General features: G+C 45.1%; 1 protein-coding gene across 1 annotated transcript; it reads right to left on the bottom strand.

Annotated features, from left to right (window-relative positions):
* Positions 1-24,343: 24,343 nt before the first annotated feature.
* LOC144821712 (uncharacterized) lies at positions 24,344-107,775 on the bottom strand. Its single transcript, XM_078678928.1, has 5 exons — positions 107,722-107,775; positions 45,010-45,068; positions 44,159-44,210; positions 41,956-42,014; positions 24,344-24,614 (listed from the first exon to the last, which is right to left on the bottom strand). The coding sequence occupies exons 1-5, from the start codon at positions 107,741-107,743 to the stop codon at positions 24,459-24,461; spliced, it is 348 nt and encodes a 115-aa protein (XP_078535054.1). The 5' UTR covers positions 107,744-107,775; the 3' UTR covers positions 24,344-24,458.
* Between the last annotated feature and the right edge of the window lie 36,404 nt (positions 107,776-144,179).

Raw genomic sequence — 144,179 nt, 5'->3', positions numbered from 1 at the left:
AAAAACTAAAAACTGACCCTGAACCTTAAAAATACCCCTTTACCCAAAAACTAAAAACTGACCCTGAACCCTAAAAATACCCCTTTACCCAAAAACTGAAAACTGACCCTGAACCCTAAAAATACCCCTTTACCCAAAAACTGAAAACTGACCCTGAACCCTAAAAATACCCCTTTACCCAAAAACTGAAAACTGACCCTGAACCCTAAAAATACCCCTTTACCCAAAAACTGAAAACTGACCCTGAACCCTAAAAATACCCCTTTACCCAAAAACTAAAAATTGACCCTGAACCCTAAAAATACCCCTTTACCCAAAAACTGAAAACTGACCCTGAACCCTAAAAATACCCCTTTACCCAAAAACTGAAAACTGACCCTGAACCCTAAAAATACCCCTTTACCCAAAAACTGAAAACTGACCCTGAACCCTAAAAATACCCCTTTACCCAAAAACTAAAAACTGACCCTGAACCCTAAAAATACCCCTTTCATTTAACATAATTACCAATTAATCAATTAAATAAAATTAATTACCAATTACATTTTAATTAATTAACAAATATTTTTTAATTAACAATTAATTAAATATTACTACCAATTATTAAATTAACATATTTAATTAATTATAATTAAATTACTTCCCACCCTATTCCCCTATAAACCCACAACCCGCTAGAGAAAATACATTATTTTAATTGACATAATTAGCAATTAATCAATGAAATAAAATTAATTACCAATTAAATTTTAAATAATTAACATATATTATTTAATTACCAATTAATTAATTATTACTACCAATTAATAAATTTACATATTTAATTAATTATAATTAAATTACTTCCCACCCTATTCCCCTATAAACCCACAACCCGCTACAGAATTAAATTACACAATAATTAAAAAAATAATTAAAAATAATTATAAAATAAATTGACACTTTTCACACATATTATAACATAAACACACTATAAATAATTAAATATTATTTAAAAAACTATATTTTTTACTATCTAGATTATATACTTGGATATTTTCACTGTCTATATTATTTACAGTCGATATTACTTCACTTACCTTAAAAACGATATTTTGGCTGTCGATATTCTGTCTAGTCGATATTTTCTCCAAACGATATTTAAAACTCGATATTCTGTCCAGACGATATTTTGGAGTCGATATTATGTCTGTGCACCGTGTGTAGCATGTCCTAATAGTGAACTACAGCCATTTTCGTTTTTCACTATTGCAAGGCTACCTGTTCTCCATAGGCTAGAAAAGGCAGTTCGATTATTACATTCTTATAATCCTAACGGACTCAGGGAATATGGTAGAAATTCGAAATTAGTATGCCTGAACTCAGAATGATAAAATACATCTTTTAGTAAAGTTGGTTTTAATATTCTGTGTTTGAAAATACCACTTTTAGAAAGTAGGTATTTTCTTGCCTAGTTGTCCAGCCCTGCCTCTGCTAGGTTGTGTATTCCTTGTCTGGGTTTGTGAGTGACAGGGCTGGGGGATTCCGGGAGACAGGCTGAGGCAGCCCAATGGTGAATAGAGAGATCTGCATCTAGATGGGAGGCAGGAGTTGCACCCGTGACCTGAATAGGGCTGGGCCTTCCCTCTACAATGCTGGCTCCATCTCCTGTGATGTGTCTGATGATTATGCCCTGCACTGTGAAAGGAGAGAAGGAATCATGTCAACAAAGTGTTCCATGGCTGTACCTTAGCTCCCTTCTGCTGGTTCCACCTCCTGTGAGGAGTCTGATGTCTCTGCCCTGCACAGGGAAAGGAAGGAGAGAGTCATGTAAACAAAGTGCTCAGGAACTGGTTTGGAATAGGCAGAGGCCTCTCTGCCTTCTGAGAACAAAGGATTTAGGGGTATACATTTTGGGACCCTAATCCCAAGAAATTAGATCACTTCTGGAACGAGAAACCTTTTGCGAAGGAGAAGAACCAAGGAAGCTGCAGGAGTTTGACTGCCCCTCTGCCAGTGTGCAATTTGCTGGGTTGGCCTGCAGTGGTTGCTTCAATGCCAAGGAAAGGAGAAGGAACTTTTTAAGGACTTTCATCATCTACAGACTATTCTCCAAGGGCTTGAACTGTGCTTGCCTCCTACTGAAGTCTCAGGGACAAAAGACTTCATCTCCAGCTCCCCTCTGAATTTCCTTGCTGGGAATTCTCAACTCCAGACATTTGCGTGTCACTGGGAGCTGGAAGCGCGACGCATCGAGAAGAAGCGTGTTGCCGCCGCAGCTGAAATTGTTGCATCGCCAGACAAGCGAGCCTTCGCCGCATATTCCTGGAACCGTGTGTTCATCGAAGCTGCCTGCAGTCGCATCACCAGAAAAACGCGATGCCATTGAGAGAGTCACCATCGCATCACCGGAGAAGCATGTCGCAGGGCCTGTCGTGGCTCCAAAGTACAGAGTCGTCGCAAGGCTGCCAGGGCGCCTACGCATCATCATTGTTGCGTCATCGCATCGTCGCATCAAGGGCGCCATCTTCTCGCATGGCAACTGGATCATCGCATCGCATCAAGGCGCCATCTTGCGCACCGCAGCGGTCCCGCAGGCCGAGAATCTACACATCAACCCCGCACTGGTAAGGAGCACGACGCATCCCCTACTCTGCGCAAGCATTGAGGCATGACGGATCATTTCCCCCGGATCACGGAACCGACGCATCTCCCCTTTTGCGAGTCTTTTGTTTACTTTGCGTTACGCATTCAGGTACTTTGTTGAGAACTATGTCGCATTCATCATCCACTTGAACTAAGTAACTTTTATCATCTTTAAAGCAATCTTAAGTGTAGTATTGTGGATTTTTGGAATTTGTGATCTTGTGTCAAGTCTATAAAAAAAAGACTTATTTTTATAAAACCTATGTTGTGTCCATCTGTAGTGTTTCCACTGTATTACTATGTATATCGAAATGCTTGACACACTGCCACTGAGATAAGCATGTCTGCTCGTACCAAAGGGGTGAGCAGGGGTTATTAAGGAGTGTAATCACATTATCCTGACTTAGAAGTAAGGGTCCCTATTTGGACAAAGGTGTATACCATTGCCAACTAGAGACCCCCAGATCTAACAGCCGTGCAGTACTATGCTAAACAGCCAACAGGTAAAAACATTTCATTACCCTGGTGGACACGCACATTTCCAGGCCAGAGGTATAACTCCGGTCTGTTCCAATGAGTGAGGGCAACAAATGCAAATAGAACAATTGATGGACGGAATGCTGAACAATGTCAAACACTCACCCCCAGTACAGAGATCTGGGCCTATATCCATCGTTGTTTTCTGCACACCATGGCCAGACTTGGGTCCCATGCTCTCCGCTCCACTGGACTTAAGCTTGCCTGGCTGATGATGGGTGATACCGCGAAACCGGCCCTATGATGCTTGTCTCCAGTCCAGGGAGGATCTGGCCTGGCAGTTCAGGCTGGACCTTTCCCATGGGGAGCAGGGTCAAGAGTGAGTTGCATATGGCTGGGTTTAAACTTGAACGGCATGGGGAGCCAATAAACAATTGATTTAGGCCCAGATCTCTGTACTGGGGTGAATGTTTGACATTGTTCAACATTCTGTCCATCAATTGCTCTTTTTGCATTTGTCACCCCGAGTGGGATGGGTATGCCCAAAAGTGGGTACCATGCTCTCCATGCCACTGGAGTCAAGCTAGGCTTGCTGATGAGGGATGATACCCCAAAGCGATCCTAAGATGCATCTTTGCAGTCCATGGAGAACCTGGCCTGGCAGTTCGGGCTGGACTGTTCCCATGGGGAGCAGGGCAAGACTGATTTACATATGGTTGATTTTAAACTGAAACGCAACGGGGAGAAAAAAAAGATGGATTTAGGCCCTGATCTCTGTACTGGGGTGAATGTTTGACATGTTCAACATTCTGTCCACCAATTGTTCTTTTTTGCCCATGAGGGAGGGACAGATAGGGAGTCCAACAACCACACATGACATTACCTTCATGCCTATCTCCTTCACTCATGGGTCTGGCATTACTATAAATGATGGATGAATTTGGTTAGCATTTTGTAGAAGAGCATTCAGTATTTCTTAAAGAGCAGTCAGCTGCCATGTTTAGCAGTGAATTGTAACTGACACCAGCAAAGAGTGAGAGCCTGGAACATTCTCACATTTGGAGGAGGCCTGGGAGATTACCTAGTGACCTATTGTTGATCCCTGTTCACATTAGGTTTCTTCAGGCAATGCTTTATTTTTCTATTTTTAAAAGGGAAGGTGCACTTAATAACTGATACATTAATTGACTGACAACTTTATCACCACCACTCTAGTGATTCGAGCTGTTGTAGGGTCTGACTAAGAGTATAATTCATATATTTTCTACTTCTTGCTCAGAATGTAGAAAGGGTGTCGGCTTGATTCAGAATGAAGGGTTATTGAGCGATCTTCAGCTAAAATAACAGCTTTTTCTTTCATCATAAGATATATAGGACTTTTTCTTTGAAATGTATGGATTACATTTTCAGATACGGATTGTGAGATAAGTGCACAGGTGGTACATCATAGGCCAGGGGAGGATGAAGAAGATTTAGCTGTGTCCTGTTAGTTGTTTTTTATTTTCTTTCTTTCTTTTTTTATTTTAGTAGTTTTCTATAGCGCTGACCAGACCCGGGGGTATCGGAGCGCTTTACAACAGGAGGGGAAGAAAACATAAACATATACAGTTTGGGAGGAGGATAAATGTGTTCATAAGTGTTCACAGAAAAAAAAACCAATTGTGATGAGCATCCGAGGTGCACCATTGAGGTAGAGAAATCTAGGGGTCCAAGGTGCGCCGTTGAGGTAGAGATGGTTAGGGGTAGTCTCGATACATAGATTGTTTTGAGTGGAGGATAAGCATGTTTATAAGTGTTAAAAAAGATTACAATTGGATTTCTCTACAATGCTAAAGTTAAGTGACGTCATCATTTGTGGTCAGATGTCATGCATATGCCTGAAAGGGTTTTGTAGATTTAGAGGAAAATTAATGATTTTTAAAGTGGAAGTTAGGGTCAGACCAGATTGAGCTCATATGACACACATATAAAGCCTATTTTAGGCAGGTACTGTGGAGTTTAGTTGTGTCTAATAATAGAAGAGAGAAACAGGAGTAACAGTGGATGTAATGTGCCATTTAAATGAGGACTGTTCTCGAAGAAGATAGCCCTCTATGCAGACGATTTGATGTTTTACACCTCAGATATCGATAGAGCCTTCCTGTACATAGAGCAATAATTGGCTTTAATTGGAAGCTTTTCAGGATACAAGGTTCATGTATCAAAGTCAAATACTATGACCTGAAATATGAAATGGGAAGGTGGTGAACATAGAGAAGAAATAAGATACCTGGGGGTAAAGATAGTCCAGGATTAGGAGAGACTTACTAAAGTTAATCTTGAGAGGGTGAGCACGGAAGTGGATAACATGATGAAAAGTGGCAGATCTTACCTTTATTTACCTATAGCAGGGTAAACCTGGTAAAGATAGATGCCAGTACTGAGACATGTGTTGGTATTATGTACAGAACAATGTTAGAGGTTTCAATAAGAGAGGGCTTCCTTTATAAATTTGGTGTCCCCAAGTTCTTTAAGAAGGTGAGGTTCAAGTGCTTAAGGTACGCAATTAAGCTATGGTATGAATTATGGATGCTATTAGGTATTACAACAAGATGTCTCCGATATGGAACCCCAGAATGTTTGACAGATCACTGAGAGATATTAAGATAAGCAGATAGGTGTGGTTAACGAGAGGGATAAGCTTCTGCCATGGGAGATGGAAATAGCTCACAAACTATGTTATGCCAAGGTTTAAGCCTTGACTGCATGGTTTAAGACTCAAGACTGGACCAGGTGTAAACCAAGCATTATAGAGGTGGAACGTCAGGATGGCCATATAAGAAAGAAGGAAGTGGCCAATTGGTATCAACACCCTTTAAGGGCAGCAGAGGAGAGTATGAGTCCACTGTATCAGGTCTGGGAAGGATACTTGTCACAGAAGGAGTTGGAGGAATTGCGGCAACGATCTGTTGACATGCTATACTCTTCAGTTGTATCTTCCTCGCTTATAAGGAATCACTTGTTTACTGTCCACATAATCTACTGGACCCCACAGAAGAGTGTATAGTTCAACAAAAAACACGGAAACCAAGTGCAAGGATGTGATAATCCGGATGCAGAAAATGTCCTCATGTTTTATAGCTGTCTGATGTTAACATAGTTATGGAAAGAGGATAAGAGGATATCAGATATCTTGGGACTGACTACAGAGGTAAGCCCAAACTTGATATTCTTTGGGTTGCTAGAGAAAAGGAGCCAAAGAGATAAGATCTGCTTGGACCCTGATAAACTGCTTCTTTTACCTAATACTGCTGGAAAGAAGGGAAATTTGCAGGAAGTGGTCCCAGACAGAGCCTTCTACACGGGCTGAGTGGTGGAGATTGATAAAATATGTCCACAAACTAGATTAGAAATCAATGGGAGACAAAAGTAAAACTCTTATTTGAGACCCAATTGAGATATGGGTAAAAGTGAAAGGAATGTCCGATAATTATACCTCAGGTGTTAGTAACAGTATGAAAGCTCTCCTTTCCTGTAATGAATTTACTGGTTCCTGATTAACTGAATAAGTGAGCATGACGGGCAGTACCAGTTTGGGTATGTGCCCACGTGAGGTGGTATGAGGACAAAAAAAGATATAAAATAAAGGGGTTTGATTTTGTTACTGAAATACTTTTAGGACCACCAATGTAACCAAAAATTCCTATGACTCTCAGTGGTATAGCTTCAGGGGGATGTTTGGCAGTTGGGTCTACTGTGTCTGTGTCGGTTTTTCTTGGTGGATGAAGAATAAAAGACAAAACAGTTACCTTTGCTGTAAAACAGGACACAGAGATATACAATAGTTGGCTGAATTTCAAAATGTAAAACAGATAACTTGGAATCAGTACTGGCTTACCTGCTTGTCCAAATTGTGTGATCCTAGGCAAACATTTGATTTCAGAGCCTCATTTTACTTTATCAATGCATATGAGACAACTTTAAAATATTTGAGTTTAAATTGACTATAATGTTCCTCCATCTATATATAAGAATCTAAGCCATGTTTACATGACTAGTTTAGGGTTTACCAAAGGGCATGAGGGCTATTCACCACAGTTTTTTTACAGTAGTACTTTAGAAGTGCAGTTTGTGAATAGCATTTTGTAGTACATTTGTTGTACTACAAAATGCACTACAAATTGCAGTATGTGAAAAGTCTCTAGGTCAATAGCCAAAAAGTAGTAAAATTACTCAAAAGTGTAGATTACTCAAAAGTGAGTATATACCTTTGTGAATAAAGCCCATATACTGACTGGTTTACCAGAAAATAAGTAAATCCGCACCCATAGAATTTCATCTTGAATGGGTGCAAATGTACTACGTTTTGAAGTTCACAAACATTGGCAGTAGTACACATGGAATGCTGTGCTGTCTGAAGTCATCAGGCATACCATTACCAATCAAACACCCAAACGATGATGGGATGAATACTTGCGAATGGTGTAACCAGTGGCAATTGTTCCGTACAGCATTCCAACTCATTGTTTTTTACTCATTGTGCCACACCAGACAAAGGCCCACCTAATGCAAATCAGTACTCAGCCGGTTCCTCATAGAAACTGTCTGTCCCGAAACCTGTAGTAAGTTACAATGGGGTCACCCAGTATCCCTCAGAACCTGGGCAATGTTAAACTATATAAACAATGGTTCTGTCGGGTTTAGACCGATTGCCTCCAAGGTTTTGTAAACAATTTACTCAGTACTTCATTATTTATCCTTAGTCGATCAAAACAGTAAACAAAACAAAACCAAATTACAAATCCAGACCTTATCGCGTATATCAAAGTGTTTTTATGAATTATTCGCATTCATAGATACCCTGCTTTTAATGCAAAACAATTTAGGTACACTGCAATAAAACGGCGTATCAGTTTGTGAGAGGAGTGCAATTCAAGTGCTCAGTGATAAATTGTGCAATGGGGAATTCGTGACTTTTTGTACAGTGAAGGGGAAGGGGAAGGGGGGGAAATGCTTGGTCAGACTTTAGTATGGTTGAAACTGTGGGCCATGCTCGTTGGTTATGTCACAGAAAGCTTATGGCTGGTCCAAAATTGTTTCGTGGGCGTTTCGACCCTAGGGTTGCCCTATTTCTGGGTCACTGCGGGTCTTCATCGGGACTGGGGGGCAGGGAGGGGTGGGGCAGTGTGAGCAGCCTGTTGGTTGATATATGCATCGCAGTCAGGTAAGGATTTGTGTGGTCATGAATAAAGCATGATGGTATATAAATTATGAGGACTCACCTCTGGGTGCACACCGCGTGTGCTCCCAGCCTGGGAAATGACTTAATAACTTGTGTGGAGGATAGCCAGGGGTCTGGTTCCCATGTATAGTGAGTCTGGGGAGAAATGGGTATTAAGCATTAATGACCCGTTTATGCACCTCATCTGGCTATGTGGTAATAACCTGGGGGGCCAACAACTCACCTGCTGAACACCATTCAGCCAGCAGGCTCAGAGTACCCCTGTGGTTGGGACTTAATAAATCATACTTGATCTAAGGGAAAAGAAAGACAGGAGGACCACGGTTAATGCGGTCTATCCAACGTGGTTGAGTCTTGCGTTGTCACTATTACACTGAGACGGTCTAACGTGTTGAGACGGTCTGCTCTGGTAGTGTGCTCACCTTGGATCACGTTCTCGATTCCAACAAATAAAGACAGTAGCGCCGTGTTTCCTCCGTGCTGCTTGTCCCTGAAGTGAATCTTAAACTAAAGGTCTTTATAGTATTTATACTCTTTAACGAGTGGAGCGTTGTGAATCCTACTCGATCTAAGGAAGAGAAGGAAGACCCCAGTTAATTTGGTCTATCCAGTACAAATGAATTGTACCTAGTCACTATTTCGAATTATACACGAGATCCGTACTGGGACGGTCTATTGTGCTACTAATTAACACGCGACCCGCCCTGAGGTGGTCTGCTGTGTTAATGTTACCACTTTGCGGCACCTAGTGCTCACCTTGGATCACGCTCTCGATTCCAAGAAAGGGAGACAGTAGCGCCGTGTTTCCTCTGCGCTGCTCGTCCTCGTAGTAAATCTGAGTGTTTAGGAGCCGGTGTTGTGCTTCACTTGATTTATCCGGATTCCTCAAGCACGAGGACGTTCAATAGATGGCATGCATTCAGGTTGCCTAGCAACCTCATGCACACCTCGAAGGGGGCTGACGTGTCAGAATATACAACTCAGAGCGCGGTAGAAGCGCAGTGGTTTATTGCGCATTAATGCACTACCAGGTCTGAGTCCAGGTGATCTTTGTGAGTAATACGGTCGATGTCATGGAAACTTCCGCATATACTTCGCCTATGATTCAGGTCCCATTAGCATCGTGCCGTGTGACACTGGACGTGAACCCGGTGGTTTAGATTGAACATTTATGCCCATTGCTAATGTACACTCCACCTATATATAATTTTTTTTGTATGTTTCTGTTATTCTTGCTGATGCCAATAAAAGCCTTTTCAAATAAAAAAAAAATCAGTGTAAAAGGTCGATCCCAGTAGTGTAATACCAGTCTGAGTAGATGCTTACATTGTAACGGTATAAGGGTGACAGAAAATGTTAAATTCTTATGGTTAATGTCACACATGTAGATAACTCATATCTTAAATCAAAGGTTCATATTTCCAATATACACAGTGCGTAATTCTTAATAACTGGTGTATTTACACATGAAGGAGAATCTAAAAACATACTGTTATATTTACACTATTCACATTTGTTCTGACACACGAAGGTGAATGTGGAAGTCACCTTGATACACATATTTACATATATATTTACATCAAATATTTGAACAGTTTCGTGCCTCAGTTGCTGAGGGGTGGAGACTGAGGGGTAACTAAAGCTGTCCCATCTGCCTTGAAGTTTCCTCTTTCTCATTAAGCCCATCCTGCACAGAATTCAGAGAGTGTATCCATCTGGACTCTTTGTAGTTGAGGGACTTAATAATGGATCCTCCCCTAACGTTTGGAATGATCTTTTCCACCACGAACCACTTAATGTCCTCAGGTATGTGGTTGTGTGTGCTGTAATGCTCTACCAGGGGGATCCCCACTGTTCTACACCTGATTCTGCTCATGTGTTGTCAAATCCTGGTTTTTACTCTCTGGGTTGTTTGTCCAATGTAAACCTGTGGACAGGGGCAAAAGATGTCGTATATTACATACGAACTGTTACATTTAGTGAAATGTGTCAACTAAAATGTTCTGTTGTTGTGAGTAAAGTCTGTACCCTCCATGCAAAAGTCACAGGCCTTACAACTCCCACATTTCCGATGTCCAATCACTGGTGGGAGGCCCAGAAAGTCTCTCAGGTCTGGTTGTTTTGGAGGTTCCAGGAAGGCTTTCACAACTGTATCCTTAATATTCTTACCCCTTTTGAAGGCAAATAGTGGTTGTTGTTCTGTCTGCAATTCACCTGCCACCAGATTCCAATATTTTTTTATGATCTTTTTTATATCATTACTCTTGGTGTTATACGTAGTGACACATACAATATTATCGTTCTCTTTAGATTTCTCTTTGGTCTTCAGTAACTGGTCTCGGTGGAAGTACCATGCTCGCTGCCTTGCCCTCTTGAGTAGGCCCTTGGGGTAACCTCTTGCTTTCAGGCGTGTTGTAAGAACATCTGATTCCCTAAAGAAATCTTTTCTCTGGGAGCAGTTTCTTCTCAGCCTCAAACACTGCCCGTAGGGCAGGATATCCCTCAGATTCCTGGAGTGATGTGAATTGTACATCAACAGAGTGTTCCTCTCCATGGGTTTGCGATACAGATAGCAGTACAGCTGACCCTCTTTTGACTTGAATGTGAGATCTAGGAAATCAATTGATTCCCTACTATGTGCCAGTGTGAATTGTATATCTCTGCTCTTGTTGTTTAACCATGCATGGAATTCCATCAGTTCACTTTCTCCCCCCAAGCATATCATTATAACATCATCGATGTATCTTTTCCAGATTTCAATTTTTCTCAGGTATGGGTTCAATTGGTTGTAAAGGTGTTTCTCTTCATAGCTATCCATAAACAGATTAGCTAGACTCGGGGCATATGTAGCGCCCATGGCCACTCCATTGCACTGGTAATAAAACTGTCTCTTAAATATGAAATAGTTCTCCTTCATTGCTGTTTCCAGAAGTGAAATCAAGAAAGTAGTCGGAATCCAATGAGGTCTAGGTCTTGAATCCAAGGTGTTCCTAATCACATCCACTGCATCGTCTTGTGGGATGGATGTGTATAATGAACACACATCAAGGGTGACCATTATTTGTTTTTTGACATCAAAAGGTTGGCCTTCTAGCAGCTGGTTTATATGCATGCTGTGTCTCACATACGATTTTGTTTTGGGGACCCATGGTTGTAAGAAATAATCAATAAACTGATTGAGTGGTTCCAAAACCGATCCGCATCCAGATACTATTTGTCTCCCCGGCGGTTTTTCCAGTCGTTTGTGTACCTTCAGTAGGGTATAAAGGTTTGGAATCCTTGGCTCACGTTGGTTAAGGAAGTCTCGCTCCTGTTGGCTGAGGTAACCTTCATCTAATTCTCTTTGTGTAGTGTCCTGTATTAGCTTCCTGATCTCCTGTGTGGGGTCTTTTCCAATTTTCCGGTAACTCTCCAGGACTTGTAGCTGCTGCTCAATCTCACTAATGTAGTCATCTACATTCTGCACTACAATCGCTCCCCCTTTATCGGCCGCCTTGATCACTATGGATTCATTCTTCCTGAGTGTAGACAAAGCTAATATTTCTGCCTTACTAGTGTTGTATCTGATGTATTTCTTCTCATCCTGCAAGTGCCTGGTATCCTCTAGAACAAGCTTCTCAAATGCAATTATCCTATCGGACATCATAAATGTAGCTGGTGTAAAAGTTGAGGGTGGTCTAAATGTTGTTGCAGCTGGGGTAGGCGTAAAGGTATTTTTGGAAAAGTAATATTTCAGTCTTATCTTGCGAAAGAAACGTTGTAATTCAAGTTTCACTTGAAATGAGTCAGGTATGGAAGTGGGTACGAAAGTTAACCCCTTAGCCAGGATATCCTTCTCTGCAAGTGTCAAAGTGTGATTAGATAAATTAATTACCGGGCCCAAGGCATCTACCCTTGCTGTAGTTTGGTGGGTTAGATTAGTTGCGGACGCATTCCCATTCATGTCACCCAGTGATGGCTCTATATGGTTCAAGCCCTCTAACCTGAGTGTGGTATCTGTGTCTCTGAAAGGTTGTATTCTGTCTATAATCTGGGTGATGTTATCCACATGTGGTGAGGTCAGGTATTGAAAGGGTGTACTCTGTATTGGTCATGGGTCTACCATCTGTAAGTTTGCCTCCTTGTGGAGATCTCTCCATGCGTCTCCGGTTGATAGAACCGGACCCTCGATGTTCCCTGTGTGTCCCGAAACCTGGCCATCTCACCCCTCCACCCTTCAACCCACCGCTTTTTTGGTTTGGAGATTTGAGATTCACACCTCCTGAATCTTGCCCCTAACGACTATTACACAGATTATGGGACTTTTATCTTCATGCCCATTGCGCACAGTCTGCAGAGAGTCAGCTTGATGTGTGAATCTCTCTCTCTTTCTCTCAATCTTTCCATGTCTGGAAAATGACCCTCCCTCTAACTTTCACACTCCGTTAATCAAACACACACACACACCAACACACACACACACACACACAGTACCTTGCATAGCTTTTTATTCACCTTAAAAATGTATCTGGTTCCAACTAGATTCTTCAAAACTCAAATGTTCTTAAAATAGCTGTCAAGCTTATTTCAACCCAAAGTGGAGACCAAATCATATGCCATTACCATCCAAGGATAAGATGCTTTAAAAAGCAAAAGTGAGAAATTGGGTTATTGGTTGGGGAAGGGTGTTAGATCTGACAGTCTTTTCGTGGTCTGCCCCAAACGTTTTGCGCACTTACCTCCATTTTTTCTGTATTCTTTTTGTTGGCCTTAGGATTCTGAGCACTTTACCACTGCCAACAAGTGCTTAAGTGCATGTGCTACTCCCCTAAAATATGGTTTGATTGATGTATCAATTGGCACATTTATTTTCATGTAAGTCCCTAGTACGATGCCTAGGGCCTGTAAATTAAATGCTACTAATAGGCCTGCAGCACTGATTGTGTTACCCACACAAGTAGCACTTTAAACATGTTTCAGGCCTGCCACTGCAGGGCCTGTGTGTGCAGTTTACACTGCCATGTCGACTTGGGATTTAAAACCTTTTGCCCAGTCTTAAGATCTCCGTTATATTTCAAATGTGACCCCTACAGTAGACCATAGGTAGCCCCAAGGGCAGGGTGCTGTGTAACTAAAATGAACGATATGTACTTTTACGTTTTGGTTTTGACTACTGTGAGGCCTACCCCTCACATAGGTTAACATTGGGAACTCCTTATTACACTTTTAAGCTGTTATTTCTGATTGGGGAGGAGTAGTTATTTCATGTTCAATATCAGTGGAATGATAATGATAAATCCTCTTTGCTGGCAGAGTTGGATTTCACATTACAATTTTAGAAATGCCTCTTTTAGAAAGGTGGAATTTCTCTGCTCTTAAAAATCTGTGTGCCTGCAGCTTGTCTCCAATACACGTCTGTGGTGGGTGACAGCTGGCCTTTGCGCATTCCCTCTAGATGGCCATGCACAAAGGAAGGGTAAGTGTGACTGTGTGCCCATTTGCATCCTGATGGCTCATCTTGGGTAGGGTGGGGGAGGTGTCCTATCCCCACATAAAGGTTTGATTACCCCCAGTAGTGAATCTGGAGCCAGGGCTCAGCAGGGAGGACCTCTGTGCACTTTAAAGCCCCTCTTTAACGTCTCCTCAACTTCAAAGGCATCACTGGGTATAACTACTGGGTCTCCGACCCCATCAAATCAGACACTATGAGACCTGTAAAGAAACTGCCACGAAGAAGGACTGCTGTATTGCTACAAGGACTGCCACTCTGCTGGACTGCTGCTCTGGAAGAACTGCTTTTCTGCTGTACTACCCTGTTGCCTGCTGCCCTCTGCACCTGCTGAGGAAGAACTGGACTCTTACTTGAACCCAGAGTGATTTCCAAGGTCATGCGGGCTTGTCTCCTGTTTTTTGACTCAGGAATATCAAAGTCTCACCTCTTGTGCCTGGTCCATTGAAAGCGGATCCACATACTTGCTCCAGTGGAACCGATGCATCCTCAACTGTAGGAAGCAGAATAAACACATCACCGCTGTTTCAGGAACAGTCCCGGCACATCGCACTTGGAACCAGTGCATTGCCTCAACAACTCACATATTGGAACAGCCGCATTACCGGTGCTGTAGTGTGAGAAAATCCACACATCCCCTCTAATGCTCGGAGAAACCTGGCAACTTAGTTTCAGAACCAACACATCTCGCCTTTGTTTCTTTGTCTTCATAACTGGTGTATCATCGTCTTTGTATGGAGAAAATTGATGCATCACCTCAACTGCAGGGGTCAACATCAACGCATCACTCAACTGTGCTCCGTATCTCGCTGTTGTGACCAGGATGCTGGTGCTTTCTTCAGCAGACCTTGTCTGGCTCCTGTGTCCAGGCTGCACTCCATAACGGTCGGCCTGAACTCTTGACTGAGTCCCAGTCCAGCACGACAAATACCCCCATAGGCACTTATTGCTTCTAAGCCTAATTTTTGCATTTCATCTTAAACATTCATATCTCAACTTCTACCTATTATTTGCTGTTCTGCTCTTGTTTCATCATAAAATCATAATATATTTTTCTAAACTCATATGGAGTCTTTTTGTGGTGTTTTCAATGTGTTACTGTTTGAAATGTTGCAAAATACTTCACACATTGCCTCTTGAGTTAAGCCTGCCTGCCTGAAAAATAAAATACCTCCAAAAGAAACAGATTGGGTGAAAATAGACAGAACCATACAAGAGGCGAAAGAAACTGTACATTCATTCTATGAAAGATTGTTGTTAGTTTTCAAACAGTATAGCGGTTATGAGGAACTGAATGAAAAGGACATGAGCCACTTTTATATATAGATTCGTATATGGTTTGAGACCGGAAATTTCAGACATGATTAGACATAGCATGATAGGATGGCAGTCGAGCTCAGTAGACAAAGTACTGAGGCAAGCAAAATATTGCAGTGAAGAAATTGATGCAAAACAGAAAAAAAGGTAGTGGAACAACAAGTGGCGCAAATGGAGAGTAATAATACAGGGAATCAAGGTAGTTTTAAAGGTAAACCTAAATTAGTAGGAAATATTGATGAATTGAAAAAGAAATTTCCATGTTTTAATTGCGGCAAGTTAGGGCATTGGAAGAAAGAGTGTAAATGTCCGCCAAGACCTAATGGGGAAAACACATCATTGAATCCACAGGTGCAGTTTGAGGTAAATCAACAGCAACCGCAACAACAGCAGATAGCAAATCAGCAAAGTCAGGTACCACAACCGCCACTGCCATACAGTGTAAACCAGCAGAGATACAGTGGAGAGACAGGATTCAGCCGAAGTGAGCAGGTAAAAAGACCGCAAAGAGTGAATGCGTGTCCTCAGTATTGGTTACAAGAGGAGGATGGCAGTGAGCCGGATGAAAGTTTCTGATGGTGCCTGAGAGAGGAAGAAGAGTGTGTACTTGGGGCCACTCTTGAGGTAGATCAGTCAGGTCCATATGTGAGCGAAAAGGTGAATGATGTAGAAATAACTTTCCTAGTGGACACTGGTGCTACCCGTTCTACTGTTAGATCAGTGGAAGTTCAAAATCTTCCTCTCTCGGGAGAGACCATTCAAGTTGTAGGTGTAGCTAATAGACAGATAAAAACTCCCTTGACAAAACCAGTTGAAATAGAAATTGGAACTTTCAAAGATATGCATCGATTTGTGGTGTGCGATAGTAGTCCTATTAATGTGTTAGGAAAGGATATATTGTGTAAGATGAACTGTGCCATATACTGTTCATCCGATGGCATAGAATTACAAACTCCAGTTGAAGATAGTTTGTATAAAATGACAATGCTCATGATTGAGGCAGAGCAGGATATGCTATTTCCTGTTTTTGACAAAGAAAAGATTCCTGTTGAATTGAAAGAGGCAGTGAAAGAAGGAGTATGGGATTTCACTGGAAAAGATATAGGTTTGATGAAAGGCGTTGATCCTGTGAAAGGTACAGTAAAAGAGGGTGCGAGTTACCCAAATATACCTCAGTATAAGATGACTACAGAAGTGATTGAAGGAAGAACTCCAGTGATTGACAAAATGATTGAGCAGGGAATACTGATAGAAATAGAAAGCAGTCCTTGTAATTCACAAAATGTGGGATTGAAAAAGCCTAACGGAACCTTTAGAATTGTGCAGGACCTTAGAAAGGTTAATAAAATTGTTGTCCCATGTTGTCAGATTGTTCCGAATCCAGCAGTGATTCTGTACCAAATTCCTCATGATGCAGAATGGTACACTGTGATTGACCTGTGCAATGCGTTCTTTACTGTTCCATTGCATCCAGAAAGCCAACCAATTTTCGCATTCAGATTCCAAAATCGTATCCTAGCATGGTGTAGAATTCCGCAAGGGTACACTGAGAGTCCATCGATTTTTAATCAGCTGCTAAAGAAATCATTCGAAAACGTGAGCATGCTTGGAGAGTCTGTGTTAGTACAATAGATTGATGATCTTTTGGTTGTATCAAAAACAAAGGATGCATGTGTAACTGACACCGTAGCATTGTTGAATCATTTGGCAGAGGAGGGACATAAAGTGTCTCCATCAAAATTGCAGTTTTGTCAAAATGAAGTGCAATATCTAGGTCACAAGATTGCTAAAGGAATCAGACAAGTCACCGTAGAAAGAATAAAAATGATACAAGGAATGCAGCCACCTAAAACTTAAAGACAGGTGAGAATGTTCTTGGGAAAGGTAGGTTATTGTAGACAGTGGATTAGTGGATTTTCATTGATTGCAAAACCATTACAGAGACTGACAAAAGCAGATATCAGAGACCCCATTGTTCTGACCAAAACAGAGATGGAAGCATTTGAAAAGCTGAAATCAAAACTGTGTGAAGCACCAGCTTTAGGAATGCCTGATTATGAGAAAGAATTTGAACTGTACTGCAGTAAGCGAGAGGGATGTGCATTGTCAGTGTTAGTTCAGAGACATGGAAAATTGAGAAAACCAATTGCATATTTCTCAGCTGTTTTGGATCTTGTTGCAGAAGCTTTGCCAGGTTGTCTGAAAGCAGTAGCAACAGCTAGTGTAAGTCTGGAACAAAGTTAAGGAATAGTGATGGGATTTCCTGTGAGGGTGTATGTACCTCATTCTGTGGAGATTATCCTCACTAGAGCCAAAACACAGTATATGACCAACAGTAGAATGATCCGATATGAGAAAATAATTTTGGGAGCTGAGAATGTGACCATTACCAGATGTGTGAACGTTAATCCCTCCACATTGTTACCTGACACCATTGAGGCAGAAGTAAAAGGTGAGCTTGATCACAAATGTTTGGATGTTCTTGAATACTGCACAAAACCCAGACCAGATATCAGAGATGAACCTTTACCTGAATCAGATTTTGTGATGTTTGTGGATGGATCATGCCTGAGAACGGAGAGTGGTATTCTAAGTGCTGCTTATACCGTTTGTACTGTGGCAGAAGTGTTGGAAGCATCTTGTCTGAAAGGAATTCATTCTGCTCAAGTAGCGGAATTGATTTCTTTGATACGAGCATGTGAATTGGGAAAAGAGGTGAAAGTAACTATAGTGACTGACAGTCAATATGGTTACGGAGTTGTTCATGATTATGGACAGCTCTGGTCCCAAAGAGGTTATTTGACCTCTGCAGGAACACCTATTCGGAATGCTGAATTTGTGAAAACACTAATAGATGTGATTCATTTACCTGAGAAAATAGCTGTTGTAAAATGTTCAGCCCATAAAAACAGTGAGGATTACATTACCCGTGGAAACAACTATGTGGATGCAATTGCGAAGCATTGTGCGAAAAATCAAATTTCAATCAATCGAGAAAAGCTCAAAGAACATGTTCCGAGTCCTTTAATGCTAACTACTGTAGTTGAGACTTGGCAGGAAGTGAAACAGATACAGGATGAGGCAGAAGCAGAAGAAAAAGATATTTGGCTAAAAGCAGGATGCAGACAAAGCGAGGAAGATGAAATTTGGGTTTACAAAGATGAAAGACCAGTAATGCCCGATAGCATGGTCTCAGACATGGCCCGAATGTACCATGGTCAGGCCCACATTAGTAGAGATGCTATGATTCGTCTATTTAGACAGACTTGGTATAATCCCAAGCTCAGGATGATTTCCGAAAGCATGTGCCAAAGATGTTTGGTCTGTCAGCAATTCAATCCAAACAGGAGAACTGTTGTAAGTTTGGGAACCATAGGACGGGAGGGTGGTCCATTTACAAGAGTTCAGATGGATTTTGTGGGGTTGCCCCCATGCAATAGGCTTAGGTATGTTCTTGTGATAATCTGTGTGTTCTCCCGATGGGTGGAAGCTTTCCCCACGAGAAGAAACGATGGAATAACTGTTGCTAAACTGTTTTTACGTGAGATAATACCATGTTTCGGTTTCCCGGTGACGATTGAGTCAGACCGTGGACCGCATTTCCAAAATGACCTTATGCAAATGATCTGTGAAGCTCTGGACATTCACCAGAAGCTGCATTGTGCTTACAGACCTGAGGCTTCAGGAATAGTGGAACAGGTGAATGGAACAATTAAAAACAGAATTGCAAAAATGTGTCTAGCAACAGGACTTAAGTGGCCCGATGCCTTGCCGCTAGTTTTAATGACACTAAGAAGCATACCTGACAGGAAAACTGGACTAAGTCCACATGAGATTTTGATGGGCAGGGTGATGAGGCAGGCCTATGTACCTGTTGATAAGTTGTTGACAATTAATGATGACATCATACTGGATTACTGCAAAAATCTGTCTGATGTGGTAACTTCTGTGCTCCACCAGGTGGGAACTGAGTCAAATTCCAAAGAGAAAAATCCAGCTCATGATCTAGTCCCTGGAGACTGGGTTCGAGTGAAAGTGCATCGCAGGATAAATTGCTTGGTACCTCGGTGGCAGAAACCTCGTCAGGTTATCTTGGTCAGTACTACTGCAGTCAAGTGTGCTGGATTAAAGAGGTGGGTTCATGCGAGCCACACCATTAATGCGCCTGCACCTGAATACCCATATGACGGTGAAAGTACAACTGACTGATTCTGAAGCTGAATCAGAAAAAACTCCAGATACTGAAGATCGACAGGAACGTCGACATCTGGAAGTATCAGAAGCCAGTTCTGCGTCTGAAGGTGAAGGTGAAAGGGAGGTTGTGGAGATACCAGATTCAGAAGTCCAATCTGAAGATCAAGAAGTGGTAAAGACAGACACCAGTAAAGACGCAATAGAAAGTGAAGACAAAGTTGTTGAAGAGGAGAAAACTGAAGAGAAATCTGGAAACTCTGAAAGCAGGAACGGAAATCCTGAGACTGGGGAAGAGGAAGTAACTCACGATAAGGATGAGATTCCGAGTACCAGTTATGAAGGTGTTCCTAACAGAGTAGCAGAAAAGAAAGCTGAATCAGATGAAGACAAAAACATTGTGAAAATTATAATCAATGACACAGCTGAAGATACTGAAAGTGAAACTGATGACAGTGCAGAAGAAACTCCATTAAGAAAAAGCCCAAGGAAAAGAGTTTGGAGAGTGGAGCATAACACAGTAGAACCAAAGACTAAGAAAGTCGGTAAAGGAGACAATTGGCCTAAAGAAACTGGTGGATTGAGATTTAAACTAGTGAAGAAAACAAAAGAGCTAGAAGAGCAAGTGAATGAGATCACTAGCCAGCAAGAAACACTGGGAAAGAAAATAGAGATTATTCAAAGGACAAAAAGAGTAAGACGTCCGAACCAGAGGTATAAATCACCTGAGTGGACGTACATCGTCCTACAACCAATTGTGGAGGTTAATAGCAGCCAAGAAAACCTGTACAACCCAAAGGCAATTAGGAAAAGTGAGTAAATAAGTCAATTTAAGAGAAAAGAGATAGGTGCTCAAAGTATATGATAATAAGTAAAAATTCTGAAGTCCTGTGAGACGGATATTGTAAATATAGAAGAGGTTGGAGTTGATATAAGGTCGAAGAAAACTTGTTAGAGAACTTAACTATAGTACAATCTAGAATAGAACTGACACAAGGTCGAAGAAAACTTGTTAGTGAATTGAGTGGTGTTTAACTTGTAGGTGAAATAAGGTCTTAGAAATTGTGTTAGAGAAATATGGCAATCAGTAACCACAAAAACATAATGTTCTATTTTTAGAAAATGGTGTAGATGTTGCTCAATATGCATGGCATTGTTGATAATATTATGGGTAATTTTAGCTACTGTTATTCCTTTCCAAGACGGTTTAACGAAATTGAAACCAAATGGGAGTTTAAATAAGCCAAGTGAGAAAGAAAAAGTTCATTAGACTCATGTGTATAAACTAGAGGTGCATCAAGATAGGTCAATTAGTGACTACACAAAAAATACATTTTCAAAGTTATTACTTGAGTATATTAAAACTATGAATGTTGATGATTGTTATGTTTGTGTAAAGTTGCCAGCGTCAGTGTCAGAAGGGGTGACCTATCACCACCTTCCTCTCACATATGGAGTGACTTGTAGTGTAATTGCAACCTTGTTTTATCAGACTGGGAAATTGGAATATCATTACTCCAATGTAGACAAAATATTTGCAAAATAAAAAATTGATAGTGCATTGAACAAAAGAAATCCTACAAAAGAGATGGGAGAGTATTTCTTAGAATTAGATGAGATGCTTTTAATAATAATTTGACATGTAAAATGAGAATTGAAGAGAAAGCATGTTTGAATATGGTTGAGGAAAGAAGAATTGCTTACAAACGAAATGAGAAAGTAAAACATGCGAAATCCAAATATTGGACATTTGATGATGAGAATCTTGATGACAAAAATGTGAATGTGGCTATAAACATAAATACTCCAATGTTAGGGAAATGATGTATTAGAAGAGAAAATTCCATGTATGATAATTATTGTGTGGGTGCAAGTCAATGTAAAGACACCTATAGAATTATAGGGGGTTGGGGATTTAAAGTAGATTATCCTGTTTTTCCTGGAATGTATTTCATTTGTGGGAATAGAGATAAGTTACAAGACCATTGGTATGGGACCTGTTATGTGGGCTTGGTCTTTCCTAAAAAAAATTCATGTAGATAGAGGTACTAATGGAAAGCATGAGATAGGTAAAGTTTTAAGTAGAAAAAGAAGAGAGAGGGTATTGGAAATAATAGGTGATGTCTTTGGAGCACTGATACCAGCAGTGGGAATTTTGTTTAATGCAAATAGAATCAGAAAATTATCCACAATAGTTGATCGATTGTCAACAGACATCGCAGGAAGATTCCTGATGGTTAATACCGAAATGGTTGCTATGAGAGCTATGGTAATGCAAAATCGACTTGCCCTTGATATAATTTTAGCAAAAGAGGGAGGAGTCTGTGGAATTTTAAAAGTGCAACATTGTTGTACTTATATTCCAGATAAAAGTCAGAATCGTGAAAATTACAATATAAATATTACAGATTTACATAAAGAAATTGAACCACTGGAGGTTGAAGGTGTCCTTGAAAAGTTAGGTAAAAGTTTCTCGGCAATTAAGCATTGGTTCCAAGAAATAGGTAGTTCAATTATACGTAAAATACTAATTCCAATAATGATTTTAGTGATAGTGATTTTCCTGATAAGATTATGCTGCATATGTAAAGGTAGGAGAGATTTTAGAAAGGGGATAAAGAGAACCAATCAAGAACGAAAAGCAAGGGAAAGAGAAAAGAATGAAATAGAAATGGAAGAAATCAGAGAGAAGATTTTCAAAGATTCAAAGGAGAAAGATACTAGAGTATAGATGGTACTAATATGAAGAATTCGAAACATGTTCTGCTAAAAATTATCCACATTTTGAGAGATGTTTGGTGATAAAATCACCAGATGAGGGAATTGATGGAGCAAGGTGGCAAAACAAAATTTTGTGGACCCCTTGTAAAGTTAATGTTCCATAACGTTAACATTTATTAATGGTGTGTTGTGGTGAATTAATCAACAATAGTATGAGATGCACATATATGAAAACGTGGGAATACTAATTTTGCCTGCATGAAGCAATATAATTAACTAATTTGTATTGTTTTTGTGTTGTGAACTAATGCAAAGCTTAAACATAAATAAACGCAATATGAATGTGCTTATTGTACACGTTATTGTGCTGGAAAGTAGTCGAATATGTAAGTATGAAACACATTTATGTGGCTTACTTGCTGGGTAACAACTAATAGGGAAACCTTAGTACAGTGGGAGGTAAACAGAAGGGCTTTAGTTCCATATTTAACATGAATTTGTGTTTGTTTCTATGATAGCTTCAAAAGTGGCCTCTGAAGCCTAACAAAACATGGCTGCTCTGGTAAACTGTGAGCAAGTGCTGGACTGCGCATGTGTGCCCAAAGCCTGCCAGCGAGAGTGAGCTGCCTGTGCTCGGATGGGAAGTTCAAGGCTGCCTTGCCCTGGAAGTCAGGATGGTTGCCAAAACGTGGGCAGTTGAGTGTTCTAAACATGGGAAAGTAATGCGACGTTGCAAGTTAAGGAAATGACCAGGCCAAAGACTGTCCTAAACAATACCCCTTTATTAATTTGCTGATTCGCCGTGAATATGATGTTGTAATGGTGAGGAGATGCTCACCCATCCCAAAGTTGTCCAATCAGAACCTGAATTGAAGATGTTAGATACATTTTAGATAGATTAAGTTAGGAAATTAGTGTATTAAATCCCCTGATTTTGCTTAGAGAGGGTCGCTTTTTTGATTTCCTCTCGAAGTGCTGTCGGATTGCAGATCGATTCCTGGATGTAAGATACTTTGATTTATTTCTTGTTTGGTTTGCAGGACTGAAGGATAAGATGAGGGCATTAGTTAGGGATGTTAGGAGAAAATGAGTTTGGAATTATCTATTCTTTGCTAAACTTTAACTAATTTTTAAATAAATGACTATTTTCTGAGCTCTAAATAAAATGATCATCCTGAAATAAAGTTTGAGATTTTTCCTGAATAAAGAATAAATCAATGCCTAAATGTCAGACATATTAAAGTTTTGCTTTAAATAAAATTAGGAAAATGGAATATCAAAGCTGGTCTTGTAATTTTTCCTACGCCTGATTTTCTTTCTAGCAGATTCATTGCCACTATGGTGGTGTGTCTGAATAAAATTAATGTTTGATTAAACCCATGGTAAACCGTATAAAACTATAGGTGTAAATAATAATTGCTTGAATAGGTTTAGGCACTCCGCCAAATGTTACAGCATTACTCCTTTGTGTTTCACCAAAATCCTTGAAGCCGAATTAAGTGAACAGAGTAAATGTGCAGTGTTATGGGCCCCACTGACGAATGAGTGTGTGTTCAGAGGTTTCAGGGAAATGGTAAGTGCTGATTAGAAATGATTTTTGGAGTTCCGCTGTAGCAACAGCCTAGTACAAAGAAGTTACAAACTGTAGTTGTGTCGAGTGAGTCACTTAACACAATCGTAATTCATAACCTTTACTGCTGTGCGGTAGGATGATGATGATGAAATCAATGCCGGCAATTAATGATGATGTATTAGGGTCCTTTGGAAAAAATATTGGCTTGCACATAGACTGAGCAAGCAGAGGAAGATCCTCGCCCTGCCTTCAAATTGAATTACTGTTGCTTTCACCACATCTGCCCCGTCAAGCATGTGATCAATTGTTGGTGTACATTTAATGTCGTCACATCACACCTCAATATAAATCACACAGCCCGGGGTAAGAGGGTTAGGGTTTGATGAATGGATGGGAAGGGGGGTTTGGGGAAAGGTTTGACAAAGAAAAACAGTATGCATGGACACAACAAAAGCAAAACACAATCTTGCCAGACGAGCATGATCTTATCCAATAAATCTATAAAGGGAGAAAAAGAAAATTCATGCATGATGATGATGAAGAAAACTTGATGGTTTATGATAATAAGTAGTGCTTACCAACTACTGCTACTAGACAGTACAGGGCAGCAGTATATTAATATTCATTTTGCCTTGCCTGGGTGTATGCCCTCAGAGAGACCCAAATTACATGTTGTATCGGGCTTACTTTTAAAGATAACAAAGAAAATTAAAAAACAGTTGTAGGGATCAGTTAGCAAACAAACAACAACAAAACACACAGTTGTGATGATTAAAGAGAAAAAAGGAATCAAATGAATTAAAAGACGAATGATGAATTATACTAAAGTTACTGTATTATCCTGGTCAAATTGTGGAGTTGAATCTTGTCATTCCTCTTGGTCCTCCCTTCCATGAACGCACCGCAGAACAATCTTGGTTGGGTGCCACTGCATGACTGATGCGGTTTGGTAAGGTAAGTGTGAGTTGTTTCTCCCAGTATAGCACAGGGTAAAGGCCGGCCTGTAAGTGTAGATGGAAAAGCAAAAGGGTTATTGAAAAATCAATGAATAAAAAAAATGCATCAATTACTGTGGAGTACAAGAAGAGAAGAGAGAACAATTTCAGACTGAGGCGGCTTGGATACATCGTGTCTACTCTTCTGTTTATGGCGGTGATGGATTAAACCCAGATCTGTTGACTGGGTGTGAATGTTTGATTGGTTCAGAGGCTCCGTCCATCACCACCCCCTTTTACACCGCTTTATTCGCCATAAGTTGGCAGGGTATGCGCAGACGTGCGTCCCTTGCTCACTTTGCCACTGGATTCAAGCAAACCTGGCTGAAGACGGCTGAAATGCCAGAAACCGGTTCTAGGAAGCTTGTTTCTGGACAAGGGAAGGCGTGGCTTGGCAGTTCGGGCTGGACTGTTCCCATGAGGCACAGGGTCAGACTGATTTGCATATGGCCATGTCTGAACTGTGGTGGCAGAGTGGGCTAAAGAACGGCGATGGATTAAACCCAGATCTGTTGACTGGGTGTGAGTGTTTGCTTGGTTCAGATGCTCCGTCCATCACCACCCCCTTTTGTACCGCTTTGTTCGCCATAAGTTGGCAGGGTATGCTCAGACGTGAGTGCCTTGCTCACTTTGCCAATGGATTCAAGCAAGCCTGGCTGAAGACGGCTGAAATGCCAGAAACCGGTCCTAGGAAGCTTGTTTCCGGTCCAGGGAAGGCATGGCTTGGCAGTTCGGGCTGGACTGTTCCCATGAGGCACAGGGTCAGACTGATTTGCATATGGCCATGTCTGAACTGGGGTGGCAGAGTGGGCTAAAGAACGGTGATGGATTAAACCCAGATCGGTTGACTGGGTGTGAGAAAGTGGCTCTATATATAATGGACTAGAAGGAAGTACAGTGTGTATAGAGTCTAAAAACCCCAGAGGTATAACAGAGGTTAAAGTCAGAACCGACCTTACTCTCCAAAGTGGTAGCTTGGTCAAGCAGTAAGGCAGTACCAGAGGACAGTGTAAAGCATTTGATGTACACACTCAGTCAGCAAAAGGTTTCACACACTCAAGGACTGAACTCCATGCCAATTGTTTGTATATCCAGAGATATGGTTGTTTTACTTTTAGAACCAACAGTTATAAAAATATACTTTTCACATTACGAGTACTCTCATGTAAATACTTTGTATAGGAGCAATAAGTTTGTACACACAATAATCACAGGTTAGCTAATAAGCAGTACAGTTCTGAAACACACTCTAGCATTGAGCTCAATGGGTTTTCATAGGGAAGTACAATTGATTACTTTATGGATTACTTTGGTAGTTCCAGGACTAGATCATGGATTCAGTCCTGGGGTCTAAGCTGAAACCAGATTAGCAAACACGTTTTAGTTACAGTAATGATTTCTCCTGAATATAAAGCTGTTTTAAAAGTTCACACTTAGAAACTTTTCAAGGTGATACTCACAATGTGATTCAATGGGCTGAAAGGTACAGTACTGGCTTCTCTCCTGATCACAGGTGAGTATTTTCTAATTCGGACTTTGGCTGATTTTATAGGAATATTTTCAGTTTTCAAAACTTCACACTTTGAAAATTTTCGAGTCTAAAATGGGTCAATGTAATCCAATGGCAGGTAAGTGAATTTCCGGTTTCCAGGTGAATACTTGGTTGGTGAAGTACGGGTTCTGGGCATAGACTCAGGGGTCCCCCAGGGTCGGGTGAGTACAGTTGGTTTAGTCCCAGCGGCGCAGGGGCGGCCGGGTGTAGAGGTAGGTAGGCCCAATGTTATCCAATGAGGGAAAGGGGGGCTTCGGTTGGTGGCTGCTGGCTAGCAGGCCCTGCGGCTCTGGTAGCTGGGCTCCTGGTCACTTTCTCTGGGCAAGGGGGGAAGTAGGATAGGGCAAAGAGGTCACAGCCAGCGGTACTCGGGCGGCTGGATGCTGAGTGCTTTTGAGCCGTTGGGCGCTCAATGTTATCCAATGAGGATCTTGAAAAAGGAACAAAGACTGCAGGCTCGGGTACGGTTACTTTCCAGGGGCAACCAGCACTTCGAGAGGTAAGTTGGGATGTTGGAGCACAGGTAGGTACCCCAAAGGGAGGCACAGGGGGCTGTAGGGCGCCGGATGGAGGGGTGTCTTTGGGTGTCGGAAAAGCTTACCCTCGGCTGGCCGCGGTTGGGGTGGCCCCTGGTTCTGAGTCAGCAGGCGTCGGCTGGTTCGTCGAGGAAGGTCTTTGGGCACTGGACTTCAGGTCCCAGTCGCCTGGGGGACGTCCTCGTGGTCTTGGTTCGGGTTGGCCCGGCCCGGGCTCGGCTGGTGCAGAGTGGGCTGGTCCGGAGCTTCCTGGTGGGCACCAGGTGGGTTGTTGCAGCAGAGCCTCTGCTGATGGGAGTCCCAATCGTCAAGAGGGTCAAGGCAGGCAGTGTCCCAAGGTTGCTGTCCGCGGAGGTCGCCGGGTTTAGGCAGGAGCAGGTTCCAGGATCAACAGGCCGGTAGGGCTGGGGACAAATCAGTTGTTGTTGTCCTGTTGTTAGCAGCTGCACGGCGGGTCTTCTTCTTCTTGATCTTCTTTCTTCTTTTTGATATCGGGATCTGAGGAAGGAAGGTTCAGGGAGCCCCTAAATACTAAATTTAGGGGCGTTACATGTAGGGCAAGGGCAGGGACCAATGGGTCCCTGTCCTGGGGTGAGTACACCCCCTAGCCTGCTCCTCTCCTGTGGGAGGGGGGCAGGAGCCTAGCTGGGATTGGGCAGGACTCCCCATCTACAAGATGGCCGGAGCCTGGGGTCGTGCTTCACCTCGCCTCCTCCACCTGAGGGGTGGAGTTGGCACAGGTTGGCACACCCCCCTTCTTGACGTAGTTTTTCCTGCCAGTCTTCCAGCTAGAGTTGAGGAAGGACTGGTGGGGGGGGGGCTGGCTGCTGGGTACAGCAAATGGTCTGGAGAAGCTCTCAGAGGTGGTATGCCTTTGAAGCTTCCCCCTGTCCATCCTGGGGGAGGAGACATAGCACCTCAGCCAGGATGTGCTTTGTTACAGACCCAGGAGAGCGGGGGCTCTCCACCCGGGGGTCCAGCAACATGTCTGCTGTGTGGCAGCCTCTGCAGCCACTCAGCCCAGACGTGGATTGTAGGTTCGGGTTTTTGGAGGGCATCTCTAAGATGCCCTCTCGTGTATTTTACATTAATTCCCACACTGGCATCAGTGCGGGTTTAATGTGCTGAGAAGTTTGGTACCAAACTTGTCAGTCTTCAGTGAAGCCATTATGGTGCTGTGGAGTTCGTGAATGACAACCTCCCAGCACCATAAACTCTTAAATGGCAACACTGCACTTACAGTGCCCAGGAATGGCCCTGGGTACTGTAGGGGCACAGGGCTCATGCACCTGGACCCTCACCTCTGGCATAGGGCACCCAGCTAGAGGGGTGACTGAAGTATGCCAGGGCAGTGGGTTCTGTGGGCATGGCACACAGGAATGTGTGCCATGTTGACTCTTGCTTTAGTTTTGTACTTAGGCACTCAGCCTACAAAGGCAGTGTGTGGGAGCCTAGGATACAGGGCCCCTGAGGGTGGCACAATAAGTGCTGCAGCCCTCAGGGGTCTTCTCTGGTCACCATGCCCTGGATACCTAGGGTACCATTTACTAGGGGCTGACAGGGGCCAGAGATGCCAATTGGGTATTTTGTTTCAGCATAGCTTTTCTTTGTAGGGAAGGAACACAGGCCCTGGGTACCTGATTGGCAGGGATCCAGGGCACACTCAGTCAAAGTACATCAGCAGTTCAGAAAAAAGTGGGGGCATACCAAGGCAAGAAAGATTACACTTTCTCACACTGGGTGTGAGTGTTTGATTGGTTCAGATGCTCCGTCAATCACCACCCCCTTTTGCACCGCTTTACTCTTCTGTTTACAGCATTAAGATACAACAACAACAGGACAGAGTAGGCCCACATGGCACCGGGCCGTGACCCAACCTCCATTTAGCTTACATTTTGATAGAGCCAGACAAAGGCATATACAGCAATCTTGCATTTTCAAAATAAAGTGACTAAATCAATGCGCCGCTGTCAGTCATACCACTGCACTCGACTCCACCACTACACGGACATGTAGGTCTGCTGTGGTTCTGGTTGAATTGTTGTGTTTACCTTTTATGCCACTTCATGAAATGCAGTTATTCCATCAATCATCTCCGTTCCGACTGACTGACTGCGAAGATGGTATGGTCATCATCATGGTGTTGTTGTCCAAGGCCAACTCAGTCTGTAGTGTACCGAGTACAACTCTGACTAAGTCCACATTCCATATTAAAAAATGCAATGGATATTGGCCTGGAGGAGTAGGAGTAAAATTTGGTTATTAAACAAGAAGAGAAACCTAACATTGACTGTCACTTGAGTCACTTTGAGTTGGTAGATTAACTACTAGTACAGTTCGACTTCATTCATGCACAACGCGCTATCAAAACAAAAAACAGCAATCACTCAGAGTCTGCATACAACGCATGCCATCATTACCTGTCTTGCTCTTTGCTTTGGCTGTCAGATGCCTGCATAGTTCTTCTGACACGTGAGTGTTTTTTTTACAGAGGCGGTGGCCTCATTATTACTCCACATGCATTTTGAGTGTTAGTCGTTTCGGTTTTCGTATTCATCTGTGGCACTTTGTCGCTGTTGAAGTTGGTTCAGATGGTCAGTGCTGTGAGATGGGCCGTGGCCTTGGTAGCAGTCATTGGTCAATTGAGTTTGCAGAAATGTGACATGTCAGGCATCAGCAAGTTCTTTGAAGAGTCTTGTCTTTCTCTGCCAAGTACATTCTGTTCTGACATTGATGAGCTTTTTGAATACCTGCTGACTCCGAGGTGGTAGCCTAGTTCTGACAGTGATGAGTTTCGGCTCGGAATCAAAAGGCGGACAGCTATAGTCACGTTCCACTTGTTCTGGAGTGACTATTAGAGGCAACATTTCTTGTTTTGTTCTCCATCCAATGTCTAGCTTGAGGGAAAAAATTTATCTAGGGTGAGTCAGGAAGATAGAGCAGGACTCGGAGTAGTGGACAGTGAAATGCACAGAGGTGCAGCTCCAATGCAGCTCCAATATGGAAATCAAATAACAAGAGAAGACAGTGGTGATGGGTTTGTTGTGGTTCAAACCAGAAAGACAGAGACACACACAAATAAAGTAAGGAAGAAAGTAACAATTTGAAAGCCTGGTTGTCAGGGAAGAGGTGCTCGTCCTCAAACTCTGGTGGTTCGACCAGAAGTAGCAGGTCATCTAACAGTAACACACTACTTCCGTCACCTAAATCGCTCACCTCTTCATGCTGTGATTCAGGTATTTTGTAATCTGGTGGTATAAAGTACTGATTCATTTTGATCATAGTTAACCTCTTCACGCTTTCAGGAGAGAGACAGGTCCTTTTCACAGTTACAATGGCACCAGCAGCACTGAAAAACGCTCAGAAGAGACACTTGTGACAGGGCAAGCCAGATACTTTATCGCCAGCCTGCTGAGCACTGGCCATTGGCTTCTTTTCCCATAACAATACACCAATGGGCTTTGATCCATGAAGACCTCTGTTCTGTCATCCAGATAGGCCTGGACCATCCGCTTAATGTTTAGGGGTGCTCCGATTTGCTTGGCCTGTTTTGCCTTTGCATCAGCAATGGACTTACCATACCCTTTTCGTAGAAACCAATCCGTTGACGTTTTTTGTGTGGCTGATGATCCTGTTGTTGTAGATGTTATTGGTAGTGTTGGTGACTGCTGGAAGCCAAACGCACTGCTCTTAGGCTCTGAAGTAGAACTTGACTCTGGATGCCCTGTAGTACTTGTTCTGGCCTCGGGTGGCGGGCCTCTAATTAAGAGACGTTTGTTTTCAAAGTCAGTGGCTTCCTCAGCTATCAAAGTTTTGTACTTGGCAACATCCACTTCTGAAAAAGGAATTACTGCATTTCTGTTAAGAAATACTTTGTACCGTGGATCCAAAATTGTGGCAGTAATGTAATGTGGATGTGACACAATGTTATTTTGTATTTTCAGATAAGCGAACGGCTAAGGTGTCCGCCAAATAATATGCGTCTACTTTGTCATCCACACCTGCATATGTTTCAGACACCTCCTTCAGCTCTTGCTCTAGCATGTGCAACAATGGAATAGCTTGGCCCATAGTACAGTCCTTCCTGCTGGCTTCATGTGTGAAGACCTCAAAAGGAAGTAGCATCTCTGTCAGGCATTTAACAAGGTCCCATTGGCCCATCTCAACAGTCATGCCTTTCACAGTAGGATCCCCTAATCTTTTCATGACAAAAGCATTGAGTGGTATGTACTTCTCAAACAGACAATCAAGCATGTAATAAGTTGAGTTCCAACGTGTTGGCACCTTCTGGATGAGTGCTTTGACTGGCATTTTATGCTCATGTTTAATGACCCCCAGCTGCTTCCGGGCTTTAAAAGAATGCTTGAAATATGTGCATAGTCTTCTGCAGGTGGTCAGTAAGTTGCTGACTTTGCTTTCATTTTTCAGCAAGTCTTAAACAACAATGTTAGTGCATTGTGCCCAACACGGGACCCTGAAATAGTCACCATCTTTCATTGCCCTAACTACATTACTTCCATTGTCAGTGGCAACAAAATTAATGTTAAGCACTCTTGGGCACAGCCACTCAAAGACCTTGCTGTTAAACTCATCCAAAATGTTTGCAGCAGTAAGAGATTTCTCCATAGCAAACATGGCTACAGTTGCATGTTTGCGAGTGTCATTAAAAATCTCAGCAGTGTCAACACCTGCAGATATCTTTTCTCTAACACCCGAACAAGAGATCCAGTGTGCAGTGATGCACATGTAATCAGTGGCTTGGCAACTGGTCCACATGTCTATTGTCAGGTGGAGTATCTGAACAGCACTCTGTTTTAAGGTTTTTCCAAGCAAACTTCTAATGCCGGGTGAACTGGAGGGTGTGTGTTAAATTTGACTCTGTGCAGTACCACTACCTACTTCTACTGAGGTGGTGCTTGTGCTGGATGTAGGACGCTGCAGGGCCTCTGCTAATGTAAATATGGAAGCTGGAGGTCGTGTTGGTGTTACCTGTTTTGGAGGTATGCGTGCTACATCCTTCGCAGCCATTTTGGATAGGGTAATAATGCTGGTCTCCATCTCCTCGGGCCAGGAGCGATGTTCGTGATGACTGGCTCATCATCATCATTATCCTGCTGTTCTACATAAGTGTAAGGCTTTCTGGAACCTTCCTTTTCCCTAGCCTGGTCTTGGGATGTGTCTCCCTCTCATGCTCAGGTTGTTGTGGCTCCCAAGTGACATCTAGATCATCGGAAGGGAGCTTGGTGAAGTACTCGATGGACTAACAGTTCTTTTCCTTGCTGGGCATTTGGAAGGGAATGGATCTCCTGAATGAGTGGCTTCTTCTTCTTCTTCCTCTGCATGAGGCTCAATTTCCTGAACTGAGTCTACTTAGAGAGGAACAACAACTACTATTGTGGGTGGTGGTTGCGGCTGTTGTTGTTGACCACTTATCTGCTGTGTTTCCTCCTGCGCTGATTGTGTACTACTTTGAGATAGCGATAAGTTTAGGTCATGCTCAGCTTCACTGCTTTCCGCCATTAGGCTGGCTACCTCTTCCACACTCATCTGCTTGGGCCTAGATTGGTGGGTTGGGCCCGACTGATGCGGAGGTGCTGCCCCCAGCTTAGCACCTGGACACCGCTGCTGGAGGCGTCATTTTTGGTGTCCCAAAAAAGGTTTTGGGCGGCACACCAGACTTAAGTGACACTTCCTTCTTCTTCTGTTCCTTCTTCTCAATAGCAACTGTCTTGGTACTGGAGGACCTGGTATCTGCTTTCTTTGGGGGCAACTTCTTCAGATGTCAGCAGCACTCAGTTGCACAAGTTGCAGAGATGGCTGGTCAGGTCACTCACACGTCACGTCCTGTACAGCGGCAGGACATCTGTCTGACATCACAATGGGCGATGATCACACACCTCCTCCTCAGTCTTTTGTGCACCTAAAAGCAAAAAAGCCAGAAGAACATCAGTCAAACTAAATATAATATATAACTTCTTAGTGTGTGGTGGTCACAATTATTACATTTTTGTATCTCAGTGAACAACAACAGTGTAGCCATTTATGAGACTTTGACAACAAGGCCCGGGCTTTCCTGGTGTACTGTACTGTGTACACTGAGGAAGAATAAGAATAGCATAGAACAAAAACATAAATGTAGTGGAGCCTGTTTGCCCTAAATTTGTGCATCACGTGTGATGGATGCAGCATTAGGGAGCAATAACAACACATACACAAAAGAAGGCATTTATTTAACACACCCAAAAAGTGAAATATACCCTAGAAATAAAACCCACATTTTGCAATTCAATCCAATGCCATCCATGCCATACATGATGTTAAAATTCAACAGACAACACAAAGACAGTTGTTTAACTTTCATGCACCCATGATGATTAATGAGTAGCACCTCTGGGCCTACTGGCAGACTAGGCCACAAGCTTGGAGGCATATGGCAAAAGCACAGTGGCTGGTCCCACAAAATGGCCACCACCACATGGCCAGGCCACTCACAAAAACAACAAAAGGAATACAAGACAGACAATGCAGGCCTATGGAAAAAGCACAATGCCTGGCTTCACAAAATGGCCGCTACCCACATGGTCAGATGTCACATTCCAGCCCTGATAATGGGTAAAATCCGATGAATGAGCGTGGTATGTGTGCAAAACTACATGTCCCAGAATTCCAGGGACGACGAGTCTCCTCCTCTCTTTTTCCTACTTCACTCTCCTGCCTACTTATACACTTCCTGTCTCTGACTCAGGTGCCTGTCACCTGATATCATCGTGAAGCCTGTGTTGGATTACCTTGCTTGTTTGGCATCGAAGCGGTAGCGCATAGCCGCGCTGGATCCCCTGCAAACCGCAAGACTTATTGATGGTTCAGCGCTCTGTCGCGCTGACCCCCAGAACCCCGTGACGCGCTGGAAGCTGAGCAGGAGGAATTGTTTGTTTAGATCAGCGCGTGAAGCACTGATCCTCTGAACACCGAGACGCGCTGAACGTGGAGCGCGAGGATTTGTTTATTTAGTTTAGCGCTCTGTCGCGCTCATTCCTGAATCCATTTCATTTATTAGTTTTAGCGCGTGCCGCGCTGGATTAGGGACGCCTCTTACAATTGGCTCTAGGAGCAGACGAGCAGAAGTATTCTCTGCTGTTAACCCTGGAGGAGTGTGGAGGTGTTATCACCGTTCGAGACTGTTGCTGGGTTGATTCCTTTTTATTGGATATAATGCTCGGAAGAGTTGTCTGAGCCTTCAGACACAAGCATCTGGGCCCAGAAGCTCCTCTGGTTGCAGATAAGTACAATTGTTGGGTGTGAAGCAACATCCAATCAAGTACAGTTGATTGCTATCGACATTCTGATTTAGTAATTATCGCCTGTGAACCTTTCAGTTATTTTTCTTTCTTTATTTTTCTCTTTTGTGCCGTTTTCTTGAGAAATACTTGCGGCAGTTATAACTGTAAGTTTATGTTCACACATAGTCATATTGATAACCCCGCAGTGGTGTGTATGGTATGTATGACGTGTCCTCTCTTCCCTACAGGATTTATAGCTAGTGAGGAGTGATTCCCAGCAGCTTCCAACCAGTCCAGAATTGCTGATTCAAACTTCTGCAACTTTATTGTTTATTTATCCATTTTTCCCCTCCCCCTGGTGTGGTGCCCCCTGTATGAGTTTCACGTTAACTCACAGGAGGTTCCACATGGGGAGGAAGGAGAACAAGCATCGGTCATCGCTCCTGCTGTATCCGGCTTTGGAGGTTAGTTAACCCATGTTCACTTCTTGACATCAGGCCACCCACCACAATAACAAGAAAGTGAATACAAAGGACAGGAACAGGAAGTTGGGGCCTCTGTGGAACTTCCTTCCTCTTTTAAAAAAGTGTCCAAAAAAAAGAGTCAATGCTCCAAAAACTACAGCCAAATGACAACCTTAGGAGTTTTTTTAGCAAAATGAACAAAATCATCATTTTCGAGAAGGTCTTATGCTGCTCAAGAGATATTGTTCGCCAGATTGCAAATTCTGCGTTCTCTGCATTGCGAACTGTACAAAAAGTAGTTACCGCGTGTGCGAATATGCATCTTGAGCGCCCGAAGAAGACAAAAACTGTAAGTCCGCGTTGTCGCGCTGTGCAGAGTTGCCAAAACTACGAGAGCTGAAGGCCTAGGGTTACCTACTGGCTGAAAAGCCCTATTTATTTTACACACACCCAAAAACTGAAATTCCATCACAAAAAACACATTTTGCAATTCAATCCAATGCCATCCATGATGTTAAAATTCAACAGACAACACAGAAACAGTTTTTATGCACCCATGATGATGACTACCTCTGGGCCTACTGGCAAACCAGGCCACAAGCTTGGAACTGAAGCCTATGACAAAAGCAAGCACAATGCCTGGATGGCTCCACAAAATGGCTGCTAGCCATCCACAACTAAAAGAAATGGAAGACAGATAATGCAAGCCTATGCCAAAAGAACACTGCCTGTCTTCACAAAATGGCCGCCACCAACATGGCCAGGCCACAACAACAACAAGCATTAGCCAAGGGGAACAAAGAAAAGACATGCAGGCCTATATGGAAAAAGAAGCACACTGCTAAACTACCACCACAAAATGGCCCAAGCCACATGGTCACTCAGAATCACAACTGGCCACGGAAAACAATGAACTAAAGCAGGCCAATATATGACCAGACAAAGGAGACCTGCTAAAGAACACAGCTTTAATACAAAAATGCAAAAACGAAAAGGATTGGAAAGTTACACATCATCCAACAAAGGTATTTAAAACACACACACACCCAAACAGTGAAATGCACCACAACCACATTTAGCAATTCAATCAAACATTTCAAAGTAAAACAACATAAAATGGCATAATGTAGTTTAAAAGCAAGTCAATAGTTGCTCTCTAGCATTTAACGCCCAAGTAACGAGAAGATGACAATATAGGGAAGGTCACGCCCCCTCTAGAGGTTATTCCCTAGGGACAAATAGGCATAATCAGACATCTCAAATAAGGTCAGTTTTTAGCAGCAAATTTGAAAATAACATCATAAAATACAATGAATTAAAAAATATACATAAGCTAAAAAGCAAGGTTAAAATAGGTAATCATTAACAAATCGTGAAATTGATCATGAATAAAACAACATCGTCTCAGTTCTTTGTCCCAGCTCCTCACTAAACATCTGCGTTTGCACCACATTGCAAAAAGATATTTTGATATAGCAACAACAACAACCAGGTGCGTATCATACTTTAGAAATCTAAAAACCTCTCTATAGTTTCTTATTCTTAAATTCTTGCATAATTGAAGAATCCATTTGGATCAAGCCATGTGATATGCAGGGCAAAAAAAGATCACATGGATTTCCGTCTCTTCTGACTCATTGCACCCGGGACATAATAATTTATTGGCACCCACCCAATTGTTAGGTAATGCATAGAGGAGGAGCATCCCGTGCCGTAATTGAAGGAATAATTTCTTGGCTACAAGAGGTTGAATCAAATCTAATACCGGCTCCAGGCTATAGTGCGATTTTACGTCTAAGAACCTGGAGGTTAGACTAGATAGATTAGTCGATTGGATGATACTAGTCAGTCTATTGTCTTTCAAGGCAGAGGTTAGTGACTGTTTGGAAATAGCAGGACATGACTCCTCAGGTACAGACCACAAGTCATTTCTCCCTATTTTACGAAAAGTATCCTGAATAAAGGACAGCCAAGGGATCTTCCCCGCCCCCAAATTTGACATAACCGATTTAAGTTCTTCCCTATAATCTTCCAGCTGTGACGTGCTGCATAGCCGTCGCCAGTAGATGAGCGGGCAAGATGTGATCAAGTCAGCAATGGGAGCAATACCCAGGTCCATCCTTAAGGGGTTTAGGGGGTGCTTTGTGGAAGACCCAAGAGTTGCCTTAAAAAAGTATTTTCTGTCACAGTTAAAGTATTAATTGAACAATGGCCCAAGAGTTCGGCACCGTATAAAGTGGCTCCCCTAGTTTGTACCTTATATATTTCAGCAGGGGGGCCCATAACCTTTACGGCACAGCTTCTATGAACTTTTAAAATCCCCCACTTGCTTCAATCAATTTTAAATTTGCCTTAGTAATCTGCGGCCCCTATTCCATTCTCTCACTTAGGGTAAGGCCCAAATACTCAGAAACAGGCACCCTTTCTAGAGGCCTTGAATCCATTTTAGGGTGTGGGCAGTTGGTGGTGTCAGCATGAAAGACCATATACTTTGTCTTCTGTATATAAACCTCCAGATTCCGTTTCTTACAAAACAAGCTAAATTCCTCTAAGACACGCTGCATCCCCATAGGTAATTTAGATAGGAGCAGCATGTCATCCGCAAACATTAAAGCAGGTATTCTGCGGTTAGCGAGTTTTGGTGAATCTATGTCTTTAACAGCTAGAAGATCCTTTATTAGCCAGTATAGGAAGAGGGAGAAAAGAGTTGGTGCAAGCACACAACCTTGTCTCACACCCTTCTCTATGGGGGATGGAGCTGAAAGTTTCCCACTATTCCTGAATCTTATGTTGGCAAAGGTACATTCATGTAAGCGTTTAAGCTTTAAGTTCAATCCTATGTCATCCATGCCCTACATAATGTTTAAATTCAACAGACACCACAGAAACATGGACAAATGGGTACCTCTGAGCCTACTGACTGAAAGAAAAACAACTAGGCCCTTACTGAAAGTACAGGCCACTTACAACAATAATTTTTAAAAGCTATGAAAATCCCAGAAAACTGTAGGTAGAAACAAGCCCCAATCAACCAAACATGTACACCAATTTTCCAACTTACTTGTAAAATGAAATCTCAAATCCAAAAGTCCTCAAATCCAATCCAATGAAATGATGCATTAGACAGACACAAAAAGTGATCCTTCCAGCTCCAAATCCAAATGAAAGTGAACAGCACATGGACAAAGCACTGGGAGAAGCCTGCTGGACAGGAACAGAAAGTTGGAGACTCAGAGTCACTTCCTTCCTCTTGAAAAAAAGAGTTTAAAAAAAGGTCTCCCTGCACAAAAGACTACAGCCAAAATCGCAATATGAGGAGTTTTTCTGAGCAAAATGATCATTTTCGAGAAGGTTTTATTATGCTCGAGAGATATTCTTTGCCAGATTGTAGTTGCTGCGTGTTCGGGAACGTGCTCTTACCAACACTGCCGACGGAAGGAAGATAGCGCGTCCGAATGACGTGTTTGCACAGTCTCGCGGGATCCTGCTGCCAGATTCCAAACCTCGTGGCGCACGTGAACGGATAGAAAATCAAGTTGGCGAACGCAGAATCACGGCAAGTCGTTACTGTGCCCACGAGAACACATATTGAGCGCGCGAGGAAGAAAAACAGCTACACTAAGTTGTAGATTGCATAGTATTTGGTAACTACGCACTCTGTGTGAATGGCTAAGTCACAAACTCTGTGAACGGAGCGTAGTTCACCGCCCAGGCTTAGTGCAAACCCTCTTCCAGCCAGACATTGAATTTCTAACACGGCGTGTAAGTCCTTTTCAAGCAACAGCCACAATCCTTGTCAGAGTGAACCACAAAAGTCACTTAATTAACCTTTGCTTGACCCTCTGGTAGCTTGGCACAAAAGCAGTCAGGCTTCATTTAGAGGGAATGTGTAAAGTATGTGTGCAGCACTCAAAAAGTAATAAAGTGAAAGCAAACACAGGAAAACGTCCACTCCACATTACACAAATAGACAACAAAGTGACAAAAAGTCCAGTCAGTAGAAACAGAGATTCGTCATTTTAAAGATTTAAGTAAGTATATCAGCACGAAGTGTCACTCAGGGTTATCTGGGCGTGCAAGACCAGGTGAAAGTCATAAGTTCAGGCCGACCGAGCTGAAGCATGGGCCAGATACAGGGACCAGGTTAGTCCTGTTGAAAAATGTACCTACTAAAGTGCAGAGCAAAGAGTTATGTTCACAGTGCAGGAGGTTGAGCGGAGCAGAGAGAGAGTCTCAGATGGTTGTCGCTGTAGCGTGAAGGTCCTGTTGGGCGTTCCGGATAGTCATTACTGAAACTTCGATTTGGTGGTCACTGCGAGTTCAATGCTGTAGTGCAAAGAGCAGATCTTATGTTGCCAGTTGTCGCTGGTAGTCGCTGTAGAAGGAAGAGTTGGGTTCATAGGATTTTTGCATTGGTGGTCGGCATGGACTACCAGATCTTGGCAGGAACGGGCCTGTTCGTGGGCTTGAAGATGCAGTGCGCGCAACGAAATTTGTTTTATTTATTTAAGTGCTTACTTACCTGTAAAACTCTGTAATCAATACATTACTACCCCCCACCCTGCCCCTCCCCCTGCCCACGTCACCGCCCTGCAGTAACTCCTACTGCCGACCGTTACTGATTTACAGGCTGTCTACAGAGCGTGTTACGACCTCAAAGTCTTCTCGGAGGAGTAACCCATACTACTGGCAGTGTTGTTATCCAGTGTCTACATGAAAAGTTATCCCACCACGAACATATCCATCCAACAATGGACTAATCCTAAAAGTAGGTTTGATACCTAAACTACCGGAGCAATTGATCGTAGGGAATTATCCATGCCTGAATAGTTTGGTTCAGGAGACACAAAAAGAGAGAGAGACATGGTGGAACACTGCCCTCTTCTCAAAGGATGAGGATCATGAGTGGCCACCCCCCAAACACCGGAAAAGCTGAAAGCAGACAAGAGAAGAGAGGAAATGCCCTTTTAGAGTCTTTCCAGTCTTGAAGGATGAGCCCTTGTGGGACACAGATAGAAATGTTCATGCTGCACAGAGAGAAGACCCCATTGTACCTGAGGCTTGAAATGAAGCCACTTATCAAGAAGATCCCCTTCAAGTAGGTCCCCACTTTTCCCTTAAAGATGGTCTATTATATCGGAAGGGTGGGATGTCTCAAAAGCTCCAATTATTGGTACCGGGACCTTTCCTGGAAAAAGTCCTGTTCCTAGCCCACAGTCATCTGTTGGGGGGCCATTTCAGCAAAAAAAAAAAAAGAAAGCCATAGTACAAAGTTCTATTGGCCTGGGATTTACCAACAAGTCAAGAAATACTGTTGTGAATGCCCCAGTTGCCAAACAAATAGCCGTAGTAAACCTACCAGAATACACCTGAGACCTCTGCCTTCATTGATGAGCCATTTTGTTGAGTGGGCATGGATATCTTCGGCCCTCTCTTACCATACCTGAGTGGGTGCTGTTATGTTTTAGTACTAGTTGATTACGGCACGCGTTTACCTGAGGCAGTTGCCTTAAAATATCCAAATGCCTCCTACACAGCTGAAGCCATGATGAACATCTTTTCCCGAGTTGGGTTCACTGGAGAAATATTAACCGTCCAGGAAACCCCGTTTGTTTCTAGACTAATGAGCCAAGTGTGTTTACAGCTGGGGATTAAACAAATACGCACGGCCGCTTACCACCCGCAAACAGATGGACTTGTAAAAAGTTACAATGTCACTTTGAAGTGTACAGTAGAAAAGCTCTTAGAGTTAGAAACCAGGAAATTTGAGGAAAAGTGCAAAGTACAAAAAAGTACCGGATATCCCCCCTTGGCACTCTTATATGGCAGACAGTCACGTTCATTATTAGACATGGCTCGGGAGGTGTGGGAGAAGGAGATTGATGGAGCAAAGCCCCTCTTGGAATGTGTGTTCAACCTTAAAACCCATTTTGGGCATATTCAAACTATAATCTGAAATAATTTGGAAGAGGCTCAACAGCTCAGCGATATCATTACGATAAGAGAGCAGAGGATCAATAATTTACAGTGGATGATTCTGTCCTTTTGATGAAGGCCTCTATCAGATCATAAACTGCTGGGTCAGTGGCAAGGGCCTTATATAGTTCTGAAGAACGTGTCACCTGTCAAATGTCGGATTCAGCTTGATCCCATTAGTAGTACTTCTCAAATATACCACATTAACTTACTGCAACAAATGGGAGGGAGCTCACCCAGTATGATGGATATGCCCCAAGAAGTAATTCCTCTGTTTTATCAAAGTATAGATCCAGAGCTCCTGAAATTCCTAAAAGAAGAATTGTCACAAAATCTTCAACCCTTAAATGAGGTATTTTCTCTCCATCCAGGAAAAACTACCATATTAGAACACACCATATAAACTAATCCGGGAGAAAAGGTTTGTTTACGGCCCTATTATATACCTGAAGCTAGAAGGCATACAATTAAATAAGAGGTTCAACAGATGTAACACATGGACATCATCAGACCCTCAATAAGTAAATGGAACTCCCCAATTGTGTTGTGCCGAAACCAGATGAGCCGGTTAGGTTCTGTATAGACTTTCATGAAGTTCGATAAGATCTCAAAGTTTAACATTTACCCTTTATCCCCTGTAGATGAAATGATAGAACGAATGGGTAAGGAGAAATGCATTAGCACACTAGACCTTTGCAAAGGTTACTAGCAGGATCCCATCAGGACTCACGACAAGGAGAAAACTGCTTTCTCCAAGCCCGATGGTTTATAACAGTTCATCATATTACCTTTTGGCTATTATTTGGGTCTGTCTACCTTTCAGCAGATGATAAATGTGATCCTCAGACCCCTTGAAAGGCATTCGGCAGCCGATATTTATAATATTATAATCTAGAGTGGCAACATAATGACCATCTTCATGCAGTCATACAAGCTCTAGACATCCATGAACTCAAAATCAACCCGGCTAAAGGCCTTTAACCGCCCAAACAGTCAAATATCTAGGCTTTATTTTGGGGGAGGGTAACATCCAACCCCAGACAGGCATTCGAATCCCAAAAAGAATCCCTTACCTCAGAACCCATACTAACAAGTCCTGCTTACAATCAGCCCTTTGTATTGCAAACGGATGTCTCAGAGAGGGGTCTTGGGGCTGTCTTGCCACAAATAAATAGGGGAAGAATAATGAATCATGTACATAAGTCGTAAACTTTTTCTCCCGGAGATGAATTATGCGGAGAAGCTTTGGTCATTAAGTGGGCAATAGAGACCTTGAGGCGCTACTTAGAGGGGCGAGAGCTCACACTCTTCACAGATCAAGCCCCTCTTGAATGGCTAGCCCATAATAAAGGCAATAATGAAAGAGTATTGCAATGGTTTCTAGTCCTACAACTTTTCTGTCTTCATACACAACACCGGAAAGATACAGACCAGGCGAATGCAGATTTCCTGTCAAGGTACCCACAATAATTCGGTCTTACTAGAAAGACAGCTAGGGTAGAGGGATGTGAGGAAGACGGCCCGATCAACTGTACTTACCCGAAAGGGTGAGGGTGACTCCACTCTCCGCTCGTCGCCAGCAGGAACCAGGATTCCATCTGTGGGAAAAAAGGAAACAAGTCATTCACAACCAATTCTGCAATAACCCCAGCCCTCATATGTTACAGCAGTGAGGTGAAGAACCAAGAGAAAGGAACCAAATGCGGAGGGCCAAGGAAAGAGGAAAAGGACAGGAAGTCAGGCAGGACGGAATGAGAAGGCGGAGAATGAAAACGGAAGGGAAAGAGATCTCACCGGGAGCTCGGAGCCGAAGGAGGATACTGCAGAAACACAGCAAGTTGGACAGACGGGTCCCAGCCAGTCGGAGAAAGTGAGGGAAGACGCCGAAACGAAGGAAGCTCCTGAGAGGTGGAGCGAGGAATGGTGGAGCCCCCTGAGGATGCTGAAGGGCAGCTGGCGGAGTGGGTGAATCAGTGCAGGATGTGCGGGCTGTCTTTAGGGGAGGAAATGAGGAAGGGACATGGGGAGCACAGAACGGGTCTATCTTTTTTTTTGATTATTCTTTTCTCTTTGGAACATGGTGTAGGCACATGGATCTGGCAATGATTACAGAGCGCTCAGTGTACGACACCAGGGGTAATCCGCGCAAATGGAACAAAATCTGGTCAGCCTGGAATATATTCCGAGGAGAAATATGTGAACCGTTGTCGGAATCTAGTACAGATAGTTCAGATGACGAAGTAGAATAGGAAGAGGGGTCGGATTAGCTACGAGAAATTGTGTGACTGAACCCCAGAACATAATGTACTACTGTGGAGGACAGAACTGTATACATACTCAAATTTGTTTAACGGTGTGGATGTGTAACTGCTGTCTAATAATTGTCCTGATTGTCAAGGCGAAGTTTGATTTAATAATAAACATTTAAAAAAAAAAAAAAGGTTTTAGATCACAATTCCTCAGGGACCAAACATGATATTCCTACCTGCTCCCACACAACAATGATCGCTTTTTAAATATAATAAAGTAACCCATTGTTATCTTATGGGACAATTAGGCCTAGAGGTAGTGAAAAACAAATTTAGGAGTTTTTCACTACCAGAACATGTAAAAACATAAGAATACATGTCAGCCTTTTTACATACCATACCCCATCCCCATGGGCTGTTGCAGGGCCTATACTAGGGGTGACTTATATGTATTAAAATAGAAGGTTTAGGCCTGGCAAAAGGTTTATTTTGCCAGATCAAAATGCCAATTGAAACCCGCCTGCAGAGGCTGCAATGGCATGCCTGGGACTTATTTAACAAGGCTACTTAAGGGGGTGGCACAACAAGTGCTGCAGGCCCACTAGTAGCATTTAATTTACAGGCCCTGGGTACATGTAGTACCACTTTAATAGGGACTTCGAAGTAGATTAAATGTGCCAATCAGGTGTAAGCTAATTTCATCATGTTTAAAGGAGAAACAGAAGCACTATAGCACTGTTTAGCAGTGGTAAAGTGTGCTGAGTCCTAAACAACAACAAACACCAGTTCAGAAAACAGGAGGGAGGAATGGAAAAAGCATGAGGGTGAACCTGCAAAAAGGGCCAACTCCAACAGCAATCATGTCTACATATATTACAATGAGAGCAATTTGTTTAGCCTTTGCTTCAGAACAACTGAATTGTCAATATGCCTCAAATTATCTTCAGTGCTCATATGAATTATTGGCTAATGCACCTCCATTGTAAAGGACGATGGCAAACTAAAAACGCTACACAATTGCTCTACACGAAAATGGCATAATGAGGTGGTAATCCTTGGGGAATCGTTGTTTACAATGCGGTGTTTACACTGCACGACCTTTACCACACAGCCATTACAACGCAAGTCATTACAATGACTTGCGCTGGATGGCGCTCTAGGTTAAGGAATAGTGTGATTTTCTATTCCAACACCTTCCCTACTGTTATGTGGGCTGGAGTTGGAATAGAAAATCATATTAATCCTCAATCCAGCGCCCTCCAACTCAAGTCGATGTAACGACTTGCATTGTAAAAAACGCGATGTAAAGTACCGCGATCAAAATGATTGCGTTGTACTGTCATACATCCGTAATCTTTCCTAGTGCAAAAGACTACACTGCCGATGGCATACCAAAGGTGCAATAGGCTCCAAACCAAGCAAAGAAATTGTGGTCCTGCCCAGTGGTTGGGCAGTATAAGTGTGAGGAAGATGGCCTAACCCCTTGTACTTACCTGAAAGGGCAAGGGTGACTCTTCTCTCCACCGGCAGGAACCAGGATTTCATCTGTGGGAAAAAAAGGAAACAAGACATTTACTATCGCTTCCGCAATAACCCCAGCCTCTCACATGTCACAGCAGGGAGGTGGAGGCCTGAGAGAAAGGAAGCAATTGCAGAGGGCCAAGGAAAGAGGAAAAGGACAGGTTGCAGGAAGTTAGGTGGAACAGAAAGAGAAGAAGGAGGATGAACACAGAAGGCAAAGAGATCTCATCAGTAGCCCAAAGCCAAAGGAGGATGCTGCCGAAACCCAGCAAGAAGGAGAGTCAGAGAAAGCTAGGGAAGACGCCGAAATGGGGGATGCTTCTGAGAGGTGGAGTGAGGAATGGTGGAGCCCACCGGTGGAAACCAAAGGGCAGCCGCAACTATGGAGAGTTGCTGCGGATTGGGTAGGTCGGTGAAGGATGGATGGGCAGTGTTTAGGGGAGGAAGGAAGGTAGGGGAATGGGGAGCATGGAAGAGGTATATTTTTTTGGTTGGATTCTTGTTTTCTCTTTGCAAATCCTCCATAAGTGATATAAAGGCACAATAGCCTATTGGACAGTGTGAAGAAACACTGAAGTCGGGTGAGAAGTTCCTAGAGATGATCTATACTGTAGGAACTTTGTTATCACCGATCATTTTCTGATATTAGGATTCTTTCTATTTGGTGGTTATAAGAAAAAAGGATTACTTGGAGCGCACGTGTCCTGTAATTACCCTGCACAGCCCCTCCATTTAACTATCCTCGACCCAAACACCTCTTCAGAGAAACGGTGTGTTTACGGGTAGAATAATAACCACTATAAAACCTAATCATCATACTTACCGCTGCTTTGTCTCCTCTTCTCCAAGCCTCTGGGAGGCACCACTCGGAAAAGGAAGAACCTAGAAGAGGAAGAAGAAAGAACCTGACCATATTATTTCGGTTCCTCAATAGTCCATAAAAACTTCATCATCTTTAGGGGAGGAAGTGAGGAAGGGACATGGGGAGCACAGAATGGGTCTATCTTTTTTTGTTGATTATTCTTTTCTCTTTGGAAAGCCTCCATAAGGTTTAAAAAGGCACAATAACCTTTTGTACAGTGTGAGGAAACACCAAAGAAAACTTCCTGGTTACAGTTCTTATTCACACATCTGCCACCAAAAGAACTAATTACCTGAACCCCAGATGTGACTATTACAAGAATATTTACCTCCCTTGTCAACTAACTGAAGAAAGGGTGGGCAAGAAATGAGGAGAATGAGCAGGTTTCTGACTTGGTATAGCCCTGAATATATTTGATTATTTTCATCATTCATGAATCTTCTGATAGCAAGCTAAAGGAAAAATGCAACGCCTGTGCTCCCATGTACAGCCCTCCTCAGCCACTCTTTGTGTGTCCTAATGAGATTACTACTGTACTCCTTCTGCATGTCCCTCTTCTCCCTCCCTGTATCATGATGCCATGTTCTCTGCTCTCCCGCACGCCTTCTTTAAGCCCCTTTTGTGTCATTGTATCTATGAGAATAAACAAACAGTATCCCAACTGGTGTTATTACAAAGGCGAATAAACATGTATGTAAAATGCATTACGTGGACAGAAACAAGGAGACTCAATACATTTTTAAAACGTGCTCATGGCATTGTATATTTGGAAGACAAAATGGAGAAATACAGTTGTAACAGCACTGTATGTAAATAAATAACAAAAACAACCCGAATTGGACTAGGTGCTCAGCATGTGCAAGTGACACAAAAGGTGGCGACACAAGTGACAATTGTGATCAGGATGTACAGTGCATGGTATAGAGGTGCTTAAATATATACAGCTAATAACGAAAACATTGTGGCTCCAAATGAATTATAATGTGAAGGTTTGTGACAGGTTAGGTGGATTAATTTGGATGAGCCACACTGGGGAATGCGCCATCTATTGCGCCGAACGGTCGATGACGTTTCGATCCTTATTGGTTAGGATCATCTTCAGGACCGGGTTGTGGTTGATAAATGGTGCTGTACATGGAAGGAAGGAAGAAGGTAAGGATGGGGAGGGAGGAGGGTGGGCGCTAGCTCTGGGGATCGTTAAAAGGATGGAGGGTAGGGCAAAAGGCGGTACACGGGTGGCTGGCGGGGGAATGCCTGGGGGAAGGGGGATGTGTAAAAAGCGTTAGAGCGCGGGTGCATAGGGGGTGGCGGAAAAGCTGTGGTTGGGAGTAGGGTCGGAGGCCTGAGGGCAGATGCAGGGCACTCATGGAGGGTCACGGTACGAGGGTGGATCTGTAGTTGAAAAGGAAAGGGGAACCAATGGATGGAGGCATCAAAGTGGGCCAATTGGGTGGGTATGTAGGAGGGAGAAAGCCTATCGGGGTGAGGAGTGAGGGGAGGTGGGAGGAGGGTGTAGACGGGTCTCAATCCCAAGGATGTGGGCACTGGCGAGAGTCACAGGGATAGGGTTAATAAGCAGAGAAGCGGGAGGTGGGTATTGGCGGGTCACAAATGCCGAGTGTGTGGGCACTGGAGGGAGTCACTGGGATATGGTAGGCAAGCAGTGAAGGCCAATCCGAAGTTGAAGACCAGGATGGGAAGCGAGTGCCGACGGGGTGAAGACAAGCGTGTGCGGGTGTGGGGAGGGAGGAAGAGACGCCGGTAGCCAAGCGCGTGTATGGGTAAAGGCACTGAAGACCTGGTAGCAATTAGGGGACCCAAATCACTGGAGGGCCTGGGAAGGCAGCAGAGCGTCGTGTGCGATCCTGCGGGAAGAGGGGAGAAGAGGGGGCGGTAGTTAATCGGTGAAATTGGGCGGGAGTATTCCGGAACGTGAATAACCGCTAGAGCCCTTGATTACCAGGCTATGAAAGGGATTCAGCGTGTTGGGTGACGGTATCCAATTTGCGATGGCGTGAATTCCAACAAGGTACAGTGGGCCATGCCTTGACAGAACCTAGATGAGGAAAGAGGCAGGGAAGGGCTCAGAGGGGGTTGGCAGACCAAGAATGGGCTGTCAGGGGCTGGGTGGAAAAGGGGCTTACCTGGCGCTGAATGAAGTAGCGAGGGACGGCTGCGACTCGCCACGTCTGTGTGCAGATTGCAGTAGTCAGGAGGGTTGGGTCGTTTAAGGAAAGCCTGCTGGCTTCCGGGAGGGGGTGTGGCAGGGTCACGTGTGCGGCTGTGGGGCGGGCCGAAGCAAGAGATGGCTGATGTGCATTGGTGGGGAAAGGGAGGTGGGGAGGAAGAGGAAAAGGACGGCTGTGCACCGGAGAAACAATAAAGCATGTCAATTACCTCAGTGCATTATGCTCGTATACAACACAGGAATGTTTAAGAAAATGCACTTTGAATGTAGTGTGACAACAAGAGGAAAAGTATATACAAAAATATTGTTCTAAAAAAACGGCAGTTCCAGCGATCATTTGTTTAACACAGGTATTTAAGACAAGCATTCAATGGAGCAATGGAGTAAGGGGACAACTGCAATTGTATGAAGCAATCATGGTCAGAAAAGGATAGCATGTATATATAAAGTAAGGCAGATAGACATGTAGTTCATAGAGGTACAGTAATACAGTGGGACATAGTTAGATGCAGTCATGTCTGTATCCCAGCGAATGACCACAGAGAAGAAAAGGAAAGAGTGTAGGGGTGTAAGTTGTCTCTAGTGTAGGAATGGCGGTTCAAAGGGGCAATCTCTTTACAAAGTCTTAAGCAGAATGGGCTGGTTAAATGGAGATGGTATTATTCTATTCATCAATTGTGTTCAGGCCCTGATTGACTGAGTTACACAGAGTAATCCATTTGCATTCGCACCTGTTGAGGAGGGTTTTAATGTCTCCTCCCCCTGTTGGCAGAGTTGGTTTGCCAATCACCTGCAAGCTGATGTCCATGTCTCGGTGGTTCTTTTATAAGTAGTGTGTGACCAAAGGTGTGGTGAGGACTTTGCAATTGATTCTGCTTTTATGCTGAATGATTCTCTGCTTGACCATCTGCGTTGTTTGCCCCACATAGATCAAGTTGCAAGGGCAGCGGATGGCATAGACCCCGTTCTGTGACCTGCAGTTGGTGTGGTTTTTAAGTTTGTACGTTCTGTCATTGACCTTGCCACACCTCCTTCTGGAAGCCAGCAGGCTTTCCTTAAACGACCCAACCCTCCTGACTACTGCACTCTGCACAAGGATGTGGCGAGTCGCAGCCGTCCCTCGCTGCTTCATTCAGCGCCAGTTAAGCCCCTTCTCCATCCAACCCCTCGCAGCCCATTCTTGGTCTGCCGACCCCCCTCTGAGACCTTCCCTGCCTCTTTCCTCGTCTAGGTTCTATCGAGGCATGGCCCACTGAACTCAAGCCGTCGCAAATTGGATACCGGCACCCAACACGCTGAATCCCTTTCATAGCCAGGTAATCAAGGGCTCTAGCGGTTATTCACGTTCCGGAATACATGTCTTGTGGCCAGAATAAGGGTCAGCGATTATAATAATGTTCAGTCCTGAAGATGGTCTCGCCTATGAGAAAATAGAGACCTAAACGCCAACCTATGCTTTCTCTTCTATGATGTGTTTTAATTTTTATTGAGAAGAAAAGTGTTGACAATTGTTACAGTGAAGGCGTTTAAATATGTACTGTTACCTTCTTGTCATATTGTTTGTATTTTTCAGTACCCTTTCTGATTTGACAACAGATAAAGTGAATCATTGTTTTATATACACCCGTTTCAGCTCTAATTTGTGCTTAATCTTCTTTCATTTATGATCTTTTTGCTCTGCATGATAAGTAATGCTTTTTCTTGTGATTCTTACATGATGAAATGATATAGCGATATTAGTTATTGAAAGCTATTAATGAGAAAAGGCAATAATTTGGGTGGGCTGAAATTCAATTGTAAAAATAATTTAACTAGATTCCAACTAAATCCCTTGAAGGCATATTTACCCTATTGTTTCATTTTGCCCAAGCCCTCAAGGGTAGATTGGGTTGCCCATTTTTGTACAGATCTCTGTGTGGCACATGCAGGCAGCAGTCAAGACCCAGGCAATGCACACCGAATATCAACACTGGCCCATCCTCTGTACCAAAGATTGCTGTGTATAGTGCACTGACTGCTGGATGTCTCTCTTTCATCTGCCCACCCCCAGATCCTTGTCTTCCTATCCAATGCAGGCACTGATCATCTGAGAGAGTGGCATGATGAATGATTTTGGCTGTTACAAGGCTGGCTTGACCTCCATCCACAGCAATGGCTGCACCTCTGGGAGCTCTGCCTCTGATTATTTCGCAACTAGAAGGCTTTTTCTGACATTGCTAATATAGATTCTCAGTTTTGGGAATTTACCAATACATGTTTGTCAATAACAATTCTCAGGCATTTTTCTATATGTGTCTGCCATTATCTAGATGGGAGAGTGTTGTAATAAAGATGAAACTGAAGCAAGGTAAGTTCAAGCACCTTTATTCTGTCTTTACAACAGAGAGTTCTTTCTGTTCTATAAAATTACCACGTGCACAAAGGGAGGTGGTACTTGCACGGCAATACCTTCAATTTGGGTGTACGACTCCAGTTTTTCACTGCTAGGATAAGATGATATTGTAGCTTTTTCCCACTCCTTGGCACCAATGCAAATTAACGGGAATGCACCAATGCAAATTAACGGGAAAATGATTTCTCCCACTCCTTTTCGCTGAACTTCCTCTTGGGTGTTCCAAAATATTGAAATGTATGTCGTTGGCAACTCTTTCCTTCCAAACCCTTCCCCTCACCTGAACAGAGAGTTGCTATTTACTCCTGTACTGCTTGCAGCATGAGCAGTGTTTGACGCTATGAAAGAGTGCTAGGCCCAAGCACCTGTACTTTACCCATTTCCTTACTGCGAAATACTATAGCAAAGGTCCTATTTGGAAATGTTAAGACTATATTTTACACTTCCTGCTGGATGATGCGACTTATGCCTGACACCTTGCAGTGAGGATAGGTTAGCGCTACCTTGTGTTGGCCTTATGCAGTATTCTTAAACCGGACCAAACAAACTTGCCTAGAAAATCTTTTACAATAGTATATTATCCCCATGAGAACACATGTAGAACGTGATTTTCAACTAAACGAAATTATGCTCATTATAGGACTTACTATGTTTAACCTCTCTGCATAGGGATGTGTGTGTGAAAGTAAACGTTTGCTGTTTGAGAACAGTCTAGTTTTTTAGACGGGAGAAGTGCCACAGAACTTGGAATATCAGATATTGATGATCAAGGCCAACCTCATCAACTCCCCTTATAAGCCAACTCATAGCCTGTGTCTAATCTCCAGAACCACGAAGGAAAGTCAGAAATAAGGGGAACATGGGGTGAAGAAGAGACAGAAAAGCACACCCACCAGCAGGTTGATTGGACAAAGACCTGAACTAGACTCTCAGGTTACAGGTGGAAAATGTTCACACATTTGCAGCACCATGGCCGTAGGAACACAGAGAGACAGGAACGAGGCAAGCATTTCACCAGAAACTGACCAGAGTAGTGCCGGTGCGAGAGGGGGATTCCAAGGACCTCCTGGTGACCATATCCCTCGGCAGACACAGGCGGGAATTACGAGACCGCTTGCTGACACTAGCAATAATATTAAGTGTATTCTACTGAATACAAGATCAATGGGGAAATATAAATATGAAATTGAAGATATGATACAACTCTTAAAACACTTAAACTAAAACTTCTGCCAACCCTGGCCAACTTTTAAACACCCCGCCACCCAGGAAAAAGAGGGAAAAGAGCAGGCTAAGCCACTTCCCCCCTTTTTTCTGCCCCACCTGCCTCCTTGGAACAACTGTCTCAGTGCTTCTGAACATTCAAAGTCCTGGCTAAAACCTCCCTGATTTCTAAAAGATACAGGTCCATGCTCAAACGTGAAAGGTGCACGCCACCCCCCCTAAAAAACTCTGCGGTGTCAAAATGTATCTCTCTATAGGCAAACCTGCCAAACTCCAGCTCCCTACAAAAACGCACCATTTCTGTGTGTAACTTCCTCCTGGCTCTATCTACAGCTCCCGGATTCACTGCACCTCGCCACTCCCTGTGGGGAACGAACTCTGTCCAAATGACAAAGCACCCAGACCACTGTTCCTTGATAAGTGCCAAATCCCACTTCCTGTTGCTCATTAAGACTATCCCTTTTTCCTTACCCAAATCTTTTCGCCTAAGTGAAGGACTAAGATATCCGGACACCCCCCTTCCCTCAACAAACTGTTTAAGCATTGAATAAGATCCTTCCAAAGCACGCCCCTTTCCTCTCAATAATACATTGAAATGTTTTTTTATTAAAACCCAAGTTTTCTCCTAAATAACTTTGCTGAGCTTGGATCTGGGCCCACTTCACGAAAGAGTGCCCCACAATCCAAATGGTCATCTCCCTGGAACGGGGGCGGCTACAGAACTTGTAACGAGAAAAACGGTGTGAACTTAAGCAATCGTACCAACTGAGTTAGCCGCCCCCTTTGCAGTGCGCAAATATCACTTATAACAGTCAGATGACCACCTCCCGAGCAGCATAATGTCCCCTCGCCCCACCCCCTGTTCCTGGCTTCAGAAGCCACACCAATCCTGAAAGAATGAGTCTCAAAATCAGCTCCATCAATTCCTAGGTCTCCTAATGCTTTATGCAACACTGACAGCACTTGGAACACCGTCACTCTGTTCTCCATTTCATGTACAAAAACTAGCCCCACAGACGCCATGGAGACCTCCCTCCATTTCATCCCCCACCTGCAGGGGCAAGTGGCAGAGGAGAAAAAGCCTTCAGCGACACCCACTTTCCCAAACCCCTCTGATCCATTTTCGACTTACGCAACCAAATCCAAATCCTCTCCCCTCTCTGAACCACATCCTCCCAGCGAATCCCCCCACCCTCTTTGTCCCCCAGCAATTTCGACACCTGAAAAGCCCCGAAAAACATCCACACAATCACTGTGGAAAATAGACATGCCTCGAATTCATTTGTGCACACCTGCGGTAATACAAGTAAAATTCTTCCCAACTGATGCCACGACACAGGTTTCCTAACCCGCTGGGATTGACCCTGTTCCCTGGTCCATCCTTCTAACATCGGCGTGCCTAGCTCCCCCTGGTTGGAGCATCTGAGATAAGCCTCTGTTGATCATTTCTAATATGAATTGTACAACGTCTTCTCTTCTAAGCTCTAACTTGGAACGCCGCTGGGCTCCAGAGAGCAAAAACACCTCCCATGCTAAACTCTATGCAACCCTCGTAGATGTGGCCAGTGATTGTACCAGCAGTTGTAGCATCCTGTGTTGCTTGCGTACCACAACTGCTGGTGCATGGGCATCAGGGTTCTGTCGGGGTCCTTGGCTTTCCCCTAGAATCTCCCCGACTGTGAACGAGACAAAGCATCCGCTATGTCATTGTCCACACCTGGCACGTGTAATGCTCTGAATACTATGTTGTGGCGCAAACAGCCCAATACAAACGATTGCAACAGCTTCAAAACCTGCTCGTCCCTGGCTGATTGACGGTTCAGTATCTCCACCACTGCCATATTATCAATTCTAAAAATCACTTTCTTGTGTGTCAGCTGTTCCCCCCACAATGTCAATGTCGCCGCTACTACCAGCGGAAAGAATTCCAAAAAACGCGATACTCCTCCCCCTCTCACCCATTCCGCTGGCCATTGTTCGGCATACCATTTTCCTTGCCAGCAAAGGCCAAAACCCTCACTGCCTGCCGCATCTGAAAAGATTTGAACATCCCAGACTAAATCCTCTTCTCTTGCCAATGGAATGCCATTAAAGTCTTGCCAAAATACTCTCCACATTCTCAGGTCCTCCCTCACACCCGCTGAAAGTCTCACATGGTGGTGCGGTGGTCTCTGTCCCGAAAGCGCCCTACCTAGCCTCCTACAAAAGGTCCTCGCACCACTGTGCAGACAAAAATTAAGATGCCCTAACAGTACTTGTATCTCTTTGACTGTGACCTTGTCACGAGCTAGCATTGTTCCAAGCAGCTCCAACATCCCTACTTTTTGTCTGTTGGTAAACGCACCTGCATTGTCCTGGAATCGATTTCTATACCCAAAAAGGAAAGAGCCGTGCTAGGTCCCATTGTCTTCTCAGGAGCCAAAGGCACCCCTAACTCCCTCATCAGCTCTTTGAAGTTTTCCAGAGCTTGTGGGTCCCATGCCATGCGAGCCCTAAATTCCTCATTGTACCTTGTCCATGCATACCCCCCCCTGTGATCTGTGCCTTCCAGGTCACATCCATATATTTAAACAGATACTTCTCGCAGTACACACTGAGTATATTAAGAATACCGCTGTCCAGTTTTCTATCGTGAGGGGCACCCGTGGCCTTTTGGCCAGGTCATATTCCTCCTCTTTTGAACCCTCTTTTGCGGCACCTCCCTGTATGATAATTTAAGCATTTTGATATATTCGCCTTTCCCAAATGCGCTCCTTTGTTGTTGCCATCAAATGCGTGCCCAGAGGCTTGGTCACTCCCATATATGGCAATCTTTTAACTTTTAATTCCTTGCTCTAAAGTAACTCTTTGGTCTCTGGAACGGACTCTTTCCCTTTATCCAACTAACCCGGATTTGTACTATCTTCCTTTTTCGGCATACCTGACTTACCATTATCCTCGGTACCCATACCTATATTCAATACGTACTTACCCTTCCGCAGTGTACCTGCCTCCCCTTCCCAACCCCACCAACCCCCACCGAGACCATTTTGGTCCAATCCCCAATTCTTTGCACTTTACTTGGCTCTAAGGAGGGTTCCCGTAATGCTGCAGTCCGCCTTGCCTTGTGGGTCATGTTCCGAGCTGCCTTGTTGGTCCCTTCTTCCGGCTCCGACGCCCACCACTTAACCTGCAACATACTACTAGACACAATAAGTTGCCCTCCATGTCCCCATCTTCTCCATCTCTCAGTTCGCCCTTTTCTAAACTATTCTCATCATGGTCCAGTTCCTCCCGCCACTCGCTACTCTCTGTTTGGTGGCCACCAACTGGCCACCAACTGGCCCCCAATTCCTTCTGCTAGGAGGAGAGGACTGCACCTGCTGGTACTCCCAGGCACCCTTCAACATCATGTTCCTGTGTCTTTGTCTCCCTGTAGACCGTGGAGCTCCGTCAGGTGTTGAGGCCAGCGGGACCCATTGGGGCCTAATTCTGCCAGCCGCGACTGGAACCCCCGCCGGTACTGGGCACGCTGCACAAGGCTCTGCCTCCCCCTTCCCATTGGCACCTGTAGGCCTCTCCCAGCTCTGCCAAGTCTGCTCCCTGTCACTGTTCCCTCACCTGCAACAGAAAGGATTGGTCTGGTGTGCTGGGCCTTACTGGCCTCTCCCCTACATCTCTTCTCCTCTTCTTACCACCCTAACATGTTCTCTAGCCAACCCCATATCCTCAATTGGACTAACACTTGCCTAACCTAACCCCACTGCTCCTTAACACTCCCTCTAAACAACTACTGCTGCTAACGCTAACTCGCTAACCGCCAACTGCACTAATCTCAACTGACAAAACTGTAATACTCCACGCTACTCCCAGCCACCAGGTCACCAAACCTAAAACGGTGGCTGGGAGTGGCATGAGCCCCCATTTTTTTTTGGGCTATGTCAAGAAAGAGCCCAAATCATAAAACATGGCCGCTAATCGGCCAGCCTTTCCCCCTCTCAATCTGCCCGAGGGGCAGACCTCGCGGGTTTCGGCGGCCCTCCAAACCTCTCTTGGTCAGTAAACAGGGTTAAATGCTTCCCTTTTACACAGTAATAAGCAAGCCTTCAGAAATAGATTCAAGTGCGTATAATACAGTGTCCCCACCCCAAAGCTGTTGCACGGCGATATGCATGGCTTCGTTAGTGCGTACAATCCAGTAGTTCCTCATCAAGCTTTTACACTGCATGCCTTTGTTAGTGCGTACCTCATCAAGCTGTTACACAGCGATATGCACATCTTCGTTAGTAAGTTCAAAACAGCATTTCTACACCAGTTTTGCAGAAGTGATACGCACACCTTGAACAAGATATTTATGAGTTATCAATTAGTTTACAATGGTGATATGCACACCACTGAGTGTTTTCTTTTCTTTAGTATCACAGTTATGGCACACATTATTTACTGCTCAAACTGCATAGGCAAGATTTGTTCCTAAGATATTAAGTTTTTTTTGTTATTGGTATTTCTGGTTTTCACTATTCATTTGGGTTATGTCTACTAGTAGTGCCCTCAATTTAACACCACCTAAACCTTTTGTGCCATCCTTTAGAGAAAATGCATTTAAGTGGTAGGAATGGAAGGAATATTTCTTTAAAAATATTTCTACCCTTGATGAAGAAGATGATTTCACTGCAGAAAAAAAGAAGATTTTGTTATACTATTTGGGCCCTATTGGACTGAGAGTATACAATTGCATTGCAAAAACCCCACACACGAGAAGGGATATTTTCAGGCCTGCAATGCAAGATCTTGATGTGCATTATGCTCCTACAGTTTGCACGGGTATAGACAGGCATAGTTCTACTACAGAAAGCAATTGAAGGAGCAAACTGTAGAAGAATATGCTTCGGCCCTAAATAATTTAGCATCAACATGTTGTTTCAGCACAATATACGATAAGCTCATCAGAGACCAAATTGTCATGCAGGCAGCAAATTCGTCTATACAAGTTAGCCTTTGCACCAAGGGGGAGTCTCCTCTTCAGGAAGTGATGGAGATTGTAAAACATGCAGAACTTACTTGGAGGTGTGCAAAAGCTGTTCTAGCAGACAACACATAAATACTGGATTCTGACAACAAACAAGAGAGTAACACGGGTTAAGAACTTTAAACCACCTTACGAAAAGAGACAGTCTGATTATAGCAATTATGTAAAATGTTATAGATATGGATTTTTGTTTCATTTAGAAAACAATTAAAAAAATGTCCAGACCAAAATTCAAAGGTTTTCAGGTTGTGAGATAATAGGTCACTATCTTAAAGTTTGCAAGTAAAAGGGTAACAAGAACACAGCAGTTAAGCTCCAAGAAGAGGAATCAGAGTCTGGCACGCAGGACACTGATGCTGATGACACCAACATGTGTGTTTTGGCTGTTGATTCTGACTTAAATGTGATAGGTGTACTGGGTGATAGGAAAAAACCTAAATGTAGTATTAGCATTGGTAGTGTAACAATTACAGTTACTGCAGACTCAAGGTCGTCCTACACCATAGTGAGTGAATCTGTGTGGATTTGGAAGTTCATATCTGTTAGATGTAAGCCTAGATTTGCCTGACATTTCGCCCAAGAGTTTTACTAGAGAGCCTATTCCTTAGTTGGGTTATAGGAAATTAAGATTCCAATTTAAAAACTGGGAGGCTGATTGCAAATTATATGTATCCAAAGTGGTTCCATCTGCTGTGTTTTTTGAGGTGTGGGAGAACTCAAGGGCTTTCAGCACAAAACCATCTTAAAAGAGGACGCTGTGCCTTGTATTCAAAAGGCAAGGGACATCCCCACACGTGTCAGGGACGAAGATTCCAGTGAATTAGATAAACTACTAAAAGTAGGAATAATTGAATTTGTTGAAGCATCTGACTGGGTTGCACCTTTTTTGGTGGCACAGCGTGCTAAAGGCAAGCTCAGGTTGAGCATCGACATAAGAAGCTTAAGTAGGAACATACTGTTTGACCAATTTCCCCACCCCAAAATTCGTGTAATGCTGTCTGTTACCAAAGGTGCTAAATGGTTTATAACAATCATTCTTGCATCTGCCTGTCACCAGGTTTCTTTGCATCCTGATAGCTGTAGGTTAACAGCTTTTATTACGTAGTTTGGTTGCTTTCAGTTTGTGAGAGTTCCATTCGGGTTGGCATCAGTGGCTGCAATTTTCAAGCGGTTAATGTTCAAGGTTTTCAGGAATGTAATATAAGTGGTATTTTTTTCCAGGGCAATATTTTGGTCATGGGGACAACAAAAGCTGAGCATGAGAACAATCTCAGGGAGGTTCTGGACATTTTGAGTGGGAAGAGTCTTACTACACAATATGCTAAATGCACGCACTCAATGAACTCAGTGACATATTTGGGCCATGAAATAAGTAAAAAGGGAGGAGAACCCAAACCATCTTTGGTGGAAGCTATTAAGGATGCCCCTGCTCCTTCCAACAAAGTTGAAGTCAGATTTTGTTTGTTTTGGGCATGGAGGAATTGTATGCCAAATATGTCAAGAGGTTTTCTAGCAAGACCTTCCCCATTAGGCAACTGTTGAAGGGTAAATGTGAGTTCTTTTGGTCAAAGGAATGGCAGGAGGCTTTTCAAATTGGTAAAAAGGCATATGTGGTGCACCAACTTTGTAAGGCTTTTGTTATGAACCCCAATGTACCTCAATATAGGCCTAGGGAGTTACACAACCTTTTACCTATATTCGTCCTACCATTGTTCCACATAAAAGGTTTGGTTCTGACCTTTTATCTAGTTAGATGCGGCATACATGTTGTGTGGTTTTCTCAGCAAACTAGCCTCATTTATTATGCATGAGGATTATCAGTATCACAGCAGGATTACCATCTTCTGCATAATAACTCTGTAAAAGGGTCACCACTATCGTCATCCTTGGCCGACATGCCATTTGCAGTACAGAATGCACGCAGTGCCACATTAATGAATAACATTGTGCGGAAAAAAATAAAACAAAAATAGACATCTCAAATGGATTCTGCTACCAGAATATAGAGCCTGAGAGCAGATATTTGACCCCATTTTCAGCCCTCGGCTCTCAGGGTTAATTCAGTAGACTGCCCCAAAGGTATAAGAATAGCCCGGGGTTGTTCTATGCAAGATTAATGAACTATTGGATCAATTGGCAAGGGTGAACAACAAAATTTTGGGGTTAGCATCTGAGGGCTACAAATTTAACTTTAAAAAATCAAAAATTGCCCACCTCAATGTCCTATTTTTAGGATATGAGCTCTCAAGTGAAGGGAAAAGCGTAGCAGCTAACTTTTTGGGAAAGTGTGTGCTGCTCCAACCTCCAAAGGCTCTGAAAAACTTACAATCCATTTTAGGATTCCTACATTTTGGCAGAACATGCATTTAAGATTACTCAGAAAAGGTTCAACCTTTCTACGACTAAATCAGACCTGATTTCTCAGTTTGACATTGGAACCAAGAACATACAGAAATTCTTTGTTCCTTACAAGCAGACATGATAGCTTCCAAACACCTACAGACACGTGTAAACACTACAAATTTAGTGATCCGCATAGTCGGTGGTCAATCTGGGTACACATACCTCACCTTTAATGAAGGAGAAACTGTACCAATTGCATACAAATCTCATTTGTACACAAACGCCGAAATGCGTTTTGCATCTAATGAAAAAATACTGACAGTAGTACAGACTGCTGTAGTGAGAGAAAGAGCACTGGCTCAGGGGAAGCAAATAATTGTCATGACTCCAGTACCAATCTTAGAAGCTGATACCAAAGCAATAGTTCCTGGGCTAATTCTCTCACTGTAACAAGTGTAGACTACAAGTTTGATTCTACATTAAAAACACAAGCATTTCTGCACCTCAAACAAGAATATCCTCTTCCAAATGAAAAGTAAACAGCAATACAGCGCAGCATCTGCGATTGTAAAGGGTTGTATGTGGGATGGTAAGTTCCGTCCTAGCAATATGAAGACTCAGTCTCTAGGAGATTGCACGGCACAACTGGCAATAGCACTAGTATTGGCACTAAAAAATACAGATCGGGAATTCCCAACACTTATGGTGTGCGATTCATTTTATTGTGCCAGAATGGGTTCAGAGATTCAAAAGGTTGTGCAATAAAGCACAAGTTGCTTTGGGAACAAGTGGCACAGTTGAAAAAAGGCTTGCAGTGGGCTCACATGACTTATACGCTGAGTCATCAACATGTTGGCATGCACGTTAAAGGGAATTCATTGGCTGATGAACCCGCCAAGGCGACAGCACAAACTGTTGCTGCAGCTGCAATCATTCATTCTAGCACAAGGATTGACGGACAGATAATGGTAGCTGTCCTCGCTTCGCGAAAAAACAGCTCAGTCTTGCCAAAAGGCTTTCCACTCAAGTAATCTACAAGTTAGATGCATAATATATACAGTGTGCTCAAATTCCAGGAGTGGGGGATAGAGTAATACCAAATATGGATCGCAGATTAGGATTAATATTAGCTGAACATGAAGGTCTTGGCTCAGCACACTCAGTTATTACTACAACCGTTTCATTACTGAAACAATGTTATTGGTGGCCAGGTCTTACCAAACAGACCAAGGGCTTTGTCCTTAAGTGCGACATCTGTCAGCAGATGAAGGGTTCCATTGTAACGCGATCGCCAGAAACACCACTACTGATATCAGACAGACCTCTTGCATGTTTCTATTTGGACCTCTGCGGCCCCTTACAATCTGATGGGGCTTACAAGTACATCTTGGTGGCAGTGGATTCATGCTCTAGATTCCTGTGGGTTTGGCTTCAGCGCTTGGCTGACGCTTGAACTGGTATAAAGGATTTGCGACTCTTCATAGGGACATACGCAATTGGCACATTACATTCTGATCGTGGCCCCCCTTTCAGCTCTTGGGCTTACAAGGAAGCCATGGGAAGTTTTCGGTGTTGCATTGCAGTACTCATCTCCTTATCATCCCGAGGGAAATTCAATTGTGGAGAGGAAAAACCGTGACTTAAAGCAATCCTTAACAGCAAGGGTATCAGGCTCGGGTGGCAGTTGGGTCAATCACCTATATGGGCTCCAGAGGACACTTAAAAACATGCCAAGGGGGGGAGGAGCTTAGCGCGCACCCAAGATGGTCGCGTGAGCTTAGAGCTCCCGGACCTTCGCCACCTCCACCGATCATCCTGTATCTTATCCTGATTTAGACGACGGGCTTTTGTGGTCGTGACCTGGCTGATCATTTATCCGTTTTCAGATTGCGATTTGGTCCCCGGGAACCGAAGATAAGGACTTTTGAAAATTTCTGGCCTGCTCCATGGTACTGCCCCGGACTTGCCTTCTCTGCCAGCCGGGTGGTAATCGAATAACAACGGCCCAGGCGAGGCTCCCATGCCCGGTCTTCTACTTTCAGTTTCGATTCCTGTGGTCTGGCCTCATTGACTTTGCCTTGGTCGCCCTGGTCGTTTGTTTCTTTCACTACCACGTCATCGTTTAGTGATCTGGACTTTCGCTGCTCTTTGATCAGTGGCTGGCCCTCCACCTATTCTCCGAACTGATCCGGGCGTATAGAGTGTCGCCATTTTTACTAGGTCTCAGAATACCCTCCGGGGCGCACGACCTAAAATGACTACCAAGCCCGAGGCGGAGAGGCGCAAGACCAGACCGTCAACTCGGGGAGGTCCTGTGCAGTCCAACGTTATGGATCGCTATACCCTCACTAAGGGCTCTCCGAGTGGTATGACTAAACCCCCGGCCACCTTTGGGGATGACTCCCTGTTGGATGAAGAACCGTCGTTGAAAGACGTCATGAGCGCCATTGCTGGGATGAAGGCCGCGTTGGGACAACAATATGAGGCCCTGACTCACAAGCTGGACACGGTTGCTATAGATGTTACTCTGATCAGGGCAGACCTTGGAAAGACTAACGAGAAGGTCAAATCCCTTGACCTGAAGACATCCAGTCTTGTCGCCGACGTCTCTGAATTACAGACGGAGGTCGGTAATTTGAGATCCGCCCGTGACTACCTCTCTCGACGCTTGGACGATTTTGAAGGCCGCGCACGGCGGAACAACGTCCGGTTGGTTGGTGTCCCGGAGACGTCGGACTCGTCAGCAGTAGACCTACTGATGGAGGACCTTGTCCTGAATCACCTAACGCCCAAGGGTCTGAGCAAGTTTTTTGCAGTGGAACGGGCCCACCGAATCCCGAGTGGCCCGCCCAAGTTGGGAGCTTCTCCGCGCCCCATCATTGCGCGGATCTTTAACTTTCGTGACAGAGATGCGATCCTGCAGGCGTCCCGCACATCGGGCCCTACGAAATATGAAAACGCCGCGATCAGCTTCTACCCGGACTTCACCCAACAGGTTCAGAGGCAGCGACTGGGATTTCAAGGAGTGAATAAGAGAATGAGAGACAGAGCCATGAAATATGCCATGCTTTTCCGGGCTCGATTGCGTGTGGTTCACAATGATAGAACGTTTTTCTTTGACCATCCTGGAGCTGCTAGTGACTGGTTGGACTCGTTGCCCCCTGGACAGGAACAATTTGATCATTCGGAACACTCCGGTGGAGCGGAGGGCGGCCTGATGGAGCAGGAATAGGGAGTGAATCGGCTCCTGGACCAACGTATTGACTTTCGGCTGTGGTTTGATGCTATGCTACTACTGTCCGCTATTGTGTTGTCTTAATGGGGTGTGGGAGGGGTTCGGGTGTGTCTTCCTCCTCTGGGGTTCTTTTCGTAGATTAGTTGTATGTTAGGGCGACAGGCACACTGCAAGTTGGGGTGGCTTTTGAGTCTCACGCAGGGGTGCGGGGTGGGGGGTATAATGTTGGTTTGGGGGGTTGGGGGGTTCAAGTTTAGGGTTTTTTGTTTTATTCAAGGCATAGTACTGATGATCTCCTGTGTTGCAGTGTCGCGGCTGGTGTGGGGGGGAACCTGGGGTGGATTCTGGGATGGGGGATAGGGGACTACGCGTTCTGTGTTGGAACGTAAATGGGTTGGGAGACAGAATTAAACAGGTGGTGGTTTTACAGTTGCTACGACGCTTGTCTCCTGATGTGGTTTTGCTTCAAGAAACACACTTGCTGGGTAATACGTGCCACGCCATGAATAGGCGTGGATACCGTCTCATGGCCCACTAGGGTTTCACTTCCGGCTCCAGAGGGGTGGGCATTCTGGTTCGGACCTCCCTCCCCCTTGCTATTGATGACGTTATACTCGATGATAGGGGGCGTTATGCCGCTATTGTAGGGCGCTGGGAGGGGAGGGTGATTACTTTACTCTCGGTTTACATACCCCCAGGCCTTCAAACTACGACCTATGCTGATTTGGGAAAAGTGATCCTGGGAGTGCCCGAGGGTGTACTTGTGGTAGGGGGGGATTTCAACTCAGTAGTGTCTGGTATGTGTGATCGTCACCCTCCCCGTGTCCTCGCTAAATCTCAATCCTGGCTGGGGGACTTCCTGGAGGCAATGGGGCTAACCGATTGCTGGCGTTTACATCATCCTGGGCAACGGCAGTATACTTTTCACTCCGGGGCCCATGGCAGCCTTTCGAGATTAGATTATGTTTTGATGCCCTCCTCCCAGGCTTCCCTCATAGGGGAGGTGAAACATCTTGCCAGGGGTATTTCGGATCACTCCCCGCTGTGGTTAGTTGTGAGCGCTCGTCTGGGGTCGGGAGGTCGGATTGCCCCGATTAACCCATGGTACCTCCGTGATCCTAAGATTAGAGTGGAATTACTTAAAGCAATCGATCGTTACTTTGCTGAAAATGTGGGTTCAGTGTCCTCTTCTGTCTCCTTGTGGGAGGCGTATAAAACTGTCATTCGGGCCAAGCCCTCTCCTCGATTGGCAATGTTAAGAGGTGTAAGCGGGAAGAGGTTGTCCGTCTTGAGACTGAACTTACCATCCTTGAGGGAGAGTTGGACTCTGGAGCCTCCCCTGAGAAGCTGCACTTGTTAGACCTAAAACAGCACGAATATAGAGCACTTGTGACTGACGCTGCGAAAGAGATGGGTCGTGAACAGCAGGGGCGTCTGTATGATGTGGGAGATAAGGCTGGGAAGTTGCTTGCTTGGTTGGATAGGAGAGAATGCGCGAGTCGGGTTATCCCTGTCATAGTTGATGTGAATGGTGAAAGTATCACTGACCCTGCTGGGATCGTTGCGCGGTTCGCCGATTATTTTCGGGTAGTCCGATCGACCAGAGCAGGACTCCTGCTTGCTTCTCCGCGATATCTCGCTGCCATGCTTGTCTGACCCGGAGCGGGACCTACTGGAAGCTCCGCTCACAGCTGATGAAATTGCGACCGCTATCCGATCGATTCGCTCCGGGAAGGCCTCGGGCCCTAATGGACTCCCCATCGAGCTTTACAAGCTCCGTCCCGACGTACTGGCGCCGTATTTGCGATCGATGTTTTTGGAATCCCTAGAGAAAGGGTCTCTTCCTCCTGATCAAAGGCTGGCCTCCATAGTGGTTATCCATAAGGAGGGAAAGCCGCGTGACCGCTGCGAATCTTTCAGACCTATTTCCCTGATCAATGTTGAACCTAAGATCCTGGCCAAAGTTCTTGCTACTCGTTTGATATCTGTTATAGGAGATCTTGTTCACCCGGACCAATCCGGCTTTATACCACATCGCAATACGGCACTTAATCTTTGGCGCCTTCATGGAGTCCTAGCGCGAGCCGGGACTCTGCGGGAGTCGGCCATCTTGGCATCCCTAGACGCCACTATGGCGTTTGATACGCTTGAGTGGCCTTATCTTTGGGCGGTCCTTTCTAAATTCGGTTTTGGGCCCGCCTTTATCCGTTGGGTGCAGCTGCTTTATGCTGGCCCTTTAGCCCAGGTAGTGGTGAATGGGCGTGTTTCGGCCTCCTTTGCGCTTGGTAGGGGTACGCGCCAGGGCTGTCCTCTGTCCCCACTTCTGTTTGCTCTTGCCTTAGAGCCATTGGCGGCTTGGTTGAGATGGGAACCATCCTTGAAGGGTATTAGATGGTCTCCGGAATTTGAAGACCGTATATCTCTGTACGCGGATGATATACTCTTATACCTTACGTCGCCCCGGAAGTCGTTGATCGTCCTTTTCGACGTTTTGACTTCTTTCAGTAAAAATTCCGGTCTAGTCATCAATTGGTCAAAATCTTGCGTTTATGTTCTTTCCGGCGATGCTCCCCTCTTGCCACGTGGATGTCCTATCTCGGTGGTGCTCGAGGGATTCAAGTATCTGGGAATCTTTGTTACCCTAGACCCTACGCTTCGTTACGAGCGCAATTTGTTGCCCCCTCTCCGACGTCTTCGGGCGGATATAGAAACGTGGAACAGACTCCCTCTCTCTCCCCTGGGTCGAGCGGCGTTGTTTAAGATGATGTCGCTCCCCCGATTTCTCTATGCGCTTCAAAACACGCTTGACGTAGTACCAGCTGGGTATTTCCGGGAGATTGAATGTCTACAGCGACAATTGATATGGGGGGGCTGTTCTCGTATTGCCCTTTCGAAGCTCACGCTCCCTTGGTATGATGGCGGCATCGCACTCCCGGACATCCGTTGCTATTATTGGGCCTCTCAGTTAGGGGCCATCAACCACGGCACCTATGCTCATTCACTAAACCCGGCCTTTGCGATGGATAAATGGTTGCTGCCCGGCGGCGATTACAACAGGGCTTTGTACGCGACGTCAGCCGGTAGATCTCTTACGGGTCCCACTAAAACAGCAGTGCAGGTGTGGTATCGGGCTACGGCGGCCACGGGATGGGCTGACAGACCGACCCGGGCTACTCCACTCTATGCCTCGGATAAACTTGGCTCCCTTTGGCAATCGAAGGGATTCGATCGGTGGGACATGATAGGGATCAGCAGGGTCGATGATATGTGGATCAAGGGTAGGATCAAAACTTTTGAGGAATTGAAAGTTGAATATGGATTGAATGATAGGGAATCCTTTCGGTATGCACAAGTCCGGCACGCAATCTTGTCTGTTTTTCCCCGAGGCTCGGACGTGCCGGAAGCATCCCCGCTTGAAGATAGGATACTAGACGGGCATGTCCCTGATAGCACTATCTCGCTCATTTATAAAAAGCTGATTAATACTAGGATTGACTTGTTGGAAGGCCTCCGAGGGTTGTGGACCAGTGATGGTCTGGAGCTCGATGATGAAGACTGGCAGGCCGCGATCTCTTCCCCGAAAGAGGTGGCTATCCCGGCACGCCTTCGGTTTGTCCAACTCAAAATTCTGCATAGGGTGTATGTGACTGGCCCGCGTCTGGTGCGAATGGGATTCTCGACGGATGGATTGTGCAGGCGTGGATGCGGCAGGGTGGCCACGTTTCTCCATATGATTTGGGAATGTCCGGCTGTGCTGAGCTATTGGAATCGCGTGCATGCGGTAATGAGTGAGGTTACGGGTGTACGGCTGATGCCTGAAGCGCGGAGGTGCTTGCTGAACGTCTGGGAGCCGAATGATTACAATCTGGCGCAGCTTCGATGGGCGACCTTGGGTAACATGATCGCCAAGCGTGACATTGCCCAGCTATGGGGCGCCCAGAGGCCTCCGACAGTCCTAGTGTGGAAACAAAACATGGATTGGTGCATGTTTCGAGAAAAAACGGTTTATGTTTCCCGTGGCACACCTGGCAAATGGGGGAAAATCTGGACTCAGTGGAACACATACCGTGGTGATATATGTGCTCCCCCCATATCGGAATGTGATATTGACTTGTCTTCCTCCCAAACTGATGTTTCCTCCGCAGGATTATAGATGTTTTGTATACTTCTGGTCTCCTTTCCCCCTCCTCCCCCCGATTTACTGTTAGCAACGATATCTTATTTACGTTTGTACCCCCCCCCCCGCGAGCCGAATGGTGACACAATTCTATTGTAATGCCTTGCCTTGTTTTGTTTTTCTGTTTTCTTGTTTTTCTTTTCAATAAAAAGTTTCAACAAAAAAAAAACATGCCAAGAAGTTCCCTAGGACGCTGTACTCCTTATGAGGTCCTGTTTGGGACGAGAATGTGTGTACCCGACCTTGATTGTGGCAGCACTGTGGCGGATGAAAAAGTGGTTGACATCAATGTTCATTTGGCTGTTTTACAGGAACTCAATGAGTTCCGGGAACTACAAAGCAAGTAAAACGCACCGCCACTGGGAAAGTGAAAGCAGTTTTGGCAAGACCTGCCTGGGTCCCGAAGATTGGGGACCTGGTCAGAGAAAAGATTGTGGACAAGAAATAATTTGGGCCACCTTAAAGAGTCCTGGCTGTCAAAGGAACAAGCATTCTGCCTCTTGCCAGTCAAAAAGAAAAGAGATTTGTCTCCATTGATCTGATCAAACCACACTATGTGGCTGATAGTGAGTAGCAGGCAGTGTGGGCTCTTGGGTAGCTGCCGATCTCCTCGTGCTACGATACAGGAGGTTCAGACAGTAAGATGAATAACATTGGAAGATTCTACTGTACGAAGTAACGGAGTTGCCAACCACAGAATGGAACTTGTGCCTATTTAAATTGAACGGTACCGCTATTGAAATTGAACAACAGGAAAATACGAATGAGAGACAGATCTCAGCTTCTATTACCCTCAAAGAAAAATATATATTGGCGGAAAAAGACTTACTTTGGTTTTCCCTGAATACAGCTCTGGATTGCAATTGGTCTACTCTTCTGATTCCTTTGGATAGGGGTAGTGACAGTTTTTTCCTGGTCCTGAAAGGACATTATCTCCCAGAACGCCACACAGTACAACATGTGAACTTGGTCCTGAAACCACATACGTCATCTCATAATGAACGAAGAGACCTGTCCTTTGTGAACATTACAGAAGTTTTGATTCCTGAGGGAATAGTATGAGATAGGGTTTCATATGATGGATATCCCAATGAACCTTTTGAAAATACCTTATGTATTTAAATTTCTTTGAATATCACCCCTCCAGTACATTCTCTGATGATTGGGACATTGAAACTGTGAATAGTATGCTGTCTGATTTAGAACAATCTGCTGCATTCTCTAAACACACATCTTATGATGATACATCTGATTTTTACACCATGATTTGTTACCAACTCTATGGTCATAATTTCATGCACAAAATAAATATCCCATGTGATGTTTTTACTTACCATTAATGGGAACATTGCCCAACACCGCCGAAAGGTAAGTTACAAGTGTTTGCCCAAAGGTTTACTTATTTTTCTTGGTTTAACACTTCAGAACCGACCTCATATTATTATAAGGTTGCATCTACATCAGCAAAGAAATATATGCTCACTAAATCGAAACAGATATACTCTGCTTCCTTTATTTTCCAGCTGTCTTTACAGGGTTTCTACTTTTGGAGGGACACCATGGACACAAAATCTGTCTGGGGGACTAAAGACTGGCAAGTTCAGGGAGCTGAGGCATTATTTAGAGCATGACTCATACCACAGAAGACTATCTTCCTACACGAAATGGTGCAACAGACTTCTTGTCTTGGCCTTGCTAAGATCAAGGAATTGAACTTACCTTGGATTCCTTTGCTTTCACACTTTGAGGGATGGCAAAAATATACAGAACATAGTGAGGGTACACTAGATGACATAATGCATGATGAGGTTTCATACAATTCATCAGACCCCAATTGGAAGGGATGGTTAGTTTGGCCTATCGACATAAATAGGTGTCAGTTAAAGTACAAGGGTACCACCAAAGGGTTTAGTATCCATACGCTGGATTAACGCTCTGTACAACGAGAACATCCGGGAGTGGTGACATCCTACAGTGTTGGGACTAGATGCCTAGATTGGCTAAGAACCTCAACATTGTCACAGGTGAAACAACACTTGTCCTTATTATCAGATGACATGGATTTAAGGGATTTTTTGCTAGGTCCCTTAAACCATGTCGTAGACGCTTCTTATATGCTATTTACAACAAAGTTTGGAAAATCTCTCAACAGGAAGCTGCGGAGAGATTGCGTGAAACTGACAAAGTTAACCTAGAAAGGGCTTTGGAAGTGGTCAACAATGGCATGACAACATTAACATCCAGGATTTAGTCACTGGTTAACATTATGACAGAAAGGCAGATAACAATGGCACAAAGAGATGCAAAATATACAATGCTGCACATTGAAAATTGGACCAATTACATTTCACTGTGGCTGAGTCACCATCCACAGAATGGTTAATTCATAGCCATATAACATTGCCAGTAAAAACATTCCAATTTCAATATTGCCTAGAGTACCACCAAGTAGGCAGATATGAAGCATTGGGGAAGGAATACATCCGTGAATCTTGGCACTTACCATACAGACTTAGATGCAGGAATGGGGACACGGAAGTATTTCTCAGCAGTACAGACTGTGAGACTTTGTTAAGTGGGTCTCGAATTTGTCAGGATATTATGCTTCACTGAGCCTGGAATGGGTCAGTAGCAAACATAACCTGTCACTTAAATGGATGCCTATCTGCCATGATTCATTTAGTGTTCAAGCTGCTCTCGAATGGAAGCTACTTAATGGTGAATGAGCAAGTTGTGGGATGCTGCCGGGCATTGCATATCGTGTTACTGTGAGATCCAGGGTTACTTGTTGTATGCTTGTATGTTTCCACCGACCCTCAAAGTCAGGGAGGTGCCTTTATGGCCTTCGTTGAATGTTTCCTTTATACGGTTTGATTCTGTGAGCAGACTGAAAGCCATGCTTTTACAGAAGGATGTGGCCTTGACCTCAGCCCAAGAGATGTTTGATCTTCAGGTTGCAAGATCCTCAGCTGAGATACAGGTACTAGTACGAACTAACTTCCTGCTTAATTTTGGGGAAATGGTACATCGTATCTTAATCATGTCTGATACGAAGGGATTTGTACACCTATTTAGGAATGTAAGATCTGGACTATTGAGCACCTTTCAGACAGACTTCGGAGGGATTCCAGCTGTCATACACTCCTTAGTAGGAAGCATTTTTGGAGGGCTTCGGCTGATCCTGCCACTGGTAGTGGGTATCTTGGTTTTCCTGCTATGCAATGGATGTCCCAAACATCAAAGAGATGGAAAAAGTGCTCTTGGAGTGACATTGTCGTAAATGCATGGTACTCCATCTGGGCACAACCCGACTACGGGAGCTAAGCGAACATTGGTTCCTATTATTCAGACCAGACTTGATTGACTGAGTCTTGCCTGTACTCCGGCGCTTATTCTGGGACAAGAATGCATGTTGGACCTCTGTCTAACATTTCCATCGGGTGGGCCTCCGGACGTGGATGTACTACTGGAATCGTTAAAGGCCCACGTGGTGCAGTGTCCTCAGCGTATTCCCATGTTGATGTCGGCATTCTTAGAGTGACCACGGGATGCTTCAGCTCCTGTTGGAATGGATACCGGCTCTGTGGCAAGTACAGAGACTTTGGATGTTTCAAATACTTCCTGAGCATCGGATGTGGGAACTGGAGAAGATCACCTTTGCACTATTGATCTGATCGATTGGGTGTTACATGGACCGTTGTCTGCGAAAACAAGCAGCAGTGATGTTGTGTCTCCCACACAGGACACATAAACATTCGGGTCTCCGTGTGCTGAGAACAATTCTGCCTTTTTCAAAAACCACATAAATTGGAATTCGAAAACATAATTTTTGTTTTCTTTTTTGCTTTCACAAAGTACCATGGCTTTAAATATTCTCAGTTAGTCTAACAGTATAGTGATTATTTGTAGGACGTACTGGGCATTTTTTACGTTTACATTGTAGTATGGCTTAGGGCCTCCTTTTGCGTGCATGTTATGTTAGCGTGGCTTATTAGAAGTTTAAACGCCATTTTACCATTTGCTGCTTTTTGCACACAACACTGCCTAGTTGTTTTTGCAAGTTAGCTTTCACGAAGGTCTATACATGAGAAAAGGTTTGTTTTTCGGCATCTCTAGACATACATCGTGCCCCTAGTCTGTACAGTGAGTGCTGAGCCGTCAAGGTTATCATAACATGTGAGCCTGTTTATCGGCATGTCCGTGTAACACATTCTAGACACAACATTTTGGCAGCTGCGAGCCAAGTCAGATTCTGGCGCCTTTATCATAGCACACTTGCCATAATGTCACACACTTGGAAGATTCCAGGGATGCAGAGAGCCTTGCTGATCCAGATGTAATTTACATTTACTGAGCGGAAAGGTAATGGGGTCCCCCAGAACAAGCCCAAGAGACCTTATTTAGTTTATAATAAATAGTTCCTATATAGTGAGGGTGTTAAAACCAGGAGCTATATAACCTGTTTGCACTAACATTGTAATATGATTCCTCCTTTTGTATTTTATGGAATTGTAACCATGCTGACCATATTGTTCTTAATCATATGTCTGCTTATGTTGACTAAAATACTGCGCATGAGATCACGTTGTTAAAATAAATATTTTAACCTTACCGTGTCTCTTTTTTACTCCTTTTGTGAACTGGTATGAGAGTATAACAAAAGAGTGTTCTCACTTCCCACCATTCCTGAGATGGTCCTAAGTTGCATGTTCTAGGTTGTCTAATCATTGGTTACTTTGCTATAGGACGAAGAGCTAATGTGACACTGATGATAGCTGGTTGGGGTTTTCTAGGTACTGAGGTGAGTTTCTGGTACACCACAATTCACTAATGTCCTACGTATCTGTGCACAGTTCTGTGTATGAGCAGAAATCCTTGCAACAACATCACTTTTTGCACATATCATGTTTTTCGATGTTTTTAAAATTGATATTTTTAGCAATATCTTTTATGCTTTTTAAACAGGAATATTTTAGCATTTGTTACTTTGTTGTCCAGTTGGATGAGGGTGGGTGTTATGATCCCCAATGTACCCCAATATAGGCCTAGGTAGTTACACAACCTTTTGACTATATTCGTTCTTCCATTGTTCCACATAACAGGTTTGTTGCTGACCTTTTACCTGCATAAATATTGTGCGGTTTTCTCAGAAAACTAGCCTAATTTATTATGCATGAGGATGCTCAGTATCACAGCAGGATTACCATCTTCTGCATAATAACTGTATTAGGGTCATCACTATCGTTTTCCTTGGCCAACATGCCCACAGTACAATGACACATCTAGATAGAACTCCTGAGGGAACCTTTTGGGTATATAAGCACCAAAACTTCACTGGGCAGACCAGAGGAGAAAAACTTGCATGCTGACATGCTGACACGGGATGCTAAGATCCCTGCACTCAGATGCTACTGCAAGCAGAGGTCTGACATCCCTCGCGGGGTGTCGATCTCGAGACCAAGATGGGGTCCCGCTCTCTCTCACATCAGGTAATGGGGTTGGCTCTTTCCTAGGGTGATTCTTGGCTACACACTTACATACATGCTAGGTACATTTAGTTAGGGTTGGCATCGTGGGAGTACGCATTATCACTGTCATGTTCTTATATGCCTGCTTATATTCACTGTTCCAGCATTATGGTACCTTTTATTTACTCTATTGGTGCTTGTATTTGTATATATCTGTCTAATGGTTGTTGCAGCGCATGAATTTTACACTAGAAAGACGCTGGTTCAATAAATGCTTATTGAAAACGTACCCACCGTTTATTCTGTGTATCTCTCTGAGACAAAGTGAGCATGAGTGACTGAGCGAAAAGTACTGTACTTTTTCCATGATCCCTGGGGGGGGGACAGGGTTGTGATGTTTGATAGTTTTTCACTCCTTGGGGAGGTTATGGAGCTTATAGTGGCACTAGCTGGTCTACAGACAAACATATCCTTTGGGGGTGTCTAAACGTGGAGATCCTATATAGATTTGTAGGAACTACACGACACTTTGACCCCACCTTGAGAAGTATTGTCACTACTGATGAAAAGGTTTGGGGGTGGTGCTCACACAAATGGATGATGAGGGTACCAAATCTATTATTGCTTTTTCATTACGTTTGATCACTCCAACGGAAGAGAAGTATTCCATAATTGAGAAAGAGGCCCTTGCATGTGTGTGTCATTTGGAGCACTTTAAAGCATATATCTAGGGTTTTCACTTTACTTTCAGAAGTGATCACAAACTATTAACTAAAGTGCTGACTATGAAGCGTTTGTTGAATGCATCTCCTAGACTAGCCCACATGTCCATCAGGCTAGTGGATTACAATTACGATGTATGCTGTGTACCTGGAGTCAAGAACAAAATTTCTGATTTCTTTTGTAGAATGCCTTTGCCGTTGAAGGTCAAACCTGAAAACAAGTTTGAAAATGGCTATGTGGCGAGAGTCAATGATGGTATACTGGAGAGTGAATGGGCAGAGGCCACTGTTAAGGGTGACGTTTTACAGAAAATTGTTGTTTGGATTTGGTAAGTGTTAGATCTGGGGGTCTCTAGTTGGCAGAGGTAGGTACCACTGTCCAAATAGGGACCCTTGCTTCTAGTCAGGGCAAGGAGATAACCCTCTGAGATAACCCCTGCTCACCCTCTAGGTAGCTTGGCACGAGCAGTCTAGGCTAACCAGAGGCAATGCGTAAAGTATTTGTACCAACACTCACAGTAACACAGTGAAAACACCACAAACTGACTCCACAACAGTTTAGAAAAATAAAGGTATTTTTAATCTAAACTACACAAGACCAAAACGACAAAAATCCAACATACACAGTTCAAGAATATGGTTTCAAAAAGAGTTCTTAAGGTTGCGTTAGAATTCTCTACGTTGCGATAGAATTCTCTACTGATGCGTGAAAAGTTCACAGTTGCGTCACGTTTACTCACAGTACCTTTTAGTTGCAACAAAGTTCCAAAAGCAGAAGCTGGTGCGGTGGAAAACAAGCGATGCGTTGCTCCTGAGACCCTGGGGAGGCGATGCGACAGCCCCGCTGCAGCAGCGGGCGTGTTGCGACGAATCCGGTCTGTATGGGGAGGAAGGCCACTTGTATGGATTCCGGTGCGTAGGTTCCATAGGAAGTCTGTTCTCGCAAAGGTATGATGCGACGATCTCGTAGGGGCTGCGACGATCTCCGGGGCGACGATGCGCGGTCCAGCGGGGATCCTCTCTCTCGCAGCTCCTCGATGCGTTGATTCTGCAACGATGCTCGCAGCGACGTGATGCGGTCCGCAAGCAAGCGGTGCAGCGTTCTCACCCAGCGACGACAGGCTCTGCGACGATACTCGCAGCGATGTTCGATTCTCCCGCACCGGTCTGGTGCGTCCCGCAAACGAAGGATGCGACGGCTCTGGCAGCGGCGTCAGGCGCTGCGACGATCTCGACCTCCGTAGCGGCGGGAAATTTCTCGCACTGTCGGGGATGCGCTCCGCAAGCGAGCGATGCAACACTTTTCAAGTTCAAAAGTCACTCAAGCTTAGTTTCAAGCTTCCCAGCTCAGGTACAACTTCCAGAGGCCCCACAACTGGATCAAGCAGTCCAGGAAGGACAGAACTCTCTCAGCAGAGTTCAGGGAAGCTGGGGGTGAAGTCCTTTTGTTCCTGGGACTTCAAAACAGGGAGCCAGCTCTTCTCAGGCCCTTGGAGATTCCTTCAAGACAGGGGACACAGCTCAGCAGCAAAGTCCTTCCCCTCTCCTTGGCAGCAAAGCAACAGGTCAGTCCAGCAGAGCAACATCAGGACAATCTTCCTTCTTCAGTTTCAGCTTTCTCCTTGGCAGAGGTTCCTTCTTGATTTCCAGGATGATCTAATTTCCTGTTGTCAGGGGTCCTGTACTTATACCCCTAAAGTCTTTGTTCTCTTGGTGCATGTGGGCCCTGAGCCCGGTCTGAACCAGTTCTGGGTGGATACTGAGCACTTTGTTTTGCTGGCTGCATCTTTCCTTTAAGAGTGAGGGGCAGGGTCCTCAGCCGCCCAGCAGGGGGGTGGAGCCAGCATTGTGGAAGGCAGGCACAGCCCTATTCAGCCCAGGTGCTAACTCCTCCCACCACTCCAGTTGCAATGGCAGTCATTCAGCCTAGTGCTGACTCATCCAGCCTCCTGGGGAATCCCCCAGCCCCTGTCACTCTCAAACCAGACAGTCAATACACAAACAGGCCCAGGCACAGAGAAGGGTCAGACAAGAGAACAGCAACTTTCTAAAAGTGCTGTTCTCAACCACAGGATTTAAAAACAACCTTTCCTAAAAGATGTGTTATTAAATTCTGAGTTCAGGGATACTAGATACTTATGTCCTATCTTGTTCCTATGGGAAGAAATGCTGTTAACCACTGTAGCCAGCATCCCCCATGTTAACCTATGGAGCAAGATAGCCTTACAGTAGTGAAAAACGAAAATGGCTGCCATTCACTACCAGAGCATGTCACCTGCACTAGTACATGCTCTACCTTTTACATACACTGCACCCTGCCCAGGGGGGTACCTTGGGCCTTCCATAGGGGTGACTGATGTGCACAAAAAGGGAAGGGTTAGGCCTGGTCAGTGGGGACACTGACCAGGAGGACATGGCAGTTCTAAACTGCCCATAGGCACTGCAGTGGCAGGCCTGAGACACCATTTTAGAGCCACTCCTGTGGGTGGCACAATCAGTGCTGCAGGCCCACCAGTAGCATTTGTCATCACCAGCCCTGGCACACCCAGTGCACTTTACTAGGGACTTCATAGTGATACAAATATGCCAAACATGTATATTCAATCAGAATAATAATTTACACAGGGAGCACTTACACTCTAGCACTGATCAGCAGTGGCAGAGTGTCCAAAGCATCTAAACCAGCAAAAACGAAATCCAGCACCGCATCAAAAATACAGGAGGTAGAGGCAAAAAGATTGGGGAAACCACGCCAAAGATGCCAGGTCTAACACGTGTCCCCTCCAGCTGAAAGTGGGGAGAACTGCCCACCCTCTTGGGAGTTCTCTTCACTAAGGCGGAAAAACCTGGACAGACCATCAGCATTGGCGTGTTCTGTGCCAGGACGGTGTTCCACCGTGAAGTCCATTCCCAGTAGGGAGATGGACCACCTCAACAGTTTTGGGTTCTCACCCCTCATTTGCATTAACCATCTGAGGGGCCTGTGGTCGGTCTGAACACGGAAGTGAGTCCCAAACAGGTAGGGCCTCAACTTCTTCAGAGCCCAGACCACAGCAAATGCCTCTCTCTCAATCGCACTCCACCTCTGTTCCCTGGGGAGTAGTCTCCTGCTAATGAAGGCTACCGGCTGGTCTCCTCCCTCCTCAGTGATTTGTGAGAGTACTGCTCCCACACCATGCTCTGAAGCGTCTGTCTGAACTATGAACTCACTGGAAAAATCAGGTGCCTTGAGCACCGGTGCTGTGCACATAGCAGTTTTCAGGGTTTCAAAAGCAGTTTGGCAAGCGTCAGTCCAGTCAACTCTTTTGGGCAACTTCTTGGAAGTGAGTTCTGTCAAGAGGGCGACAATGGTGCCATATCCCTTGACAAAACGCCTGTAATACCCGGTGAGTCCTAAAAAGGCTCTCACCTCTGTCTGGGTCTTGGGGGGCTCCCAAGCCAGAATGGTATCAATCTTTGCCTGCAGGGGCGCCACCTGGCCGCTCCCCACCTGGTGTCCCAAATACACCACAGATCCCTGCCCTATCTGGCACTTGCTTGCCTTGATAGTGAGGCCTGCCCTTTGCAGAGCCTTCAACACTTCACAGAGGTGTTGCAAGTGTTCCTCCCACGTGGAGCTGAACACAGCAATGTCATCCAGGTATGCGGCGCTGAATTCCTCCAGCCCGGTCAGTACCTGGTTAACCAGTCTCTGGAAGGTGGCAGGGGAATTTTTCAACCCAAAGGGCATGACTCGGAACTGGAAGTGCCCCTCTGGCATTGAAAATGCTGACCTCTCTTTGGCCCCATCAGTTAAGGCAATCTGCCAGTACCCCGAAGTCAAATCAAATGTACTGAGGTACTGGGCAGCTCCCAACCGATCCACGAGCTCATCAGCTCTGGGGATGGGGTGTGCGTCAGTCTTCGTGACCGCATTGAGCCCACGGTAGTCCACGCAAAACCGGAGTTGTGGCGGGCCACCGGGCGTAGCAGCTTTCTTGGGCACCAAGACCACTGGGCTAGCCCAGGGGCTGCTGGAGGGCTCAATCACCCCTAGCGCCAACATCTTTGAAACCTCTTCCTTGATGCTGGCCCTGACTTTGTCAGCCACTCTGTAAAATTTTTGTTTCACAGGCGGACTGTCACCAGTGTCCACATCATGGACGCACCAGTGACTCCTGGGGTCAGGGAGAACAGGGAGGAGAACTGACTCAACACTTGGCGACAGTCACTCTGCTGTTCTGGGGTCAGGGTGGGCGAGAGGACCACACCATCCACTGACCCATCTTGCTCCTTAACTGCCAGGAGGTCAGGGAGAGGATCACTATCCTCTTCCATACCTGCATCTGTAGCCATGAGCAGGGTTACTTCAGACCTCTCAAAGTGTGGTTTGAGGCGGTTCACATGCAAGACTCTCAGGGGCTGCCTGGGAGTCCTCAGGTTAACCAGGTAGGTTACCTCACTCTTCCTTTCCACCACCTCATATGGCCCAGTCCACTTGTCTTGGAGCGCACAAGGCTCCACTGGCGCCATCACCCACACTCTCTGCCCAGGTTGAAATTCGACCAAAGTGGTATTCTGGTCATACCATCTTTTCATCTCTTCCTGGCTTGCTTCCAGGTTCGCCTGAGCGAGCTTCCTGAAGCGTTGTGTCTGGTTGCGGATGGCCAGCACATAGCTGAACACATCCTGGGGGGTCTTCCCACGGGACTTTTCCCAACCCTCCTTCACCAGTGAGAGAGGTCCTCTAACAGGGTGGCCATACAGGAGTTCAAAGGGACTGAACCCTAAGGACATCTGAGGCACCTCCCTGTAGGCAAACAACAGGCATGGTAACAAGATGTCCCACTTGCGTCTCATGGGCTCCGCTAGGCCCATAATCATACCTTTCAGGGTCCGGTTGAACCTTTCAACCAACCCATTTCCTTGAGGGTGGTAAGGAGTGATGAACTTATAAGTTACCCCACACTCCTCCCACAGAGACTTCATGTACTTAGAGATGAAGTTGGTACCCCGGTCGGAGACCACCTCTCTGGGGAACCCCACACGGGAAAAGATCCCCATCAATGCACGGCCCACCACGGGTGCTGTGATTGTCCTCAGAGGGACTGCTTCCGGGTACCGGGTGGCATGGTCCACCAAGACCAGGATGAACCTGTTGCCTAAGGCTGTCTTGGGGTCCAGGGGCCCTACAATGTCTATGCCCACCCGCTCGAAAGGGGTGCTCACTACTGGGAAGGGTTGAAGGGGTGCCTTCAACTTTGTTCCAGTCTTGCCACCGGCTTGACAGGTTTGGCAAGATCTGCAAAAGGAACCAACGTGCTTTCTCATCTGGGGCCAGTGGAAGTGGGTGACAAGCCAGTTTAGGGTCTTGTCCTGCCCCAGATGTCCTGCAAGAGGCACGTCATGAGCCAGACCCATTAGGAAGTTTCTGAAGCGCTCGGGTACCACCAGCACACGGGCTGCACCGGGCTCAGCAAACTTAGGCTCGCTATATAACAAGTCATCTTCCCAGTAGATGAAGTGATCTCTGGCTGCTCCACCTGCTGCCTGATCTACAGCCTATTGCCGCAGACCAATGAGGGAAGTGCACTCCTTCTGCGCCTTGCAGAATTCCTCCCTGGAGGGACCACCTTCCTGCTGCCAATGGGTCAGCTCAGGCAAGTCTCCCAGTTCGGCTACCTGTTCCCCTGTAGGTTCCAGGGCATCCCCCTCAGGTTCTGCTTCCTCCTGGACCATGGGAACGGCTGGGGCTGGTTTCCCGCACCCTCTGCCTCTTCCTCTCCTGGCAGGTCTCTGGGCCACTGTTTCAGGCTCCAGTTCTGCTGACTCCCCCCTACTGGCTGTCATAGCACGTGTGGACACACAAATCCACGCAGGCAAACCCAACATCTCCAAGTGAGTTCTGTGTTCTACATCCTTCCATGGAGAACTCTCTAGGTTGTTACCTAACAGACAGTCTACAGGCAAGGCATCACTGACAACTACCTCCAAAAGACCAGAGACTCCCCCCCATTCAAAGGGAACACGCGCCAGCTTGCTGAAGCGCACTGAACTGTCAGCTGCCAATACAGGGCGGAGTACACCAGGGATGATCTGCTCTTCAGACACCCACTGACACCTCACGGATGTCACGCTGGCTCCTGTGTCTCTCAGAGCCTCAATCTCCCTCCCATTGATGGTCACCTTCTGCCCATATTTCTTAGTGTTAGAGGGCAGTAAGGTTTCTTGGACCACCTCTTGGTCTCCTAGAGAGACTAGGGTCATAACTGCTAGCTCCCCCAATCACTAGAAACCAAATCCCCTCCCAAAGCTACACTAGCTAACGCTGGGGCGGGGGCAGCAGTGGGTGCTTGCTTCTTCTTGGGACAATTTGGAGCAATGTGGCCCACCTCATTGCAGTGATAGCAGGTAGGTGGACCCCTGTTGTCTTTATTGTCCCACCTGCCCTTAGAGGGCCATGGCTTTTTAGGTTTGGGGGGTTGGGATTCCTTTCCCTGGGAACTATTTTGGGGCCCTTCTGAGAACTCCTTTTGGTTACCCTTGTCCCCCCCACTCTTCTGCTGGGGACCCTGCCCACCTTTGGCTGTGGTACCCACAATTCCTCTGTGGACCCTGGTACTGGTCCAGCGGTCCGCCTCCTTAGCAAGCTCAATGGGGTCTGTCAGCTTGCTGTCTAAAAGATGCTGGCGCAGCTCTGGAACACAAAGACTACTCCAGTGCTCCCAACTGATTAAATGCAACAACCCCTTAAAATCAGTTACTTTACTGCCCTTCATCCAACCTTCCAGTGCACGCGAGTACGAATTCACACACTCCATCCAAGTCTCAGACTCTCTCTTCTTGGAGTTCCTAAACTGCAGTCTGTACTGCTCTGGGGTAAGGCCATACCTGAGACATAAGGCCTCCTTCATATTGGGGTAGGTCATGGCACCTGCTAATTCTAAGGGCTCTAGAGCACTCCTCCCAGAAGCCTCAAAATGTTTCCACAGGCCCGCCCCCCAATGCTGATCAGGCACACCATTCATCTTCAATGCAATTTCATACGAAGTGAACCTGTTAGGAATTAACATTGGCAAGTGTGCGTCATTCCGGTTTGTGCATTTGTATTTGACCCCTTAGCGCCTAAACCCGTACTTTCCTGACGCTCCCTAAGGGGGATAAGGAGGAGCTGGGCCCTCCCATCATTGCTTGGCTTACTTTCTGTGACCACGCCCCCTTCCCACTTCCTGGTTCCTGTTCGAGTTGTTGTGCTGCCGTCTAGAGCTCTGCTGGGCTCTGTCTTCTAGTCGCCTGATACCAGACTCTCCTGACCCTCTGCTACTCGCTTTTCTGCCCTGTGAGTGTGCGTGTGGTGTCTGGTTGTGAAAGCGGTATTCTTTTCCGCTTCGTTTTCAGTGAACGCGACGCCCTGCTATTCCTCACGCATTTTGCGGGCGTTATCGGTTCACTCTTTGCTATATACTGGTTTTGCTACCACTGTTACCTCTTTGGTTTGCTCCTTTACTTAAGTGGTTTTTTCCTCTTGAGAGTGAGCGCTCCGCCCTATCCTCCTAGGGGCCGGGTGTCTCACCTCCTGAGTGGGTGCTGCTCCGCTGTACTCGCCCCCTGTGCAGCCGGTTGGTGCCCCTCACTCCTTTTCTGTTTTGTGTTTGTTTTGTATGGTGTTTTGGTGTTACTGCTCCGCTGGCCTGATCCTCTTTAGTCAGCCGGCCAGTTCACCTCACCTGCCCTTCCCATTTACGTTGCGTCAGAGGTGGGTTGAGTCCCTCGTGAGTCCTGTTGGACCCCTTCCCTGATTGCCTGGACTCATCGTTGACGCTGGCCCGATCTACATTTGGGGTAAGAACCAAGAGTGATCACACTTGTCAATGTTTTAGGGTGTTTCATGTAAGCATAGGGATTGTGTTTATTCCTAACTTGATCTTTGTTTCCTAGCCTGGACCACCCCTCCCGGAGACGCCTTATCTACTATTCTGTTACCCCACGTATGAGGAGAGTGGTGGACACTCCTTGGGTAAATTCCCTCATACTTTTAGGATACAGCAGATAGGAGTGTGGTCTACCTTGTTAGCGCATTCCTGCTGCTGTGTCTTGGAGGTGTGGGGATTTGTCTTCGCTCCCGTGGAAGTTGGCTCTTCCCTTAACAGAAAGCCAAGCCCACGAATTTTCCTTCCCCTGAGCGAGGATGAATTCCGACACATCTATGGAGGCGTCAGGCTCTGTCCCACAGAACCTTTCCATGGAAGACTTGATGGCAGCTTTTGTGGCCCTACAGACAGAAGTAGGAAGATTAGGTATAGAAAATCAGAGGCTAGTTACGGAAGTCCATCAATTGAGAACAGGCACCATCCCTAAAGTCCGCAAAAGTTATATCCAGCCTGCCAAATTTACACTTTCCCCAACAGAACAAGACCCACAAGCTAGCACTGATCCTCAGGCTTCCCCTGTGCAAGTCACGGTAAACACCCCTAACCCTGTGCCCCTAGCCATGCCCGAAAGGTTTACAGGGGATAGCTCTAAATACGAAGTTTTCATGAACCAGTGCCAACTCCAGTTCTTGTGCAAAGCCGCGTCCTTTCCGGACGATTCTGCCAAGGTAGCGTTTATCATATCCTATCTAGTCGGGAATGCGGCAGAATGGGCGGTGCCACTGGTACGGAACAACGATCCCCTGTTATATGACCTGAACCTATTCAAAGAAAAAATGAGAAGCCTTTTTGCTAAGCACGCCTACATGCAAGCCAGTGACACTGAGTTACTAAACCTTCGACAAGGGTCGAAGGATCTGCTCTCGTACATAACGCAGTTTAATCGCCTAGTAGCCGAAACCCACTGGCCTGAAGACAAGAGAACTTCCTTGTTTTACAGGGGGTTGGGTGAAGAACTTAAAGACCTACTCTCCCAGATAGTAGATCCACCAGAGGATTGTGCTTCCTTTATTGACCTGGTTGTTAAATTAGACCATAGATTGCATGAGCGAAAAGGAGAAAGGCCTCGCACTGTTGGGCCCAAAATGGTTTTCCACAGAACTGAGAAACCCATAACCAGAGACACCCCTGAGCCCATGCAAATAGGGGGAATACGCGGGCCTCTATCCTCGGAGGAAAAAGAGAAAAGAAGGAAGCTCAATCTGTGTCTATACTGTGGCAAGGGAGGGCACTTTGCTCGAGAATGTCCTGTGCGTCCAAAAAATCCAAGGCAATCAGTAAGCAGTCTTACTAGTTCGGAAAACTCGAAAGCTTGAGGAACAGAGAGATCGATTCCTTAAGCTCCAAACCTCCACAGATCTCCTCTAAACCCGTCCTAATGATTAAACATTTCATTGTACCTATTACTCTCACTTATTTAGAGAACAAACCATACACCATGTCCGTTCTCTTAGATTCCGGTGCTACCGGTAATTTTTTTGACATCCACCTAGCCAAACAATTGGGGCTTGCCTTTGTGGCTAAGCCTCAGCCTGAAGCCATCTGGGCCGTAGACGGTTCAGAATTATCCTCTGGAATGATTAGTTACCAAACATCTCCACTGACCATTGTGTTCAATAACGGACATTCTGAGTCCCTTGTATTTGACCTGATCGATGCTCCCAATTTTGGTGTTATCTTGGGTGTCCCTTGGTTGCAGATTCACAACCCTGCGATTGATTGGGAAAAACGAACGGTTACATTGGGTTCTTCTTTCTGTAGGAAACACTGCTACCAAGAAGCCCAGGAATCAGATTTGCCACTATGTTGTGCAGTACAAGCAGGGGTGGATGCATGCTTACCTGACCAGTATGCCGAATTCTCTAACGTATTCAGTGAGCAGGAAGCCACCAAATTACCTCCACACAGGAGTTATGATTGCAGGATTGACCTGATACCCGGTGCTGACTTACCCTGCAGTCGCATTTATGCCTTGACTCCCTCAGAAAACGACTATCTAAAAAATTATCTGGAGGAAATGCTTGCTAAAGGCTTCATCCGTCCTTCCTCGTCGCCTGTTTCTTCCCCTTTGTTTTTTATTGATAAGAAGGAAGGAGGGCTCAGGGCATGCCTGGATTATAGAGCCCTGAACAAAATCACCATAAAGAACAAGTATCCCCTTCCTCTTATACCTGTCCTTCTAGACCAGATAAAAGGGGCGAAAATATTCACTAAAATCGATCTCAGGGGTGCCTACCATTTGATCAGGATAAAACCGGGCGACGAGTGGAAAACTGCCTTTCGAACAAAATATGGTCTCTATGAATATTGTGTAATGCCGTTCGGGTTATGCAATGCCCCGGCGGCATTCCAATATTTTATTAACGACATTCTGAGGGAGTACATCGATGTGTTCGTTATAGTTTATATCGATGACATACTTATATTCTCTCACAACGAAGCAGAGCACATAGAGCATGTCCGGAAAATCTTACAGAAGTTGCAGGAGAACCAGTTATATGCCAAACTGGACAAGAGCACCTTTCATACCTCTGAAGTTGATTTCTTGGGTTTCACCATCAAACCTGGGGGCCTTCAGATGGACCCTAAAAAGGTAGAGGCATTGACACTGTGGAAAAGCCCCACTTCAGTTCGAGAAATACAATCCTTTCTAGGATTCGCCAATTTTTATCGGCGCTTTATCGATCGGTTTTCTGACACAGTTTCCCCCATCACAAGACTGTTGAAAAAAGGTGTACCGTTTGTTTGGACATTGGAGGCAGAACAAGCATTTTGTGCCTTAAAAGAGAAGTTCACTTCTGCTCCTATTCTCCGTCACGCAGACAACTCTCAACCTTTTTATGTGGAGGCTGACGCATCACAATATGCTGTAGGAGGGATTCTATCCCAGCGAGACACAAATACAGGTCAAATGCACCCCATAGCTTATTTTTCCAAGACCTTGCTGCCTGCTGAAAGAAACTACACCATAGGGGAGCGTGAACTGTTGGCCATCAAATTGTCCTTCCAAGAATGGCGACATCATTTGTTAGGGTCTCCTCATGTGGTCACCATTTATTCGGATCATAAAAATCTGCAATTTTTCAAATCCGCCAGAGCACTCACGCCCAGACAAATGAGGTGGTTATTGTTTTTTAGTGAATATGATTTTGTGATCACTTACAGACCCGGCACACAACAAGGGAAAGCAGATGCGTTATCCCGGCTAGGACTAGCTGACCAATCCAACAGAGAACAACCTCTTCCCATCATCCCAGAAAATAAGATACTTGGGGTGGGAGAGAAAGATCACACACTTCTAGAAGACCTCAAAAGCCTACTATCCACCATCCCATCGGATGAATGGTTACAAAATCCTCTTCACACCATCAAGGAAGGGATTTATTACCATGAGAACAAGATGTTTGTTCCTGCTTCACCTTTGAGACAAAAGATCATTGTATGGTGTCATAGTAGCCCTTTGGCCGGCCATACAGGTGGGCGGAAGACTCTTGAGTTATGTCGCCGATGGTTTTGGTGGGAGTCATTGTCTCAAGACGTCTGGGAATATGTACACGCTTGCGCCATATGCGCCCGCCAAAAGGCTTCACATTGTGCTCCTACAGGGCTGTTAAAGCATATAGCCATACCCCCAGCACCCTGGCATACTATCAGTATGGACTTTATGACTGATTTACCACCGTGTCAGGGCTATACCACCATTTACGTAGTCGTAGATCTCTTGTCTAAAATGAGTCATTTCATCCCTCTAAAGAAAGTGCCTTCCTCTAAAGAACTGGTGGCTGTTTTCTTGGACTCTGTGGTGAAACTACATGGGTTGCCCACAGTTATCATTTCCGACCGCGGTCCCCAATTTGTCTCTAAGTTCTGGAGAGGAATGTGTGAGGTGTTGGGAATTGATCACAGGCTTTCTACCGCATATCACCCTCAAACAGATGGGCAAACCGAAAGAACCAACCAAACTTTAGAACAGTTTCTGAGGTGTTTGTTAACTACTATTCCATCTACCTGGGTTCAAGCACTCCCTTTAGCTGAATTTGCTTATAATAATTCCAGTCATGCAGCCACCAAGGTCTCTCCCTTTTACTTTGTTCAAGCCCAACACCCTAGAATGCTCCCCATTGTGTTACCCCCTGATGACACAGTACCCGCTATAGAGGAACAACATGCCCGCATACAGAGCACATGGGAAGCAGCCAAGACAGAGCTAGAAAAGGCTAAAGAAGCAATGAAGAGACAAGCAGATAAACATCGTAGAACGGAACCAGTATACGTGATAGGAGAGAAGGTGTGGCTGTCCACAAAAAACCTTAGAATGGAAGGGTCAAAAAAGTTCCAACCCCGCTTCATAGGACCCTACCCAATAGAGAAAATTCTCTCTCCTGTCACACTTAAACTCCAGCTCCCCCCATGTATGAAGATCCATCCTGTGTTCCACAGTTCCTTGATCAAAAAATACATACCTTCCCTTGTCCCTGAAATCCCTCCCCCTCCAGTACAGATAGACGGAGAAACAGAATATGAAGTCAGCAAAATATTGAACTCCAGACGAATCCGAGGCAAACTCCAGTACTTCATTGATTGGGTGGGATATCCCCCGGAAGAAAGGTCTTGGGAACCTGCTGAAAACATACATGCAGTGCGGTTGATCCGACAGTTCCACAGATTGCACCCCACAAAGCCAGGTCCTGTGAATAGATCTTTAAGGAGGGGTACTGTTAGGAATTAACATTGGCAAGTGTGCGTCATTCCGGTTTGTGCATTTGTATTTGACCCCTTAGCGCCTAAACCCGTACTTTCCTGACGCTCCCTAAGGGGGATAAGGAGGAGCTGGGCCCTCCCATCATTGCTTGGCTTACTTTCTGTGACCACGCCCCCTTCCCACTTCCTGGTTCCTGTTCGAGTTGTTGTGCTGCCGTCTAGAGCTCTGCTGGGCTCTGTCTTCTAGTCGCCTGATACCAGACTCTCCTGACCCTCTGCTACTCGCTTTTCTGCCCTGTGAGTGTGCGTGTGGTGTCTGGTTGTGAAAGCGGTATTCTTTTCCGCTTCGTTTTCAGTGAACGCGACGCCCTGCTATTCCTCACGCATTTTGCGGGCGTTATCGGTTCACTCTTTGCTATATACTGGTTTTGCTACCACTGTTACCTCTTTGGTTTGCTCCTTTACTTAAGTGGTTTTTTCCTCTTGAGAGTGAGCGCTCCGCCCTATCCTCCTAGGGGCCGGGTGTCTCACCTCCTGAGTGGGTGCTGCTCCGCTGTACTCGCCCCCTGTGCAGCCGGTTGGTGCCCCTCACTCCTTTTCTGTTTTGTGTTTGTTTTGTATGGTGTTTTGGTGTTACTGCTCCGCTGGCCTGATCCTCTTTAGTCAGCCGGCCAGTTCACCTCACCTGCCCTTCCCATTTACGTTGCGTCAGAGGTGGGTTGAGTCCCTCGTGAGTCCTGTTGGACCCCTTCCCTGATTGCCTGGACTCATCGTTGACGCTGGCCCGATCTACATTTGGGGTAAGAACCAAGAGTGATCACACTTGTCAATGTTTTAGGGTGTTTCATGTAAGCATAGGGATTGTGTTTATTCCTAACTTGATCTTTGTTTCCTAGCCTGGACCACCCCTCCCGGAGACGCCTTATCTACTATTCTGTTACCCCACGTATGAGGAGAGTGGTGGACACTCCTTGGGTAAATTCCCTCATACTTTTAGGATACAGCAGATAGGAGTGTGGTCTACCTTGTTAGCGCATTCCTGCTGCTGTGTCTTGGAGGTGTGGGGATTTGTCTTCGCTCCCGTGGAAGTTGGCTCTTCCCTTAACAGAACCAGGCATAAATATCCTCACCCCTATGGTAATTCTGTACCAGGTCCTTGGGAATATATACTTTACCCCCATGCACTGGCTGCGTGCTGCCACCATTAGAACTGGCATCCACCTCCTTGGCTTTAAGATCCAGTTCTCTCATGCTCAACTCATGAGCCAAAAGCAATTTCTTCTCTTCTAAGGCACGGGCATTTTTGCTCTCCTCCGCCGCCTTTTCTACTTCCAATTGCTTCATTTTCATTTTCATGACTTCCAACTCATACTCTCTTACTCTCTGATTTTCTTGTAACTCTTCTGGGGAGAGGCCCCTACTGGAATGGTTGCTGCCAGCTCCTGCACCTACTTTGCCCACTGGCAAATCTGTGACTTGAAAACCGTTTGCTACATCCACATCATCCTCTCCCTCTTGTGCCTCCCAATGGGCCTTCAAGATTTTCTGCAGCTCCTCCTTTCTGTAGGCGCTCTTTATGGGGCACTCAAACTCAAGGCAGAATTTCCTAAGTTGCTCAACTTTGTATGAATACAAATCTCCAATGGCAAACTCCATTTCTACTTCTGCCTCCTTACTGGGTGCCTTTCCATGCAAAGACATGATGTATTGAAGAGTTACTCAAAAATAGAAAAATCAAAACCAAAAACCAGTAGTATGCGGTGGCGTAGTGGTCTGCACTCACTAGTGATGTACACCAATTACTGTGGGTCAAGTACAAATACAAGTTCAAATCCCACCGCCTGACCACCAATGTTAGATCTGGGGGTCTCTAGTTGGCAGAGGTAGGTACCACTGTCCAAATAGGGACCCTTGCTTCTAGTCGGGGCAAGGAGATAACTCTCTGAGATAACCCCTGCTCACCCTCTAGGTAGCTTGGCACGAGCAGTCTAGGCTAACCAGAGGCAATGCGTAAAGTATTTGTACCAACACTCACAGTAACACAGTGAAAACACCACAAACTGACTCCACAACAGTTTAGAAAAATAAAGGTATTTATAATCTAAACTACACAAGACCAAAACGACAAAAATCCAACATACACAGTTCAAGAATATGGTTTCAAAAAGAGTTCTTAAGGTTGCGTTAGAATTCTCTACGTTGCGATAGAATTCTCTACTGATGCGTGAAAAGTTCACAGTTGCGTCACGCTTACTCACAGTACCTTTTAGTTGCAACAAAGTTCCAAAAGCAGAAGCTGGTGCGGTGGAAAACAAGCGATGCGTTGCTCCTGAGACCCTGGGGAAGCGATGCGACAGCCCCGCTGCAGCAGCGGGCGTGTTGCGACGAATCCGGTCTGTATGGGGAGGAAGGCCACTTGTATGGATTCCGGTGCGTAGGTTCCGTAGGAAGTCTGTTCTCGCAAAGGCACGATGCGACGATCTCGTAGGGGCTGCGACGATCTCCGGGGCGACGATGCGTGGTCCAGCGGGGATCCTCTCTCTCGCAGCTCCTCGATGCGTTGATTCTGCGACGATGCTCGCAGCGACGTGATGCGGTCCGCAAGCAAGCGGTGCAGCGTTCTCACCCAGCGACGACAGGCTCTGCGACGATACTCGCAGCGATGTTCGATTCTCCCGCACCGGTCTGGTGCGTCCCGCAAATGAAGGATGCAACGGCTCTGGCAGCGGCGTTAGGCGCTGCGACGATCTCGACCTCCGTAGCGGCGGGAAATTTCTCGCACTGTCGGGGATGCGCTCCGCAAGCGAGCGATGCAACACTTTTCAAGTTCAAAAGTCACTCAAGCTTAGTTTCAAGCTTCCCAGCTCAGGTACAACTTCCAGAGGCCCCACAACTGGATCAAGCACTCTAGGAAGGACAGAACTCTCTCAGCAGAGTTCAGGGAAGATGGGGGTGAAGTCCTTTTGTTCCTGGGACTTCAAAACAGGGAGCCAGCTCTTCTCAGGCCCTTGGAGATTCCTTCAAGACAGGGGACACAGCTCAGGAGCAACGTCCTTCCCCTCTCCTTGGCAGCAAAGCAACAGGTCTGTCCAGCAGAGCAACAGCAGGACAATCTTCCTTCTTCAGTTTCAGCTTTCTCCTTGGCAGAGGTTCCTTCTTGATTTCCAGGATGATCTAATTTCCTGTTGTCAGGGGTCCTGTACTTATACCCCTAAAGTCTTTGTTCTCTTGGTGCATGTGGGCCCTGAGCCCGGTCTGAACCAGTTCTGGGTGGATCCTGAGCACTTTGTTTTGCTGGCTGCATCTTTCCTTTCAGAGTGAGGGGAAGGGTCCTCAGCCGCCCAGCAGGGGGGTGGAGCCAGCATTGTGGAAGGCAGGCACAGCCCTATTCAGCCCAGGTGCTAACTCCTCCCACCACTCCAGTTGCAATGGCAGTCACTCAGCCTAGTGCTGACTCATCCAGCCTCCTGGGGAATCCCCCAGCCCCTGTCACTCTCAAACCAGACAGTCAATACACAAACAGGCACAGAGAAGGGTCAGACAAGAGAACAGCAACTTTCTAAAAGTGCTGTTCTCAAACACAGGATTTAAAAACAACCTTTCCTAAAAGATGTGTTATTAAATTCTGAGTTCAGGGATACTAGATACTTATGTCCTATCTTGTTCCTATGGGAAGAAATGCTGTTAACCACTGTAGCCAGCATCCCCCATGTTAACCTATGGAGCAAGATAGCCTTACAGTAGTGAAAAACGAAAATGGCTGCCATTCACTACCAGAGCATGTCACCTGCACTAGTACATGCTCTACCTTTTACATACACTGCACCCTGCCCAGGAGGGTACCTTGGGCCTTCCATAGGGGTGACTGATGTGCACAAAAAGGGAAGGGTTAGGCCTGGTCAGTGGGGACACTGACCAGGAGGACATGGCAGTTCTAAACTGCCCATAGGCACTGCAGTGGCAGGCCTGAGTCACCATTTTAGAGCCACTCCTGTGGGTGGCACAATCAGTGCTGCAGGCCCACCAGTAGCATTTGTCATCACCAGCCCTGGCACACCCAGTGCACTTTACTAGGGACTTCATAGTGATACAAATATGCCAAACATGTATATTCAATCAGAATAATAATTTACACAGGGAGCACTTACACTCTGGCACTGATCAGCAGTGGCAGAGTGTCCAAAGCATCTAAACCAGCAAAAACGAAATCCAGCACAGCATCAAAAATACAGGAGGTAGAGGCAAAAAGATAGGGGAAACCACGCCAAAGATGCCAGGTCTAACAGTAAGTTTGGCCTACCAAATGTGAGGTTGATGTAAAGTTTATGGAGTTTTTGGGAATTGTGACATGAATTATTGGTTGAGGAAGTTATGATTTTAGAAGCGGGGAGGGTCATTCCTGCAGATTGCCTGAGGGACACGGTGCAGGAGACATGCTCAGAGGCCATTTATGAATTACGAAAACAAGGAGAGAGTTAAACACTTATTCTGGTGGCCAGGTATTGACCTAGCCATTGAAAAGAAGGTAAGGAGTTGTGTTTTGTGCACTGTTGGACTTGGGCCTTAGGGCAGGTTCACCCCTAATCTTTTTGCTTTTATTTGTGACCCAGTGTTAGTGATTTTTGGGTCTTGGCGCACTTTTTCCCTGTGTCCCAGAGTAAAGTGCGTGCGTGTAGTATGGCTGGCCTGCCCTCCCATAGGAATGCATGGAGAATGTGTGTGTCCATGTTAGTTCCTGATGTGTGGGGAGTGCAGGCTCGAGTTTAGTATGTATGAACTCGTGAGAATGAATGCTGCGCAATGGTATGTGCGGCTTGTATGTGTCTAGAAGGGAAGTGCTACTTCTGGACATTGATGTATGTGTGCAGTGAGGATACTGGAGCGTGATTGGCTGGAGCTGGCTGGCATGCCAGGCTCCAGGAAGTCTGGCTGGGTCTGCCCGGTGGTGAGTGTGAAATCAGCATGAGTGATGTGTGGGAGGAGTGCACCTGGGTCCTGGATGGGCTGGGTTTTTCCCCACACAATGCTGGCTCCGCCCCCCTGTGGTTTGTCTAACGACCCAAGTCTCCCCAGTGAATGAAAGGGGTGGTAGGGCCATCAAGGGTACTCCCAAGCCAGCTGCAACTGGTTACCCCCACCCTGCACCCTGAAACAAAGGATTTCACAGTATAAGAAGGGGCTGTGTCCCCTTACAATTTGTTCTACTTTTGGATCCTTGCCAGAGGGGGCTGTTGCTGCTGCTGGGGCCAGGAGGACCGCCACTTGGACTGTCTCCCTGCCTGGAGACCCAGTGTGCTGGCTCTGGCCCTGCCTTGCCCCCCTGCCTGCCTCCAGTCCCTGCTGGAGCTTTGCTTTCATGCCCCTAGCGCTTGGGAGCGCTTAAATTGCCTGCTAGCGCTGTGGAGCGCTTTATTTCTGCCCATTGGCGCTGTGAGCGCTTTTCCCTGCCCTGAAGCGCTTGGGAGCGCTGTGGATTGCCCCTAGCGCTAGAGAGCGCTTTATTTGACTTATTGCGCCTGGAAGCGCTTTCGTTGCCCAGCCGGTGCCCACCCGGCATCTGCTGCGCTCGTATTTGATGTACGAGTGCCCACCTCGTTTATTATTGCCAAAGTGCTCAGGGCGCTGTTATCCTTTGCCAGGTGGCTGCCACGCCGCATTTGCCCGTTTTATTTAATTATTTTAGGGAGCCGGTGCCCACCCGGCATTGCCCCGAGTATCACCGCCGCAGCCCGGGACCGAGAGGAGGCAGCCGCTGACGTCACGAGAGGGCCGCGCTGGGATTGGCCCAGCCGGCGGAGATTCCCTCGCGTCATCGGGCAGGAGCTCCGTGATTGGCTCCCCCCGCAGGTCTTCCTAGGCAATCCCCCGGAAGCCCCGGCCGAGGAGAAGCTGCCCGGAGCCCCAGGAAAAGAGAAAAGCCGCAGCCACAGCAGCCGGTGAGTGTGGGTGGGCCTCGTTGGTGCTCCTGGGCGGCCCCCATTGCTTCTTTGAGCCAGAGAGGCTCCAGGCATCCCGGGGTTGACAGAGCGGCCCCGGTTGGCAGCGGGCCGCTCCGACGTCCCTCCTGAGTCCACGAAGGACTCCAGCAGCCCCACATTTGGTGATTAGGAGCCCCGAGGCTCCTGGGGGCAATTTGTATATTTCAAGCCCCGAGGCTCGCGCCCACAGTGAATTCACGAGCCTGCAAGGCTCGAGGGGGGCAGTCCTTTGCTTGTGAGCCCTAGAGGCTCTTGGGGGCCATTATCTTGATCACGAGTCCCCCGTGAGGGACTCCAGCGATGCCCCATCGTTCTGTGAGCCCACAGAAGGCTCAAGGGGGCAGTTCATCGTTTAAGAGCGCTGAAGCTCTTTAGTGCCAGCGTATTTGTTTTTGCGAGTCCCAAGAGGCTCAGGGCATTCCCGTTTTCAAGCCCCTGCGAGGCTCACAGCCCAGCTTCGTGTTGAAGAGCCTGAGAGAGGCTCTTGGGTGCCAGTTGATTATTTAGAGCCAGAGAGGCTCTTCGCCCCACCATTGTTCTTGAGCCCACGAGGCTCCAACGTTGGTTCACCATTGATTTACAACTGTCCAGCACTTAGTGGACAGTTGCTACGTTTAGGCTTTGTGTTCTGGCTGCCTGCGCAGCCTTCCCTGACATTGAGACTCAGGGCATTTCAGCCCCTTGCGAGGCCAGTTGGCCTGGGGGACAGTTCTAGTGTGGTGCTACGTGCACACTGCGCAATTTATGATTTACTGCTTATGTGATTCCTGCGCAAATGTTCTACCTGCACCTCTGAATGTGTTTTAATGTTTCATGTGCAATTGTTTGTTATTACCTTTAAAGTGACCTGCTTAGGTGATTCTTTATGTTTTTATTCCCCTTTGCTAAAAGTGACCTGCTTAGAGGAATGTTTGTTGTTACCTTTGCTAAAAGTGACCTGCTTAGGTAATTGTTTGTTTTATCCCCTTTGCTAAAAGTGACCTGCTTAGAGGATTGTTAGAGGATTGTTATGTTATTACCTTTGCTAAAAGTGACCTGCTTAGGTAATTGTTTATGCTTTTATTTCCCTTTGCTAAAAGTGACCTGCTTAGAGGAATGTTGATGTTTTATTGCCTTTGCTAAATGTGACTTGCTTAGGTGATTATTTTAGGTTTCCTTCCCTTTGCTAAATGTGACTTGCTTAGGTGATGGTTTTCCTTCCATAGGTCCTGATGATAAGGTCCTAGTTCCCTGCGTGATTTCCCTACAGTGTTTAGGGTGGCGTAGGAGGTATTTACCCTTTACCAGTAGTTACTGGTTGTATGCTACATTAACTATTTTCTGTGTTACAGTCATTATATGTTTATGTGCTAAGTGTTATACCTACAAGTGCTATTTCTAAAAAGTGCATACCCCTGACAGTGGTCCAGGTGGCCCTGTACTGTACATAATCCCTTGTAAATCTTGCCCGTGCCTGTTGGCACATTGTAAAGTGTGTGTGTTATCTAATGTGTTTTTATTATTATAATACAAAGGCTATTTTTGATATAACCTTGTGTGGAGTTTCCTTTGTGGTGGGCCTAGGGTGTTGTCGATGGGGTGCGCGCGCAAACGCTTTACACATCGCCTCCGAGATTAGCCTTGCTGCTCGCGTCACGTTACCTAGAGGGTGAGCAGGGGTTGTCTTGGTGTGTAACTCCCTTGCCCTGACTTAGAAATGGCGATCCCTGACTGACTTTGGCGCAAGCCTTGGCCAGCCAGAGATCTAGTTTCTAACATTGGTGGCAGCGGTGGGATTGGACTTGCGTTTGCGCTGTACCACAGTGGCGACAGGCCACACTACAAAACTCTGCAATTTTAGATAACCACATTTTGGGGATTATTGTTTTTGGTGAAATTCCATTGTTTCTCTCCTGAAGAGTGTCATTTTATAATTGTGTTCAGTACATTTGTCCCCCGCCCTGCTTCCAGAGTTTGGTACCTGTGTCGCTTTTGGTCAGGTTGAGAAGTCAGGGGTGGTAGAAACTGCCTTACCGATCCGAGGGGAGGGTGTGTGTGGATGAATGGTGTGTTTTCCTGGACGCATGAGTATGAGTTCTCTTTGATAAGGAGATTGTTGAAGTTTTGGAATTGTGTACTCCTGTGTAAGCTCAGACCCCCAGGTTCCCTGTGTCAAACTCTTCTTGAGAACGTCTGCCAAAATGGAGCCTACTTTTGATTTCTGTGATCTGTTTAGATACAGTATGTTGGAGTTGGTCAGATTCTGTGAAGAGAGAGACATAGGGGTGGATGAGTCAGATTCTCAGTCAGAACTTAGGAGCAGCCTGATCCTATGGCAAAAGGGTCAGTGGGATCTTGAGCGCAGTGAGAGAGATAGGGCCCGGGCCGCACGCCATGAGGGTGGTGAGTCTGTGGAGAGCCCTGAAGAATGTGAGTTGTATGATGATGACAGTGGATGGATATCAGCAGATAGTCAGGACCCCATAGGTAGGGAGTCCCTTTCTGAGCCCAGTGTCAGTACCAGCGACCCATCCCTTGTCCTGTCCCCAGAGGAGTGGTTAGATAGGAGGGAAGAGCGGGAGCATCAGCTAGCGATGGAACAGCTCAGGTTGGAGCACGCCAAGCTAGAGGCTGAAAGGGCCTTGTTCAGGGAGAAGGTAACCCTAGAGGATAGGTTATCCCCTGAGTGCAATTTTGATTTTCTGGATTCCCCAGGGAGGGATGAGTCCAGTGGTGGCAGCTATTTAAATGTTAGTGTAGACAGTCCCACTCCCAGTTCCCCGAGTATGGTACCTGTTTCCCGAGAAGAGGAGTGTAGGTTGAAGTTCCGGAACCTTAGGAAACCACCTCACCAGTCTTGGGAAGATTTTCAGGATGACTGTTGTGTAGCACAGTGTGATTGGTTACGGGGTCCCACAAAATGTGATTGGGACATCTTGTTTGATGTGATTGCCAAAGAGCAGTTGCTCAGTGTTGTTTATCCAGAATTGCGCCAACACCTGTTAGGGTGTGGATTGTCTGAACCATATGAGCTGGCAGAGGAAGCCGACCGATGGGAAAGTGCGAGAGGTTCTTTAGAGTCACTAGTGAGTGATTCCAACAGTAGTGGGTCAGGTGTCCTCCAGCCCAGTGTGGTGGAGGAGGGTGAGAGTAGCCCAGCTAGGTCCCAGGTTAGTGAGGAGGGTGTAGGGGTTGACTGCCTGTCTCAGTGGAGCGGGAGTGAGTGTGTGACCGAGAGTCCCCAGAGGCCCGAAGCCCTGTCACAGAGCCTGGATGGTTTCTTTAGGGAACACCAGGATGGGAACCTAAGCTTGCCTGTTAGTTCACTTGAGGGAGATCTCCTAGTGTGTAGAGGACCTGGAGCATCTGTAAGCGGAGCTTCTATGGTTCTAGAGTCTGGCAGTACCGCTCCAGTGGGGAGGGTACAGGAGTCCAGCGAAAGGAGTGATTGGGGAATAGTATGTGAGTCCCCAGAAGTCCTGGAGTGCCAGGCATTGGTTCCACCAAAGGTTTTAGACCAGAGGTTGGAAGGCCAGGTTCAGGATCAGCCTGACCTGAAGGGTGGGACTACTGTAATCAGTGTCCTGACCAGTTCTTTTTCCAGAAGTACCGCCCCGGTTGGGAGGGAACAGGACTCTGGAAGGGGGTGCAGAGGGTGGGAGAGCCCACCTCTGACCCCGGTGCAACCTGAGGGGTTAAACCCTAGGTTGGGAGAATTGTGTTTAGAGGGAACCCCTCGCAGGAGGAGGAGGAACCCTAGAAGAAGAGGTAGGGGGAGGAGAGCCTTCCCTGAGACTCCTGGTCCGCCTGAGGTTGTAGACCCTAGGTTGGAGAACCAGTGGCAGTCTAGCCCTGTCTTGCAGACAGGAAGGGTGGAGAATGGCTATTATGTGCCAGGGGTTACTAACCCCCACTTTGTGAGTAGGCAGGATCCAGTGGTACCTGGGTGGCCTAGGGCCTGGTCCTGGCCGAGGGCAGCTGGAGAGTACCAGTGGGGTACCCCAGTGAGTCCCTACAGTAGTTTTAGAAGGAACCCTAGGGGTTCACCGTGGCGTAAAACAGGAGGGTGTCCCTGCAGTTGTGGGCCCGCGTCCTTGTTTTATCGCCCCAAGCAGGGAAGCCCATCACGGTGGTGATTGGTCTGCCCTGCGTTTTGGCTGGAAGGGGGTTGTGTTGGACTTGGGCCTTAGGGCAGGTTCACCCCTAATCTTTTTGCTTTTATTTGTGACCCAGTGTTAGTGATTTTTGGGTCTTGGCGTACTTTTTCCCTGTGTCCCAGAGTAAAGTGCGTGCGTGTAGTATGGCTGGCCTGCCCTCCCATAGGAATGCATGGAGAATGTGTGTGTCCATGTTAGTTCCTGATGTGTGGGGAGTGCAGGCTCGAGTTTGGTATGTATGAACTCGTGAGAATGAATGCTGCGCAATGGTATGTGCGGCTTGTATGTGTCTAGAAGGGAAGTGCTACTTCTGGACATTGATGTATGTGTGCAGTGAGGATACTGGAGCGTGATTGGCTGGAGCTGGCTGGCATGCCAGGCTCCAGGAAGTCTGGATGGGTCTGCCCGGTGGTGAGTGTGAGATCAGCATGAGTGATGTGTGGGAGGAGTGCACCTGGGTCCTGGATGGGCTGGGTTTTTTCCCCACACAATGCTGGCTCCGCCCCCCTGTGGTTTGTCTAACGACCCAAGTCTCCCCAGTGAATGAAAGGGGTGGTTGGGCCATCAATGGTACTCCCAAGCCAGCTGCAACTGGTTACCCCCACCCTGCACCCTGAAACAAAGGATTTCACAGTATAAGAAGGGGCTGTGTCCCCTTACAATTTGTTCTACTTTTGGATCCTTGCCAGAGGGGGCTGTTGCTGCTGCTGGGGCCAGGAGGACCGCCACTTGGACTGTCTCCCTGCCTGGAGACCCAGTGTGCTGGCTCTGGCCCTGCCTTGCCCCCCTGCCTGCCTCCAGTCCCTGCTGGAGCTTTGCTTTCATGCCCCTAGCGCTTGGGAGCGCTTAAATTGCCTTCTAGCGCTGTGGAGCGCTTTATTTCTGCCCATTGGCGCTGTGAGCGCTTTTCCCTGCCCTGAAGCGCTTGGGAGCGCTGTGGATTGCCCCTAGCGCTAGAGAGCGCTTTATTTTACTTATTGCGCCTGGAAGCGCTTTCGTTGCCCAGCCGGTGCCCACCCGGCATCTGCTGCGCTCGTATTGGATGTACGAGTGCCCTCCTCGTTTATTATTGCCAAAGTGCTCAGGGCGCTGTTATCCTTTGCCAGGCGGCTGCCACGCCGCATTTGCCCGTTTTATTTAATTATTTTAGGGAGCCGGTGCCCACCCGGCATTGCCCCGAGTATCACCGCCGCAGCCCGGGACCGAGAGGAGGCAGCCGCTGACGTCACGAGAGGGCCGCGCTGGGATTGGCCCAGCCGGCGGAGATTCCCTCGCGTCATCGGGCAGGAGCTCCGTGATTGGCTCCCCCCGCAGGTCTTCCCAGGCAATCCCCCGGAAGCCCCGGCCGAGGAGAAGCTGCCCGGAGCCCCGGGAAAAGAGAAAAGCCGCAGCCACAGCAGCCGGTGAGTGTGGGTGGGCCTCGTTGGTGCTCCTGGGCGCCCCCCATTGCTTCTTTGAGCCAGAGAGGCTCCAGGCATCCCGGGGTTGACAGAGCGGCCCCGGTTGGCAGCGGGCCGCTCCGACGTCCCTCCTGAGTCCACGAAGGACTCCAGCAGCCCCACATTTGGTGATTAGGAGCCCCGAGGCTCCTGGGGGCAATTTGTATATTTCGAGCCCCGAGGCTCGCGCCCACAGTGAATTCACGAGCCTGCAAGGCTCGAGGGGGGCAGTCCTTTGCTCGTGAGCCCTAGAGGCTCTTGGGGGCCATTATCTTGATCCCGAGTCCCCCGTGAGGGACTCCAGCGTTCTGTGAGCCCACAGAAGGCTCGAGGGGGCAGTTCATCGTTTAAGAGCGCTGAAGCTCTTTAGTGCCAGCGTATTTGTTTTTGCGAGTCCCAAGAGGCTCAGGGCATTCCCGTTTTCAAGCCCCTGCGAGGCTCACAGCCCAGCTTCGTGTTGAAGAGCCTGAGAGAGGCTCTTGGGTGCCAGTTGATTTATTTAGAGCCAGAGAGGCTCTTCGCCCCACCATTGTTCTTGAGCCCACGAGGCGCCAACGTTGGTTCACCATTGATTTACAACTGTCCAGCACTTAGTGGACAGTTGCTACGTTTAGGCTTTGTGTTCTGGCTGCCTGCGCAGCCTTCCCTGACATTGAGACTCAGGGCATTTCAGCCGCTTGCGAGGCCAGTTGGCCTGGGGGACAGTTCTAGTGTGGTGCTACGTGCACACTTCGCAATTTATGATTTACTGCTTATGTGATTCCTGCGCAAATGTTCTACCTGCACCTCTGAATGTGTTTTAATGTTTCATGTGCAATTGTTTGTTATTACCTTTGCTAAAAGTGACCTGCTTAGGTGATTCTTTATGTTTTTATTCCCCTTTGCTAAAAGTGACCTGCTTAGAGGAATGTTTGTTGTTACCTTTGCTAAAAGTGACCTGCTTAGGTAATTGTTTGTTTTATCCCCTTTGCTAAAAGTGACCTGCTTAGAGGATTGTTATGTTATTACCTTTCCTAAAAGTGACCTGCTTAGGTAATTGTTTATGCTTTTATTTCCCTTTGCTAAAAGTGACCTGCTTAGAGGAATGTTGATGTTTTATTGCCTTTGCTAAATGTGACTTGCTTAGGTGATTATTTTAGGTTTCCTTCCCTTTGCTAAATGTGACTTGCTTAGGTGATGGTTTTCCTTCCATAGGTCCTGATGATAAGGTCCTATAGCCTGATTCATGTAGGTAAATTGCACTCGCAAAGGGCCAGATTCTGAGAATCTGGCCCTTTGCGAGTGCGATTTTTGCATTTGGTATTCATGATACCAAATGCAAAAATCGCTATTTAAGAAGTCGCAAATATGCGAGGAATAGCATTTAAGGAATCTCTAATAGAGATTCCTCAAATGCTATTCATGAAACATCAAGAAATAGCGATTTTGAACTTTTGGGGCCGCTATTTACCGACAGGTCAGACCTGTCGGTAAATAGCAAAAACTCAGAAAAATGCTTTTAAAAGCATTTTTCAAAGTTGCATGTAGCACACACACATGTCCTTTGGACATGTGTGTGCGCAACACCTGTCCAAAAGTGCATTTTAGGGGTGCTACAGGGCGTCCTTTGGACACCCCTGGCACCCTTAAAATCGCTATCTTAGTTGCGAGTAGCAAATTGCTACTCGCAAATCCCCATTCATTCCTATGGGCCTCTTGGCCCATAGGAATGAATGGGGAGTATTTGCGAGTAGCAAATTGCTACTCGCAAATAAAGAACATGTAGGAATCGCTATTTAAGTAGCAATTCCTACATGAATTCCGTTTTGCGTGTCCTCAATAGCGAATCGCTATGATTCGCTATTAGGGACACGCAAAACGGCATGTACATGAATCAGGCTGCTAGTTCCCTGCGTGATTTCCCTACAGTGTTTAGGGTGGCGTAGGAGGTATTTACCCTTTACCAGTAGTTACTGGTTGTATGCTACATTAACTATTTTCTGTGTTACAGTCATTATATGTTTATGTGCTAAGTGTTATACCTACAAGTGCTATTTCTAAAAAGTGCATACCCCTGACAGTGGTCCAGGTGGCCCTGTCCTGTACATAATCCCTTGTAAATCTTGCCCGTGCCTGTTGGCACATTGTAAAGTGTGTGTGTTATCTAATGTGTTTTTATTATTATAATACAAAGGCTATTTTTGATATAACCTTGTGTGGAGTTTCCTTTGTGGTGGGCCTAGGGTGTTGTCGCTGGCTTGCGCGCGCAAACGCTTTACACATCGCCTCCGAGATTAGCCTTGCTGCTCGCGTCACGTTACCTAGAGGGTGAGCAGGGGTTGTCTTGGTGTGTAACTCCCTTGCCCTGACTTAGAAATGGCGATCCCTGACTGACTTTGGCGCAAGCCTTGGCCAGCCAGAGATCCCGTTTCTAACATGCACCAATTCGTCTAAGCATGTCATTGTCATATTTGCAAAGTGGCCTGACATTAAGGTGGTTTCTAAGGTGGATACCCAATATGTTGTGTGTTTTTTGTACAAGGTATTTCTGAGAGAGGGATTGCCCAAGGTGTTTTTTTTTTATATTTCTTTTTATTTTCAAATAAACATAAAGAAACAAACAAGGCAATAAAATCAGTACAGATGGAGAAGCGCTCAGCGAGGGAGGAAGTGAATTACATTTCGATATAGATCATCAATGCGGAAGGGAGGGGGAGCAGGGGGGCAGCTCAAAATCATAACATTTTAAAGCTAAAACATCGTCAGGAATGTCAGGTCAGGGGGAAGATGGAACATCCGGAACATCAGCAAGGGGAGGAGTACATATATCACCCCGATAGGAGTTCCATTGGCCCCAGATTTTACCCCACTTTTTAGGTCTGCCACGCGCCACATACACCGTCTTTTCTCGAAACATACACCAGTCCATATTCTCCTTCCATGCCAGGACCGTGGGCGGTCTCTGAGAGCCCCACAACTGCGCGATATCTCTCTTGGCAACCATATTCCCGAGGGTCCCCCACTGAGTCTGCGCCACATCATAATCAGTCGGCTCCCAAACATTCAGTAAGCAACGCCTTGCTTCAGGCAACAGCGCGATGCCCGTGACCTCTGCCATCACATCATGCACTCGACTCCAGAACCGCACCACTTTCGGACACTCCAATATTATGTGGAGAAAAGTACTGGCTAAACCGCATCCACGCCTACACAACCCATCCACAGAATATCCCATACGAATCAGGCGAGGACCGGTCACATAGATCCGGTGCAGGATCTTAAGTTGTACGAGTCGGAGACGAGCCGGAATCGCGACCTCCTTCGGTGAGGATATTGCCGACTGCCAGTCCTCGTCATCCAACTCCAGACCATCCCTTGTCCAAACCTCTCTAAGTTGGACCAACAAATCCACACGATCATTAATCAATTTCTTGTATATCAAGGAAATAGTGCTGTCGGGAACGTAACCATCAAGCACTCGGTCTTCAAGTGGGGAGGATTCCGGGCTAGCGATACCTGCAGGAAAGACCGAACTCAGCGCGTGTCTAATCTGCACATAAGTGTAGAATTCCTTATCACTCAACTCATACTCTACTTTTAACTCCTCAAAGGTCTTAACCTTGTCTTTGGCGCAGATATCACTCACCCTACAGATACCAATCATGTCCCACTTCTCGAAACCTTTTGTCTTCCAAAGGCTGCCCAGTCTTTCAGATGCATAGAGCGGAGTCGCTCGAGTCAGTCGATCCCTCCATCCCATTGCCGCATTAGCACATTGCCTCACCCGCACCGCTATCTTAGTGGGTCCCGAAAGTTTCCTCTCAGCTGATTTGGTGTAAAGCGCCCTGTTATAATCACCACCCGGCAGCAGCCATTTATCCATTTCAAACGCAGGATTTGACACCAGACCGTACATTCCATGGTTAATCGCGCACAATTGAGAAGCCCAATAGTATCGTCTTATATCCGGAAGTGCAATACCACCATTATACCAGGGAAGCGTCAGCTTGGCGAGGGCGATACGAGACCGTCCGCCCCATATCAATTGTCTTTGCAAACTCTCCACCTCCCGAAAATAACTCGCCGGAATGACATCAAGTGTGTACTGCAGCGCATATAAAAACCGCGGCAAAGACATCATTTTAAAAAGAGCTGCACGCCCGAGGGGGGACAATGGCAGTCTGCGCCAGGCCACAATATCGGATTTTAATCATTGGAGCGGGGGAAGCAGATTACGGTCATAACGGATCACGGGGTCCAAGGAGATAAAGACCCCCAGATACTTAAATCCCATCTGCACCACTTGTATGGGACACCCGCGCGGCAAAGAAGGAGAGTCACCAGAGAGTACATAGATACAGGACTTAGACCAGTTGATCACAAGACCGGAGTTTCTCCCGAACGAGTTCAACACATCAAACAATACAATTAGCGACTTTCGAGGCGACGTAAGATACAACAAGATGTCATCCGGATAGAGTGACACTCGGTCCTCAAAATCCGGGGTCCACTGAATACCCCTCATCGATGGCTCCCACCCCAGTTAAGCAGCCAAGGGTTCCAAGGTGAGGGAAAAAAGAAGCGGGGACAGCGGACATCCCTGTCCCGTGCCCCTTCCAGGAAGAAAAGGCTTAGAAATCTGACCATTCACCACAATATGAGCCAACGGTTCCTCGTACAAAAGTTTCACCCAGCCGATAAAACCAGGACCAAAAGCGAACTTTGCAAGAGCAGCCCAGAGATATGGCCAGTTCAACGTATCAAAGGCCATCGTAGCGTCCAAGGAAGCCAAGATGGCCGGTTCACGCAGGGACGCTGCTCTCGCAAGAACGCCATGCAGACGCCGCAAGTTCAGTGCTGTATTGCGATGTGGAATAAAACCTGATTGATCCGGATGGATCAAGTCGCCAATCACCTTTATCAAACGGTTTGCCAGCAATTTCGCGAGGATCTTGGGCTCCACCTTCAGAAGCGAAATAGGCCTATAAGATGCGCAGCGATCCCGCGGCTTCCCCTCCTTGTGAATCACCACAATGGTCGCAAGTCGCTGATCACAAGGGAGGGAGCCAACGTCTCACGACTCCAGGAACATAGAACGCAGATACGGCGCCATTTTATCAGGACACAGCTTGTAGAGCTCGATGGGGAGACCATTAGGGCCCATAGCTTTACCCGAGCGTACGGAGCGAATAGCAGTTGCCACCTCATCAACGGAAAGTGCTGTATCCATGAGTTCCCTGTCTAAATCCGACAGGCGAGGCAATGCAATGTCACGTAACAGTAGATGTGAGTCTTCCTCCGGTCTGTCGGATACTGGGGAATACACGTTTTGGAAATATTCCGCAAAACACTCCACAATCTCGGCAGGATCAGTCACTCTCACTTCATCCACTCTCTCAACCACAGGGACCACACGACTTGCCCTCTCCTTTCTATCCAACCAAGCAATCAATTTCCCCGCCTTATCTCCCACATCATATAAACGTCCCTGCTGCACTCTACTCATGACTTGCGCAGCATCTGTTGCCAACGCCCTATAGTCTAGTTATTTGAGACTGAGGAGATGAATCTTGTCGTGAGTGATACCCACTTCCAAATCTCCCTCCAACTCAGCTATTTCGGTCTCAAGGCGGACCACCGCCTCGTGTCTGTTTTTCTTGGCGCCAGCGATCAATGACAGCGCCTGGCCACGGATAGCCGTCTTAAAAGCTTCCCACAGTAAAACAGAAGAGGACACAGACCCCACATTCTCGGCAAAATAATGATTCAGAGATCTGATCAACTCCGCCCGGGCTTTGGGGTCACGAAGATACCAAGGATTAATCGGGGCCACACGACCCTCGGCTCCCATCTTCGTATCCATCATAAGCCATAATGGGAAGTGATCTGAGATACCCCTTGCCAGGTGTCTGACCTCCCTGATTGAAGAGGCCTGCGCTGCCGGCATCAGGACATAATCAAGTCTAGAGAGACTACTGTGAGCACCAGAGTGGAAGGTGTATTGCGACTGTCCCGGATGCAGTAGCCTCCAACAATCTACCAGTCCCAGCGTTTCCAAGAAACCACCCAACCAAGACTGCGATCTCATGAGTTCTCTGGGGGGGTGACGGTCCTCCCTACCGGAAACGACAGAATTGAAATCACCACCCATCACCAGAATGCCTTCCGAAAGCCCCAGAACCACTCTCCCCAAGTCAGTGAAGTTCGTGGTCTGTAGGCCAGGGGGAACATAAACGGAAAGCAAAGAGACAGTCTTCCCCTCCCATCTACCAGTGAGAGCAGCGTATCGCCCCCTGTCATCAAGGATTATATTGTCGACCTCCAGGGGGAGGGAACTCCTAATCAGGATACCCACCCCCCTAGAACCAGTAGTAAATCCAGAATGTGCCAGGAGACGGTAGCCTCGCCTATTCATGGCGTGGCATGTATTTCCGATCAGATGCGTCTCTTGCATTAACACTACATCAGGGGAGAGGCGCCTCAGTAGCTGCAGCACAACACCACGTTTTATCCTGTCCCCCAACCCGTTAACGTTCCAGCTCAATAACTTCAGCTCCCTACCCCCCATCCCAGAAAATAAGTGCAGGAACCGCCCCATAGCGAGCACAACACCCAGGTCTAGAAGTTAAACAATGCGTTGCCTTGAAACAAAATGAAACACATACTACCCCCCCACCCCCAACAATTACCCAAAACATACCCCCCCACCCTGCACCCCTGCGTTAGACTCAAAAGCCACCCCAACTTGCAGTGTGCCCATTGCCCTAACATTAAACTAGTCTACAAAAAGAAACCCAGAGGAGGAAGAGTCTCACCCCCCGCCACCTCTGGGTATACCACTACAACAGTGCAATTATAAAAGTCATCGAACCACAGCTGCCAGTTGTGTACAATGTCCAGAAATCCGAAACCGCTGCTCACTCCTGTTCCACCGGGCCGCCCACAGCTCCTTCGGAATGTTCAGAGTGATCCCGCTGCATGGGCAACATATCGAGCCAGTCACTCACATTCTCAGGGCGGTCAAGGAAGAATGTCCGATCTTCGCGTTCTACACGCAGCCGAGAAGGAAAGAGCATCGCATACTTCATCCCCATGTCCCTCAATCGTCGCTTCACCCCTTGAAACCCCAGCCTTTGTTTCTGAACGAACTGGGTGAAATCTGGGTAGAAGCTCACCGTAGAATTTTCGAACTTCGTAGGGCCATCCACCCGCGACGCCTGCAGGATAGCGTCTCTATCTTTAAAGTTAAAAATTCTGGCGATAATGGGACGCGGAGGGGCGCCCAGCTTTGGCTTCCCGCCCGGCACTCTGTGTGCACGTTCCACCGCAAAGAAGTTGCTCAGGCCTTTGGGGGCAAGATGGTTTAGGATGAGGTCCTCGACAAGGAGATCCACGGCTGGGTTTTCCGGTTTTTCAGGGATCCCAATAATACGTATATTGTTGCGTCTAACCCGACCTTCAAAATCCTCCAGCCGGCGAGAAAAGAGATCATTAGAGGATCGCAGTTTGCGAACCTCCGTCTGTAAATCGGACACATCAGTCGTAAGGCTGGAGGTTTTCAAATCTAAGGATTTAACTTTTTCGTTAGTCCTTGATAAATCCGCCCTGATCAAGTTGACATCAATTGCCACAGTATCAAGCTTTAAGGCCAGAGCCTCATATTGTTGGCCGATAGAGGTCTTCGTACCAGCAATGGCGCCCATGACATCATGCAGGGTCAAGTCGTCCACCGCCGTTGAGTCGTCTCCCGCATCTCCCTGAGACCTACTCGCAACACCGGGGGATCCCTTGGGATGAGTGTAACGATCCATGATATTCGATTGAATAGCGCCCCCCCGGTGAACGGTCTTGGTCTTCCGTTTCTCGCTTTCGGGTTTGCCCGCCATATTGGGTGTTGCGCCCCTGAGGGGCCCTCGAGACCTGGTAAAAATGACTCCTCTCGATTCACCCACGAGGAGCACCAGAAACAAGTTCCAGCCCGATGTCACACGACCAGAGACACTCGACGGCAGGCAAACAGTGGAGTTTCGGGGTCAGATTGCATCCCGGGGTGTCAAGCGGTCTCGAGGCAGGAGAAGGCCGAGGACCCCAAAAAACAAAACCGAAAGTTAACTCCGGGGCTGTGAGCTGGGCCCTGTAGGCCGTTGTTGTTCAATTACTACCTGGGCACCACAATGACTCGAGCCCCAGGCAGCGTCATGGAGCAGGCCACAAAAGTTCGAAGTGCCGTAGTTACGGTTCCCGGGGTCCAAATCGATTTCTGAAAGTAGCTATTACATCAGCTGGGTTGCGTCTTCAATAACCCGTCGTCATAATCAGGATAATGTTCAGGATAGATGCGGGAGGTGGCGAAGGTCTCGGGAGCCCTGCGCTCACGCGACCATCTTGGTTGCGCGCAAAGCTCCTCCCTCGCCAAAGGTGTTTTTGAGAGATAACGGACCTCAATTTTGTTCTGAGGTACTCAAAGCATTACCGAAGTATTGTACACAAGACCACTTCCATTTACCACCCTGCTGGCAATGGTGCCATTGAGAGCTTCAACAGGGTGCTGAAGAATAGCATTCAAGGAAGACAATTTGTCTTGGTTTAAGGAAGTGTGGTGCATTGTGTGGGCGTGTAGAGTTACACTGTGTAGTTCCACAGGGTTTAGTCCTTTTGAGATTATGAGAGAGAGACAGGTCTCCATGTATGAAAAACAATGTTGGAAAGATGCCCAGTGCTAAGAGAAGAAACTGCACCCTCATTGCGGTAAAGGAACGTGTGTCCAAGGCACAGGATGAGTGTAAAAAATCATGAGAGAAATATTTGCAAATGTTTTGAGGTGTGGGTCGGAGATTGGGTGAGGGTTAAAAGGCCTGGTGTTTATTAAAACAAAGAGGGGACATTTTTCTAACCTTTGTAAGTGGTAAAGGTTTTATACAACTCTGTCAAGTTGAGCGATGGTAAGGTGTGGCGTTTGAGTGGCATTTCTTTTTACAAAGGTGAGTAAAAGATTCTAGTAGTTGCTTCTGGAGTAAAGGGGAGTAATTCTGATTGGTTATTGGTGAGTGTAGATCTGGGATAGTCGGGAATGGAATAGGTGAGAACAGCGGTGGAATGGGTGAGAACAGCGAAGGCAGGATGGAATGTGAACATTGCATAAAGAGTTGCAATAGTATCCAACAGGAGATGTTGAAACTTTCCTCTACCTCTACTAATCGTAGTGATGTAAGGTGGGGACAGCTGGGGTGCAGAATCACGAAACCCATGAAATATCATGACTATGTATACAAATGAATCTTTATTCCTATAATATGTTAAAGTAATATTTTGTATGAAATTGAATCTTTATTCTTATATGTTAAAATAATATTTTGTTTCGCTATTTTGTGGGGAAAGAGTATTGTGTTGTATACTAGTGCCATTTCCCATTGTCATATCTTTGTGTCCTTAGTTTGATCTGTCATGGTTTCCTTAGTTTACTATTGTAGAATTGGAATTTGTTGATGTAATATGGAATGTAGGTGACAGTCGATATGGACCAGCTGGTGACATTACAGGCAGGCGGATTCCGTTGCTTCTGTTGCTGGGGATTTTATTCTACAATAAATCCTCTTTATATCATCCCTAAACTCAGTGATCTGACACCATGTCTGTTTTAGTGATAATCTGGGCACTACCTGGTAAGCCGAATTGAAGATGGCTTGGACCTTTTATGCTTTCCAGAAGTGGCAGCTATTGTAAGATGGAGCTTGTGAGTTCTAATGTGCTCTCCCACAGGAAGTCGGAGCTGTAATGTCATTAGCATTGTAAAGAATGTCCGGACAAGAGGATGACAGAAATCACTTCCTTTTATTAGTTATAGCACCAACACAAGCTCCGAAGAAAACGGAGTGCAAGAAACGCCCCCGCTCAGCCGGCCACCAGCTGTCAACATTCCAGTGATGACAGCTGGTGACGTGGGGCGCTGAGGTACGGTGTCCGTAGGCGGACACAAGACAATCATAACACATCTTCCCCCTTAAGGAGAGAAAGAGAGTGAAATAAAGAGGAGAGAGAGAGAGAGAGAGGGAGAGAGAGAGAGAGAGAGAGAGAGAGAGAGAGAGAGAGAGAGAGAGAGAGAGAGAGAGAAAGAACTGGGTCCGAGTCTCGGCTATGATGCTGAACATCCTGTGATTCTGGGCAAATCACTTAATCTCCCCTTTCCTAAAAAAAATGAATGTGTCCTCATGTAATGCAACTGGTGCTATGTAAAGCGCTCTGATACTCGATTCGGGTCAAGTTTGCGCTATATAAAACTCTGTAAAAAAATTAAATAAATAACTGGGGAGGGTATATTACAATATGTTACTCACATAGTCTGACAATTTCACATATGGCAATAACCTCCTTCCCGCCCAACTGGTGGCAAAGTTTGAGGCAACGTTGAGTGAGGGTGTGGGAGGTAACCTTTTACCGGTTCGACTCGTGCTTGTAGAACACAGCCCTCTGTGGATGGAAGAGGCATTGTTTAGTTCTGGAGTGCTGTATTGTTGGTTTGAGGTTCACAGCTATTTCTTCATCTGACAACCCAGTAAATGGACTGGCAAAGGCATGGGCTTGAGTTTGGGTGCTGCTGGCAGGGTCAACTGGGATGTTTTTGCACTGTGAAAGGGCTGAGAAGTGCTACACCTTACCATCACTGAGCAGGGCTGAATTGCAGTACACTTTGCGCACAGTTGGTGGCTTTGTGAATCTGTCACTGCCCTTGCTTACGTGACCAATTCTCTTAACCTTGACGGTGTCCCTAATCTCAAGCTTGACTGGTTTGCACCCATGTTTCAAATCATACTTTTCCTTTCAGGTAGCTTGTGCTGCCTTCAACTTTTCCTTAACTTGCTCTGTCGACCAATTGACCCTTTTGGCTGCCTTGACCCAACCTACATTATCCTTGGATAAAGGAGTTCTTCCTCGCATCACCTCAAAAGGGCTGTGGCCAGTAGTACTGCATGGTGTGATGCGGTATGCCCACACTGTTTTGCGTATTTCCTGTTTCCATTCCTTTCTATTGCTATTAACTAGTTGTACAATGCCCTTGATGAGTCTGTTAAACCTCTCCACCGCACCGTTCCCAGCGGGGTGGTATACAGAGGTGGTTTTGTGACAGATTTTGTTTCTCTGGGTGTATCTCTTGAAGGTGTCCGACGTGAATTGGGGCCCGTTATCCCTATTATGGTTTTGGGAAGTCCCTCGCGTGTAAAGACTTTTTCAAGAAATGTCACCACTCTTAAAGAATCTGGCTGAGTGACAAACTTAATCTCGGGCCATTTGAAGAAATGGTCAATAAGGACAATTACATACACATGTTCTCAATTTTCCATAATTGGCTCCATGCTGACCACCCCTACCTTCTCCCATGGCATGGATGGGCAGGAAATGGGTTGTAATGAGAGCCTAAACGTCACCTGCGATTTGTCTGAGTTAAGACATAAGATGCAGTCCCAGACTACTCTTTCAACTTCTAGACTTACACCGGGCCACAAGTAACTGTTCTTGACTCTATTCTTAGTTTTAGATAATAGAATAGATAATAAAAAAATTAACTATGTTAAAAGAAAATTAAAGAAAGGATAAAATAAAATAAAGAAGCAGCAATGAAATAAATATATGCTACAATGTAGACTTATCAGGTCCTGATATAAAAGATAATAATTATCATAACAGATCAACTTGTAACATACAAATCCAGAGGCTTCCAAAATAATGTGGGAGCTAATGATGGGTTGTAAAGTGCATTTGGCGATATTTTACTGACTTTTCCAGTGAAAAGAATCCATGCCCACAAGGAATGAACAAGAGCAACTTTGCATCCTTGTAATTAGATTCCAATTTATCTGCAGAAGAAATAAGAAAAGAAAACCGTTTTGTTCGAACAGTAGGTATTGCAAAAGAAAATGCATTGTATACACCCACTTCCTGTAAATATTATCTGTGATATTAACAATTTATCATTATTGCCCATAATTGAACCCAAAAGTCACGTATAAATTAATTTAATATACAGAAACTGGAAGTCAGCCAGGGAAAGCATACAACCACACTTTCTTCAATTTATCAAGTGAAAAAGTAGAAAAAATGCTTAACCTTCCAAAATTCACATATAACATTCATTCCATTGACGTTTTAATTAATGGTTTTTGATAAATAATAGGGGCTACATGACTCGACATATGACAAAGAATTAAACATAGAACCATATCTATGAAATTCTTAAAGTGATTAACTTATATATGCTTTGCAATTCTGAAAAAGGATAAGAAATGTTAATAAACAAATGTTTTGTAAATAAAGAATGCCAGTCTCAGGAGAGCGTTTGCATAGAAAATGTAAGAGGTAAATTGTAAGCCAGTACATTTTGTTGCTTTGAGGACTGGAGAAATTTTCCTCAGCTTATTTTCAGAAATTGGTAGAATAGCCAGTAGGGGAAAGACTTAAACCATATTTTGCTCTGTAAGAATCTGCTAAAAGGATGAAGTGTGAGCCTTGCTGGAAACTGGGACTTATGAAAATGTGATAATTACATTAGATTTTATAGCTTTAAGTTTTGTACAATTCATTCTTGAAGTTTTATTATTCAAAATAACATGGGTGAGTATTTGATCATTTTTTTTGTAAAACATGGACAGAAAGTGTACGGAGACTATAACTACTATATTTATGGAGTGTGGAATAATGACAATTCTAATTGCTTCAAATTTCCCCACCAGTATTTATGACCACATAGAAATGTTCTCTCTAACCCGTAGAACAACAGTTTCGTAATTTTAATCAAAGTAGCTTTTAAATATTTAGAAAATAATAATTAGCAATTGAAAGTATTGTGCTACCAGATTATTGAAATGTATGTTTTAGGACTCCAATATACATTTAGAGGAAGAAATTCAGTGTAATTAACATTCTGGGCCTGATTCCAAAGGTAAATTAGAACTTTTATGCAGGTTTAAGATGTTTTTAATTTCACAACAGATTTTTATGTGTAGTATCTTTCATGCCAGCCTATCTTTTTATGAGCAGAGTCTCCGCCACGATTGCGGAGACTCCGCAGTGGTAAAGATACTACTCAGAAAATTCCTTTGTGAATTGAAAAAAATTATAAAGTTACTAAAAAGTGTAAGATTACCTTTGTGAATCAGCCCCACAAAGCGTAACCAGAGAAGTTTGCATAACACTTAATAATTTAGTAGATAAAAGGAATGGTAGTGGTAGGATCACCAATAAATACCTAATAGTTATCTGTAAATGCAGAAGCTTTCTATACAGTCTCTTCAACAACAATGCTCTTAAGATCCATGGAGTTATGAATAGAAAAATGTAATGGCTCAATTACCAATAATAAAAGAATTGAAAGAATGCACAGTTTTAGACAGGTATTCCCAATTAACTTTGGGAAAATGCATTTTCAACATCCAACACTGAAAGGCCATATGGGCTACAGGGTTTCGATCATGGGGTCTGAAGTTGTTTGCCTCTGATATCCTGTGTCCTTCCTACTGTAGCTCTATAAAACACTGCCAAGTGCAACAACCTCAGCACTTGATTCTCAGTGTTTGTAATGGTGAGCAGTCATGGGCTTTTTAGAAAGGTAGTGTATTGGTGTGCAAACTCCGAACTGAACAATTATCCATCAGTGCAATGATTGTCCAATGCAGAGCTAACAAAAAGCACATTACTATATGCAAAAAACCTAATACGACATAAAGCAGACTAAAGCCCCTATTACTTTAATTACACTTGATCTACTGCACCTCAAGTTCTGGCACACCTCTTCTCCCTTCTCCTGGGTATCCTTTTTTCCTGGTACTAAGTTTTTTCCAACCTCCCCCTCTCAGTTCAAGTTTTAGGGTAGGCATTAAGGCTCAGGTGTGAATTACTTCATTCCTTCTTGAGCAGCCAGTGCGGACCTGCAGCATGCATCATTCTAACTCCTCATCTGAGGGGGTGAGGGGGAATGCCAGCTGTAGGTTCTACCCACAATTGGCAGGGCTGCGGCAGATGCAATGAAGGTCTCTGCCCAGAGTCCTCACAGGTGCTGGGGGATCCAGTGATAATGCAGTCCTTTGGTCAAAGATACTTCAGTGAGTCCGTGGTATGCCCCACAGGTCAAGGCCATGGTAAGCCTTGTGACAGAATTTGAAGTGGTACAACTCCACCTCTGGTACAGTCTTCGGAATGAAGTGGCACGACCTGCTCAGGCACTTTGCTCTTGTTTGGTGACACACTCCACTCAGGCACACTTCTCTGGGGTAGCAGTGAAGTGTGCTTGAGCGAAATTCTCTGATGTAATGGCTCAGTGCGCTTAGGCATGCTTCTCTGGAGAAGTGGTTCATTCTGGTCAGAAGCACTTCTCTGGTGTAGCTGCTCAGTCTATTTGGGCAAACTTCTCTGATGTAGTGGCTCAGTCCGCCCGGGTGCGCTTCTCTGCTGTAGTACCACAGTCAAGTGGGAAATACTTCTATGGTGTGGTGAAGCAGCACTGTCTACTTGGCACACTTCTTCACATGGGTTTTTGCCTGGAGCCATTTAGGCGAAGAGACTGCCCTCCATGTTTCTCCGAGTCTGCAGATAGTTCTCCTCAGTTTACCGTCAGCCAGACATCCATTCATCTATCCTCACCACTGGTGGTCAAGCTTGTCTGGTGCTTCAGATCTGTCACACCTCTGCAGGGTTGGTAGGTTTATCTCAGCAGCAGGTTGGCTTCAAAGTGCTTCAGGTCAGAAGATCAGCTCCTTCCAGCAAGACTCCAGGTGATATTCCCCCCCCCCCTCTGTGAAGCTGGCTGCCATGCAGATACCAGCTTTGGCTGAAAAGCAGTACTATGAATACACTGTAGAGAACTCCCTTTCTTGGTCGCAGAATTTGGAACTGGAACAACTAGTGGATCAGACCAATTTTATTCAGTTAAAGCAGACAGGGGATGAGGATTCTCTGCCTGCACTTACAGAACTGGTTTGGGTCAGTTCTCTTTTCACCTGTCATCTCAAGGCTGTTGTCCAGATGCAGCCTTTGTGTAGATTGATGCTCATCACAGAAGGGTAGCCTCCAGCCAACCTGCAATACCCATAACAAAGGCACAAACAGCTGTGAGCTTTCTGCTCCTGGCTACCAACAGCCATACTGAACAGTGATCATTAAAGAGGCAAACGTTTGGTCGCACCCAAAGGACCCTCTCACTTTGAACAACAGAGGCTGCAGTCACACCCTTCACCCCCACATCTACTAAATGGCAATGCTCTGGAAGACTAGTCAGCCGCCCCTCTTAACAAAAAGACCTGGTTGGATTTCTAAAAATGTCATGTCTCCTGTTTCCTCACTTAAGTGTCTAGGTCACCTCCTTCCAGCTTCATTAATGTCATTAATAGTCATCAACTGGCTGGGTGAATAACTTACCATCACTTTGTGCACAAGTACAGGCCAGGGCCTTCTACAATGAAATCTGCAGGCTTCTATGACTCTGGCTCAATCATACAAGCAATGAATGTACCACAAGCGGCGGCTCCTCCGCTAAGGTGGAGGATTGTCGCCTCACTGCTTTCTGAGCAGTGTAAAAAATAAAAAATAAAATGATAATACCACAACGTTATTATCATTTTACTTTTAGTATAGGCTATGGGGCCAGGTTAGGGCGGGGCTTGGGTCACAGGGAGGAGGTGTGGTTGGTGCGCATGACAGTTTGGCTGGCCGTCTTGGGCCAGCCAAACAAACATGCGCACTTAGCATTTCTCCACTTTACTGCGTTGCACAGCTGGGTGGAGAACTGTCCCAGGCATCCAGGTACTGACTGAGCGGCCAAACAGGCCGCTCAGACCATTCACGAGGCTGTTGTCATGCTGGTTACAGCAGTATTGTGATTGGCTCAGGGGATTCTAGGAACCAGTGTGCTTCTGTGCTGCTGGGAGTCAGGAACAGAGGAGACTTGGCAGCTGTTCACAGAGAAGTGATTTTATTTTCTAACCTCCCCGCCTCACCACCCCGGTTCCGTAGCAGCCATCACTGTGTATCACACAGGCCACATGCAAAAACACGCATAACATGCGCTAGGGATAGTAGTTTATGATCTGGGATGGCACATAGTAGTAGAACTTTGCACAAGTGTGCCAGTAGGCCTCTACTCTAGTCACACATAAAAGGTTGGGTCACAACTATAAATTCACAAACACAGTATGCTGTCACCACCATTCTACGTGCTAAACCCCTGACAGGGATGGTAGTCCATTCTCAAACAAATGAGGGCACACTTGAAGTGCCCCTTCAGGTGACAGGACAGGTCCAGGATCTCACTCATGTCAAGCAACAGGCCTAGGCCTCTGTGTACATACCAGATTAGTGTGAAGCTAGGGCCCAAATCGAAAACCAAAATAACAGATATTCACGGCTCAGTACTCTGGACAGGGGAATATGACCATACCCCATGCAGAGAACATTACCGTCTGAAGGGTTCAAAAGAATTATTAGAAGAGAAAATATTATAAATGAGCCTGGCATTATAGAAGCACATTTTGCCTTTCATAAATCCAGTTTGATCAGTGTGAATGATGTAATACATTACTTTTGATAATCTATTTGCTAACATCTTAGCACAATTTGTACTATCTTGGTTTATTATAGAGATAGGTTTATAATTGGATACATAGATGGGATGTTTATTTCGTTTGGGCCGGACAATAATCAAATCATCAATACAGGGACTATCAATAGAAACATTATTTGGAAATTCAGCATATAAAGTTAATAGATGGGGAGTCCACTGTTTTGAGAACGTTTTACAGATTTCCGAGATATACGATCTGGGCCTTGTGCTTTTCCGGAAATGAGAGAAGTTAGCAATAATATTTCAATTTAATATAGACGCAACTAATCTTTCTTTATCAGTTTATGAAAGAGAAGGTAGGTTCCAAAATAATAGGAATTCTCCTACAGCGTCCAAATGAATTACTTCTTCTTTTTCATATAAATTAGAGTAAATTATCTTACATTTATTAACTGTCTGAAAAGAAGAACAGTGAACAGTGAGTTTTAAGGAAATGGATGTGGTTTTCTCTGAATAAGTGGCCAAATTGTGACGATAATCTCTTTTTCTCTGTTTAACTGTTTTGTGCCGCGTTAGTATTGTAGTGCTGCCCTCATTTTGTGCATTTCGTAATTGTATTCTGTTTATTGTCTGTACATTTGATTTTGTGCCCGTTAGTACTGTACCCCTGGTGTGCCCCCCCGCTGCTCCCTCGCGGCCCCGCCCCCTTTTCTATTCTGTAATCCCATTGCCCGCCCCGCTCCCGCCTCCCAGCTGCTCCTCCCTCCCACTTGGCCTCATATGGAGCCCGCGCGGTGCAGGCCAGTGTGACCTGACCCCAGGGCACCCCCCACGCCGCACGGCTCACCAGCTGTTGCGCGCCTCTGCCCCGGCGCCACAGGCTCGCCCCTGACCTCGGTGGCCCTCGCTGCTGCTCGTTCCCTCTCTCCCCGCTGTTGCCATCATTTTGTGCATCTCGTGACGGTAATCTCTTTTTCTCTGTTTAACTGTTTTGTACCTCGTTAGTATTGTAGTGCTGCCCTCATTTTGTGCATTTCGTAATTGTATTCTGTTTATTGTCTGTACATTTAATTTTGTGCCCGTTAATACTGTACCCCTGGTGTGCCGTTCCCCCTTTCCCGCCGCTGCTCCCTCGCGGCCCCGCCCCCTTTTCTATTCTGTAATCCCATTGCCCGCCCCGCTCCCGCCTCCCAGCTGCTCCTCCCTCCCACTTCGCCTCATATGGAGCCCGCGCGTACGCACAGCGGGCGCGCCACAGGCAAGCCTGTCTACGCCCGTCCGCGCCTGGACCGCGCCCAGCGCCAGGACCCCTGGCCCCCGTCGATGCCAGCCCACACGACAGACCTACGACGCCGCCACCCTCAACGCACTCAAGCCCGACCGAAATCCCGCCTGCTACTGAGCCACCCCGAAACGCTCCCACTGACCATTCACCTACCAAGCCTGCAAGTTCACCTGCCTCTGGACCTGCACCGCACCCGAAAGGCCAGGCACCAGCAACAACCACCTCAAGTGCATCCTGCTCAACACCCGCTCCGTCCACAGACACGCCGTCGAACTCTGGAACCTCCTCGACACAACATCACCAGACATCGCCTTCCTCACGGAAACCTGGATGAACGCCTCCTCAGCGCCCGACATCGCCATAGCCATCCCGGACGGATACAAGATCACCCGGAGGGATCGCGTCAACCAGACCGGATGAGGCATCGCCATCGTCCACAGGAACACCATCCGCATCACGACCAACTCTGACGACACCTTCACCGCCGCCGAGCACCTCCACTTACAGATACACACCGACCCCAAGACCACCCTCAGAGGCACCCTCATCTACACAATTCAGCGAAGCCATCGCAGACTTCATCAGCCCGCACGCCCTCACCTCCTCTGACTACATCCTCCTAGGGGACCTCAACTTCCACCTGGAGAACAACAAGGACAGCAACACCACCACCCTGCTGGACAACCTCGCCAACCTCGGACTCAAGCAACTGGTGAACACCCCCACCCACTACGCCGGCCACACGCTCGACCCCATCTTCTCCTCCAGCAAGCACATCTCCTTCAGCCACTACACCGGACTTCATTGGACTGATCACAGCTGCGTCCACTTCAGCTTCAGGAGAACCACGACCCACCACCACCCGCAACAAGTTCCCCGCAGGAGCTTGAGCAAGATCACCGCCGACCAGCTCACCACCTCCCTCAGCCAGAACCCTCCCGCCAGCACAACAGACCCCAACGAAGCAGCCCGCATCTGCACTCAGTGGCTCACCAACTGCGCCGACGACCTCGCACCACTGAAGAACCCTCCCAGCAGACCCGGCAGCAAGAAAGCCTCGTGGTTCACCGACAAACTCAATACATCCAAGAAAAACTGCCGCACCCTTGAAAAAGCCTGGTGCCACGACCAGACTACAGAAAACATGACTGCCCTCAAGAACGCCACCCGCACACACCACCAGCTGATCCGCACCACCAAAAGGACAACATTCAAAGAACGACTGGACAACAACACCCACAACAGCAAGTAACTCTTCAGCATCGTCAAAGAGCTCTCCAACCCCAGCGCCGGGATCAACGACATCACTCCGTTGCAAGACCTCTGCGACTCACTCGCCTCCTTCTTCCACTGCAAGATCGCCGACATACACAACAGCTTCGGCGCACCAACCACGCACCCCACCACCGAACCAACGCCCCCCACCACCACCCTCTGCGCCTGGACCCCGGTCAGCACCGAAGACACCACCCGCACGATGAACACCATCCACTCTGGATCCCCAACCGACCCCTGCCCCCACCATGTCTTCAACAAGGCCGACTCCATCATCGCACCCCAACTCCGGGACATCATCAACATCTCCTTCAACACCGCCACCTTCCCGGAGAGCTGAAAGCATGCCGTGCTCAGCGCCCTCCTGAAGAAACCGACAGCGGACCCCACCGACCTCAAGAACTTCCGCCCCATCTCGCTCCTCCCTTTTCCGGCCAAAGTCATCAAGAAGACCATCAACAAACAGCTTGCCGCCTTCCTTGAGACGAACGGATCCCTCGACCCCTCACAGTCCGGTTTCCGAGCCAACCACAGCACTGAGACCGCCCTCATCGCAGCCACCGACGACATCAGATCCCTGCTCGACAACGGGGAAACAGCTGCCCTCATCCTCCTGGACCTCACTGCGGCGTTCTGCCACCGCACCCTAATACAGCGCCTCAGCAACATCGGAATCCAAGAGAAGGCACTGGAGTGGATCATCTCATTCCTCGCCGGAAGAACCCAGAGAGTCTGCCTCCCCCTGTTCAGATCCGAGGCCACCAAAGTCATCTGCGGCGTACCACAAGGATCCTCACTCAGCCCCACCCTCTTCAACGTCTACATGAGCCCCCTCGCAGCCATCGCACGCCAACATGACCTTAACATCATCTCCTACGCCGACGACACCCAGCTGATCCTCTCCCTCACCAACGACCCCGCCACCGCCAGAGCCAGCCTACACGAAGGAATGAAAGACGTCGCCGAGTGGATGAAGAACAGCCGCCTGAAACTGAACTCAGACAAGACGGAAGTCCTCATCCTGGGATCATCCCCCTCTGCCTGGGACGACTCCTGGTGGCCCCCTGCCCTGGGCACCACCCCCAAGCCAACCTGGGCTTCATCCTGGACTCCTCCCTCTCGATGACCAGACAAGTCAACGCCGTCTCTTCATCCTGCTTCAACACCTTGCGCATGCTCCGTAAGATCTTCCGATGGATCCCCACCGAAACCAGGAAGATGGTCACCCAGGCACTCGTCACCAGCCGACTGGACTACGGGAACACCCTCTACGCAGGAACCACTGCCAAACTACAGAAAAGACTCCAGCGCATACAGAACGCCTCCGCACGACTCATCCTGGACATCCCCCGCCACAACCACATCTCCATTCACCTGAGACCTGCACTGGCTCCCCATCAGCAAGAGGATCACGTTCAGACTCCTCACCCACGCACACAAGGCTCTCCATGACCTGGGCTCCAAGTACCTCAACAACCGCCTCACTTTCTACACGTCCACCCGCCAGCTGCGATCGACCAGCCTCGCCCTCGCCACAGTACCACGCATTCGCGGAGCCACCGCCGGAAGAAGATCCTTCTCCTACCGGGTGGCCAAGACATGGAACTCCCTCCCCATCCACCTACGGCTGACCCACGACCATCTCTCCTTCAGGAAGCAACTCAAGACCTGGCTTTTCGAGCAGTAACGGACCCCTCCCTCCCAGCGCCTTGAGACCCTTCCGGGTGAGTAGCGCGCTATATAAATTGTTTGATTGATTGATTGATTGAATTGGTACAGTGGTTCGTGTGTTCACCAGAAATCCAATGTACTTGCATCGTTATGCAGTAAAGGTAAAACAACTTCACCATGAGTTTGCTACCCGTAGTAAGTTAAGGAGGATGGGTTGCCTGTGTTAAAATATGGCTTACTCAAACTTTATGACATTGGCTGCTTTTTAGCTGTGTTGGCTTGTTACCCCTGAAGGTATGCCCGTATAAATCTGCAGGGTGGAGTTATCTTATTTTTGTTTATTATTAATAGAGTGCATGGATCCTAGTAGAAAAAGCTGCAAGAAACCAAAAATAGAAAAGTGACAACAAATTAATGACAGCAATGACAAAACCTTCCGTGCATATAAACAATTCATCAAATGGTGTGGTATGAATACATGATTGTGTCAAAGCAAATAATATATATATATATATATATATATATATATATATATATTCACTGAAAAAACCATAGGTTATAGACCATATATAGTTAGGAATTAGCATTTAGAAAACCTTATTTTACTCACACAAAACCATTGAAATTCCATATATAGTTAGTTGCACTAACTATATATCGCGCACCCGCAATCCACTGCTGATGATGTCACATATTACATCATTCATGACATGGTCAGTGACATCACTGATGACATCACTGATGACATCTCAAATGACATCACGGATGACATCACTGATGATATCTCATTTGACATCAATGACCACACCACTGATGATATCATTCATGTGACAATACAATGCATCTCCTCACATTTTAATATAACCTCTGTTACACTCAGTGTTAAATACAGAGTATAATTTTTGAAACCATTGACACACCAATACTAGTTACTACATACGCACTCACTGATTCCTACGTCTACACACACATTCACTCATTCACCCATACAATCATTCATACATACAATCAATCATCTTTACAACACTATCATATGCACTCATACACCTATACGGACACTCACACTCTGCCACTCATCCATGGAGTTACTCACACACCTAGTCAGTCCTGTAAAGAATCAATCACACTTCCATTTTCTAATCTATACAGTTAAACATAGAGCACCTTACGTTTTCAACCATATACTAACACATACTTAGTCTCTTATACAATCATTGATACAAGTACACATTGATCTGCACAGAGTCACACACCTCCCAGCCAGCCACACACACACTCAGTCTCCCATGCAAATACTTGGGCAATCAATCAATAACCCATATAGTTACTCATATAGCTACTGATCAACACATGCTGCAGTTTACAGAACAACAGACATAATGATGCACAAATTAAGACAGTTTAGTCACTAACCCATGCACTCAGTGAGACACATTTAATCACTCACTCATACATTCAGTCATGCACCTACTAAATCCTTCGTCCAGACACTTATACTTCCACTCATTCTTCAATATGTAAGACATATTTTAACTTTACAGAAACACACAGTCACTGGATGTTGTCATCAGTGATGTCATCCGTGATGTAATTTGAGATGTCATCAGTGATGTCATCAGTGATGTCACTGACCATGTCATGAATGATGTAATATGTGACATCATCAGCAGTGGATTGCGGGTGCGCGATATATAGTTAGTGCAACTAACTATATATGGAATTTCAATGGTTTTGTGTGAGTAAAATAAGGTTTTCTAAATGCTAATTCCTAACTATATATGGTCTATAACCTATGGTTTTTTCAGTGAATTTTCAAGGTTTTGTAAATGCTAATTCCTAACTATATATGGTCTATAACCTATGGTTTTTTCTGTGAATTTCATTGGTTTTTTAACAGCTAATATCTGTAGCTGTAAAATGTATTCTTCTTTAAATCCAAAAATATATTTTATATGTTTATGAATAATTTTTTTTTTTAATATTTTTTTTTCTTCGTTCCCGCTTCGCGAATCGGGAAGCTTCCCGTTAGCTGACCTTGATGCCGCGAAATAGACCGCGAGCCGGTAAACGTTTCTTTACCGCAAGTGCCGCGTTAGAAAACAACATCGTGACGCCTCCCGTCCGCATGACGTTTCACGTTGTCGCGTGATACGTCATATGACGTGCTACGTTAGCGAACTGGTACGCGAAGCGAGTCGCAAAGCGCAGGTTTCTGGAAGCAAACCGGGAGGCCCTGCAAAGCGCTTAACGTAAACACAGCAAGTCATGTGACTTGGTAATAACACTTTTCATTGGTTCATTTCACTTTTGGTTTCCTAATGATGTAAGACTAGGTCATATAATCTAAAATGAACACTTTTGATTGGTTGAGAACTCTTGTTTTTCCCAAATGATGAAAATCCCTCCTTCTTTCCTCACTCTGACTTTCATCATTGTGAGAGAAAGACCCTTTGTGATCACTGAGCAATGGCTTCTTTAGTAGCTTCAGCTGGTGCTTCCCCACCACCTCCACCACATCCAAGGAAGAGTGGACCACCTGCTCAAGTTGTAATTCAACAAGAAGAAGAAGAAGAGGAACAGGAGGACGAGCACGAAGAGAGGCAGTTTTTGCCTGAGCAGCCCAAGACGTCTCACCGGAAAGAAAACTTCATTTGGCAATTTTTTTAAATTCCCAAAGGTCAGAAAAAAGTAAATGCAAGATACGTAACTTGCCTTATATGTCAAGATAGACTGTCCAGAGGGACCGACAAAAAATACAGTTTCGGAAACTACACAATGCATCGCCATATGACTAGGTGGCATCCTAACAACTACAGTGCTGCACAGTTTCGGAACGACCTAGATAATCTCCCTATTATGGCCAGAAGATCTGTTGTACCGGAAGTAACGGGACCAGAGGGCAGGGAGATGGTGCCAAATATACAAATGAGATTTGGTGATGTAAAACACATCTGCGCATTTTGCGATGGATTCATTTCCTACGGAGAAAAAAGCATCACTCTGATCAACAGAGCTATTGACTATCATATGCAAGTTTGTCCGAAACGCCCAAAATAATAAATACTTCTTTTTTTTGTTTTGTTGCTCCTGTTGAGCCCTTTACAATGAATCGTTTTCATTGCCCCCTCCAAGAAAAACCCAAAAAAATATAAAACTGTTCCGAAAAATTCAAAAACAGTAAAAAAATGTTCAGAAAAATAAAAAAAAAAGTTCTTTTCAGAACTACCTCCCCGTTATTAAAAAATTGGTACAATATTTGGAACTGTGCCAACCTCTATTTCTCTTAGTTCGCTTCCTAGTTCGCTCGCCGGTACGCGAACCGGAAGCGAACCAAAAACAGTAAGTATAAGGGAAGGAAACAGACACTTATGTTAAAAGAAACACAGCTATAAGGGAGTAAACTAGAGATACCATTACCCGTAATCCACTGCTGATGATGTCACATATTACATCATTCATGACATGCTCAGTGACATCATCAGCAGAGGATTGCGGGTTTTTTGGCAACATGCCTTATCCACGGTTTAATAACGCTGCCTTTTGCTTTATATAAGTTTTCAAATTGTATGAAATATATACCAATAGGTCGTTATGAACCTTTAGGTAGTGCTTTTCTTCATGAGGTCTGGTCGCTTCCATACACATACAGATGTTTCAAAGATGATCAAGAAGTTTATCTGAATGGAGAGGAATGCACTGAGACGCCAGATCATTCACTAATGTGTAGGCACATACAGTTACACGGTTCATGCAACAAACACCGACCAAATATGGCTTGCGTGTTGCAAGGCACGCCAGTTCCTGCTATCATCCCCACGTTCAAGTTGTTGGAAAATGGTAGTTATTTGATGCTCAATAATGAAGATTGTTCTGAGTTAATTAAAAGTATTCCTTTTATCGTAACAGTAAGTGAACGGGTTATTTCCTGCAGAAATGTTCTATTTCCTCCCACACATGAACATAGGGAGTTTTCAATCTGGCCACAAATACCAACCTTGGGACACGTTTCAACGGCATGGCAAGAATAAGAGCTCTTTTGTCTCAGAGAGAGGTGGCCTTGAGTTCGGCCCGTGAAACTTTCGTACTTCACATAGCGAACACCCATACAGAGGTGCACACCCTTTTCAATTAAGATTTGCCTTTCAATTTCAGCAACATGTTTCCGACTATCTTTAACGCATCCTCCACAAAGTCCCTGGCACACTTTTTTAAAGTTGTTACCAGTGGTCTCGTGACTTCATTTGAGAAAATCTTTGGAGTCATCCCTGCTTCCTTTCATTGTATTTTCTGCACTCTGGTTCGTAGATTGGCATTTTTACTTGCATTACCAGCGGACGCTCTTGTGCTTTTTTACATTTTTAAATATGGATGTCCCTCCTATGCAACCTCCGACCCTGCAGCTGCTGACACTGTTCCGCAATCGCATGCTAGAATATTATGGCACAATGCCGTTGGCGATATTAAGCACGGCATATGGATTATCTTTTCGGTTCTCCTACTTCACCTGTGTCCAGCCTGTATTTCACTGCCTGACCTGTGATTTCGATTGGGCCATTGATTTGTGTCTCTGCGGACCGGTTTCTCCTGACGTCGACTTTAATCAGCTGATGACTCCTATCATTACTCACGAGTTGGTTTGTCCTGGCGAAAGAATTATGGCTGTGGCATTGATGCATGGACTACTTGGTCCCTGGAATTTACTGGCGGCAGCACAGTCTTTCTTGGAACAGAGCTTTCTTGAAAACCCACCGAGCTGTCCTCTGATGGTGATAGAGGATCCGGTGCTGGGAGAGCACGTATGTTCTTTTCCGCTTTTAAATTGGATGGCTGAACTGTTTTCGGATGAAGACGGTGACTTCCTATTGGAGGCTGTTGCAGCTTATTTTGCATACACAGTTATGTCATAGACCTTTTTCATGTTTGATATGCTGAGTACTAGCATTTCATTGACAATTCATTGACTTATTTGTCAAGTTTTTATTATTTACCTTGCCTATTGGCTTAAGACTCGATAAAGTACTTGGCTGTTTTATTTTTCTTTAGCATTAAATTTTCCTAGTTTTTAATGCTTTACCTTGCGGACCGTCCACATATAAACTTGCAATCTGCTCTCATGAGATGGCACTTCTATTATCTTATTCAGTTCGTTTCCGGATCATGAGGAGGTGTCATCTAGGTCCTGGATATCTTTACACCGTGTTAAGTTAGCATGGGCTCATTACCGGTTTAAACGCCATTTTTCCTTTTTTGCAACTTCTGCACACGACACTTAGTTGTTGCTTTAGCTTTCCACCTAGTAGTTCATCGTGGTTTACATGAGAATAATATGTTATTGGTCTACTATCTGCTTTACTTGTTAAACTATATCTGTACAGCGAGTGCTAAAGTTTCAAGAACAACACGATACAGAATTGTTATGAGGTCTGATCTCCACGACTTCATACTCATAACATAAGTGCAACTTCTGCCAATTCTGGGCATGAGGCGGGTTTTATATTGCTTTGCCGAACACACATACACAACAGTTGATGCGGTTCACATGAAGAGAGAGCTGGTGTATGCTGATGTGATTCCTTCAAATCTAAGACACTAAAGTATGGGCACGCCCTAAACCAACACAAAGAGACCTTCTTAGCAAATAATATAATATGTGTATTAGGGAGGGTGAGATATAAGCAGCCGCGGGCCGTGGAGGGAGTTACGATGGGGCAGGGAGGCGGGGAGGGGGAGAAGCAGGGTGGAGCCCTCTCTACCTTGCCCCTCCCCCTCCCCGCCTCCCTGCCCCACCGTAACTCCCTCCGCGGCCCGCGGCTGCTTATAAGTGTTGCTAACTCTTATTCATTTACAGCATGTTAACATACTGTCACCATTCGCTTTTTATGTACTAGTAACTATGCTGGTAATTTTGCTACTGATAATATGTGTACTTGTATTCTCCACCCTGCTTCTCCCCCTCCCCGCCTCCCTGCCTCACCGTAACTCCCTCCACGGCCCGCGGCTGCTTATAAGTGTTGCTAACTCTTATTCATTTACAGCATGTTAACATACTATCACCATTCACTTTTTATGTACTAGTAACTATGCTGGTAATTTTGCTACTGATAATATGTGTACTTTTATTATCTAAGGTACTACGCCTGAGAAGACGGCATTAGTAAATAAACATTTCAAATACACATCTGTTCTTCTTAACTCCATGTTCTGGTTTCTAAGAAATCTATAACGACCGACTGTTCATCAGTTCCACGTATCCTGAGGTACTATAAGTTCATATTCTGGATTGTCTAAACATTGAGAGTTTGTTATATCCAATGTGACACTGTACCTAGCTTGCTAAGGAGTTTTTGATTACTAACGTGAGTTTTGGGACACCCTAATTCGCCGAGGTTCCAATCCTCTGTCCACAGTTCTGTGTGAGAACAGAAACCCTGCGACAGGGGCACCCCCGACCCTTGCTGGAGCTTCATCACACTTGCGATACAACTCCAGCAATGCATTCGCCGAGGTTCCAATCCTCTGTCCACAGTTCTGTGTGAGAACAGAAACCCTGCGACAGGGGCACCCCCGACCCTTGCTGGAGCTTCATCACACTTGCGATACAACTCCAGCAATGCGCCACCTTTACGGCACAGATACATCACGCATCTGTGCTGTTTTTGCCCCATGATGCGCCGCATTGTAAATGCAGCACACCATAGGTGACGGAACAGCGGCACAGAATGACTAACACATCCCTGGTGATGCGCCAGTCATCATAAATGTATCCCTATGCTTCTTATCTTGTTAGAGATGAACCGCCATATGTATCATCAAAGTTATTTGCATTTCCTAAATAGCGAACTTTAAGGAATAAATAGCGATTCTTTACCATTCCTAGTTTGCGATGAGCTATTTGCTAATTAGCCGAATGTAGCCCAATGAAGCCCAATGTAGCCCAATGTAGCCCAAAGATGGCCGCCAGACACACAAAAAAACAAATGTAGCCCAAATATCAGCCAGATGTAGCCCAACTATAGCCCAGTGACAGAATGACCAATCAGCTTCGCAAACCTCCGTTACGCGAAGCGGAGCGCTGTTACAGATATATATCTTTTTTTGAACGTTAATTTCTCAAAATCCACTGGAGCACATATATTGAGACCTAGCAAAGGCACATCGGGCTACCAGTCCCTAATATTTTGCCAAGTTTCGTGCAAATCCATTCAGCCGTTCAATTATTATTATTATTTTTTTTTTTTGCCCCGCGGGGCCCTTTTAAAACCTCCACATCAAACCTAGGGGGTCAGCGAGGATCTACTATGCCCCCTTATAGTTATTTCCCCCTTTGTTTTGACCTCCTCTTGTCTCTCGATCCTACCGAGAGACAAGATGGCGGCCGCTACGGACTGTTTGGAATGTTGACAGACGCCGGAGAACCAATCAGCTTCGCTTCACAAAGCTCCGTTGCGCGAAAAGTCCGCGAACCAGTGCGCTGCCCGGTCCGCTGTTACAGATATATATCTTTTTTTAAACGTTAATTTCTCAAAATCCACTGGAGCACATATATTGAGACCTACAAAAGGCACATCGGGCTACCAGTCCCTACAATTTTGCCAAGTTTCGTGCAAATCCATTCAGCCGTTCGGGCTAAAAGTGAGGCCAACCGCCCTATGGAAAACTCAATGTTAAAAACACGTTTTGGGACCCCCCTTTTTTCTCGGCCCCCACTGGACGAACCCCCCCCAAATTTTCAAGGGCTGCTCAGAAACAAAATGTGCCATTTTCCTGAAAATTTCAGCCAATTCCGTCCACAAACGCCAAAGTTATTAGACATAGAATTTTCAAAAAACCCATAGAGAAAAAATCCTAACTATATATACCTACTGGCGACCGCCAGTAGGTATATATAGTTAGGATTTTTTCTCTATGGGATTTTTGAAAATTCTATGTCTAATAACTTTGGCGTTTGTGGACGGAATTGGCTGAAATGTTTTAGGAAAATGGCACATTTTGTTTCTGAGCAGCCCTTGAAAATTTGGGGGGGGTTCGTCAAGGGGGGGTCGAGAAAAAAGGGGGGTCCCAAAACGTGTTTTTAACATTGAGTTTTCCATAGGGCGGTTGGCCTCACTTTTAGCCCGAACGGCTGAATGGATTTGCATGAAACTTGGCAAAATTGTAGGGACTGGTAGCCCGATGTGCCTTTTGTAGGTCTCAATATATGTGCTACAGTGGATTTTGAGAAATTAACGTTTAAAAAAAGATATATATCTGTAACAGCGGACCGGGCAGCGCTCCAGGACGCGTACTTTTCGCGCAACGGAGCTTTGTGAAGCGAAGCTGATTGGTTCTCCGGCGTCTGTCAACATTCCAAACAGTCCGTAGCGGCCGCCATCTTGTCTCTCGGTAGGATCGAGAGACAAGAGGAGGCGAAAGCGAAGGGGCAAATGACCATAAGGGGGAATAGTAGATCCTCGCTGACCCCCTAGGTTTGATGTGGAGGTTTTAAAAGGGCCCCGCGGGGCAAAAAAAAAAAAAATAATAATAATCGAACGGCTGAATGGATTTGCACGAAACTTGGTAAAATATTAGGGACTGGTAGCCCGATGTGCCTTTGATAGGTCTCAATATATGTGCTCCAGTGGATTTTGAGAAATTAACGTTCAAAAAAAGATATATATCTGTAACAGCGCTCCGCTTCGCGTAACGGAGGTTTGCGACGCTGATTGGTCATTCTGTCACTGGGCTATAGTTGGGCTACATCTGGCTGATATTTGGGCTACATTTGTTTTTTTTCGTCTCTGGCGGCCATCTTTGGGCTACATTGGGCTACATTGGGCTTCATTGGGCTTCATTGGGCTACATTGGGCTACATTTGGGTTCCAACATATATATAGGCCAATGTAGCCCAATATATATTTTTCAAAGTTAATTTTCGTAAAAACCACTGGAGCATATATCTTGAGACATAGCAAAGGCACATCGGGCTACCAGTCCCTACAATTTTGCCAAGTTTCGTGCAAATCCATTCAGCCGTTCGAGCTAAAAGTGAGTCCAACCGTCCTATGGAAATGAAGGAAATGAATGGGTAATTTGTAATTAGCAAATAGCTCATCGCAAACTAGGAATGGTAAAGAATCGCTATTTATTCCTTAAAGTTCGCTATTTAGGAAATGCAAAAAACTTTGATGATACATATGGCGGTTCATCTCTAACAAGATAAGAAGCATAGGGATAGATTTATGATGACTGGCGCATCACCAGGGATGTGTTAGTCATTCTGTGCCGCTGTTCCGTCACCTATGGTGTGCTGCATTTACAATGCGGCGCATCATGGGGCAAAAACAGCACAGATGCGTGATGTATCTGTGCCGTAAAGGTGGCGCATTGCTGGAGTTGTATCGCAAGTGTGATGAAGCTGCAGCAAGGGTCGGGGGTGCCCCTGTCGCAGGGTTTCTGTTCTCACACAGAACTGTGGACAGAGGATTGGAACCTCGGCGAATTAGGGTGTCCCAAAACTCACCTTAGTAATCAAAAACCCCTTAGCAAGCTAGGTACAGTGTCACATTGGATATAACAAACTCTCAATGTTTAGACAATCCAGAATATGAACTTATAGTACCTCAGGATACGTGGAACTCATGAACAGTCGGTCGTTATATATTTCTTAGAAACCAGAACATGGAGTTAAGAAGAACACATGTGTATTTGAAATGTTTATTTACTAATGCCGTCTTCTCAGGCGTAGTATCTTAGATAATACAAGTACACATATTATCAGTAGCAAAATTACCAGCATAGTTACTAGTACATAAAAAGCGAATGGTGACAGTATGTTAACATGCTGTAAATGAATAAGAGTTAGCAACACTTATAAGCAGCCGCGGGCCGTGGAGGGAGTTACGGTGGGGCAGGGAGGCGGGGAGGGGGAGGGGCAGGGTGGAGAGGGCTCCACCCTGCTTCTCCCCCTCCCCGCCTCCCTGCCTCACCGTAACTCCCTCCACGGCCCGCGGCTGCTTATATCTCACCCTCCCTAATACACATATTATATTATTTGCTAAGAAGGTCTCTTTGTGTTGGTTTAGGGCGTGCCCATACTTTAGTGTCTTAGATTTGAAGGAATCACATCAGCATACACCAGCTCTCTCTTCATGTGAACCGCATCAAGTGTTGTGTATGTGTGTTCGGCAAAGCAATATAAAACCCGCCTCATGCCCAGAATTGGCAGAAGTTGCACTTATGTTATGAGTATGAAGTCGTGGAGATCAGACCTCATAACAATTCTGTATCGTGTTGTTCTTGAAACTTTAGCACTCGCTGTACAGATATAGTTTAACAAGCAAAGCAGATAGTAGAGCAATAACATATTATTCTCATGTAAACCACGATGAACTACTAGGTTGAAAGCTAAAGCAACAACTAAGTGTCGTGTGCAGAAGTTACAAAAAAGGAAAAATGGCGTTTAAACCGGTAATGAGCCCATGCTAACTTAACACGGTGTAAAGATATCCAGGACGTAGATGACACCTCCCCATGATCCGTGAAACGAAGTGAATAAGATAATAGAAGTGCCATCTCATGAGAGCAGATTGCAAGTTTATATGTGGACGGTCCGCAAGGTAAAGCATTAAAAACTAGGAAAATTTAATGCTAAAGAAAAATAAAACAGCCAAGTACTTTATCGAGTCTTAAGCCAATAGGCAAGGTAAATAATAAAAACTTGACAAATAAGTCAATGAATTGTCAATGAAATGCTAGTACTCAGCATATCAAACATGAAAAAGGTCTATGACATAACTGTGTATGCAAAATAAGCTGCAACAGCCTCCAATAGGAAGTCACCGTCTTCATCCGAAAACAGTTCAGCCATCCAATTTAAAAGCGGAAAAGAACATACGTGCTCTCCCAGCACCGGATCCTCTATCACCATCAGAGGACAGCTCGGTGGGTTTTCAAGAAAGCTCTGTTCCAAGAAAGACTGTGTTGCCGCCAGTAAATTCCAGGGACCAATTAGTCCATGCATCAATGCCACAGCCATAATCCTTTCGCCAGGACAAACCAACTCGTGAGTAATGATAGGAGTCATCAGCTGATTAAAGTCGACGTCAGGAGAAACCGGTCCGCAGAGACACAAATCAATGGCCCAATCGAAATCACAGGTCAGGCAGTGAAATACAGGCTGGACACAGGTGAAGTAGGAGAATCGAAAAGATAATCCATATGCCGTGCTTAATATCGCCAACGGCATTGTGCCATAATATTCTAGCATGCGATTGCGGAACAGTGTCAGCAGCTGCAGGGCGGGAGGTTGCATAGGAGGGACATCCATATTTAAAAATGTAAAAAAGCACAAGAGCGTCCGCTGGTAATGCAAGTAAAAATGGCAATCCACGAAGCAGAGTGGAAAAAATACAATGAAAGAAAGTAGGGATGACTCGAAAGATTTTCTCAAATGAAGTCACGAGACCACTGGTAACAACTTTAAAAAAGTGCGCCAGGGCCTTTGTGGAGGATGCGTTAGAGATAGTCCGAACCATCTTGCTGAAATGGAAAGGCAAATCTGAATTGAAAAGGGTCTGCACCTCTGTACGGGTGTTCGCTATGTGAAGCACGAAAGTTTCACGGGCCGAACTCAAGGCCACCTCTCTCTGAGACAAAAGAGCTCTTATTCTTGCCATGCCGTTGAAATCTGCTCCCAAGGTTGGTATTTGTGGCGAGATTGAAAACTCCCTATGTTCATGTGTGGGAGGAAATAGAACATTTCTGCAGCAAATAACCCGTTCACTTACTGTTACGATAAAAGGAATACTTTTAATTAACCCAGATCAATCTTCATTATTGAGCATCAAATAACTACCATTTTCCAACAACTTGAACGTGGGGATGATAGCAGGAACTGGCGTGCCTTGCAACACGCAAGCCATATTTGGTCGGTGTTTGTTGCATGAACCGTGTAACTGTATGTGCCTACACATTAGTGAATGATCTGGCGTCTCAGTGCATTCCTCTCCATTCAGATAAACTTCTTGATCATCTTTGAAACATCTGTATGTGTATGGAAGCGACCAGACCTCATGAAGAAAAGCACTACCTAAAGGTTCATAACGACCTATTGGTATATATTTCATACAATTTGAAAACTTATATAAAGCAAAAGGCAGCGTTATTAAACCGTGGATAAGGCACGTTGCCAAAAAACCCGCAATCCTCTGCTGATGATGTCACTGAGCATGTCATGAATGATGTAATATGTGACATCATCAGCAGTGGATTACGGGTAATAGTATCTCTAGTTTACTCCCCTATAGCTGTCTTTCTTTTAACATAAGTGTCTGTTTCCTTCCCTTATACTTACTGTTTTTGGTTCGCTTCCGGTTCGCGTACCGGCGAGCGAACTGGGAAGCGAACTAAGAGAAATAGAGGTTGGCACAGTTCCAAATATTGTACCAATTTTTTAATAACGGGGAGGTAGTTCTGAAAAGAACTTTTTTTTTATTGTTTTTGTTGTTTTATATTTTTTTTATTATTTTTCGGAACATTTTTTTACTTTTTTTGAATTTTTCTGAACAGTTTTATATTTTTTGGGGTTTTTCTTGGAGGGGGCAATGAAAACGATTCATTGTAAAGGGCTCAACAGGAGCAACAAAACAAAAAAAAAGTATTTATTATTTTGGGCGTTTCGTACAAACTTGCATATGATAGTCAATAGCTCTGTTGATCAGAGTGATGCTTCTTTCTCCGTAGCAAATGAATCCATCGCAAAATACGCAGGTGTGTTTTACTTCACCAAATCTCATTTGTATATTTGGCACCATCTCCCTGCCCTCTGGTCCCGTTACTTCCGGTACAACAGATCTTCTGGCCATAATAGGGAGATTATCTAGGTCGTTCCGAAACTGTGCAGCACTGTAGTTGTTAGGATGCCACCTAGTCATATGGCGATGCATTGTGTAGTTTCCGAAACTGTATTTTTTCTCGGTTCCTCTGGACATGCTATCTTGACATATAAGGCAAGTTACTTAGCTTGCATTTACTTTTTTCTCACCTTTGGGAATTTTAAAAAATTGCCAAATGAAGTTTTCTTTCCGGTGAGACGTCCTGGGCTCCTCAGGCAAAAACTGCCTCTCTTCGTGCTCGTCGTCCTGTTCCTCTTCTTCCTCTTCTTGTTGAATTATAACTTGAGCAGGTGGTCCACTCTTCCTTGGATGTGGTGGAGGTGGTGGGGAAGCACCAGCTGAAGCTACTAAAGAAGCCATTGCTCAGTGATCACAAAGGGTCTTTCTCTCACAATGATGAAAGTCAGAGTGAGGAAAGAAGGAGGGATTTTCATCATTTGGGAAAAACAAGAGTTCTCAACCAATGAAAAGTGTTCATTTTAGATTATATGACCTAGTCTTACATCATTAGGAAACCAAAAGTGAAATGAACCAATGAAAAGTGTTATTACCAAGTCACATGACCTGCTGTGTTTACGTTAAGCGCTTTGCAGGGCCTCCCGGTTTGCTTCCAGAAACCTGCGCTTTGCGACTCGGTTCGCGTACCAGTTCGCTAACGTAGCACGTCATATGACGTATCACGCGACAACGTGAAACGTCATGCGGACGGGAGGCGTCACGATGTTGTTTTGTAACGCGGCAGTTGCGGTAAAGAAACGTTTACCGGCTCGCGGTCTATTTCGCGGCATCAAGGTCAGCTAACGGGAAGCTTCCCGATTCGCGAAGCGGGAACGAAGAAAAAAAAATATTTTAAAAAAAAATTATTCATAAACATATAAAATATATTTTTGGATTTAAAGAAGAATACATTTTACAGCTACAGATATTAGCTGTTAAAAAACCAATGAAATTCACTGAAAAAACCATAGGTTATAGACCATATATAGTTAGGAATTAGCATTTACAAAACCTTGAAAATTCACTGAAAAAACCATAGGTTATAGACCATATATAGTTAGGAATTAGCATTTACAAAACCTTATTTTACTCACACAAAACCATTGAAATTCCATATATAGTTAGTTGCACTAACTATATATCGCGCACCCGCAATCCACTGCTGATGATGTCACATATTACATCATTCATGACATGGTCAGTGACATCACTGATGACATCACTGATGACAACATCCAGTGATTATGTGTTTCTGTAAAGTTTAAATATGTTTTACATATTGAAGAATGAGTGGATGTATAAGTGTCTGAATGAAGGTTTTAGTAGGTGCGTGATTGACTGTATGAGTGAGTGATTAAATGCGTCTTACTGAATGCACGGGTTAGTGACTAAACTGTCTGAAAGTGTGCATCAGTATGTCTGTTGTTGTGCAAGCTGCTGCATGTGTTGATCAGTAGCTATATAAGCAGCTATATGGGTTATTGATTGGTTGCACAAGTATTTGTATGGGAGACTGAGTGTGTGTATGGCTGGCTGGGAGGTGTGTGACTCTGTGCAGATCAATGTGTACTTGTATCAGTGATTCTATAAGAGAGTAAGTATGTGTTAGTATATGTTTCAAAAATGTAAGGTGTTCTGTGTTTAACTGTATAGATGAGAAAATGGAAGTGTGATTGATTCTTTTCAGGACTGACTAGGTGTGTGAGTAACTCCATGGATGAGTGGCAGAGTGTGAGTGTCTGTATAGGTGTATGAGTGCATATGATAGTGTTGTAAAGATGAGTGCTTGTATGTATGAATGATTGTATGAGTGAATGTGTGTGTAGACATAGGAATCAGTGAGTGCGTATGTAGTAACTAGTATTGGTGTGTCAATGGTTTCAAAAATTATACTCTCTATTTAACACTGGGTGTAATAGAGGTTATATTAGAGTGTGAGGAGATGCATTGTATTATCACATGAATGATATCATCAGTGATGTGATCATTGATGTCAAGTGAGATGTCATCAGTGATGTCATTTGAGATGTCATCAGTGATGTCATCAGTGATGTCACTGACCATGTCATGAATGATGTAATATGTGACATCATCAGCAGTGGATTGCGGGTGCGCGATATATAGTTAGTGCAACTAACTATATATGGAATTTCAATGGTTTTGTGTGAGTAAAATAAGGTTTTGTAAATGCTAATTCCTAACTATATATGGTCTATAACCTATGGTTTTTTCAGTGAATTTTCAAGGTTTTGTAAATGCTAATTCCTAACTATATATGGTCTATAACCTATGGTTTTTTCAGTGAATATATATATATATATATATATATATATATTAATTGTTGAACATACATAAAATATTGGCACCTCGGTGCAGGCTAGACATTTATAGCACAAATTCAAACTTCTATGTGATACAAGATTGCGTTCCAAATCTAGAGGTTAAGCACGCATACCACAGACCTATAAAGCTTTTGGCAGTCGTAGACATAAGATTTTTCTTTAGTTGGCACTTTAATGTAGATATATTGTTGTTATTTTAATATCTAAAGGCAAAGCGTTCTTTGTTTTCTACATTCAACTCTGATCTGTGACCAGTTTCGGCAAGATTCTACCTGGGAATAAAGAGTTTAGGATCTGCTACTGAACAGACTCAACTGAGTTTTCTAAATAGGACTTAATCCAACACATAAGTGGCAGCCTCTTTTGCACAGCTTTCCAAAGGTATCAGTTTGCTTTGATTTTTATCTGGAGGCACATTATGCATTGGTCACCTCAGCTGTGCATGCAGCTCATTTGTGTGCTCAAATGTGCATCGACCTTTTGTAAAGATTCCCGTATTATGCACTGCTCTAAGGTTCAGTCTTACACAGTTTGAAACATTTAAATACAGTACTACATTTTGGAGAGCACTATAGATTCAATTAAGGTTTTAGTTCATTAGATGTTAATATGGACCACCCATTAGATATGATACACAAATGTTAATATGCCCTTTATAGGTCAAGCCATGCACTCTGGTTAGGAAAGACATAATATGGGCGTAGCAAGACCATAGAAGGGCTTTCAGCCAACTCTTTGCTTACCATTATGGATAGCTTTACAGTCACTCTCTTTTGCCTGCTTCTTATTCAATGCTTTGCATTGTCCATCTTAACTTTGTCCTTCCCCTGGAGCATGTTCAATTTACTTGTGTCCTTCAACTACTTACTTTTAAGGAACTATTGTTTTCTCGTCTTAAGCACTTGACAACAGTGCATGTGTTTTCCAGCTGTCTCCTTAGTGTGCTTCTCCCCTCCGTGCTCCGTGTTACTCTTTCTCCTGCTTCTCCCATTCCCCTGCATTGCTTTCTCACCTGTGTGCTTCTCCCCCAGCATTTCTTTCCTGCCTGTATACTTCTCTCCCAACTTTGAGTGCTCTCTTTTGTATGCTTGCATTTCTCCCCCTGTGCTCCACTTTGCTGTTTCCAGCCCATTTGTTTTCCCTGTGCCCTCCTTGTTGCTTTCTTTCCCTATGCCCCCGTGTTTCCTCCAGTACCGATGTTTGTGTTGCTTCAGCCTCCGGTGTTGCTTCCACCTCTGTGTGTCGTCACCCCACCTGAGTTAAAGAAAAAAAGCTTCAAAATTGTCTTTTCTTTTTATTTACCAACTTTCTTTGTAGATGTGCACATGTGTGGGGTACATGGAATGTTCCCTCTAATATTTTCTCCTTTGAGCGGCAATGAAAGTCCTCTGTGCACTGCAGCTAAGGCCATGTGCACCTGCACCTCCCTCGTGTTGATTGCCCTCTTCCTGCTGTTTTATATATATATATATATATTCACTGAAAAAACCATAGGTTATAGACCATATATAGTTAGGAATTAGCATTTAGAAAACCTTATTTTACTCACACAAAACCATTGAAATTCCATATATAGTTAGTTGCACTAACTATATATCGCGCACCCGCAATCCACTGCTGATGATGTCACATATTACATCATTCATGACATGGTCAGTGACATCACTGATGACATCACTGATGACATCTCAAATGACATCACTGATGACAACATCCAGTGATTATGTGTTTCTGTAAAGTTTAAATATGTTTTACATATTGAAGAATGAGTGGATGTATAAGTGTCTGAATGAAGGTTTTAGTAGGTGCGTGATTGACTGTATGAGTGAGTGATTAAATGCGTCTTACTGAATGCACGGGTTAGTGACTAAACTGTCTGAAAGTGTGCATCAGTATGTCTGTTGTTGTGCAAGCTGCTGCATGTGTTGATCAGTAGCTATATAAGTAGCTATATGGGTTATTGATTGGTTGCACAAGTATTTGTATGGGAGACTGAGTGTGTGTATGGCTGGCTGGGAGGTGTGTGACTCTGTGCAGATCAATGTGTACTTGTATCAGTGATTCTATAAGAGAGTAAGTATGTGTTAGTATATGTTTCAAAAATGTAAGGTGTTCTGTGTTTAACTGTATAGATGAGAAAATGGAAGTGTGATTGATTCTTTTCAGGACTGACTAGGTGTGTGAGTAACTCCATGGATGAGTGGCAGAGTGTGAGTGTCTGTATAGGTGTATGAGTGCATATGATAGTGTTGTAAAGATGAGTGCTTGTATGTATGAATGATTGTATGAGTGAATGTGTGTGTAGACATAGGAATCAGTGAGTGCGTATGTAGTAACTAGTATTGGTGTGTCAATGGTTTCAAAAATTATACTCTCTATTTAACACTGGGTGTAATAGAGGTTATATTAGAGTGTGAGGAGATGCATTGTATTATCACATGAATGATATCATCAGTGATGTGATCATTGATGTCAAGTGAGATGTCATCAGTGATGTCATTTGAGATGTCATCAGTGATGTCATCAGTGATGTCACTGACCATGTCATGAATGATGTAATATGTGACATCATCAGCAGTGGATTGCGGGTGCGCGATATATAGTTAGTGCAACTAACTATATATGGAATTTCAATGGTTTTGTGTGAGTAAAATAAGGTTTTGTAAATGCTAATTCCTAACTATATATGGTCTATAACCTATGGTTTTTTCAGTGAATTTTCAAGGTTTTGTAAATGCTAATTCCTAACTATATATGGTCTATAACCTATGGTTTTTTCAGTGAATATATATATATATATATATATATATATATATATATATTAATTGTTGAACATACATAAAATATTGGCACCTCGGTGCAGGCTAGACATTTATAGCACAAATTCAAACTTCTATGTGATACAAGATTGCGTTCCAAATCTAGAGGTTAAGCACGCATACCACAGACCTATAAAGCTTTTGGCAGTCGTAGACATAAGATTTTTCTTTAGTTGGCACTTTAATGTAGATATATTGTTGTTATTTTAATATCTAAAGGCAAAGCGTTCTTTGTTTTCTACATTCAACTCTGATCTGTGACCAGTTTCGGCAAGATTCTACCTGGGAATAAAGAGTTTAGGATCTGCTACTGAACAGACTCAACTGAGTTTTCTAAATAGGACTTAATCCAACACATAAGTGGCAGCCTCTTTTGCACAGCTTTCCAAAGGTATCAGTTTGCTTTGATTTTTATCTGGAGGCACATTATGCATTGGTCACCTCAGCTGTGCATGCAGCTCATTTGTGTGCTCAAATGTGCATCGACCTTTTGTAAAGATTCCCGTATTATGCACTGCTCTAAGGTTCAGTCTTACACAGTTTGAAACATTTAAATACAGTACTACATTTTGGAGAGCACTATAGATTCAATTAAGGTTTTAGTTCATTAGATGTTAATATGGACCACCCATTAGATATGATACACAAATGTTAATATGCCCTTTATAGGTCAAGCCATGCACTCTGGTTAGGAAAGACATAATATGGGCGTAGCAAGACCATAGAAGGGCTTTCAGCCAACTCTTTGCTTACCATTATGGATAGCTTTACAGTCACTCTCTTTTGCCTGCTTCTTATTCAATGCTTTGCATTGTCCATCTTAACTTTGTCCTTCCCCTGGAGCATGTTCAATTTACTTGTGTCCTTCAACTACTTACTTTTAAGGAACTATTGTTTTCTCGTCTTAAGCACTTGACAACAGTGCATGTGTTTTCCAGCTGTCTCCTTAGTGTGCTTCTCCCCTCCGTGCTCCGTGTTACTCTTTCTCCTGCTTCTCCCATTCCCCTGCATTGCTTTCTCACCTGTGTGCTTCTCCCCCAGCATTTCTTTCCTGCCTGTATACTTCTCTCCCAACTTTGAGTGCTCTCTTTTGTATGCTTGCATTTCTCCCCCTGTGCTCCACTTTGCTGTTTCCAGCCCATTTGTTTTCCCTGTGCCCTCCTTGTTGCTTTCTTTCCCTATGCCCCCGTGTTTCCTCCAGTACCGATGTTTGTGTTGCTTCAGCCTCCGGTGTTGCTTCCACCTCTGTGTGTCGTCACCCCACCTGAGTTAAAGAAAAAAAGCTTCAAAATTGTCTTTTCTTTTTATTTACCAACTTTCTTTGTAGATGTGCACATGTGTGGGGTACATGGAATGTTCCCTCTAATATTTTCTCCTTTGAGCGGCAATGAAAGTCCTCTGTGCACTGCAGCTAAGGCCATGTGCACCTGCACCTCCCTCGTGTTGATTGCCCTCTTCCTGCTGTTTTATATATATATATATATATTCACTGAAAAAACCATAGGTTATAGACCATATATAGTTAGGAATTAGCATTTAGAAAACCTTATTTTACTCACACAAAACCATTGAAATTCCATATATAGTTAGTTGCACTAACTATATATCGCGCACCCGCAATCCACTGCTGATGATGTCACATATTACATCATTCATGACATGGTCAGTGACATCACTGATGACATCACTGATGACATCTCAAATGACATCACTGATGACAACATCCAGTGATTATGTGTTTCTGTAAAGTTTAAATATGTTTTACATATTGAAGAATGAGTGGATGTATAAGTGTCTGAATGAAGGTTTTAGTAGGTGCGTGATTGACTGTATGAGTGAGTGATTAAATGCGTCTTACTAAATGCACGGGTTAGTGACTAAACTGTCTGAAAGTGTGCATCAGTATGTCTGTTGTTGTGCAAGCTGCTGCATGTGTTGATCAGTAGCTATATAAGTAGCTATATGGGTTATTGATTGGTTGCACAAGTATTTGTATGGGAGACTGAGTGTGTGTATGGCTGGCTGGGAGGTGTGTGACTCTGTGCAGATCAATGTGTACTTGTATCAGTGATTCTATAAGAGAGTAAGTATGTGTTAGTATATGTTTGAAAATGTAAGGTACTCTATGTTTAACTGTGTAGATTAGAAAATGGAAGTGTGATTGATTCTTTACAGGACTGACTAGGTGTGTGAGTAACTCCATGGATGAGTGGCAGAGTGTGAGTGTCTGTATAGGTGTATGAGTGCATATGATAGTGTTGTAAAGATGAGTGATTGTATGTATGAATGATTGTATGGGTGAATGTGTGTGTAGACGTAGGAATCAGTGAGTGCGTATGTAGTAACTAGTATTGGTGTGTCAATGGTTTCAAAAATTATACTCTGTATTTAACACTGGGTGTAACAGAGGTTATATTAAAGTGTGAGGAGATGCATTGTATTGTCACATTAATGATATCATCATTGATGTGACCATTGATGTCAAATGAGATATCATCAGTGATGTCATTTGAGATGTCATCAGTGATGTCATCAGTGATGTCACTGACCATGTCATGAATGATGTAATATGTGACATCATCAGCAGTGGATTGCGGGTGCGCGATATATAGTTAGTGCAACTAACTATATATGGAATTTCAATGGTTTTGTGTGAGTAAAATAAGGTTTTGTAAATGCTAATTCCTAACTATATATGGTCTATAACCTATGGTTTTTTCAGTGAATTTCCAAGGTTTTGTAAATGCTAATTCCTAACTATATATGGTCTATAACCTATGGTTTTTTCAGTGAATTTCATTGGTTTTTTAACAGCTAATATCTGTAGCTGTAAAATGTATTCTTCTTTAAATCCAAAAATATATTTTATATGTTTATTAATAATTTTTTTTTTTAATATTTTTTTTTCTTCGTTCCCGCTTCGCGAATCGGGAAACTTCCCGTTAGCTGACCTTGATGCCGCGAAATAGACCGCGAGCCGGTAAACGTTTCTTTACCGCAACTGCCGCGTTAGAAAACAACATCGTGACGCCTTCCGTCCACATGACGTTTCGCGTTGTCGCGTGATACGTCATATGACGTGCTACGTTAGCGAACTGGTACGCGAAGCGAGGCGCAAAGCGCAGGTTTCTGGAAGCAAACCGGGAGGCCCTGCAAAGCGCGTAACGTAAACACAGCAGGTCATGTGACTTGGTAATAACACTTTTCATTGGTTCATTTCACTTTTGGTTTCCTAATGATGTAAGACTAGGTCATATAATCTAAAACGAACACTTTTCATTGGTTGAGAACTATTGTTTTTCCCAAATGATGAAAATCCCTCCTTCTTTCCTCACTCTGACTTTCATCATTGTGAGAGAAAGACCCTTTGTTACCAGTGAGCAATGGCTTCTTTAGTAGCTTCAGCTGGTGCTTCCCCACCACCTCCACCACATCCAAGGAAGAGTGGACCACCTGCTGAAGTTATAATTCAGCAAGAAGAGGAAGAAGAGGAACAGGACGAAGAGCACGAAGAGAGGCACTTTTTGCCTGAGGAGCCCAGGACGTCTCACCGGAAAGAAAACTTCATTTGGCAATTTTTTAAAATTCCCAAAGGTCAGAAAAAAGTAAATGCAAGATACGTAACTTGCCTTATATGTCAAGATAGACTGTCCAGAGGGACCGACAAAAAATACAGTTTCGGAAACTACACAATGCATCGCCATATGACTAGGTGGCATCCTAACAACTACAGTGCTGCACAGTTTCGTAACGACCTAGATAATCTCCCTATTATGGCCAGAAGATCTGTTGTACCGGAAGTAACGGGACCAGAGGGCAGGGAGATGGTGCCAAATATACAAACGAGATTTCGTGAAGTAAAACAAGTCTGCGTACATTGCAGTGGATTCATTTGCTACGGAGAAAGTAGCATCACTCTGATCAACAGAGCTATTGACAATCATGCTCATGTTTGTCCGAAACGCCCCAAACAATAAATTCTTTTTTTTTTTTGTTGCTCCTGTTGAGCCCTTTACAATGAATCGTTTTCGTTGCCCCCTCCAAAAAAAAACAAAAAAAATATAAAACTGTTCAGAAAAATTAAAAAAAAGTAAAAAAATGTTCAGAAAAATAATAAAAAAAATATAAAACAACAAAAACAATAAAAAAAAAGTTCTTTTCAGAACTACCTCCCCGGTATTAAAAAATTGGTACAATATTTGGAACTGTGCCAACCTCTATTTCTCTTAGTTCGCTTCCCAGTTCGCTCGCCGGTACGCGAACCGGAAGCGAACCAAAAAAACAGTAAGTATAAGGGAAGGAAACAGACAGTTATGTTAAAAGAAAGACAGCTATAGGGGAGTAAACTAGAGATACTATTACCCGTAATCCACTGCTGATGATGTCACATATTACATCATTCATGACATGCTCAGTATGTATGGAAAGGGGCAGATTTATATTAACTAGCACATCCCCAGAGATGCACCAGTTAACGTGCACCGCTGCTCTACCACCCACAGTCTGCCGCATTTACAATCAGATAGGACAAAGCTGCATCAAAACCCTGCGCCTGCTTGAAGCAGGCATAGATCTTGACGCAGGTAGGCTGAAAGCTAAAGCAACAACTAAGTGTCGTGTGCAGAAGTTGCAAAAAAGGAAAAATGGCGTTTAAACCAATAATGAGCCCATGCTAACTTAACACAGTGTAAAGATATCCAGGATCTACATCAGTTTGGGGTTCACGAACCTGGCAGGTAAAAGGCACTGAGGCTTTGCACCGTGCATATCTCATCCCAAATCATATGTTGTTTGTGAATGAAACAATTTCCCAGACCAAATGCTTTGGATTGGCTACTTCTAAAAAATTAAACACCCCTACTATCCCGGAGTTAGAGGAATATGATGGTTGGAGTAATTTTACTCGGTTGTCCATTAAAGATTTACAGGCCCTACTCCATAATTCTTCCTTTAACATTTCCAGTATAAATCCAAAAGGTTGGCTGCTTTGGCAACGTGCCTTATCCACGGTTTAATAACGCTGCCTTTTGCTTTATATAAGTTTTCAAATTGTATGAAATATATACCAATAGGTCGTTATGCACCTTTAGGTAGTGGTTTTCTTCATGAGGTCTGGTCGCTTCCATACACATACAGATGTTTCAAAGATGATCAAGAAGTTTATCTGAATGGAGAGGAATGCACTGAGACGCCAGATCATTCACTAATGTGTAGGCACATACAGTTACACGGTTCATGCAACAAACACCGACCAAATATGGCTTGCGTGTTGCAAGGCACGCCAGTTCCTGCTATCATCCCCACGTTCAAGTTGTTGGAAAATGGTAGTTATTTGATGCTCAATAATGAAGATTGTTCTGGGTTAATTAAAAGTATTCCTTTTATCGTAACAGTAAGTGAACGGGTTATTTGCTGCAGAAATGTTCTATTTCCTCCCACACATGAACATAGGGAGTTTTCAATCTGGCCACAAATACCAACCTTGGGAACAGATTTCAACGGCATGGCAAGAATAAGAGCTCTTTTGTCTCAGAGAGAGGTGGCCTTGAGTTCGGCCCGTGAAACTTTCGTGCTTCACATAGCGAACACCAATAAAGAGGTGCAGACCCTTTTAAATACAGATTTGCCTTTCCATTTCAGCAAGATGGTTCGGACTATCTTTAACGCGTCCTCCACAAAGGGCCTGGCGCACTTTTTTAAAGTTGTTACCAGTGGTCTCGTGACTTCATTTGAGAAAATCTTTGGAGTCATCCCTGCTTTCTTTCATTCTATTTTTTCCACTGTGCTTGGTGGATTCCCATTTTTACTTGCATTACCAGCGGACGCTCTTGTGCTTTTTTACATTTTTAAATATGGATGTCCCTCCTGTGCAAGCTCCCGCCCTGCAGCTGCTGACGCTGTTCCGCAATCGCATGCTTGAATATTATGGCACAATGCCGTTGGCGATATTAAGCACGGCATATGGATTATCTTTTCAAATCTCCTACTTCACCTGTGTCCAGCCTGTATTTCACTGCCTGACCTGTGATTTCGATTGGGCCATTGATTTGTGTCTCTGCGGACCGGTTTCTCCTGACGTCGACTTTAATCAGCTGATGACTCCTATCATTACTCACGAGTTGGTTTGTCCTGGCGAAAGGATTATGGCTGTGGCATTGATGCATGGACTAATTGGTCCCTGGAATTTACTGGCGGCAACACAGTCTTTCTTGGAACAGAGCTTTCTTGAAAACCCACCGAGCTGTCCTCTGATGGTGATAGAGGATCCGGTGCTGGGAGAGCACGTATGTTCTTTTCCGCTTTTAAATTGGATGGCTGAACTCTTTTCGGATGAAGACGGTGACTTCCTATTGGAGGCTGTTGCAGCTTATTTTGCATACACAGTTATGTCATAGACCTTTTTCATGTTTGATATGCTGAGTACTAGCATTTCATTGACAATTCATTGACTTATTTGTCAAGTTTTTATTATTTAGCTTGCCTATTGGCTTAAGCCTCGATAAAGTAGTTGGCTGTTTTATTTTTCTTTAGCATTAAATTTTCCTAGTTTTTAATGTTTTACCTTGCGGACCGTCCACATATAAAGTTGCAATCTGCTCTCATGAGATGCCACTTCTATTATCTTATTCAGTTCGTTTCCGGATCATGGGGAGGTGTCATCTAGATCCTGGATATCTTTACACCGTGTTAAGTTAGCATGGGCTCATTACCGGTTTAAACGCCATTTTTCCTTTTTTGCAACTTCTGCACACGACACTTAGTTGTTGCTTTAGCTTTCAACCTAGTAGTTCATCGTGGTTTACATGAGAATAATATGTTATTGCTCTACTATCTGCTTTGCTTGTTAAACTATATCTGTACAGCGACTGCTGAAGTTTCAAGAACAACACGATACAGAATTGTTATGAGGTCTGATCTCCACGACTTCATTCTCATAACATAAGTGCAGCTTCTGCCAATTCTGGGCATGAGGCGGGTTTTATATTGCTTTGCCGAACACACATACACAACACTTGATGCGGTTCACATGAAGAGAGAGCTGGTGTATGCTGATGTGATTCCTTCAAATCTAAGACACTAAAGTATGGGCACGCCCTAAACCAACACAAAGAGACCTTCTTAGCAAATAATATAATATGTGTATTAGGGAGGGTCAGATATAAGCAGCCGCGGGCCGTGGAGGGAGTTACGGTGAGGCAGGGAGGCGGGGAGGGGGAGGGGCAGGGTGGAGCCCTCTCCACCCTGCCCCTCCCCCTCCCCGCCTCCCTGCCCCACCGTAACTCCCTCCACGGCCCGCGGCTGCTTATAAGTGTTGCTAACTCTTATTCATTTACAGCATGTTAACATACTGTCACCATTCGCTTTTTATGTACTAGTAACTATGCTGGTAATTTTGCTACTGATAATATGTGTACTTCTATTATCTAAGATACTACGCCTGAGAAGACGGCATTAGTAAATAAACATTTCAAATACACATGTGTTCTTCTTAACTCCATGTTCTGGTTTCTAAGAAATATATAACGACCGACTGTTCATGAGTTCCACGTATCCTGAGGTACTATAAGTTCATATTCTGGATTGTCTAAACATTGAGAGTTTGTTATATCCAATGTGACACTGTACCTAGCTTGCTAAGGGGTTTTTGATTACTAAGGTGAGTTTTGGGGCACCCTAATTCGCCGAGGTTCCAATCCTCTGTCCACAGTTCTGTGTGAGAACAGAAACCCTGCGACAGGGGCACCCCTGAGCCTTGCTGGAGCTTCATCACACTTGCGATACAACTCCAGCAATGCGCCACCTTTACGGCACAGATACGTCACGCATCTGTGCTGTTTTTGCCCCATGATGCGCCGCATTGTAAATGCAGCACACCATAGGTGACGGAACAGCGGCACAGAATGACTAACACATCCCTGGTGATGCGCCAGTCATCATAAATCTATCCCTATGCTTCTTATCTTGTTAGAGATGAACCGCCATATGTATCATTAAAGTTTTTTGCATTTCCTAAATAGCGAACTTTAAGGAATAAATAGCGATTCTTTACCATTCCTAGTTTGCGATGAGCTATTTGCTAATTACAAATTACCCATTCATTTCCATGCAGCAGGAGGCCCATAGGAATGAAGGTGCAATTTGCGATTAGCAATTACCTTATCGCAAATTACGAATTTTTCCGAGGGTGCAGGGGTGTCTCAAGAACACCCTGCTGCACCCCTGAAAAAGAAATTTGGGGGCATATGGCGCACATAAATTTTGAAAACATTCCTTTACCTCAAAAACGATTTTCAACTCATAATTTGAAAACACTGCACATGGGGAAATGACTTAAAATGTCCTTAAGACACATAAAAGCGTTTTTTGATTGCCTTTGCAGCATGTTTCAGTCACCTTTAACATGCCTATGTAACGCAAACATTCAAAATCTAAATTTGCCATGCACAGGTGGGAGCATATTTACAAGCAATTTGCTCCACAGACAAACTTCTTACATTGAAATGGGAAAAATAACATCAGAGACTCTCAATTACCTTATAAAGAAGCAGACACCATTATGTCCTTGTCATCAATATTAAAACCATTGCTTTTTCTCAAAAACGATTTACAAGTCATAATTTGAAAACACTCCACAGCTCCTATGCACATAAAAACCCTGTCAGTACTAATACTTCACATTTTCTCCAATTACAATTTCTCAAAGAAACAAAATCTATTTGTAAAACACTTGAGACAAAGCAACATTTGAAAAACACAACTTTCTTCATAATTTTCTCCTTAAAGCACACTATTTTCTTTCTAAATTAAAGAAATCTTTTCTCACCTTAGCAAATACTTTGAGTTTCAAAACAGTCTCAGAAACACACCAATTTGTCTTCAGCAGAGCAAAAGGTATGCACTCCAGAGTCTGCAGCTATCAAAAGCACAGAAATGCTGTAATTCTTCACACATATCTCTCATGTCACCCAATCAAAACTCTTCCCTCACTTTTTTTCAAATGAAAACCCTTCCCCCCTCTGCCATTTCATGCCTTTTCTGCATGGCAACCACGTCTTGGAAGACCTCTGGTGTTTGCAAGTTCACACAACAATGTTGCAATTGAACTCTGAACTCTCAGTGCACCTCATATCCAGTGCATTCTTTCATTTAATGATTTTTTCTTGACCACTCAAAATACATCTTTCAAACAACTCATCCATGCACCCTAACTTTCTGTTTTCAGCAATCAAAATCCACCAATCACTGTTACTGCTTCATTAACACAGAAACTCCACAGTTTTTTTCATTTTAAACTCTTATTTTTTCAACTGCCATTTCATTGCCACACTTCATCTGACTGCAGGAGAACCTTCTCTCACCATGTTTTCTGTCTGGATTGTTGGACATAGTTACATCTATTGGGCTCAGAGGTATGCTGAGAACA

This window comes from Lissotriton helveticus, chromosome 2_2 (assembly GCF_964261635.1).
Source record: "Lissotriton helveticus chromosome 2_2, aLisHel1.1, whole genome shotgun sequence".
NCBI classification, from domain to species: domain Eukaryota; kingdom Metazoa; phylum Chordata; class Amphibia; order Caudata; family Salamandridae; genus Lissotriton; species Lissotriton helveticus.
The sequence above is the reverse complement of the archived record's forward strand: the minus strand, read 5'-3'. Positions and strand labels throughout refer to the sequence as shown.

Bases quoted from the DNA above. Each gene is read 5' to 3' on its own strand.
- LOC144821712 (XM_078678928.1), bottom strand. From the start codon at position 107,743: ATGGATTCTTTTCACTGGAAAA. The intron at 45,069-107,721 runs GTCAGTAAAATA...TTCCTCTTCTAG, and splicing joins GGATTCTTTTCACTGGAAAA to GTTCTTCCTTTTCCGAGTGG. The intron at 42,015-44,158 runs GTAAGTACAAGG...TTTTTCCCACAG, and splicing joins AGTCACCCTTGCCCTTTCAG to ATGGAATCCTGGTTCCTGCT.